This window comes from Chrysemys picta, chromosome 1 (assembly GCF_011386835.1).
Source record: "Chrysemys picta bellii isolate R12L10 chromosome 1, ASM1138683v2, whole genome shotgun sequence".
NCBI lineage: Eukaryota > Metazoa > Chordata > Testudines > Emydidae > Chrysemys > Chrysemys picta.
The window spans coordinates 198468974-198605802 of NC_088791.1; the positions used below are offsets into that span (position 1 = coordinate 198468974).

The 136829-nt window shown below is 43.3% G+C and overlaps 1 protein-coding gene across 8 annotated transcripts; it reads left to right on the forward strand.

Moving 5' to 3' along the window:
* Positions 1 to 11340: 11340 nt before the first annotated feature.
* Positions 11341 to 100935, forward strand: PDE9A (phosphodiesterase 9A). 8 transcript variants are annotated; one of them, XM_065577917.1, is made up of 19 exons: positions 11345 to 11732; positions 25715 to 25785; positions 27582 to 27659; positions 31468 to 31511; positions 49534 to 49588; positions 50444 to 50514; positions 61760 to 61844; positions 71629 to 71710; positions 74018 to 74092; positions 80451 to 80537; positions 84330 to 84434; positions 87609 to 87691; positions 88713 to 88869; positions 89921 to 90034; positions 91155 to 91259; positions 93976 to 94104; positions 94273 to 94368; positions 98106 to 98192; positions 98638 to 100935. In XM_065577917.1, exons 1-18 carry the CDS (start codon positions 11664 to 11666, stop codon positions 98154 to 98156), a joined length of 1557 nt encoding a protein of 518 aa, XP_065433989.1. In that variant the 5' UTR covers positions 11345 to 11663; the 3' UTR covers positions 98157 to 98192; positions 98638 to 100935. The 8 variants fall into 8 exon arrangements, with proteins under 8 accessions (XP_065434002.1, XP_065433995.1, XP_065433989.1 ...); XM_065577912.1 differs by having other exon boundaries at positions 11346 to 11732; positions 98633 to 100935; XM_065577930.1 differs by lacking the exon at positions 91155 to 91259 and having other exon boundaries at positions 11341 to 11732.
* The last annotated feature ends 35894 nt before the right edge of the window (positions 100936 to 136829 follow it).

The following is a 136829-nucleotide window of genomic DNA, read 5'->3' on the forward strand; positions in this document are numbered from 1 at the left end:
TAGTAATGGAGGTTCAGATTAACTGTGCAATAATTAGCAAATAATTAATAATTAACAAATTCATGGTCCATTTTGGTCAATTTCACAGTCATAGGATATTAAAAATAATAAATGTCATGATTTCAGCTATTTAAATCTGAAAGTTCACCATGTTGTAATTCTAGGGGTCCTGACCATAAAGGAGTTGTGGGGGCGGGTCGCGGTACTGCTACCCTTACTTCTGTGCTGCTGCTGGCAGCATCACTGCCTTCAGAGCTGGGCAGCTGGAGAGTGGCAGCTGCTGGCCAGGATCACAGCCCTTACTTCTGCGCTGCTGCCTGCACAGCTGAGCCCTCGGTCAGCAGCCGTCAATCTCCAGCCACCCAGCTCTGAAGACAGCAGCACAGAAGTAAGGATGGTATGGTATTGTTATTTCTGTGCTGTTGCTGGCGGGGTGCTGCCTTCAGAGCTGGGTGCCCGGCTAACAGCTGCTGTTCCCCTGCTCCTCAGATCTGAAGGCAGTGCAGAAGAAAGGGTGGCAATAATGCAATCCCCCTAAAATAACTTTGTGACCCTCCTGCAACTCCCTTTTGGGTCAGGACTCCCAATTTGAGAAACGCTGGTCTCCCCTGTGAAATCTGTATAGTAAAAGCACACAAAAGACCAGATTTCACGGGGGGAGATCAGATTTCACGGTCTCTGACACGTTTTTCATGGCCATGAATTTGGTAGGGCCCTAGCAATAAAATTTACATTTAAGTAGGAAAAATCATATCCCCTTTTAATGGCGCGTAGTCAGGAAAGTACTTTGGCAGTCTGGTTCTCTAGCTATGTGTCATGTGGTCTGTGGCTGAAGTTATGCCTAATAGATATCTGCCATGAATGCAAATGGTCTCCCAAATGAGTAATTTTTAATTTAAAATCACATTTTTGACACTTCAAATGTGTTGGTTTTGTATGAGATTTTTATTTATTTATTTATTTGTTTTCATGAAAACTGCCCTTCAGCTTAACAAACGGCATACTTCAGCTATTACCAGTCCAAAGAGTTTCTTTTACTGGTGAATGTGGCTTTTAAAAAAATAGAAGTAAAGCACAGTCTTTAAATTTTTTGTGTGCCATAAATAAATTAAAAATTGAGAAATTCCCTGAAATTTCATTAAATCAATATGGATTTCATTGATCTAATGAGAAATACTATGAATTTTGTAAAGACAGGCACTTAAAACCTTGGGAAAATCTGCACTGCCTCAAAAACTGAACATTAATTAATATTTCAAGTTTCTTAGAAAAAATGTTGTGAAAGGAAATGTAGGGGAGGGGGGTTTCAAATTGCCCAATGCATTTGGAGGACAGGTCTGTCTCTCTTGCTTAGGTGTATTCTTTAAAAGGAAAATGGGTTTACATCAAGGACAATGTCTCACAAAAAAGCATGATTTGCATCCTAATATATCACTCCATATCTATAGCCCTATTCTGGACTGGCCTGTCTTATAAAATATTGTATCTCAGGCTCCGTCTAAACTGCTGCCCCCTCCCCCAAAAAAAGACACATCAGCAAATCTCCATAGCTCGGGTCAACTGACTCAGGCTCATGCTTTTACTGGGCTAAAAATATCAGTGTAGACATTCCCACTCCGGCTATGAGGGCTGGTGAGGGGACTGGGTCTCAGAAACATCTATTCTGCTATTTTTAGTCCCGTAGTGTGAGCCTTTCAAGCCTGTGTCGGGCTGAGAGATTTGCTGCATGTTTGTTTGTTTTGCCATGTAAACGTACCCACGGAAACCTACACTTTGTTTAGTAATTCATCACTGTGTTCATTTTGCAAAAACTCTGCATTTTTTCTTGATCACTAATGTATTATATATGTTTTTTAAGTCTGTTTTCAGCTAAAATGTCACTGGGGCTTGGACTACCAGAATAGGGGAGTTCACCTCAATGTCCTGGCCAACCCCAGCTTTGACTACACTATTCCCTCTTTCGTTTACAGTTGGATACAGTATTATTAATTTCCTGTCCTAAACTGTTCTCTAGAGCTCCTGTGTGCTGTGAAACAGCTGCTGTTTTCCACTTCACTGGTCTTGGTATGTATTTCAGTTTAAAATTATCAAGTGCTTTGGGATCCTTTTGGGATGACAGATGGTATATTATAACATGCATTTATATTAGTAATAATAAGCTCTAACTGTAATAGCATAAACTCTGCTAAATAGTACAAGAGAAGACGTGCTCTACAATAAAATCTTCCACCCACACACCATATCTGAAACCCTCAGCTTTGACCCCAATCCTACAAACTCTTATTACTGAGCAGAGCGCTTACCGCAGTAGTCCCATTGAAGTCAATGTCGTTGATGAGACTACTTGCAGCACTACACTCTTTAGCAAGTATTTGCAAAATTGGGCCCATATACTTTGCTGGGACTTATCACATAAGAATGGCCCTACTGGGTCAGACCAAAGGTCCACCTAGCCCAGTATCCTGTCTTCCGACAGTGGCCAGTACCAGGTGCCCCAGAGGGAATGAACAGAATAGATAATCATCAAGTGATCCATCCCCTGTTGCTCACTCCCAGCTTCTGGTAAACAGAGGCTAGGGACACCATCCCTGCCTATCTTGGGTAATAGGCATTGATGGACCTATTCTCCATGAATTTATCTAGTTCTTTTTTGAACCCTGTTATGGTCTTGGCCTTCACAACATCTTCTGGCAAGGAGTTCCACAGGTTGACTGTGGATTGTGTGAAGAAATACTTCCTTTTATTTGTTTTAAACCTGCTGCCTATTAATTTCATTTGGTGACCCCTAGTTCTTGTGTTATGAGAAGTAGTAAACACTTCCTTATCTACTTTCTCTACACCAGTTATGATTTTATAGACCTCAATCATTTCTCCCCTTAGCCATCTCTTTTCCAAGCTGAAAAGTCCCAGTCTTATTAATTTCTCCTCATACAGAAGCTGTTCCATACCCCTAATCATTTTTGTTGCCCTTTTCTGAACCTTTTCCAATTCCAATATATCTTTTTTGAGATGGGGCCACCACATCTGCACACAGTATTCAAAATGTGGCAGAACCATGGATTTATATAGAGGCAACATGATATTTTCTGTCCTATTATCTATCCCTTTCTTAATTATTCACAGCATTTTGTTCACTTTTTTGACTGCCGCTGCACATTGAGTGGATGTTTTTAGAGAACTATCCACAATGACTCCAAGATCTCTTTCTTGAGTGGTAACAGCTAATTTAGACCCCATCATTTTATATGTATAGTTGGGATTATGTTTTCCAATGTGCATTACTTTGCATTTATCAACATCTGCCATTTTGTTGCCCAGTCACCCAGTTTTGAGAGATCCTTTTGTAGCTCTTTGCAGTCTGCCTAGGTCTTAACTATCTTTAGTAATTTTGTATCATCTGCAAATTTTGCCACCTCACTGTTTACCCCTTTTTCCAGATCATTTATGAATATGTTGAATAGGACTGGTCCCAGAACAGACCCCCTGGGGGACACCACTATTTACCTCTCTCCATTCTGAAAACTGACCATTTATACCTACCCTTTGTTTCCTATCTTTTAACCAGTTACCAATCCATGAGAGCACCTTCCCTCTTATCCCATGGCAGCTTACTTTGCATAAGAGCCTTTGGCGAGGGACCTTGTCAAAGGCTTTCTGAAAATCTAAGTACATTATATCCACTGGATCCCCTGGGTCCACATGCTTGTTGACCCCCTCAAAGAATTCTAGTAGATTGGTGAGGCACGATTTCCCGTTACTAAAACCATGTTGACTCTTCCTCAATAAATTATGTTCATCTGTACGTCTGACAATATTGTTCTTTATTATAGTTTCAACCGGTTTCCCCGGTACTGAAGTCAGACTTACAAGCCTGCAATTGCTGGTATCACCTCTGGAGCTCTTTTTAAAAATTGGTGTCAAATTAGCTATCCTCCAGTCATCTGGTACAGAAGCTGATTTAAATGATCGGTTATAGGCTACAGTTAGTAGTTCTGCAATTTCACATTTGAATTCCTTCAGAACTCTTGGGTGAATACCATCTGGTCCTAGTGACTTATTGCTGTTTAATTATCAATTTGTTCCAAAACCTCCTCTAATGATACTTCAGTCTGGGACCGTTCCTCATGTCTATCCCCTAAAAAGAATGGCTCAGGTTTGGGAATCTCCCTCACATCCTCAGCCATGAAGACCAATGCAAAGAATTCATTTAGTTTCTCCGTAATGGCCTTATCATCCTGGAGTGCTCCTTTAGCACCTGGATCATCCAGTGGCCCCACTAATTGTTTAGCAGGCTTCATGCTTCTGATGTACCTAAAAAAAAATTGCTATTACTTTTTGAGTCTTTGGCTAACTGTTCCTCAAATTCAGTGTTTATGCTCCTTTCTATTTTCCTCACTAGGGTTTAACTTCCACTTTTTAAAGGATGCCTTTTTGCCTCTCACTGCTTCTTTTACTTTGTTTAGCCACAGTGGCTCTTTTTTGGTTCTCTTACTAGGTTTTTTAATTTGGGCTATACATTTAAGTTGAGCCTCTATTATGGTGTCTTTAAAAAGTTTCCACACAGCTTGCAGAGATTTAACTTTTGGCACTGTATCCTTTAATTTCTGTTTAACTAACCTCATTTTTGTGTCGTTCCCCTTTCTGAAATTAAATGCTACAGTGTTGGGCGGCTGTGGTGTTTTTCCTGCCACAGGGATATTAAATTTAATTCTGTTATGGTCACTATTACTAAGTTGTCCAGCTATATTCACCTCTTGGACCAGATCCTGTGCTCCACTTAGGACTAAATCAAGAATTGCGTCTCCTGTGGTGGGTTCCAGGACCAGTGTCTCCAAGAAGCAGTCATTTAAGGTGTCCAGAAATGTTATCTCTGCATCCTGTCCTGAGGTGACATGTACGCAGTCAATATGAGGATAATTGAAATCCCCCATTTTTATTATTGAGTTTTTTATTTTAATAGCCTCTCTAATCTGCCTAAGCATTTCACAGTCACGATCACCATCCTGGTCAGGTGGCCGGTAATATAACCCTACCGCTATATTCTTGTTATTAGAGCATGGAATTTCTATCCATAGAGATTCTATGGTACAGTTTGATTCATTTACGATTTTTACTTCATTTGATTCTACGCTTTCTTTCTCATATACTGCCACTCCCCCACCAGCACAACCTGTTCTGTCCTTCCGATATATTTTGTACCCTGGTATTACTGTATTCCATTGATTATCCTCATTCCACCAAGTTTCTGTGATGCCTATTATATTAATATCCTCATTTAATACGAGGCACTCTAGTTCACCCATTTTATTATTTAGACTCCTAGCATTGATATAAAAGCAGTTTAAAATCTTGTCTCCTTTTAGCTGTCTGCCATTACACAATGTAATTGAATGGGACTCTTCTTTTATTTGACTATTTCTGATCAGATCCTGCCTGTATTTTATCATTTTCCATCCTCACTAGGACATACAGATTCTCTCGGGTATTTTTTCTCCACACAAGGAGGGCTGGGTAGAGGGAACACACAAAGTTGCATAAGGAGGAAGCGGATTGAGGCTGGTATCATTGGTGGAGCAAAGGAGAGGGTGGATGCCTCAGTAAGTGAGTAGATCTGATCAATAGTGGGGGACTAAGTGATGAAGCGCCTTCAAGGCAAAGACGAGGAGTTTGGATGGAGCAGGGAGAGCTAGGGAGGAGGGTACAAAGAGGAGGACAAGGAGGTCTAAGCAGTGAGCCAGGAAGATGATCCTGGCAGCAGCCCTTTGAATGGATTTTTGGCAGAGAGGGGGAAATGTGGCTGGTGCCAATAGTAGAGGTGCTAGAGGATGAAGGCTTGAACACACGCCTTGGCAACCTGGACGGACAGGTGCAATGATATCTTAGAAATGTTCTGTGATCATTGATTCAGCAGGGTGTAATCAGCATCAAATGTGATTGTTTCCAGTGCTGGCTAGGGGGGAAATGGCAAAGGTATAAAAGAAATGGGAGGAGAGAAAGCATAAGGGCTAGTCTACATGGGAAAGTTGTACTGGTATAAGTGAAGGTGTGAATTTAAAGGGGTTTAAGCTAAACCAAAAAACCCTCTTTTATTCCAGAATAAGAGTATCCACGCAGGGGGCAGGGGTGTGTGTGTTATGCCCAGTATCAATATCCCAGTATAATGTGTAAAACTTTCCTGTGAAGACAAGCCCTAAAACACAGATTGGGGGGGGGGGTGGAAATCTAGGAAATCTAGGAGAGTGGAGAAACTGAGGGGAAAAACCCCCAAAGGAGAGGTGAGTGAGAAAAACAGATTTAGAGAGAGAGAACTGGGGGCGGGGGAGGACAGTGAGAGGAACATTTTTGAGCTTTGGGGCAGAGAAAATGACGCATTAGAATAAGTGGAAGAGTTAAAAAATATGGAAGAGTAAAGCAGTAAGACAAGGCCCTCAGGGGAGCCTGTGAAAGTCAGACCTGAGAGAGGCTTATAGTAGCAGTTTGGAAATTGGAAAAAGGACACAGGTGAGGCAGAGGAAGCAAAATGGGAGGCAGAGATACAAAATAGGCTAGAAAAATGTTTGATTTATTTTTAATAACCTCCCTGTTCTTTAGCCAGAGGGATGGCTAGGTAACCTAATCCCAAGAAATATCTAAGCTTCCTGAAACGGTTGGTTCAAATCATGCTAACACCAGCGTCTGGCCCTTCATGTTTCTGAGGCCGATAATTACATTTCCATTTCCACTTCTCTGTGTCTCTCTTTCAGATGAAGCTTTAAAAACTGTGATCCTGTCTTTCCTGTATAAATGCTAGAGAACCAACTGTGCTTTCTGTAAGTACAGGGGTTTCCCCTTGATGAAAGCCTCCTTTGCCTCCCCTGGCAGGATCTAGTGTGCTGGATGGTTGAACCCAATGTCACAAAGGTCTGAGGTCCACACTAGAAAATGAAGTTGGCTTAACTGTGTTGCTCAGGGGTGTAAAAAATCCACACCCCTGAGCAGCATAGTTAAGCCGACCTAACACCCAGTGCAGACTGTGCACTAAAGCGATGATGAATCCTTCCATCAATTTAGCTACCACCTCTCGTGGAGATGAATTACCTATGCTGATGGGAGAACCCCTCCTGTCAGCGTGGGGAGTATCTACACTCAAGCACTGCAGTGGTGCCACTGTAGCATTTTAAACGTAGACAAGCCCAAATTCTTATTCTCAAAATTACTTCTAATTGTCTGGGTATAGGAATGCAGTCACATGGATTTGAAACTGGCTGGAGGCAGGGCCGGTGCTACCATTAAGGCGAACTAGGTGGTTGCCTAGGGCACCAAGATTTGGGGGCACCAAAAAGTGGTGCTACCAATTTTTTTTTACAGCGTTCCTCCCTGAGTGCGTGGTTGCCGCTCCACTTCTCCCGCCTCCCAGGCTTGCAGCACCAATCAGCTGTTTGGTGCTGCAAGCCTGGGAGGGGAGGAGAATTAGAGCAGGGGCGGCGTGCTCGGGGAGGAGGTGGAGCAGAGGTGAGCTGGGGTGGGAAGCTGCCGCACGGCTCCGCTGGGGGGGAGCTGCCGCGTGGGGGGGGGGGGGGGGCGCCTCAGGGCGGAGAGCTGCCGCAGGGCTTGGGGGGGGGGCGCAAGGTGAAAGTTTCGCCTAGGGCGCAAAACTTCCTTGCACCGGCCCTGGCTGGAGGACAAAACACTGGTAAATGTAGAGTAGGGAATAATATGCATGGGCAGGGAGCTGGATTAGATGGCTTTAGCAGTGCTTTAATTCTAGATCCACAAGAAAAGGACAATGGTACATGGCAATCCATCAAGTTGGAAGAGAGATCTATGGGGGTACAAAAGGGATTGGTGTTGGGTCCAGTCATGCTTATCATAGATTCCAAGGCCAAGATGTACCATGGTGGTCCTCTAGTCTGATCTCCTCACATCTTCATTAATGATCATGAAGAGAGAGTAAACAGCATATTAAGGAAATTCACCAATAATTCTTAGTGTCTCTACAAAAATAGAAGTCAGGTTATAAAAACTAGGCTCAAAGGTAGATAGAAATACTATTGAAGTTGACTGAAGTTGCATGTGTAAGATGACTGTTGTCCTCTTACTAAAACTCAGTGGGGGTGTTCTGATTGGCTAGCTCCCCGTACTAAAAGTAAGGGGAAGGGTCAATGGGAAATCAGGACCCTGAGACTGACAGTCCCCAGGGACAATGGGGAGAGGCCAATGCCCCAGGTTCTGTCCTCCGTGTGAGCTGGAATTGCCTGGGTCAGACAGAGTGGGGCAGAGCTAAGGAGAAAGCAGGGGCCCAAGCTGAGCTGGGGAGCAAAGCAGAGCTGGGCCAGAAAAGCAGCCCAGGAAGCAGGTCAGAGCTGGGAGCAGCCCACAGAGCAGACCTGGGCTGGGAGCAGAGCTGCAGCAACCAGAGCCAAAGGGGCCAGAGAAGCAGCCCAGGGAGCTGAAGGCAGAGCAGCAGCTGTGCTGAGGCAGAGTGGAGCGGGAGCTGAGGCAGAGTGGTGGAGCTGGAGCTGGGGCTGGAGCAGTCCGGAGCCGGGTATGGTGAGCAGCTGGGGAGAGCGAAGGGGACCCTGGGCAGCAGGCCCAATGCAGGGAGATGCCCCCAGCCAAGAGGCCTTGCAGGCCAGACTTGGAGGGGGATCATAACCCTGACGGGGCAGGGGCAACGCTGGGAAAAAGGGTCCTGCCACCTAGAGGCTGAGGGCGTGTGGCCACCGCCAGAGCAAGTGTCCAACCCACAGCGTCCCTGCAGCACAGCCAGAGCCTGAGAAGGAAGCCTGGGACATGTGAGGAACAGACTGAACTTCCCTTACATTCCAGAGACATTTCAGAGAGCACCCCGGAGTGGGGACACCCTAGCCCCTGCCCTAAGTGACCATGACAAGGTTGGGGATCGAGCCCCCCAGGAATCCTGGGACCAGCCTTGTCGGGGTTACAAGGACTCTAACACACAGGAAAGTGGAAGGGGAGCCCTTGAGGTCAGGCAGGCCTCTGGGTAAAGGAAGTGGGAGCGAGGACTCAGATCAGGGATGGGCAAACGTTTTGGCCCGAGAGCCACATCTGGGTATGGAAATTGTATAACAGGCCATGAATGCTCACGAAATTGAGGGTTGGGGTGCGGGAGGGGGTGAGGGCTCCAGCTGGGGGTGGGGCTGGGGATAAGGGGTTTGGGGTGCAGGAGGGGGCTCCGGATGGGACCGAGGGGTTTGGAGGGCAGGAGGGGAATCAGGGCTCGGGCAGGGAGTTGGGATGGGGGAGCAAGGGGGCAGGCTCCGGGCGGTGCTTACCTCTCCCGAAAGCAGCGGCCAGGCGGCTCTGCATGCTGACCTGTCCACAGGCACCGCCCCTGCAGCTCCCATTGGCCATGGTTCCTGGCCAATGGGAGGTGTAGGGGCGACGCTTGGGGCAGGGGCAGCATGTGATGCCCCCTGGCTGCCCCTATGCGTAGGAGCCAGAGGGGGACATGCTGCTGCTGCTTCCAGGAGCCATGCGGAGTGGGGCAAGCTCTGGATCCCATTTCACCAGGGTAGTGTATAAGCCAGGAAAGTTCCCCACAATAGTGGGATCATTCCCCCACTTACACATGCATGGACAGAATTGAACCTGAAATGAGAACTGGAGGAACTTCTTGCATTTTTCTGAATGCTAACCTAGGCATGTTCCATTTGGTTGGGTGCTTGGGATAAGGAGTGGGTCTCTCCAGCTCAAAGTGCTAAAAGTGTTTTGAAAAGAACAGAGGACTGATCAAACTAGACAAACACAAAAACAGGTGAGTGATGTAACTAATACCCCAAGATTATTGGTTGAATATATGAAGATGCATGTGAGCCTCAGTAACAGAATAATGTGCTAAACAAATCAGCAGGGAAAGTGAAACATGTTGCTGAAGTGTGTGTCATGCCCCTTTCCTCTAGGAGTTACACTATAAATAACAACAGCCTACTACTGCGGCTATGTAATGGAGGTTTTCCTTTATTTCAAGTGTTCGAGTTGTATGGTTTGGTGCTAAATGGCCAGGATTCAAATCCTACTCCTGGCCTGTCATGAAGTTTGTTACAAGAGAATTTAAAAAATCTGCTTATCTTCAACCAACTTTTATAAATCTACAATGAGATTATGAAATAAGAGAGTAGACCTTCTAATAAAAGTGGTTTACTAAACTCTGAGATCTTATAAAGAGCTCTAGGTCATCATTTATAAAGATTGTCTGCCGACACTATTAGGGTGGTATTGATACAATTGTGGATCTGATCTGGACTTATTACTCGGGCAAAGCTCCCATTTAAATCCATGAGAGTTCTGCTTGAATAAGGCCTGCAGGTTCTGACTCACTTTTGACTCTGTCCATGGTCCTCTTCCTCAGTTACTTAGGGCCCAATTCTTACACTTTACTCATACTGAGGAGTACCTCACTACACAAGTAGTCCCATTAACATCAGCTCATACAATAAGGGCCGTCGTGTGAGTCAGAGAGGCAGATTTGGGCCCTCAGTGCATCCACTGTTTCACATCTTCCATAGTTTCTCTCAGGCTGCCACACAAAAGAGTCAGGGAAATATTTTATTAACTCAGCTGCAGAAGCACTAAAAGCCACAGAAAGCACTTAGAAATAAAAGTAACCTAATGTGCTATTTCCAGCAGCACTGCCTGCTCACAGCTTGCCTGATTATGTCTGCCTTGTGAAGTCAGAGGAATCGCTGTCTCAAAGTCTCTTCACACTACCACGAAGAATTACCAACCACTGTTCTTGTTCCCCATAGACACTGACAATGCAAAACAAGACAGACATTCAGCAGATGGCATTTGGAGTTCTCTTAGAATCAAACAGCAAATGTATTGCTCCCTCCAGTTTTTAGATTGTGTTTTCAAATATGGTACACGTTTCCCAGAGTACTTAACATTTACCTAAATTTCTTTTAAACAGAGGAATTGCATTTAGGACATTGGTCAATAGCAACAGGCAGGCTTTGTTTTCTTCAAACTTTATTACTGTAACTCTTTCTTGCCTGGCTTGTGTTCTACGCAATGATAACAAAGGCGGTATATAAATGAAACTGCTTAGTTTTAGCTGGGTCAGTCCCAGCTCTGGCTACATGGTGTTTTTAAAATGGGTTGGGTCAGCGTCCAGTGCAGCTGGGAGTCTGTCACACTTCTTAAAATGCATAGAAAGGCAACTGAAAGGATAGATGTTAATTGATTATTCTGTTTCCATTTCACCATAAAATTAAGTGACACTGACTGCAGTCTAATGTAGAGGATTCTCCCAGTGATAAGTGGTACTTTGTCTTGTGTTTTGAAAGCAGCTAATCAAGCCCCGCTCTCCAGTACAGCATTACAGATTGATTGCCCACAGGCTCCCAGCTCTGAAGTCAAAGGGGGTTGCTATGGGAATCGGGAGGGCACTTGAAGACAGGATCTGAAGCTTGTGTTTCCCTGTCCAAGGCAGCTGGAGTCAGAGAAAAGAAAAACTAAGAGGAGGGGGCACGCGCGCACACAGCCACAGCAAAATGCATGCATGTTAGAGGAGGGATCTTCAGAGCATGAGACTGTGGTATATAGAAGAGCAAAGACACTAAAGGATCTGGCAGTGGTGGCTCAGTGTTGTTTGGCTAAACCTTTTTTCCTGCTCTATAGCTGACACTGAGAAAGTACAGTAAAAGTCCAATTGTAACAAGATGGGATCCGGCTCCTCAACGTACCGACCCAAGTGTATTTATTTGGATATTGATGGAAGAATTCAAAAGGTACTTTTTCTTATTTTTCACAAACTGGTGTCTCTTTCAGTAAGCAGCAGCAATAATGATGGCAGGCTGTATTTATTATGTGATCTATAAGATATAAAAGGTGTTTATATTCAGCTCTGGCATGGATCTTGACTCTTTGTAAAATGCTCTTGAGTTACTTCTGTTTTGCAAATGAATATAGGGGTTTTTTTTAAGTGCAATTAGGACTCTCTGTGCTGCAGGGCTTTGTGTGTGTGTGTGTGTGTGTGTGTGAGAGAGAGAGAGAGAGAGAGAGAGAGAGAATTCCTGATTTAATAGTCTTCCAGGATTGCTCTACAAGAGCAGCCCATTACGTGTTTGCAAAGTTTTGCATGTGGAAAGGTGCTTTCCTGGTTTTCACATGATCACTAGTAACTGGAAAAGAAGCTATGTTGCATTATTTTGAGATTGTCTAGCACATGGATATTAACAGTAGGAAGACATTTTAAAATATATTTTAAATGGTATAGGAAGCTATTTCGTTATTATAGTGCCTTATGTATTTGTATCAGCAGGTAGGGATCCCCAATAACATTGGCAAAGTTCTTCTTTCATATCATTAAACTTTTATCAGAACTTCAGATATTGTTTATTGTGTGCTAAGTGCTACACAGAACATGGAGGAAGATGCTTTCCCTGCTCTGAGGAATGTTTAGTAACTAAAAAACATACAGCTCAGAATATGTGAAATATATTAAACATGCATTTTACATATAAACATCCTACTGTTTCTATTACTAATTTATCCTAGATCATCTTTCAGCCACAAATCAAGTGCCTTATCTTATACAGCAAATAGAAGACAGTAAGCTATTAAAGCGTGATCTCACTGTGGCTTGCAAAATTCAAAATAGCCAGCTTTTAAGATTCAAGCCTAAATTATTATTTTACCTAGCCTCAACTTTTCCTTTGGAAAGAAATAGCATTATGCATTTCCCCCCATGTTTTAAATGACCTTATAAACAGGTAATTTAGGATTAGCTGCCTACAGTCATATCAAAGTGTGTCACCTTTTCCTGCAGTTCTCCCACCTTCCCCCCGCCCCGACTGCTCTGATCACCTATTAGACTTAACCAATTCTCCTGCATAAGGCAAGCTCACAGAAGCATGCAAATAGAGAATCAGGAATGTAGTCAAAATAAGACCTTGGATAATGTAGAGCTGCACAAGTTTCCCCAGAGCAGAATATTATCACCTCATCAGTTTGGGGGCTTTGAGTTGAAGGTGAAATCTCTATTGCTGTCAGCTCTTCGTCACTAGCAGAAAGAAGCATCCAAACTCTGTTAAACAGGAGGGAGGATTTATGTTTTGCCACAGTGTAGCAGAGCTAGTTGCCTAATAATCCAAGGAAATGACACTTGCTGTGTCAAGTTCCCTAAAACCTTCAAAAATAGAAAAACAAAGGTTTTAATTTTTATTTTAAAAAGATCAAGAGCATTTACATCATATTTACTTAATAATACTTGTCACTTCCTCCTGCTAAAAATTGAGCATTTCCCAGGATTAGTCTCTGGAGAGTAATTGTATGGCAGAAGAACACACCAGAGGCATGACTGCATGAAATAGTAACGCAAACTCAAGCAATATAAATTTTGCTCAATTAACATTATCTGTTTCTTTTGTCAGATGTGAAATTCCATCTGTGCAATGTTTGGAAGGATTCCTGCAGTAAAAATGTAGAGTAAATGGGGGTTCATTCAGGGTAAGCAGAGCATTTCGCAAAGCCTCATGCCTCCTAAGTAAAGACATAATTAGACGAAAGGAATCCATAATCTTCCAAGGAATGCAGTATTTGTGATTTCCAGAGGCAGCTCATTAATCTAATGCTGAACTACTCCTTACTTGACCCAGTACTGAAATACGATCATTATAAAATTGTTTGAGTCTGAAAGGATTTAGCCCCAAAGTCTGACTGTACCGATGAACATTTCAGAGTATTGTAATGGAGGTGGGCATCTGATGATAATGATAACAATAAATACTTTTGCATTTAAATGGCCTGATTCTGACCTCACACCAGTTTTGCACTGGGGTACACCATTGACTTCTGTGGAGCTACTCCTCATTTACACGAGTTTGTCAGAGGACAATCAGACTCATTGAGTATTATGCCTGAGGATCTGTTATGTAGCACATTACACTTGAGGAGCTGTTAATGAAAACATTCACATTTAATTAAGCATCACATCCTAGCAGGTAAGTGTACTGTTAGGTAAACTGAGGCACAAAGCTGGTACGTGACCTGACTCAGTCTAACGGCTAGACCAGGTGCTCAGTATATTGAGATCCTGGTAATCTGCAGAATGAAAGTGTTTGAGAACCCAGCAGTAGAATCATAGAATCATAGGCTGGGAAGGAACCTCAAGACGTCATCTAGTCCAGTCCCTGGCACTCATAGCAGGACTAAGTATTATCTAGACCATCCCTGATAAGTGTTTGTCTAACCTACTCTTAAAAATCTCCAGTGATGGAGAGTCCACATCCTCCCTGGGCAATTTATTCCAGTGCTTAACCACCCTGACAATTAGGAAATGTTTTCCTTATTTCCACCAATACCTCCATTGCTGTAATTTAAGCCCATTGTTTCTTGCCCTATCCTCAGAGGTTAAGGAGAACTTTTTTTCTCCCTCCACCTTGTAACAACCTTTTATGTACTTGAAAATTGTTATCATGTCCCCTCTCATCTTCTTTTCACCAGACTAAACAAACCCAATTTTTTCAATCTTCCCTCGTAGGTGATGTTTTCTACACCTTTAGTCATCTTTGTTGCTCTTCTCTGGACTGTCTCCAATTTGTCCACATCTTTCCTGAAATGTGGTGCCCAGAAATGAACACAATACTCCAGTTGAGGCCTAATCAGCACGGAGTAGAGCAGAAGAATTACTCCTCATGTCTTGCTTACAATACTCCTGCTAATACATCCCAGAATGATGTTTGCTTTTTTTGCAACTATGTTGACTCATATTTAGCTTGTGATCAACTCTGACCTCCAGATCCCTTTCTGAAGTACTCCGGCCAACTTTCACACACTCTTTATTCATATGAGTAGTCCTATATGAGTACCCATAGGATTACCATTATGCAGTCTCTCTCAACCTTTCCAGACTATTGTATCCCTCTCAGGAATCTGATTTGTCTTGCATACCCCAACTTTCACCTCAGTTAAAAACGACTTGCTTACAAAATCAGACAGAAAAATACAGAAGTGTCTCAGCACACTATTACTGAAAAATTGCTTAATTTCACATTTTTACTATATAATTATAAAATAAATTAATTGGAATATAAACATTGTACTTGCATTTCAGTGTATAGTATATAGAGATGTATAAACAAGTCATTGTCTTTATGAATTTTTAGTTTGTACTGATGTCGCTAGTGCTTTTTATGTAGCCTGTTGTAAACCTAGGCAAATCTCTAGAAGAGCTGATGTATCCCCTGGAAGACCTCTGTGTACCCCCAGTGATACACATACCCCTGGTTGAGAACCACTGCAGTTATGCATGGGAATAATTGTCTGCAGGATCAGGGCCATACTTCTTGATGGTAGACCCCTAAAGACAACAGCCTATGAAAAATAGTGCAGATCATGATTCATGTAATTTGTTTCAACTTTCCCTGTGACTCATCAAATTTCAATGAATTCAAGGGAGCTGATAAAATAGTTTCTTGATGTCTAGTTATTAATGCAGCAAATTAAGCAATGCACATTCTAAAACACCCTGTCATGTTAAACTATTTGTACAGTACAGTTTAGTGAATATTTTTTAGAGTAAAGAATGGTTTAAAGCAGACTATTTAGAAATTTGGAAGAGGGGATCATAGCAATAGTTAATGCTCCCCTCTGCATTCCTTTTAAAAGGTGGTATCTCTGTTTATGGTTGGGTATCTTCAGCATATTTCTTAGAGCCCCAAGCATTCCTCCAAACACTTCGAAGGCATGAGTTTAAGGCCACCATCCTTCTGTCCAGAAGGACTGCACAGGATAAATAAATATATGGAGATATGCCTGTCTCATAGAGCTGGAAGGGATGACCTTGAAAGGTCATTGAGTCCAGCTCTATGCCTTCACTAGCAGGATCAAATACTGATTTTGCCCTAGATCTCTAAGTGGCCCCCTCAAGGATTGAGCTCACAACCTTGGGTTTAGCAGGCCAATGCTCAAACCACTGAGCTATCCCTCCACCCACCATGAGTTCTTATCACTTCCTGTACCAGTCACTACATCTCTAAAAAGCACACAGCTTCTGCAGTACTCCTTCTTCCCAAGGCATTCCTGACCAGGAATCTAGCCTGGAGCTCTCATGTGCCAGTGCTTAATTTGTTCCAGGGCTGAGCCCTGCGGGGCACCTCTCGGCTTGGCAGTTCAGAGCCCTGGTACCGTTGGACTTGCTGTGTCAGTTATGAAAGTAAAAAAATTGCTTGAACCCCAGCACCTAATTGCTTGAGCCCCGACCAGGGCCAGCTCCAGCTTTTTTGCCACCCCAAGCGGCAAAAAAAAAAAAAAAGAAGAAAAACCCGATTGAGCTCCCGCCGAAGAGGAAGAGACGGAGTGAAGGACCTGCTGCCAAAGACTAAAGTGGGGCGCTTGAGCAGCTGCTGAACTGCCGCCGAAGACCCAGACGTGCCGCCCCAATTCCGGTCGGCATGCCGCCCCTTTCTATTGGCTGCCCCAGGCACTTGCTTCCTTAGCTGGTGCCTGGAGCCGGCCCTGGCCCCAGCACCTCTTTCATAACAAATTAAGCACTGATCAGTGCACATCGCCAAGTGCTCACCAGATAATTTCTCTTTACTGAGGGTTCCACCTGAAGATGTTTCTTCCAAACCTCTCAGTTTATGGATATTAAAAAGTAGCAGAGGGTAAAAAGTATGTTTGATCATACAGTTGTGTGCCTTGAAATCACAATATGCAGGATCTTTCTGGCTTCTGTGCTTCATTTCAGAATCACATGCTATCATTAGAAAAGTAATCATTTACTCTTCATCTGTGTACTGTGCTGAAGTGAATATCCTTAGAATCTGCCAATATTCTTGAGACGAGACTGACCCATATAGGTGTTAGATCTCTGGCCCCAACTGATCTAACATCCACCTCTCTGTCTGATACACAGCCAATGTAAAAAGCTAGTGGAGGGTTTAAATTCTTGGACTGATGTTTCTCTCTCTTCCCCCACCCCCAACTAGAATTACACCTGCATAAACCAAGAATCAGGCATAACATTTTGAATAGAACATTTAAAACTTTAGTAGGATAGTAGCAAACACAAAATGAGCATCCTATCTCAGTGTTGTGTTGTATCCTAACCACGCTCAACAGGCATTGAAATCGTTTAGACAAGACTACCGATTATAATTATACCCTGCTCTTATTGGGTTTTTTTTAATCAGTAGGTCACAAAGAACTTTACAAAAGAAGCAAGTATCATTATCCCCATTTTATAGATGGGGAAACTGAGGCACTGAGAGGTGAAGTTACTGGGCCAACTATTAATTAAGTTGGGAAATAAAGGAGAAACAACCTGATATTTTGGATAGGGATAGGCTCAAGTTACACTACTTGGATCTCAATTTCAAACACTAGTAAACTCTTGGTATTTAGAAGTGAGGTTTTAGATGGGGCTTATCTCTATGTTTGGAAAATATAACTGATAAGATAGGTAGTCTTATCAGTACTTTCTCAGCTTCTCAAAAACACCATTTGATTACAAAATTAGAAAAGAAAGTTTCTTCTTTCCCAGTGATTTCAACACAGTAGTATTTAAGTGCTCCTGTTTCACATTGATATAGCCATGTAAGGCCATTGGAGAGGAAAGGATAATCATGATGAGAGAAACGTCACATCAGACTTCTTATTTAGCAGTCCAAAATTCTTCTGTGAAAACTGTTAAAGCAATTCAGTAACACTTTTCACAGCCTGGACAACAAACCTTACACAATAAGGCATAATCGTATTGTGCCAACTCTGCACCCCTTCTCTGAGCTGGACACAGGTGCTGTTAGATGTCCTAAGGTAGCACGCACCTGAACCTATTTCTCTTTTTGGTTTGGGCATCAACCCCCTTTGCTTACATGGATCCAGAGGTCCCTAAAGCAAAGACCCAATTTCACACACAGGAATTCTGAGACCATTTATATAAAGAAATATAAGCAAGGGAATGGGTACAGACTGACGGTCCGAAAGGGGATGGGGGACTGAAGGGAATTAAACAACGACAGTGAAACAATAGTACCATCCCTCCCCTTTCCGCCCCCCCCCCCAAGGTACCCAAAACCTTCACACACATGCACAGCCCACCTGAGGCGTCCGATCACAGGAGTGGTGCACATAAAGCAGAAATGCGCTAACTTGGTGGGGTGCGCTGCTTGGTGGCTGCTCAGTTTGGACCTCTGACCTGTCGGGGTACCCTTGCTCCTTGGCTACTCAGCCTTCACCTGCCCTTGGGACACGTGAGTCTGAATCCAAAGTGTTCACCACCAGTTGCAGTCTAGCAGTGTTCATCACAGGCCTGTTCCCTGGGGTCACAGACACCCACACCCAGTGCAACACAGTCCTTCTCCCTTTCCACCGAGGCGCTTCTCCTCCCTGCCTCTCCACCTACTCCTCCCAACTGTTCTGGAATCCTCTGGCTTCTTGCCCCTCTTGGCGACTGATCCACCAAAACTTGGCTGCTTGCACTTAGGCACCATCTGCTGGCTTATTATGGTATGTTGTACAACACAAGCTAGCTGCAGTGTTATTCTACAGCAGTGGTTCTCAAACTAGGGCCGCCGCTTGTTCAGGGAAAGCCCCTGGTGGGCCGGGCCAGTTTGTTTACCTGCCACGTCCGCAGGTTCGGCCGATCGCAGCTCCCAGTGGCTGTGGTTTGCCGCTCCAGGCCAATGGGAGCTGCTGGAAGCGGCGGCCAGTACGTCCCTCGGCCCGTGCCGCTTCCTGCAGCTCCCATTGGCCTGGAGCAGCGGGAGCTGCGATCGGCCAAACCTGCGGACGCGGCAGGTAAACAAACCGGCCCGGCCCGCCAAGGGCTTTCCCTGAGCAAGCGGTGGCCCTAGTTTGAGAACCACTGTTCTACAGACACTAGCATTTTACATAGTTTTAAAAGGTTGCAAACCCCGTACTGTTTGACAGTGATCCTGACTATTTTACTGACTGAAAAAATACATCACCTAAGGGCTACTGTTGTCAGGTCCAACAGGTTGATACTACCATGCAAAGGGCTGGAAGCCAAGCACAGGCTTGCTTCGAAAGTATTTTTTGCACTACTGAATTAGGAATTTTACCAGGAAAAAAAAAAATTCAAATGCTTGTTGAAAAATTGGAACAAAATCCAATGAACAACAAAAATTAATAAGGGATAGAATTCTGGACATGAGATACTCTGAAGCTAAATATAGAACAGAATTTGGGGTTTATACACTGTTTCCTACTCATGATATCCATATCCCAAAGTGAAATACAAAGTAATTAGTTGTAAACTGGTAGAGTAGAGACTATGTGTAATCAGAGCAGTTATTGTGTCTTTAATAATAGCTCCTGCTCAGCCTTGAATATTAAAATGTGTTTTATTGAGTGGGAATATCGGGCTAGACACGGGTTATTAATCTCTACCCTCTCTGGAAAGTAGCATGAGATCTTTGACACACACCAGAGCTGTACAGAAGGGACTAAGATAGAAAGGACGTTTGTCTAAAAATGTTACAGAAATATTAGCATTGTGGATATGACCCAAAACCCAGTCAATAAGCATTAGCGCTGACTCAGTGGCCTATTTCATACTCTTTGCACATTTAATCCAACTATTATTTCCACTCCAGAAAGTCTCAGTCATCTCATTAGTCACTCTGCTTTCTTTCCTTGCTTCATGTTACCCTCAGAAGCAAGTCGAGCATATTCTGTATTTAAATCAAATGGCTACATGTTGGCTTTGTTGGAGGCTTATTAATATGATTGTGCAAAATATTAAATGATGACCAGTTTCACTTTTTTCTAAGCCTATTGGAAATTCCTCTAAAGACAAGGGGGCAACAAATGTTAACCCTAAAACTGGGGAAGCAAACTATGTGCAATTGCTGTAATATTTTTGAGGATTATATTCCTTCCATTGCTGTCTGGCACGTGCACGAGGGAGAGGCGGTTAACTGGATTTATATATGGTTGGGGATCTTGAAGTTAGCAATCTGCAAATTCAGACTAAACCCTCTAGCGCCCTCTCCCCCACCTTTAGAGTGTTGTTAAAAGAGAACCAAAATAAAAATGACTAAACTGAGCTGGCTTTGATAGTTCAATAAAGAGAACTTTGTGACAGCATTTCTGCAGGGAACTGGACAGGGAAGGAAATAGCTGGTGAAATATAGAGCCTTCTATCTCAAGGTGGTGAGTTCAAGTCCAGTCCAAAATTGTAGTTACCAAAAGTTGCTACAACATGAGGTCTATTTGAAATTAACCTAGTGGCGCCAGTCCAGTTCCCAACAGATAAGAATCCACACAATCACGTCACCCTTGCCAATGGAGTTAACAAAGAAACTAAGGACTGAATGGCTATATTGCCTCAACCCACCACTAAACCCTAGATGTCAGTTCTCCAGTGTTTTGCTGGGGCAGTGTATGGCAACCTGAATTGCCACTGCCTGTGCTATATCTCCTCTATGGATAAGTAGAAGAATTCAGTCAGAGTTCCAATCCAGTACCCTTCACTACAATAACATGATTTTGGTAACTCAAGTGATTGACACCCAGGTTGGCCTAGCAGCAGTGTGAGTGTCCACACTGCAAAGCCACAGTGGAATTGCTGCATCCACACTGGTACTGTGCTCATGCCTGTAAGGCCGTAGAACTTCTGGGAGCACATCCCATAGTTCTTAGTCCTGCTCTAAGTTGCGCCACTCTATGAATTTTTTTTTTTTTTTGAAGCGTATTTTGGGACGACCTGGGCACCTGTGGAAGTGGTCTTAGCCCACCAACTCAATGAAGTACTTCTTGTTTGACACTCTCTAGATTTCTGTCCAGGGTGGACCTCTGTCCCAATCTGTGGGTAACCATGGCTCCTACTCTGAGATGTTGGCATTAACGCAACTCAAAACGGATACAGGACATCAGACACAACAGAGGGCATTTCAGCAGCCGCTTGTCATCCTGAGAAAACGATGGCAGCAGGGCTTGTTTAGGAGATCATGCAGGCTGCATGCAGATATGGAGCAGTGGAGACAGCTGATGCAGCTTTTAATAGCTGTGGAATCCCAGTAAAGCTGATTGGCAATTCTGGAGCAGGACCACAAGCACAGAGTGATGGGACTGCATTATCATGCGGACCTAGGACAATGATCGTCAGTGGTTCTAGAACTTCTGTATGAGGAAAGATGCCTTTCTGGAGTGTGTGATGAGCTTCCCTTGGCCCTTAAGTACCAGGACACGCAGTTGAGAGAGGCCAGAAGTGAGTTGCAATTGCCATCTGGAAGCAGGTTACCAAGACTGTGACAGGTCGGTGGCTAATAATTTTGCCATTGGCAACTAGGGTGACCAGATGTCCCAATTTTATAGGGAAAGTCCTAATATTCGGGGCTTTGCCAATTACCCCCCATCCACTGTCCTGGTTTTTCATACTTGCTATCTGGTCACCCTATGTGGCAATGGATGTTTGCAAGCTAATATTGCTGTGGTTCACCCATAAATGGTGAAAATTGCTAATGTCTGTGTAATAAACGCGGGCTCTGAGTGAATGGGCTTTTCAGACTGTGCTAGGGCTATAAATGGTGCACAAGTGCCCAAAGTCCATCCCCCCCACACCCTGCACAAGTTACACATAATGTAAAATAGAAAGGATACTACTAGCTCATTAATCAGACCTTAGGGCAAAATAACTCACCACCTCAGTCTCAAAACAAAGGGCCCAACCCTTTTCCCACTGAGAAGTCACCAGGAAAACTCCCATTTACTTCATTGGGAGTAAGAATGTGCAGGCAATCACAGAAACAATTGTATATTTGCTGGGAAATGATTGCTTGCTGGCTGACTGCTTTGCTTGAAAAGAGAAGGAAGCCAATCAGAAGAGCTCAGCAGCTGACAAAGGAAAAGACCTTTTATAGCATAAAATCATTGGTTTAAAAAAAAAACCCTAAAGACAATCATTCAAATCATAGAATCATAGAATATCAGGGTTGGAAGGGACCTCAGGAGGTCATCTAGTCCAACTCCCTGCTCAAAGCAGGACCAATCCCCAGCTAAATTTTGAGCTCCTTATCAAAATACAACAAGTGATTTATGAATCACAGTTTCTATCAAACTTTTAAAAGACCAAGAAAATTAGGAATCTAGCCCATAGTCCATTTAAATATAACTTTGCACTCTTTTGTTATTATCTGGAACTTTTAAAAATTCATCCTGGCTTCATTGAAAGCTCTGTGTTTTCCTTCATGAAACAGGCTGGCTTTCTGACCTTTAGTGCTTCCTGAATATTTTTTATCTTATCCCACTCTTATCCCAGTTTCTGGTCACTAATAATTGATTTCCAGAATGAGAACCCCGGACATCTGAAATAGCACTCCCAGCATGTCACAAAAGTTCATTCTGAGTTCAGCTGCAATTGCCATCATCTCCTAAATTATTGCATTTGTCAGTTGTTTGTACAATAATGGGCTTGTGATATTGTGTCAGACAGTTTTAGTAGCCAGCACCTCCAAAAGATGCTGTGTTTTGCTAAGAGCAGGATTTCAGCCATATCTAAATCTGATTAAAAATATATTTAAAACCTTGATTTATTGCTTTGATTGCAGCTGGACTGTAATAAACTAAGGTCCATCACTGTGGTGATTATCAAAATAGCCATATAGGATAAATTGACTCTTGATGCCAATTACTTTCTGAATAACGTGTAATAACTGGTAATGATCTGCCTCAGGTTTTTAATGATCTAATTGTTCAATCCTGTAAATTTAATCTAGATACCTGAATGAGTGGGGAAATGCACTAACATTTATCCCCTTCTCTTACTATTAAAAAACCCCAGCAACAACAAAAACCACATGCCACCCACAACAATGAGGTTTTTAATTTCTCTCAGAGACTGGGAAATGAAACATTGGTTAAATATCTCCTCTAAAAGACAGCATATCTTACCTAGTCTCACACATCCTGTGCATTGCCAACTCTTAAAATTCTATTACGACTTTTGTGATACTTGGTCTGTTTTCTTAAATCCCCAACTCCTGGAATCTTTTTATTATGTAAAATTCTCAACTTTCATTGTCTGGGGGGAAATGTTAAGTTTCTGCCCCAGGGTTGTGTAGAAAAGCTTGCCAACATGATGCTTAAAGGCTCAAAAACCAAAAGGCAAATAAGAACGCAATATCTATATAGATACTTTTATCTCGTGATTTTGAAACCAATCTCATTTTTGGCCTAATTTATGATTTTTTGAATGCTTAGGGCTGCAAGCATCAGTACAAGATTAAGTCCTGATATTATAGGTGAGGCTGGTAGCACCACCCATTATTAAGGTTGCCTGACACCTCGCATTATAAGACCCTGTTTTCAGTTGCTTATAATTTTGCCAAACTTTGACTATATGGGTAGAAATGGTCCGTGTTGGATGTCTGCATCAGGCTGAATTTATTTATTTAGTTTCATTTCAACCAAAACTGTTCAGCCATATCTGAGAACAAGACTAGGGAAACATAAATTTTGCCCAGGTTAAACAACTTCTGAGACCTTTTCTTTGAAATGATCTAGGGGTGGGGGGAAGGGAGCTTGCTTTGGAGCAGGGACTTGAAATTTGGTCTTTGTGTCAGGGATGTGCCTTTCGCCCCTGTGAAAATCTGCCCAAATTTGGCCAAGGTTTAAGCCTTTGAAAAATTTCAGTTTGCACATGCTCAGTAGAGACTTCTTAGATTTTAGCAGCTAAATCCCCTGAAGATTCCATGAGCACTGGGCACATTACAGCCTGGGTCTGAGCAGGACTTTTTCTGCAATTACAGCTCTGGGCTGCTACAGGCCAAGCTGAATCCGAGCCCAGGCACTGGAACTGAAAGTAGACACTGGGCTCTTAATGGCCCCTCTGTTGGGTCCAGGCAGTGAGGAGGAGGGTGCTGCAAGGAAAGAACCAGACCTGAGGGAGAATAGATAGAACAAGGAGCCTGAGTGGGGTTGCATGCTGATGGGGGGTGGGGAGAGGGAGACTCGGGCAGGCTGGTCAAGGAGACTGGCACTGGCTGAATAAAGATACTGGGTTTATGAGCCAGGGAAGGCCATGGGGGGGAGACATGTTTCAGATCAGGAGTTGGGGCAGGAAGGAGACCAAGACTGTGAGCCAGGGAAGGTAATGGGGAGCAAGCCAGTAGGTGGGAGGAGACTGGGACTGAGTGGGAGCAGGGTAAAGGAAGTGACCAGGGAAGGGAGAGAGATCTGATGAGGAGCTGGTGCAGAGGAGAAGTGGGACTGACTGGACAAAGAGAGTGGTTCAAAGAGCTGGGAAGCAAGAGAGAACAGTGAAGTTGAATGAGGAGACTAGGGAAGGAGACTGGGAATGTGGGTGGAGGGGGCAACTGGAGGCCAGGGTGGGGGAGAGAGGCAGACTGGATGAGAAGCCAGGAGGGGAGAACTGGGACTGGCTGAGCAAGGAGGTTGGGACTGGGGTGAGAAGCCTGAGGCATGGAGACTGGGAGCTGCAAAGTGAAGAGAATGAGATTGGAAGAAGGAGCCAGGAGTGAGGAAGCAACGGGATTGGAACAGGCTGGAGAAGGGGTCATGCTTGGGGGGAATAAACAGAAGAATCCATGCCCAGTAGAGCACACTCCCCATTAGAGCCTGGCATGGAAAGCAAGATCCTCGAGTCTCACCATTCCTCTGCTGTCAGCAAATATGTGTGAAACCCACTGGCAAAGTGTCCTGCCCCCCTCTAGTGCTGGGCCACATACAGGATGACAACCTACTACTGCTATCAGTTATTCTGTTAAATCAAATGGCAGAGGTCTGAGTGGCAGAAAGAACGAGGCAAGGGATTACAGGAAGACCATGAGTGTGTCCTTTCTCTTCCTGCAGTCCCCTTCCCCATACCTGCCAACTTCTGCAAAAAATGAAGCAAGGGTCCGACTGATAACAGCCTTCTTTACTACACAATCATGATTCATCTCCAGAGCAGGTCTATCCTGTGGACTGAAAGAGGCAGGGGTCCAGTGGAAAAAATAGTATGTGATCATGTAATTAAAGACTGTATCATAATGCAAATACACAAAGGGGTGGCATGGAAAACCTAACTCCAGCATTTCCTGACTTTTGGAGATTTTTAAACTGACATCTTTTAGGATTGTCTTTGCAACCTTAATAGTGTTTTTTTAACATCATTTTTTGTGTGTAAAAGGGAAAAGGGCATTCTTTGGGGGTCAACAGCAGTGGGAAAAATTAGAATTTGTCTCAAGTGGATTCAACTGCTAACCTAACAGTACTGCAATAGTGCCGTACATTACAGTGGGAAGTTTGGCATACTGGAAAACATTACATTCTGTCTAAATTATAGGACCAGATCCTCAGCTGATATAAATCAGTGCAGCACTGTTGACTTGAATTAACCAATGCCTACTGACACTGAGGATCTAACCCATTATATAGACATCCTTCAGCACTTACAATTGTTTCTTTCTACAATGTGTGGTCATGATCATTAGCTAGATTAAGTGTATGATAAAGTTTCTTTGCTATCATTTCAGGTATCGTATGCTATATTTGTAGATAGTTGGGTTAGGATTGCAAAATCCCCTTTCCTCCTCTGCTTTCTCATTGAAAATAAATGAATTAGAAAAGGGGGAAGAGAAGAAAGGGAGGAAAGAATTCCAACATCCAGGACAAATCAGATATTTCAAAAGCAAGGATGATCATTTACATAAAGCCAGTACATGAAGTTAATGTCCGATGGAATTTAACCGTACCTTATCTTCTTTGTCTTGTTTTTCTTCACTGCTGCTGTTTTGCTTGGAAGGTGGTCTTCAGTAAATACTGCAATTCCAGAGATATTGTGGACCTCTTCTGCATTGCAACTGGGTTACCAAGGTAGGTATCACTTGATACATTTGACAAGGGCTAATACACCTTTCACCTTGGTTCCTTCCCTCTTCAGAACAATTCAGAAGTCGCCTCAAAACAATAACCCTCACCTCACTCAACAATCCCTGAGTTTTGGGAAGAGGAGAAGATATTTCAAAATCCAGACCTGAACCCAGATTTGAATTTTGCATCTCAGGCATATCTCAAGTTACAGTATATGGGAATCAGAAGTGGGGGAACAGTAATTCATGCATAAATATCAATAGAAGAGGGCTTAATGCACTATTGGAAGGTGCTCAGATATCACAATATTGGTCTAGTATAAGGAATAGAATAGAAGAGAGGGGTGTTTTGAGAACTTGTGCACAGACAAACCCAGTCAAGGATACCAGTTTTACATTTGGGGCAGTGTCAGATAGAACTATACCAATCTTGTTCAAGGTTCCTGGTATCCAAACAGAGTACCCACTAGAATTGTGCACAAGTGGGACAAACGAACAAAAATGTCGCTGAGTCCAGGCCATGTTCTTCTTTATTTGGGTTATTTCTGTGGGAGGGGTGTGGTCTAAAAATTCCATGAGTCTCCACTCCTGGAGTTTCTTGTTAATTGTTTCATTTGGGATAGAGTTTGGTGTTCCTATCCTTCACAAAGGGAATTGGCTGGAGGTTTCACCCATGAATCTGGTTGAAACCTTTGTCTGTGCACTGGAGTCCAGTTCCCACTGCTCCCTGGACATCACAGAACCCTCGAAAAGGGGTATGCAGAGAGGAGTATGATGTCCCTTAGATGTACATGCCCACAGTACAAAACCCAAGAAAAACAACAACAGATCATTAAATCACAGGGTTATTGAGTGTGGTTAACTCTGTGGGCATCTGGAGAATCCTACTGACTATTATTTACATAAAACTCTGGGATGGAATCCAATAAGCTTTGCTGTTTACCCTTGCTATTACCTCTCCTTTGATATTGGAGAGATCAACAATTGTCGTTTGCCTGTGCTGTCAAACACTTCCACTGTCACTCAGAAAACCTTGTTTAACAACGTAAGCCATTCATGGACAATAACAGGAGGGTATCAGTTAAACAGGCTGGGTTATGGTTTGTTTTAAATAGGGCCATACAAAGGGCTGCTGAAGTTTCACTAATTTCAAACAAGCTTCTGGTGAGCCCATTTCAGTCTGTGGTGCCAAAACTAGCAAAATAATATTCAGAAAACATTGCCCTCTTTTCAGTTGCTGTTGGTGTTTTGTTTTTGTTTGTTGTGAAGGAGTTTCTTTAACAATTTCAGAATTCCCTTTTGTAAAAGAAGTGAATAACAACACTGATAATCACTTGTGTAGAATGAAGGGGGTTGGATTTTGTATGTATTATCTCAAGGTAAGTATTTTTATTGATTTTTAACTCAGTCAATATATATCTGCCAAGTCAATAAATCATGATACCTCCTCAGTGGAAGTCAGTATCTGATTATTCAACAGCACAGCATTTGTGATTTTATAGGGAGCAAAGTTCCCTCTGGGGACAGACAAGACCATAGTTGCATTTTAATCACAAATGTCTCTTGTGGTTGTACTGTACAGAACATAGCCATTAAGGACCTAATTCTCCACGGCCTTGCCCCTTGTGTAGTCATCATCTACACCAGTGCAAAATGGGTGCGATACAGTAGCTACTCAGAATGGGAGTGTTCTAAGCCCACTTAGCCAGTTATACCTGTGCAATGCAAGGTCTGAGGCAGCGCAGAATCAGGACCATCACTTTCTAGGTTAAATAAACCTCTTTGATTCGTGTCTTTCAGGAACACAACTATCTCACTTTTGACGGTTGATAATTGCATGGTATCCATCGATCCAACAATGCCAGCAAACTCAGAGAGGTAAGCCTGAGGCGGGCTCGATCCTGTAAAATAGCACCAAGCCAAGGGGAAAGGGTTTGCTTAGCCACAAACACCTTTCCTGTGCGACATGGTAACAGAGCCTGTGCAGTGGGAGGTAGCTGTCAGCAGAAGTTGGGCACAAGATTATAACACAAATGCCTCTTTGGTTTTTAATTTTACCTGTTATTAAAGTAGGCAGAGCTATCTGAGGAAAAACTACTGCACATAAGTATTTACTATAGAACATCTTTTTACACCCACTGTGTTTACTCCAAAGGCTCCCAGCTCCCTTAATTCACAGCCTTCTTTATTTCTCTATTAGAACGTAGGTATGCCATTATTTAGAAACTGGGGGTCCCGGCTTTTATGAGGTATGGATTCATATACATGCTGCTCCAAGCCCAACATGGCTCTAAACCCCATTTACTTTTGTTCCCTGGCATCTCATAGCTTGCTCTGCCTTGCTATTTTTTTCACCGTGGCCACTCTCATTATTCTTTATTTATTTATGTATTTACTTGTATTACCATAGTGCCTAGCCCCCACCCCAGTCATGGGCCAGGACCTCACTGTGCTAGGCACTGTACAAACAGAACAAAAAGACTGTCCCTGCCTCAAGGAACAGGCCTGCCCGGGGGGGGGGGGGGGCGGCAAGTGGGGCAATTTGCCCCAGGCCCCCGGCCCCCAGGAGAATGGCTGAGGCTCGCTCCCGCCATCCCCCCGGTGCCTCAGCGCATCCTGGACAGCGCTGCAGCTGTGTGGCTCCGGCAGGCCTGAGCTCCTCCCCACTCAGAGCCGCGAGGTAAGGGGGCGGGGCTGCAAGCTCTGGGCCAAGCGGCTCCTCCCCTTACCACATGGCTCTGAGCGGGGAGGAGCTCAGGCCTTCCGGAGCCACATGGCTGCAGCGCTGTCCAGGGCCACTCCTGGACGCGCACGCTGAGGCACCGGGAGGCGGGGGTAAGCAGCCGGGGCCAGGGGGGGTGGATAAGGGGCAGGGAGTCCCGGGGACAGGGAGGGGGGGTTGGATGGGGCAGAGGTTCTCTGGGGGTGGTCAGGGGACAGGGAAGGGGGGGTTGGATTGCGGAGGTCTCGGGGGGGGGGTAGTCAGGGGACAAGGAGCAGGATGGGTCAGGGATTCTAAAAAATTCTCATTTCATTTGAAATGTTTAGCAGGGTTTTTATTTGTTTGTTTGTTTTTGTTTTTCTGCTTCTTGGTGAAACAAGAACCAAAAAAACCTCCAAGGTTTTCAATTTGTTGTTACCCCTCTACCCCGCCTCCTTTCTCTCCCTCTTTACCTTTTTCTCTCCCCGCCCCGAGAGGGAAAAGGAGGCGAGGAGAAGGAAAGCCCAAGAGAGGAAAAGCTCAATGAAAACCATTTTAAAGACTTTAATTTAAGTGGAAAACAAAAGTTGAATGAAACAACAACAAAATCACCGCACAGGCTTCTGTATGCTCCTTATGCCTAGCCTGAATGGCCCACTGGCCTGAGTTCAGTCTCATAGGGGGCACCTGCTCAATATAGCTTGCTTACCTTAGCTCTCAGCTTCTCACCCAGCCTCAGTCCCAGTGCCTAGATATCTGGCTGAAACTGTTACTTTTGCTGGATGGCATGAGCACATTCCTCCTTCTGACCTATCACTGAGTCACTCCTTGGGCAAACAAGAAAAATAATGTATTTCTGCTCTTCAGATTAACCACAAGATATTTCTACATTATTTTAGCCAAGTATGTGCTTGGCCTGCCTTCTATGGCTCAGTCATGTGCAGGTAGGTGAAATAGTGGGTGAAAAACTGGTTGAAGGACAGCAATCAAGGAATGGTTATCAATGATACACTTTCAGACTGGGGAAATGTGTCCAGCAGGTCCCGCAGGGGTCCAGTACTATTCAATATTTTCATATATCAATTGGATAATGGAGTCGAAAGTTCACTTATGCAATTTGCAGATGACACCAGGCTGGGAGGGGTTGAAAGCACTTTGGAGGACAGGATTAGAATTTGAAATGCCCTTGATATATTGGAGGATTGGTCTGAAATCAGCAGATGAAATTCAATAAAAACAAATGCAAAGTACTACACTTAGGAATGAAAAATCAAATGCATAACTACAAAATGGGGAATAACTAGCTAGGCAATAGTACTGCTGGAAAGGATCTGGGGATTATAGTGAATCACAAAGTGAATGTGTCAACCATATGATGCAGCTACAAAATAGACTAATATCATACTAGGTTGTTATGACATATGTTGCAACCTTGTGCAGTATCTCTGGGGATACATACTGTATTAAGCTTATGAATGGTATATGTATCACTGCGGGCCAGGGACTGTATGCAACTTGGGGCAGTGGAGGAGAGTGAGGGGGAATGATACCACAGCTCCTCCAGGAACTAAAAGCAGTGGATGGTGATTTAAGGTGAATCACTCAGATTGTAAAGACCTCCAGAGAGGTACCATGCCTGGGGACGCTTGCATAAACCGGTTCAAACTAGGTTTTCCAGAGACCAGCGGACTAAAAAAGGATGTTTGGCATAAAAAGTCTGCATTTAAACTGACTCAGGGCCTTCTTCTGACCAAAGAGGCAACCCTTCCAGAAGGGCTGGAAGGACTTTGGCTTACTAGGGCCCCCATCAGATTGAGCGGTGACATCTGATAAGCTTTTTGAGTGTGTCATAAACATACAGTTAAGGGTTAATTCCTCTTTTATCTGTAAAGGGTTAAGAAGCTCACATAACCTAGCTGACACCTGACCAACAGGACTAATAAGGAGACAAGATACTTTCAAATCTGGGAGGGAAGAAAGTCTTTGTCTGTCTGTTGTTGTGTGTGATTTTGCCGGAGATCAAGGAGGCAAGCCATCTAACTCCATTAAAATTCAAAAGTTTTGGATTTTTTTTAAGCAGAATTTTTGTATTGTTTCTTTAAACAATCAAACACAGCAAGCAGCAAATATTTGGCCACACACTTCTGAAACCCCAAATCATGTTCAGGTTTTGGCAGACTTATTTCAGCTTTTCAATTAAAAAAAAAACACAACAAATTTTGAAGGAAAGCAGACATTGTCAGTGATTTTTTTCTGCTTTTTAAAAACCCCTAGTTTTCGATCCAAAAAAAGTTTTGACGGAAAATATTTGTCCAACCCTTTTAATGAGCTTTAGTGTCTTTTAGCACTAGCTGAAGCTGAGAACCAGTGATACCTTGTAAAGGTGACTTGAAAAGAAATTTTCTCAAAACTGGGTTTGTGCTGAGATGCGGAAGGTTTTTAAATGTTTATTTTTCCCAGGGCCGCCTGGGGAGGGAGGGGGTGGGGCAATTTTCCCCGGGCCCCTCAGTGGCCCCCACGAGAATACAGTATTCTATAGTATTGCAACTTTTTTTTATGGAAGGGGCCCCCAAAATTGCTGTGTCCCAGGCCCCCTGAGTCCTCTGGGCGGCCCTGCCAAGGAACTTTCTTCTTCCCAGTGACCATTTCCTTGACACCTCTATTTCCAAGCTAACCTGACTCTCCTCAAAGGGGAAAGATTTCTGCTGTGCTTGCAGTGTGACAATGGTATATTCTGGTGGCACTAAAGCAGCGTGACCAAGTCCTTTACCACCAATGCAGTGGCAAATTTGAAGGCGATAAATTCATAGAAAGTCCATGTTCTTTATTTCCATGGGTAAATTTTCAACCCACAAATTTCAAGCCAGCTCAGAATGCATTCGTATACTTCCTCCCGCTCTTCATGGCATGTACACCAGTCCTATACAGAAAACACAGCGTTTTGTCAGTGTCACTGTAACCAGCCCTCTTTGATATTTTTTTCAGTACGCCGTATAAAGTGAGACCTGTGGCCACTGGACAGTTATCAGGTAAAACACCTTTATTTTAGCCATATTTACTAAAACACCTTTGACTGAGCTGGTAGTTCGGGATTAAAAAAATCTGGAAAATGTATAACTTGTATGTTCTCTAGCTATAATGCAAAAAAAATTGATCTGACATGGCTGTAGCTATGCCATAATCAGGAACTGTGCAAAATATTTAACTCCCAAGTAAAAAGTGGTTAAAATCAGCTGGTATTCAAGTTGGAGACACATCTGTGAACATGTAGCATGGAATTTTCAAAAGTACTCACCATTGGTCTAACTCTGCTCCCACTGAGGTCAAAGCTAAAGGTATCAGGGTTTGTCTATACAGCAACTAGACACCCATGGCTGGCCTGTGCCAGCCACTCAGGTTCAGGATGTGGGGCTGTTTCATTGCTGTGTAGATGTCTGGGCTCAGGCTGGAGCCCGGGATCTAGGACCCTGCAAGGTAGGAAAATCAGAAGTGTACAGAGCAATGAAACAGCCCTGCAACCCAAGCCCTGTGAGCCCGAGTCAGCTGGCACGGGCCAGCCACAGGTGTCAGGTTGCTGTGTAGATGTACCGTTCCCACTCAGGTCAATAAGGGTAAGGCCATTGCTGATCACTTTTGAAAATCCCATGTGTAGTATTTTGTCAGATGTGTTTTTTTTTTTTTTTTTTTTTACCTCTGCAAACATGTCATCAAAGGTGGGCACAACATTTGTACCCTAGGTAGCACTAACAGGCTGAGGAAAGGGTGTTGTTCTTCAAACATTTACTGGGTGCAGGTTCAGTAACTCTAAATAAATGCGACATGACCGAAGAAGCTCTGGGTGGACAACAACGTTGCATATACCATGTGTGCTTTCAGGGGCCTGTTCTCCAAAGCAGCTAAGTTGTTCTCTCTCCAAAGGGAACAGAATTGGCACTTTCACTTCAATCTGATCTGCTTCACATTTTCTCTCTGCTTTTGAGCAATATGCTTAGGTCAGCAGCTCCCAGATTTTGGTGTGGGGTGCACAGGAGGTCCACAGAGCACTTGCTTGTGTTCAGCAGGGAGCCGGCTAGTCATGTGGTACTGGTTGCTTCTGTCTAGCTGGTTCTCGAGCAGTGGTTCTCAAGCTGTGGGTCGGAATCCCATTGTAATGGGATCGCCAGGGCTGGCGTTAGACTTGCTGGCTAAAGCCCAAACCCCTCCACCCAGGTCCAAAGCCCAAGAGCTTCAGCCCCAGGTGGCAGGGCTTAGGTTACAGGCCCCACGCCTGGGGCTGAAGCCCTTGGGCTTCAGCTTTGGTCCCCCCGCCCAAGGCGGTGGGGCTCAGGTGGGCTCAGGCTTCAGTCCCCCCTCCTGGAGTCATGTAGTAATTTTTGTTGTCCGAAGGGCGTCGTGGTGCAATTAAGTTTGAGAACCCCTGCTCTACAGGGATGCTGGCTTTGCACTGCAAAGAAGTGTGCAGAGGCCTGTAAAAGCAGCTGGAAACAAGGAAGAATAGCCTGGCCCTAGCTGTATCTGCTAGCTTCCATTGGGAGAGGAATGTCCAGAGGAAAAGGAAATGAGGCAGCCTGGCAGTATGTCCAGGGGAGACGGGAGGGCCAGGCAATTGGGAAGCATGTCCGGAGGGAGGGAACAGGTGACGGAGAAGCATGTGCAAGGGAGCAGGACAAGGGAAAGGAATAGAATAGATTGGAAGGGGGAAAGGATTTTATGACAGTAAAGAGACTTAAAAGACTTCACATAGCAGTGACTGCTGAAGACTGAGGAAGGCTATCCAAATGAGAGGAGAGGGGTCCATGTGATAGCAAATGGGAAGGGAGCAAGCCTGTGAGACACTCTTCTTATTAAAATGTGCTCCACACTGAAAAAGTGTCAGAACTCTTGGTCTAGGAGCTAAATACTTGCATTATTAAGTGAGAAGGAAAGGGGTTTTAGGAGGTGTGACCTTCCTTACATACTGACTAGTGTCATTGTTTGCTTGCCTTATCTACAAAAAGGGACAGATCCTCATTTGGTGTGCATAAGTATGGCTCTGCAGTCGAGCTACACTGATTTACACTGGCTGAGAATCTGACCCAATGGCTCCAGGTAACTTGGCTTTATTTACATGAAGCTCACTTTGTATTTTCCAATTTGCCTTTTCACACTTTCTGATAGTCATGTTTTTTTGGCCAGCTGAGGTGGGCGGGGGGGGACGGGAGGAGGGGAGAATGCTTTGTTTAGAGTACTGCTCATCACTTTAATACTGTCTGTGGCTTCTTGATTCATTTTATGAAGTAGGGATTCCCAAAGATCTAAGCTGAAAAGGGCTGGAAATTCCTGGTGGTTTAGTAGCCAAAGCAGGCAAACAGTTTCTGTTTTGGAAAAAGGAAGCAAGTTGGACTGTATGCAAGGGAATTAATGTTTCTTTCGTTTCTGTTTCTCATTTACATTGGTTGCCATTAATTTTAAACATTCCTGACCTTTTGCAGGGCATAAAAAGAATTGAGAGTGGGAAATTGTTCTTTTTTGTAAAAATGTTCAGTTCTAGTTCTTTCTTTTTAAACAAACCGGACTGCATGAAAGGAGGTTGCAACCACATTCTGCTTTCAAGAGCAACTAGCTGGTAGTCAAATAGATGCCAAAAAAGGGTCACAGCAATTTCCACAAGGGGTGTAGCTAGCACTACTCTTTTCGCTGCTCTCTGACATAGCTGGAAAACGGTCAAGTATGGGTAAATGGAGCAAAGAAGAGCATGAAAGATGAGGTTGGAAAGTTTGACCCTAAGAAAGGACTATACAAGCAGCAGCTTCACTACAGTGACGCCTGGTCTACACTACAAAGTTAAGTCGACGGAAGCCATTTTGCATTGACCTAGTTGCGCATGTGTCTACACTTAAATTTGTGTCCTACCAATGTAAGCGCCCCGTTACAGCAATGCTGTTACACTGCCTCCCCAAGTGGCATTGAGCTATGGTTGATGTACAGAGGTCAATGCTGTGCAAGCAAAGACACTGAGTAACCTGTGTTGACCCTAGCAGTCCTCCAGCAGCTGTCCCACAATCCCAACATTGACTGCTCTGGTATCTCAGTTGTGAACTCCACTGCCCAGGAGTGACAGAGACCAGAAGGCCCCTCCTTCCTTTTAATGCCCCATGAATATTTAAAATGCCTTTTCCTGATTGTCCAGCCTTGTGAGCACACTTGGAAGCTCTCCACTGTTGTGCACAACTGCCCAGCAGACCATGCTGGCTACATGCTCCAGATGAGCTCCAGCTTGGCATAGACAGGAGATACTGGATCTCTTAGGCCTGTGGCGAGAAAAGGCTGTGCAAGCACAGCTATGGATCTGCCATAGAAATGTGGCCATCTATGAGCAGATTGCAGGGAGGGTTGCAGGAGAAGGTGTACGACCGACAGGGACCAGCAGCAGGGCCATGTGAAAGCAAAGGAAATGTGTCAGGCATACCAGAAGGCCAGGGAGGCCAACAGTCAATCCACAGGCCTTCTGATTTTACAAAGAGCTGCATGACATACTTAGAGGAGAACCCACCACCATGGATACCTCCAGGGAGCCTGAGCCACAGATCCCTGACCGGAACAGCAAGGAGGATGAGGATGGGAGACAAGCGACCATTAGCCAGGACCTGTTTGAAACTCCAATGCATCTAGTCAGTCCTGGCAATCAAGAACGAGTGAGCCCAGTGGACGGAAGGATCTTCTGGTAAGTGTGTAAATTTATTTCCCATTACAGTGATGGCACCCCCGACTTAACAGGACACATTTATGGATTTTGCATTATTTTACTTGTACTAGAAGAGGTAGCAATACAAAAAAGAGAAATAATGTTATCTGCTTTTCATTCCCCTGTAGAATTAGGCAAGATTGGAGCCATGAGGAGAAATTTGTTTATATATATCCTTCTGAGAGATCTCGATGAAAGTTTCATGGAGGTACTTTGCAGTCCTTTCCTGAAGGTTTCTAGGGATGGCAACCTTATTTCTTCCTCTGCGGTAGGACACTTTCCCATGCCAGCCAGCAGTAACTTCAGCAGGCCATTGTAGTACACAGACTAGCAGCATACAGGCCTAAGTGACTTTGGGTCACCAGTAGCAGCTGTGATCTCTGTGTCTTTGTTACCCTCACTAGTGAGATATCAGCTAAAATCACCACAGTCTGTGGAAAATGGTGCCCGTATTCAGTGCCACTGCCCTAGTTTCATGCAACTGAGCAATTTCCCGCCTCATTTCTCAAGCCTTATTCACCATGGCTGGTGCTTAGTGGTGCTGTACACATAGGGTGACCAGATGAGAGGAAGAAAATATCGGGACTGGGGGGGGGAATCGCAAAAAAAAAAAGCCAAGTGCTGCCGGCAGAGCAGGAGAGAAAAAAACTCAAACGTCTCTTCTGAGCACTCTCAAGCAAAGCCTGCTGCCTCCCCTGCCAAACGTCCCAGCCCAGGAGTAGCAACTCCCCCCCCCCCCCCCCCCCCGGGGCTGCACAGCTGGGGGTTGTTCGGAGCCACAGACACTGGCTGGATGTCCAGTTTCTTTCGGCCTCCCCCGCACGTGTCCTAGCAGCTTGACCCGAGGCCTCTCTCTGTTCTGCTTTCGCCGGCTCAGCCCAGCGCCTGGCACTCAGGCAGCCTGGCCGGACCCATCCCTGACGCGAAGCGGACACGTGGTTCCCACAGGGCTTCTCCGGGGTCCGCCCCCAGAGCTCTCCGCGATTCACCGCCCCGGGGCTCTGCCGCGGCCTCACGCCCTGGGGAGCCAGTGACGTTACTGCGGGGCTCTGCTATGGCCCCGCGCTGCTCCCGGGAGCCACCAGAGCCCAGCCGGCCCTGCCCCACGCCCCCCCCCCCCCCGCCTTGGCACGCAATGCTCTTGGCAAAGTCCTATGAGCGGGGTGGGGGAACAGGCGGCTCCCCTCCGGCCACAGTGTCACTTCTGACCGAGTGGCCAGTAATAACCCCTTCCAGATCCGGCGGGGGAGGCTGGCTCGTGCCGGCTGAGCAGGAGAGAGAGAAAAAAAAAAAAAAGCCGAGTGCTGCCGGCAAAGCAAATATCAGGACAAAGTGCGTCCCGACCAAAGATCGGTCAGGACGCGGGACAAACACTTAAATATCGGGATGGTCCCGATTTTATCGGGACATCTGGTCACCCTACATACACAAGCACTCCAAAGCAGAAGTATCAATAGGCATGGCTTGTTTAAAACTTTGGGGGAGCAAGGGTTCTGAGTTCTGAACCTTAACTTTTGCTTTCTGTTGTGATTATACTGACAAGGGTACCTCTGTGTTTTATCTGTAGCTGCTGCTCTTGCAGCCTTGAGGGGTTCCCCCTTCACACCCGTGGAATGCCTCAACCAGATAAGGAGGAAAAAGAAGAGGACTTGGGATGACATGTTCAGTGAGATCCTACAAGCCAGTGCTGCATAAGGTTGGGAGCACACGGCCTGGAAGGTGAACATTGCAGACAGCCTGGAGAAAGAAAGTGTGGACAGGAGAAAGGCCCAGGATTCCCGGCAGGAAGAGGAAAGGGAGATGCATCAGGACATAATGGGGCTTTTCTGGCAGCAAACACAGATGCTGCAGACTCTTGTGGATCTACCGGTTCAACAATTCTGGGGCCACGTCCCTTTGCAGTCCATGGCGAACTCCGTTACAGCACTTCCCTGCAGCCCCCCCTCAACATTCCACAATGCACCAGGGACTACAGCCCTACCCCCCGGGGGACGTTAAGGACAACCATTGCTTCACATGCACTGACCTGTGAAAGCCACGGTAACTGTATGTGTAGCATAAATGGATATGAATGTTCTTTCCCCTTGATACATTCTGTTCTATTAATTTATTAAAGTTTTGAGTGTATTTGCTTTTAAATTGCACAGATTTTTCTCTGCACTGGTTTTGTTACTGAATAAAATTCAGTTATTTGGAACATCTTCATCAGTTCATAACATATGCTGCAGAATGCCTAGCAGTTCTGAAAGCACCCACTTATTACTTGTTTCTGCATAGTGTGACACAACTCACAGGATCAGTGACAAACATGTACAGTGTAATAATCATAAATGTACAGCAAGCAGCACAAAATGAATAGGTACATTGACAGTGTTATATGAATAGATGTACACCAAGCGTCACACAATTCCTAACAGGCCCCCACACAGTAGGGCCAGGTAGAGCACAGCTCACCACACCACGTTACTGTGGCTCACTGATAAAAAAGTGCTCTTTCAAAGCCTCCCTGAGCCATATAGCTCCACCTTGAGATCTTCTAATAGCCCTTGTGTCTGGCTGTTTAAACTCAGCAGACAGCTGTTTCACCCTCCACTCCAGCAGCGTTTTCCCCCTTTGCTTCACAGCTATTATGCAGGGCACAGTAGGCAGCTATAACGGTTGGGATGTTTTTCTCACTGAAATCCAAACTTGTGAGTAAACAACCACAACAACCCCTGAATCTACCAAAAGCACATTCAACTGTCATTCTGCACCTGCTGAGCCAGTAGTTGTGCATCAGTACAAGCACTCCTGGTGATTACCACACAGTGCCAATGCATGGTGACAAGTATGCATGCACAAGCGTATACTAACAGCATCAGCTTTATTCTGACATAACTTGCATCAGCCAAAGTTTGTAGTGTAGACATGGTGTAAACGTGTGATGCACAGGAGTACTGGTAAGAGGTCAGTCTTTGTCCTGGCCATAGTCACATGGGTCAGGACTGCAGAAGATTACCCCAGTCACATATAGGCGCATCCTCCATTAACTCCAGTAGGTACTGTTCTATCACAAGTGGCTTAGATTTCTGCAATGTGAAGACAGCAGTCTCATTCCTGAAGTTAAAATGGTCTTAGGACTCACAGTTTCATGACCGTAGTGTTGTGCAACAACTAAAGTTCAAGCAATTCGTAATATGATAGATGCCTGTTAAATTATGCTGAAGAGCAAATCCTACAGAATTTTGACCCTTGAGGAAAAGAATAAAACTAAATTCCTCTAGCATTTTCTTTTTGAGGCCTCTGCTCTGTCATTGCTTAGCTGCACCGAATTCACCTCTGAGCTTTTCGTAGTGCCACTGTCACTAGCTCAGTCAGACAGGTCCTTGGGAAAAGGGTAACAAAGTAACCACATGCCAAATTTGGACTGCATATTGAAATGAAAAGAGGTTAGTAGCCTCTTTGTCTTATCAACTGAGATGAGATCTAGACCAACACACAGGGCAATCAGTGCCTTTTACCACTTCTTTCTACAGAGCCTCAGCATTAGGAACAGTTACCAGTGCATTTCATAGTCTGTTGACCAGACAAAGGGAGAAGAATGCATCTTTGCCTCCAACTTCAGTTGCCCTTTATTTGCCTTTTCAATTAGCTTGTTATCAACCACTCATATGGAAAAAAGCCCATGATCTCTCCCCTGAGATACCAGTATGAATCGGAAGAGTTGGATCTACATAAATTAATGTAGCTGCCTGGTAGGAGACTTGTGTGCAAATCTATTTATATACCTGCCTTGCTGATTGATGAGCCCATTGATGATATATAAGTGAGACCCACAGATTTTTTTGAATGGTTATATAGACACTATCTTCCTTGTACCTATTCGTTATTTGTGAAATGACAGAAACTTGTCACAATGCCTGAATCTACATATATGATGATCTATTTTCATTTAGGAGCCAAGATAACTCTTAAAACTTATGCAAGAGCGTGACATGCTCGTTCTAAACAATGTCTTCAGGAAAAAGATCCCCATCCTGCAAAGCTTTTTCCTACATAACTTACTCACACAAGTAGCTTGTGGGCTGGACTCTGATCTCGGGTATGCCAGTGTAAATCCAACAGCAGCTACTGTAACTTGCAAAGAGATTACTCACCCGAGTAAGGGTTTGCAAGTTTCAGCCCTAATGAACTTGTAGAGCAATCTTAGATGATTAACTGCAATGGATTTGGGGTCAGAATTTCGTTTTGTGACAAATTTCAAGGTTTCGGAATTTGTTTTTGTTCTGCAGTGGAACAAAATTATGACAAAATAATTTTCAGAGAGGCAGCGCAAGAGACCCTTAGCAAGAGCAAGAGAATAGCCTAGTGGTTAGGGTCCTCTCCTGGGATGTGGGAGATGCAGGTTTAAGCCTGTGCTCTGCCTGAGTTCTCTGGTCCTGTGATTATTAATTATTTCTGCAAAGTCCAATAGAAGAAATTGAGACTGACTCTATAGTCCAGAGGTTGGGAGACTTAGCTGGAATGTGGGAGGCATCTCTACCTCAGAACAGGCACTTGAACCTGGGTCTTCCACATCCCAAGTGAGGGCCCTAATCAATTGACTATTATGCGGAGGGTCTCTTTTGTTCCCAGAAATTCCAGCTTAGACCTCAGCAACATTCCCATCCAAAGGTTTGCAAAACCAACACACTTCCATGGAAAGTTTTGGTTTTGATGAATTGGCATTTTCCAATGAAAAAACATTTTGTCAAAAAATTCCCAACCAGCTCTCATTGTGCCCATTTCTAAGGCTTTTGTTCTTCGGATCTTTTACATTTGGAAGGACTAGCCTCCTTATCAAAACAAAATGCTTAGAGATAAATCCTGACTGTGAGCTGGGCAGAGGCACAAGCTCGGGTAGGTGTGTTGAGGATGGGACCATGGGACAGAAATTATCCAGCCTGATTCTGCTACTTAGGGCGAGATTATCACAGGCCTTGCTTGGCCACCTAGGGAAGTGTGGTGCGGTAAGCCAGCCAGTCTGCCCCCCACCCCCTGCTTTGACCTGCTCAGATTGCAATTCTGACTGTTTTTCAGGGGAACAGGACCGAATTGCCTGCTACTCCTCCCGCCCCGTGAGCAAGTCAGTGGGAAGGGGTGGGAAGTGGTAAGATCCCTGCTTCTGCCTCCCCATACCTGTAGGCTGTAATAGCTGTCTGGGGCCCTAGGGAGGAATAAGGCCCTCCACAAATAGGCTATGTCTAACTACCGCAGGATTGATGCTGCTGTGATCGATGCACCGGGGGGCGATTTAGCGGGTCTAGAGAAGACCTGCTAAATCGATGGCAGAGCGACCCAGCGCGGTGTAGACACCCCAGTAAGTGAACTTAAGCTACGTCGACTCCAGCTACGTTATTCATGTAACTGGAGTAGCGTAATTTAGGTCAATTTACTGCGGTAGTGTAGACATAACCATAGAGCAAAGTAACTTACTCCTCCTTCACCAGAGCAAGGGGTGAAGCAGGGGAGGGATTGTAACTCGACATTCAAAGGAAGGCACCGAGGGGTTATTGGGATATGAGCCCACCTATTTTAGAGTGTGTGTAACCTAATCAGCCCAGCATATACCTGTCCCACTCTAATTTCTCCTGATTCTGGCAGGAAAAATCTGCATGGCAGCCATCTGGCACAGTACACATGACAAAGAAAGTGCTTTTACAGCATTGGTATGCACCTGTTTTCTGGCCAAACCTGAAGACTGCTGGAATTTGGCCTTTAAAGAAAAAGAGCAAAATCCTCCTCTCTGATCTTATATTGCAGATCTCATATCTGTGCTGTGGAAACACTGCTGAGTATCATGCCCTCATTTAGGGATGAATTCCCATTGTCGTCATACAAGAAACCTTGCCAAGAGTTCTACACAGAGCAAGTGAAGAATAGGCAACAGATAGCTGCAGGAAGAGCTGAATTTTGCCTGTAAACTGTGCAGCACTAGTTTACTGCAGTATCATTGGGTGGGTGTAAACCTTCTGATTTTCACTTGCAAAATGCTGGGGAGCAAAACTGAAGTCCTTTGCAAATTATTTTGTCTTGCAAAACCATCTCCACTTTTGTAAATGTGAATTTCAGAATGAAGATGACAATTACATTTCATGTTTGTGTTCCAGTAGGAGCTAGAGGCCCTATTGAAGCCTGGGACACCATTGTGCTATGCAGTGTGCATGCATGTAAGGTCAGATTGTGATATCCTGATGCACATTGAGTTACACCAGGAGTTGCAATGAAATCAATGAGATTACTGATGGCATAAAGCAGTACTCAGCATGAGCAGGGAGATTGCAATCTGGCCCATAGTAAGAGCCATGCCCTGCCCCAAAGAGCTCAATAGACACAACAAACAGAGGATAGGAGAATGGGAGGATTATTATTATCCTCATTTTACAGATGGGAAACTGAGGCACAGAAGTGCAGATCCTCAAAGGTTTTTAGGCATCTAATGCCCATTGATTTCAATGGGAGCTAGAGTCTTAAATGCCTTTGAGGATTATAAATGGTGTCTGCATAAATCTCAATTTTTTTTGCCACAAGCAGTTATAGCATTCTTGATTAAAATGTTGAAAAGAAAAGGTGCTTTGTCTCTTTAAGATGAGAGGAAGTGCCGTTGTTAGTCATATATCTTTACTGCACTCTAGGGTTATAAAAACATACATTTTTATTTTGAAAGTCATTTATTACATCTATAAACATCACATTGTAGTTGACTGTTCCCTGGATTAGAATGCCCTGGTACTTTTAGTGAGTTTTGACAGGCGGAAGGAGTGAAAGTAGAACATCTAGTTTTGTTACTGAGTTGGTCTTTAAAAGCAACTTGTCACTCTCTTGTATGCCATTGAGACCGATCTGAGAGGCGTTGAATTCAGGGTACACGGGTTTCTGTGTTTATTCTTACGCTGGACTTGTAGCATTCCAGGCATTGTATACGGTAAGCAGAGATGAAGCTTTCCTGGTATTTTAAATAAGTATTATTTGTTTTGTTTCAGCTCTTTGATTTTCAAAAGCAGTTTAAAACCCTTTCTAAGATAACTGAAAACTATTCCCTGTAATGGAACAAATCTTTTTATTTGCTGTTCGGGTCACTGTCACTGAATCTGGGAATCGAATAAAATAAAAACACAACAGAGCATGAATTAGATCCTAAACTTTCAGAATACTATGTGCTTGTCCCATTTTAGAGTCACAATCATGTAATAATCAAATCATTTGGAAAATAAAAGCAAATGTTCCTGACAAGTATTACTGATCTCTCTCATAATTAACTGTAATATTTTGAAGAGTAGCCTAGTAATAATGGGTGCTCTCAAAGGAAACAGAAGCTGTTGTAAAGAAATATATTTTAAATGTTTGGGTATACAACTGATTCTTTTCCAAAACGTATTTTGCATTGTGTATGTTATATTCATGATACATTTTGATATATCAGAAAAGTACAAGAGGCAGCTTTTAGAAATGCCAATATGTTGTTTATGCTTAAGGTATAAATGTGTGTATGCCAATATATTAAAAAATATATTTAAAACACATGAGAGAATATAAAATGTTTATCTTGCATTTCCAGGAGAGATTGAGAGAAATATAGCACAGGGGTCAGCAACCTCTGGCACATGACTCACCAGGGTAAACACCCTGGTGGGCTGGGCCAGTTTGTTTACCTGCCGAGTCGGCAGGTTCGTCCGATCGCGGCTCCCACTCGCCGTGGTTCGCCGTCCTAGGCCAATGGGGGCGGCGGGAAGCTGCAGCCAGCACATCCCTCAGCCGCACCACTTCCCTCAGCCCCCATTGGCCTGGGACGGCGAACCGTGGCCAGTGGGAGCTGCAATCGGACAAACCTGCCGACGCGGCAGGTAAACAAACTGGCCCAGCCCGCCAGGGTGCTTACCCTGGTGAGCCGCGTGCCAGAGGTTGCCGACCCCTGATATAGCATATTGCTACTGGACTTCATTTGTGGAGCAAGTTTAATTGACACAGCTGATGGAGACAGAGAGCTGTCTACACTAGGACTTCCAAAGTTGCTAACAGTGCAGCTGAACCAGTGCTGGCAATGGTGGGATTTTTACATTTTAATTCCCTACTGTAGACAAGGCTGCGGAGATGGGTTAGGTTTGATTTTTCAGGGGAAAGTATTTGGGAAGTTTGTACTGCAAATGCCAATGCTCTCCCTGTCCTATGGATACTCAGAGGACTCCGCTCTCCAGAGCTGTGAACCTGGCACTTCATATTAGCACTTCATGCACTCACATTTTTTAAAGGTTAGCACTTTTTAAAGTATACTAAGGATTTTTTAAAGAAAGACTGTTTTTTTTTAAATAAATCAATTAATATATTACCATATAATATAAATTTAGTGGCCTGATCCTGCCATCCTTATGTAGGCAAGATTCCCATCACTCCATTAGGAGCTTTTTCTGTGTAGAGACTACTCCTGGGTGAATTCTGCACCACTGCGTACACACAGAATTCGTGTGTGGTGCAGAATATTTTTTTCTCAGCAGAAAACATTCTGCCAAGAAGTGCTGCAGTTATGCCTTTCACCCGCTAGGGGCCACTGTGTGCCAGAACAGCGAGCAGCCACTCTGAGGTGGGAGCAGCCCCAACTGTGGATAGGGAAAAGAAGAGGCTGCGTTCCTCACAGTGTGCTGTCCAGGGGGCCAGGTCAGGAGGCAAGGGGTACGGAGGAATGGATAGGGTGTGGCACATGGAGCTGCTGGGGGGTCACAGATTGGGGTTCAGAAGGGCTAGTGGGGGGCATAGACTGGGGTGGGGGCTGAATAAGGATGGGGGTACAGGAACATATGGGGCAGAGGGAGAGAGCTGCAGAGACATGGCGGGGGGAGCTGGCTGAGTGCGGGTGCAGGGACACATGCAGACAGGGGCAGATGTGCCTGAATGAATGAGAGAAGATAGGAGTCAGCCAGGGTCTGCATGGGGAACGCTCCCTAACAATCCCTCCCGCACAAAAAAAACCTGTTCCATACTTCTCCCATCCACACCCAACAACCCTCCAAGTTCACACCCAGCCTCCTTCTCCTCCAGCACTTACTTCCCTCTCCCTCAGCTCCCCCAAACCTTTGCACTGCTTCTGAGGAGTGTGGGAAATACGTTTCTGTATTGTAGTTTAAATTAATTATTACTCAGAGTTCTGTATTAATTTGCCTAGTAATTAATCTATTTGTCAGAAAACATTTCTTGAATAATTTTTGTTATCTGTATTGTTACAGACATATTTGCTGACAGGCATTCTGAAATAAATTACCAAAATAATTGAAACTGGCGTGATTATATCGTGTTATTTTGACAAATAAAATATGCAGAATTTTAAAATATTGTGTGCAGAATTTTTAATTTTTTTGGCAGAGAATGCACCCAGGAGTAAGACTTCAGGATTATGCACTTATCTGCTTTATCCTAAGGATGCTTGTGCAGTACAAGGCAAGTTGCTCACTGCAATGGTTTAGAGCACAGCTCTGTGACTGGGATTTTACTTGGAAATACTGATACTATGATTGGTCCTTGACTGGGGCTGCTGGGCCCTATGATAATACAAGGAATAAATTATTGCCTGTAGCATATTGGTAAAGCAGAATGTACGGACTAGTGAGGTGGTCTCTACTGAAGGTGGGATGCATAAATGTTAATGATTCTCACTTAAGTCCATGCTTGAATTGGGAAGAAGGCATAAGCCATGTGCACAGAGGTAAAAATTAAAGCGTGAGTAGAAAAATCTAATGTAGAAGTAGGTTATCTCCCAAGCAATGTCAACAACAAATACATCTTCCATGTTTATTTTTTAGATTTATCTCACTTAATCCAAAACTTTGGACACATTTATGTTTAATATTATTTCAAATGCTCCATCTTACTTTAATTTGCATTTGCACCACAGACTCTTATCCAGTCAAAGTTATTTCTTTTTCATATATATTTATAGTATTACTGAATGTCAGTAAATACAGCCTAAAAACCAAACCAAATGCCGGCAAAGGATATCCAGGCTAGTGAGGATCATAACATTTCTGACAAAAGAGTTAAGGGGTACCATTTTTAATAGTACACATTACATGCATCCGACGAAGTGGGCATTCACCCACGAAAGCTTATGCTCCAATACATCTGTTAGGCTTAAAGGTGCCACAGGACTCTCTGTTGCTTTTTACAGATCCAGACTAACACCGCTATCCCTCTGACAATAGTACCTAAGTTACTTTTGAAAATGATGCTTAGACGCATAAGTCATTTAAATGCTTTAAAAATGTTTACCCAAGATTTCCTTTTAGAATTATAGGCCTGTTCTACTTTAAAATGTCTATTGCTGATTCCTTCTCTATTGGTTACATTACATTTGGCTAAATAGCGCAAAACTAAGAGTTTGGGACAGATCCTCAATTAGTGTAAACTGTCATAGGTCCATTGATTTCTATGGAGCTATGACACTTTATATCAGCTGAGGATCTACCCTTAGACATTTATATAATGTCTGTGTATGTATATGTGCATGTGTGGGTGTACATATAGATGATAGAGATAAATGATATATCTATGTGTGTAGATATAGGTGATGGATATAGCTTCTGCAGCTATACTGGGGAGGATATAATTTGGCTGTCACTTTTCAGGCTTCAGGGCATAAGTATAAATAAAAAATAATGTCCCTATAGTATGGCATTTCATAACTAGAGCAGTTACCCACTGTCAGAAATAAAAAGGATACTAGACAAGTTGGATCAAGGATCTTCCCCAGTATGGTAGTTCTTAGTTGTTATTGCAAGGATTATTTACTGGAAACTGTCAAAGGCAAGTATATCCTGAATGTCTTTTATTCTGTCAAACATCAGCGTCCTGGAAAGTTGCTCCTTACTTATCTGTCTTAAGGTTTGCTATCATGTCAACCACCGCAGTACTAAGCATTGTAAAGCCAAGGTATAGTGTGAACCTTTCCTATGTGTCTAAAGTGTACTTGCTGTAGTTGTCTTGTCATAAAGAACAGTAAAGGACTAGAATTCTCTCCTGCAGTAAGCATTGGTTTCAACATTTGGTGTATTGCTTTCCTGCCATTGCAGAATTAGCAATGTGGTTTACTTGTGAACATGGACACCACTTCTGTTTTAGGCTGTTTTTTAATATGTACAAAATCAAGGAATTTTACTTGCTGTTTTCTAGCTACCTGATCAAATCACTCAGTGCTGTCTAGGATTGCCAACTTTTTACTCGCACAAAACCAAACACCCTAGCCCCACCCCTTCCCCAGGCCCCGCCCCTGCTCACTACATTCCCCCTCTCTCAGTGGCTCACTCTCCTCCACCCTCACTCACTTTCACTGGGCTGGGGCAGGAGGTTGGTTTGTGGGAGGGGGTGAAGGCACTGGCTGGGGGGTGAGAGCTCTGGGTGGGGCTGGGGATGAGGGGTTTGGGGTGCAGGAGGGGGCTCCAGGCTGGGGCCAAGGGATTTGGAGTGTGGGAGGGGGCTGTGGGTTGAGGCAAGGGGTTGGGGTTCAGGAGGGGGTGAGGGCTCTGGCTGGGGGTGCAGGCTCTGGGGTGGGGCCGTGGATGAGGGGGTCAGGTTGTGGGAGGGGGCTCTGGGCTGGGGCATGGGGTTGGGGTTCAGGGTGTGGCGGGGCTCTGTGTTGGGGCAGAAGGTTGAGGGAGCTGTGGGTTTGGGGGGGCTTAGGGCTGGGGTAGGGGCTTAGGGTCCGGGGTTGGGGCACGGGCTTACCTCAGGTGGCTCCCAGTCAGTGGCGCAGCGGGGCTAAGGCAGGCTCCCTGCCTGTCCTGGCTTCATGCTGCGCTGTGCCCCAGAAGCAGCCAGGAGGTCCGGGTCCTAGGTGGGAGGGCCAGGAGGCGCCACACACTGCTCTCGCCTGCAGGCACCACCCCCTCCGTTCTATTGGCCATGGTTCCCAGCCAATGGGAGTGCGGAGTTAGTGTTCAAGGCGGGGGCAGCACGCTGAGCCCCCTGGCCGACCTGCCTAGGAGCCGGACCTGCTGGCCGTTTGCGGGGTGCAGCACTGAGCCAGGACAGGTAGGGACTAGCCTGCCTTAGCCCCGCAGCACCATCAACTGGACTTTTAATGGCCCGGTCGGCGGTGCTGACCAGAGCCACCAGGGTCAATTTTCGACCGGGCGTTCTGGTCGAAATCCGGACACCTGGCAACCCTAGTGCTATCCTATCATTTATAGCTTGACTTCCTTTTCAATGTCATGTGTCGGGCCCTCTAGAAAATTAAAATGGGATTCTTGGAGTAAAGCTAATAGAGTAAGTTAATACACTGACTGGCCTTTCTTGTTTGGGGACCTGAATTTTAATCCTAGTTTGGATTACAAAGGCAAATGAATATGGTGGTCTCCTCTCCTCCTGCAGACAAGTTTAAAAACAAAACCACTGCAGAACTGGCAGTCTCTGGGGAAGTAAGTAAAAGAGATTTGCAGGTTAGGCATGAGGTACATTTACTGTGTTGTGTGGGAGAAATTTTCACAACAGCTGTTTGCACTCTACCTGATTTAAGATCATACTACTAGTCTCTAACTTTCATGAGCACTAAATTTACCTGAACATTTTTAAAGAAAAAACAAACAAACTAGAGGATCTAGTGGTTTCCTAGGTCTCCAGAAAGGTCAAGATTTTATATTTCCTGCAATGCAGTTTATTTCCATATTGTAGTTAAGCACAATGGAGGACAGGGAGTAGGCCAATATCTGGGGAGTGTTTTTGCAGGCAGTGGGTGAAATGAACTACAGACTCCAAAGTCAACCAGCCAGCTCCGACTCTGAAAAATCACCTTATTTAGCAATGGTGTGTTATGCCCTTGTAAAGAAGACACTTCTGATACTATTACCTACCCTAGAATACAACACGGTTATGGAATGACAGTTCCTAGATTTAAGAAGTACTGAACTTTTCTGCTTTTTACAGTCAGTGCCAAAGATAGGACTACAGCGTGATCCCAAGCTGTGCTTTAGCCACGTTGGGGCATTAACATGTTGTTACTGGGTTCTTCAGATGGTGTGTTTATAGTGTAAATGCAACCTGTGTGAACCAGAAGGAGGAAAGTGGGCCACGATTTTCAAAAGCGATTAGTGATTTTGGGTGCCTCCAGTTTTGGGTGTCCACCCTGAGACACCTGAAAGGGGCCTAATCATCAGAGGATAGGTGCAGAATTCTTTCTGGAAATCAGATATTTTTCAGATATCTCAAGTTGGGCGTCCAAAATGACCAGCCTTTCTTGAAAACCTTGGCTGTAATCTGTAGCCAGGGGACATGAGACTGGTAGAACCAAGGAAGTAGCAAGTACAGTGAAAGGTACCATCACTGGCATATCTACGTTCCAAAATGAATGGTTACATTCAAGGCACCAGAATAGCTGCTTTGCTATATGTTTCTTTGATGCAGACCCACAGCGAAAACAGGACAGACACGTGGCTGGATTTTAAGCTGAAGGCTACAAATCTTATTAAACTTTAACACAGGGGAGGGATGCCTATACCAGGCATTTAGTTGGTTCCAGTGCAAGATTTCCAGGGCTCCTACCACATCACTCATAACTCAGCATAGGCACTCCTCAGCCTACCCCCCGGGACTCAGCTCATTCTGAGTCCCATCACAATGTACCCCCACAAGGGGAACACAGGGTGCAGCAGGGTGGGGACTCTGCCCGCAAGGGCCCCCAGGTCTCACTTTGTCCCAAAAACCCATCACCAAAATCCTAGGTCTCTTATTTCTGGGAACTGTTCGTTTTATCCTTGTAACCATGCTGGAAACCAGCTGCAAATTGTGACGAATCAACAACTCAATCAAAGTACCCCTGTTAGGTACCAAATGCATTCCTACTTAATCCACTGTGGCTTGAAGGTGCTGCAAAGAAGGCAAAAAATTCTCTGGTCCTCTGCTAGTTGGCCCATGGGAGAAAAAAAAAATCTTTCCTGACCCCCCCTAAACAGATGATCAGCTCTCAGGCCAGGTTCCCATTCCTAGTTCTGGGTGGATAGCGTGGGGCTGCAGGAATGAAGTCCCATGGCTCCCCATTCCAGGTTAAATCCTGGGAGCTGGGGAATGCTAGCCAATCAGCACCCTTTTCCCCTCCAACTGGCCAATATGTGCCAGAGACTCCCAAGGGAGAGGTCCTTCAGTGAGTAGCTCCTTACCTCCCTGCTGGGACTGTCCCCCTTCACTGATGGCTCCATCAAGTTCCCCCACATGTTGCAGCAGGTGGGTGGCATTTGCCAAGCCCTAAAGTTGAAGTAATGCATACAGTGTCAGACTTCACCACTTTCTCTTTCTGTGTCATGTACTATGTTTCCCATTATTTTGTTTTTTAGAGAAAGAGGAATTGTTCCAGAGTGTACTGACGCAGGTTGCTGAACAATTCTCAAGGTAAAAACTTTACATCATTGTTATGAATGCAAAGTTCTATTTCTTTTATTGACACCGGCTGAGGCTTTCAAAGGGAGCTAAAGAAGTGAGGCACCCAACTTCCACTGGAATTCAAAGGGAGTTGGGCACCTCATGCCCTTCGAACTCTTGACAATTCCAGCCTTACTGCCGGACTCAGCCCACACAACTCCCATTGACTGCAACGAGGAGATGCACAAGGCTTATGCCAAGATGGAATTTGGACGGTATTTGCACAAGAAAAGAAAGGTTAATTGATTTAATTGTGCTTCCATCATCTTATTGGCAGCAAAAAAAGTGCATCTTTGTTTAGTTTTGTAGGCTCAGTATTTGTTTATCAATTTTAATGTGCACATTTTTCTTCCCTCAGATAACAATTCTGAATGTTTTTACGGATGTTTATTTTATCCTCACTGGCTTCAGTAAGAAGGATCAATTCTGTTATATCTCTGTAAGCCACCAATATGATTGAAAGAAAAAAGAGCTTTAAAGATGTACAAATACCTGTATGCTGGCCTTGAAGCACCATCAATTTAGTTTTGCTTCCCTAAAGGGTATGATAACAAGTATCTGCTGAAAGATGGGGTGATGACTTCATTCTCTCAGAGCCAAAACAATAGCATTCTCTTTTAATTTTCATGGACTCTCTATAGCCTTTGAATGTGCACATCTTTCTTCAAGGTTGTACATTCAGCACAGATTTTGCTGTTCTTTACTTGACATTAAATGTCATTCCTTGGTCCTTTGAAACTGGTGTGTGGTTTCTAGTACAAAATCTTTTCTTTATTGTATACATATAGATACAAATGTATATTTCATATCTGATTTTTTCCCCAGGGTGTTTAAAATCAATGAACTGAAAACTGAAGTAGCAAATCACTTGGCAATGCTGGAGAAAAAAGTTGAACGTAAGTGTCCTTTATTTTTTAACAAAATTAGGAATTACTATATATAAAATCGACATCTGTTTAATTATAATACAAGGGATTCAAGTCTCCTGACAGTTCTCATTATATCACCCTGTTTTCAATTACTTATAACTTGACAAGACTTCAGATATTTGGGCTGAAATTTTCCATGCTGGGTCTTTGCCTGAGGCTGAATTGTTCTGGAAAATTTTAGCCAAAAAAGTTCATTCATTTCCAAGAAGAAGGCTAGGGGAAAATATGGTGTTTTGTCCACGTTAAAAAATTCTGATGACCTTTTCTTTGACAAGGTCTGGCGCCCCTATGCTTTGGAGAAGGGACTTGAAAGTTGGCAAGGGAGGTGGTCTTTAAAATTTATAAATATATATATATATATATATATATTTAAAAAAATATTTAATAAAATTTTATTTAAATGTATGGCAGGATGTGCCTTTTTCTGTCCCTATGAATATTTGCCCAAATTTGGACAAGTAATAAGCCTTTGAAAAATCACAGTTTGCACATGCTCAGTAGAGACTGCTTCAATTTTAGCTGCTAAATTCCCCAAATATCCCATCTGTACTGAGCACGCTCCAGTCCAGTAATTAGCAGGATTTTCTGTACAATTGTAGTTCTGAGCTGCCATGGGCCAGAGCACGGCCAGACATTGAAACTGAGGGCAGACAGCTTGTCTCTCCACGCCCTTCTGCTGCTGATGACAAGGTAGCGTGTAGGAAGAAGCTGCCTAATTTGAATGCAGAGGGGACAAGAGCCTCACCTGCAGGGGAGGCAGAGGGAGCAGATGTTGACAAGGAGCCTGTGGGAAGACTGGGGCTGTTGACTGGCAGGGGGAAGAGGGAAACGGAGACTGGAAGTTGAGAGGGGGACTGATGGCCAGGGAGGGAAACAGGAGGGGACTGGGAGCCAGCAGATTTAGGGGCTGCTGAGATTGGAAGAGAAGCTGGGGCGGGGGGACTGGATGGACAAGGAGACTGGGCCTGAGAACCAATGGAACCAGGCTAAGGAGATGTGGGAGGAGGGGAGACAGATCTGACAATGAACTGGGCTATGGAGGAGAACTGGGAGTGGCCCCGGGAGTGGGGGAGAGACTGGTACAGGGAGTCCAAAGAGTTGAGACTTGGAGTCGCTAGGCAAGGAGACTGGGCCTGGGAGGAGAAGCTGGAGGGGTGGAGGCTGGGATGGGAATGAGGAGCAAGGGATGGGGAAGAGAGGGCTGGGACAGGGACATGTTGGAGGGGATGGGGTAGAAGGGTCATGTTTATGGGGGACGGACATAAGTCTGTGCTCACCACAGCACACTCCCGTCCAGAGCCTGACATGGAACCAAGGATTCCTGAGTCTCACCTTTCCTCTTCTGTCAGCAAATATCTGTGAAACCCATTGGCAAAGTGTCCTGTCCCCCTCTTCTGCTGGTCCACATGGAAGATGACAACCTACTACTATTGGTTAGTCTATCAACTCAAGTGGCAGAGTTCTGTGAGGTGGATCTAAAGGTTCCAATCCTGCTAATGACCCATGTTGGTGTCAATAAGATGCCACATGATGGAATTTCTGTTTTTTCTGTTGGCTTTTTTAAAAACCTAGGAAATTACACACACACAAAACTGCGTTAGCAGAACAATATAAGGTTGCAAAATCAAGCACTCAAAAGTTGGGAAATGCCAGAATTAAGGTGGCTTGTGCTACCTTAATTCAGCCCCCTTATGTGTATGCGTTATGATACAGTCCTTAATTACATGATCACATTTTATTTTTTTTCTGCAGGACCCCTGCCTCATTTAGTACATGGGATAAACCTGCTCTGGAGAGGAATCAGGGCTGTGTAGTAAAAGAAAATGTTGTCTGTTGGACTTCTGCTTTATTTGTTACAGTAGTTGGAAGGTTTGTAGTGAATGAGGCAGGGGACTGCAGGAAGAGGAAGGATGGTTTCGTGGTTACAGTAGTTGAATGCTGGCTTGGAGAATTAGATTCTGTCCCTGCCTCTGCCACAGAGCTCCTATGAGATGCTGAGCAAGTCCCTTAAACCACACTTTTCAAAGGTGGTCACCAATAGTGTGTCCCTCCTTTTCTGGATTCCGGACTTGAGACCTTGGGATCTGATTTACAGAAGTGCTGAGAATTCAGAGCTGCAACAGCAGTCAATGGGAGGTGTGAGGTGAACATATAAAGTGGTATAGAATGCTAAGCACTCTGAAAAATGAGGTCCTGGGCATCTCAAACTGGGCACCGAAACGTAGTGGACCTTAATGAAACTTTTTACCTTAATCTTGCTGTGCTTCCGTTCTCCATCTGTAAAATGGAGATAATAATATCCCACTCTCTCACCTTACAGGGGATTGGGAAGATAAAGTAATGTTTGTGAAGCACTCAGATAACCTAGTGATGAATGTGAAAACCAATGAGGAAATTAATAATTGTATATTCAGAGCAGGGTTTGAATAATGTGCAGTAAATCAGGCCTGGGGCCACATATTGAACAATGAAAAGAAAACAAAATATCGAATAGCTGCTCATTAAATGAGCACTGCCCATCCTGTGCACTAAACGAGGAAGAGCGCCTGTGGAAAAAATAGTATGTGATAATGTAATTGAAGATCATAATGCATACACACAAGGGAGCAGAATTAATTCTGGAATTTCCTATCTTTTAATGCTCGACTGTTCAACCTTAATACTGTACTTTTAAAATATGTTGGCTGTGTGAATATGGCTGTGATAGATATATTTTTATAGTGGTGTTTTCACTTTTATGTGATGTACAATTCCAAAGGATAAGTGCCTACACTCAATAAAGACAGGTTTCAGAGTAGCAGCCGTGTTAGTCTGTATCCGCAAAAAGAACAGGAGTACTTGTGGCACCTTAGAGACTAACAAATTTATTAGAGCATAAGCTTTCGTGGGCTACTGCCCACTTCTATATGCATCCGAAGAAGTGGGCAGTAGCCCACGAAAGCTTATGCTCTAATAAATTTGTTAGTCTCTAAGGTGCCACAAGTACTCCTGTTCTTTTTACTCAATAAAGAGAGGATAGTCCTGGAAAATAGAGTCTCATTCCTTGAATTTTTTTAGTACTTTTAAAAAAATAATTAAATGAGGATAATGTTGTTAACTTCTTCCCTCTTATGTGGTTATGCTGGATATCTGCACAGATCAGAACCCTTGGTATTCATTACACTCCCTCCCCTTATAGTCAACCTCTTTCATTAATACATTTACCATATATTAAAGAGAATACCATTGAATACTCTAAACTCCCCATTATTAGCATTAGGTTTTTAAGGTATTTCCAATATATGTGAAAGTATCTCACTTTCTTCTTCCCTTTCTGTACTCTCACACTGGATGAAATCTGGGTCTCATTGAAGTCAAAGGAAAAAGCCCCATTAATATCAATGCAGGTTTTCATCTACTGTGGTTCGTATTCTAGCTGCAACACACACACTGATTCTGAATATGTAATGTAAGTAAAATGTAAAATACTATATTGTCCATACCAATAATTATACTGCATATATAAAAGAGACTACATAGTTTAGACAACAAAGGCTACGTGTGTTTTTTATTAAAGAGGCAGAGGCTTTAAATTATCTCAGCCGAAACTGGAATTGTAAACACAGAACACCCACGCCTTTCATCCCCTGTTTCCTGATTGCAGATTAAAACACTGCAAGGCTCTATTATTGTTTCTATTCTTCCTTATTGTTTTAACAGTAAAATTATTGTTCTTAGTTACTCTGCAGCAAGAAAGTAAAGTTCAAAGCAGCATTTTTCTGTATATAATCCGATTTTTATTTTTTCACCCTGTGTAGTGCATAAAATAGACCTACGGAAGAGAGGGCAATAGGACACATAAAGCACTATCATACAGCACAGTTTTGACAGGGTCAAGTTCTCATTTATATGCTCCACAGGCATAGGCACATTTAAGACAGAAATTGACAGAGCCTTCTGCCACACCACAGCTGCAGCAATGCCTCTTCACTCTAGGCTAGTACCAGCAGCTTGCCAGAATCCATGGACCAGAGCAGATGGGTCTCCCCATCAAACTGGAGTACAGAGCAGGCTCCAGAGTGAGTGCTCTGTTGAACTATCCCAGCCAGCCAAATGCTTCCTTCTTCCACTGGATGTCTCCCAGGTGGCTTACTAAACCCCAGCTACAGATGCGCTTACTAAACCCCAGCTACAGATGCGCTTACTAAACCCCAGCTACAGATGCGCTTACTAAACCCCAGCTACAGATGCGCTTACTAAACCCCAGCTACAGATGCGCTTACTAAACCCCAGCTACTTTGTGTGCACTCTGCATGCACTGCCTTTCAGCACTGGCAGGCCAGCTGGAATGGGAGGAGATAACAAAAGGTTGCTGTACACATGGTTCAGGGTTCAATCCAGACCAGTGAGGGGTTATGTCACCACTTGCCCTGCCACACTGGGTGCCTTACGATGCTTTGCTGCTGTAGCTCCCAGCCTGGGATGCTCACAAGCAGCCTACAAGCAAGCAGGTCACACCATGAAGAGTTTATGTGCTAGATAGCCCTGATTCAGCAGCTCTGACCCCAGCACCCTGTCTACAGCCCCACTCTAGCTTCCTTCAGCCTTGTTTCCACAAAACTGTGCGCTCCGCAACATCTATCCTTTCCTGGATAGTTCAGAGAAATGATAAGGTTTCTGTGTTCTTCTGAAGACACAAAAGCACATCACAACTTATTAATTTAACGAGGGTAAATGCACTCTTCCATTTAAACACAGATCTGAGTTGGTTTATAGTTAAAAATTGAAGTAACAGTAATCCATACCATGTAGAGTCAAGCACAGGAGTTTATTACGCACAATGCTGGCAGAGTGTCACTTTGCTTATTAGGCTCAGAGACACTGCAGAACAATCAATTACAATAGATTATATAGGGTGCTCATTGGGCGGAGAGAAGTGACGGGAATGGGTTTCCCCAAGCCCTGGATAGGTTCTAGCAGCAAGACAAGATAAGCACAATAAGCCAATGGTCTAAAAGATTACATAATGGCTCTGCCCAAGGCTCAAATTAACATATTGCTGACACACAGGTAATTACCCCCAAACTATGTCTATTAAAGTGTATAGGTTAAATCCTAATTTTGGGGCCCAGGGGAATGAGGTAGCAGCTCTCCTCGTTGACCAACAGGTACATTCCTGGAGATTTAAAGCAAAAAAAGCAGAAATTAGTATTTAACAATAACAATTGTTTATAAGTTTACTCTTGCATTTCTGTGGGCTAGAATTGGCATAAACTGGTGAGGCGAAGATGTCAATTATATTAGGCCTCTCCCTGAACTCTGTCTGGGATCTGAGGGGTATTGTACCACTATCTCCTCCCTGCATTCGGGAGTAACCGTGAGACCTTTCTCAGCGCTTCATGTGTCTATAACTCATGATAAGGATGCCCAATTACATTCGGAGTTATGCTGACTCCGCTCATAGACTTGAAACACACAAGGTTATCTGTTTACCCCAGCTTTCTCTTAGCCATGTATTGTTCTTTGTTAGCTGGTCCTCATCCGGGCCTATATGAAAAGTTCTTAGAAGAAACTGTAGTTAAGATTTTACATGCACAGCAAATGGATTTTGGCCCTTCAAAAATAAATCAACTTTATTAACAACAGGACATAGGTTAAGTGATGCCAAGTAAAAGGAATAAAGTTAAAAAGGGTTACAAGCAAATAAAAGTGAAAACACGCATCTAGAAGTCTAAAACTTAATTTAGCAACATTTCTCTCACCAGACATTCTTCTCCCCATTCATGACTGATTTTCCCTCAGTCAGGATCTTCCACAAAAGTATAAGATGCTGGCTTCCCTTGTCTTCCTAGGTAAAACATCTTTGCCTAAGCAGGTTTCTAACCTGTATTCAGTTTCCAGAGACTTCAAACCCCACCATCTTGGTTGAAGGACCCATCTTTCTCAGCTTGCAAGAGCTCTGGCTTCTTGTGTCTGTCTAGTGATGGGTGCCAAAGATGGCTTCTGTCTTTGCTTATATCTTGCCAAGTTCAGTGAATTTGTTTCAAGAGGAAGGATGGCTTCATGCTGTTCTTCCCTTCCTGTGGGCTTCCCATCCCTCTGTATGTAAATGGGGCTTCCGTTGTTTTGCTTCCACCATGCTTAATTTACATAGGACACAGGTAAATAGCTGTCTTCTCTCCTGTCCGGGAGGGATGGAGGGGAGGGAAGGGGCGGGAGTACCTGTTTCTCCCTGTTTGGCCACAGACTGTAAAGCATAATATCATTAAATATCCAAATTTCCTCATATATTGTAAATATGTACATTTCACAATGATATTAATCACCAGTGTCATTAGCTTTCAGAAAAGACTTTACTCTATACACTTTTATAATACAGTAATATTCTATATAATCAGTTGATTCAATTGCTTATGACTTGAGGTTCAGCTCCCCTGTCTTTATAGACAAGTAAAACTTTACAATGTGTTCTTTGAAAAGTAAAACCTGGACCAAGCTTCTCTCTCCTGCTGGGGCATAGACACCATCCTATCTCCTCCCCTATTACTCGGCTCAAGAGCCCTGTATACCTAATATGTAACTATGGACTTTCATGGTCTTTGCCTGAAGACCTGTCTGGTCAGAGAATCAAATCCACATTCCTTTGTCTGAGGCAGCCCGTGCTTATGCATTTTTTACCAAACACATGGTATTGACCAATGGGAAATCTTGGCAAGTGATCGTAACAAGTGGCGGCATTGTCTCCATCGGGGTATCAAAGTCTGTGACAGAAGCTGGCTCCTACAGCTTGAAGAGAAAAGAGCCCATAGGAAGCAAGCAGCTCCCAACCCAGATACATACATTTGCAATAACTGCCAAAGATCATGCAAATCTCGGATCGGACTGTTCAGTCACATGAGATATTGCAAACCGTCTTCAATGTAGGCTACAAGTCCCACCATCTCTCGCAGACGAAAGGATGCCAACACGCACCAAACACATGTTAAGAATATAATTCTAGAACATACTCATAACTTTTTGTCCACACCCTTTGCATACACCATGACAGAATATTAATGATCAGTGAGTTATTAGTTTTCCAATGACGTATTGCATGATACCTTTTAGATACAGATTATAACCATAGTGAGTTGGGGCACACTGAATTGGTTGTGTCAGCTGAAACTCATTACTTGATACCAGCGAGTCCCTTTTCCTCTGACACTGGGATGCTTTTAGGGTCACAGTTGCAAACTGTATTATTTCAGCTACATGGTGAAATAAGTTACATATCTGCAGTACATGCGGCTTGGTAGTTGGATTTGGGAAGCCAGCATTCACAGAGCTGACAAATTTTCCCCAAACAAGGCTCCTCCTTAAACTGGGTCTCACTACTGATAGAAATAACAACAGATATGGCTATCCAGGGCTATTTCTGCCTGAATGGATCAGATTGCATCTCCAACAGCCAGTGTTGGTGACGAGGTGCTCATTTTTTCCTGTCTACGAGTGCACACATCTGCTCAGAATTTGACTGCAAGATCTTGCAACTGTGCCAAGTATGCAACATTTTGAAATAATTCCAGGTCTTCGTGTTTTAAGTGTATAAGTGCAATGAGCTGGATCCTGAACTCCTTACTTAGGCAAACTCCCACTGAGTTCAATAAGAGTTATGATCCAGTGCAGAATTCAGGATTTGGCCCAATGCCTTTTTAAACTACCGGGTCTTTTAAAAATGTATTTGTTGCTGCAAATTAATGTTAAGGGCCTTGATCTATGTGCATAAACAAGGCAGTTTATCATATACAAGTAGTGTATTACACTTTTTTTCAGCTGTTTCCTTTGATCTTGACTTCTGCAATGGAGACCAAGTGCTGGCATACAAGGGATGTGAAACATATCAATGAGTGCCAAGTGGACACCTACAGGGTGAAACTGACTGAAGTGTGTAAGGCCTTGTCTACACAGGAAAATTTTCTCAGTATAATCCAATGTATTTATACTTGGGCAACCCTCACTGGGACACTCTTATTCTGGTATAAGAATGACTTTTCCTTTTCTTACATTGCTTGGGAAGAGTTTACAGCTAACCCCCACTCCCTACCCCCAAACCATTTTTATGCTGAAATAAAAGTGGGGAGTAATATCTCTAAAATTATACCTGTAAAACTTCCCCGTGTAGATAAGTGCTTAGTTAAGACAGCAAAGCATCCTGCAGTAGAATAAATGGCCTTAAACGAGGGGTGTAACAAGGGTGAATCCCAAAGGAGTATGACCCAGGGTGCACCTGAACAAAATACACAACCACATCTTGCCAGGAGGAAGAAAAATGACCCTTTTGTCAATGTCCTCCTCCCCTGCTCAAAGGTCTATCATGTCACAGTAGTTATTAGACAGTTCGGCAACCAGAGCTGAAATTCATTATCTGAAAAGGACACCTAAAGGAATGACATCTGAGGCCATGAGTGAGCTCAAACCACTTTACCTATCTATCTTTCATTGGTGCATGGTTGATGTATTTCACAAATGTAAAGTGAGGGCAGAATCTGGCCCTGCCTCTCAACTTAAACCATTGTTACATGTGATTGTACAATGCTAACATTAATTTCATGACCACAAATTAATTTCATGACCGTTTCAGGCCTGTCCAAATGTTCTTCCTAAACCTCTGTAAGGAAGGAGAAGAACACTTAATTTTTTTTAATTTTAAAAACACTCTTTTAAAAAATAATTATATTAGTTTTCTGCTCCAGTGTTGATGGTGAGCAGGTTTGAGGAAAGCTGAAGAGCAACTGTGACTGGGGTCCCAGGGGAGCCAACTGAGGTCACTCAATTAGGGTGAACTGCAAAGAATGGGGCAGACAATCCGCAAAGCTGGTGGATAATTCAATACTTAGATTTACCCAGCCAGCACAAAATAGCTCCTATAATACCTCACTGGTTACCCAGAAGCCAACAACGCAGTTCCCTTATAGTAACCCAGCCTCAGGCTCCACCCAGATACCCAAGTCAAGTATGATGAGGGTTACTGAAAATCTTATTCATCATATAAAAAAGTTCTACCAATCCCAAAGGATCAGACACATTACCTCCCAGGTTAATGAATATTCCAGATCTTACCCAAATACACACTTCCAGCCAATTCTTATTAACTAACCTAAAATTATTAAAAAAGAAAACAGAGAGAGTATTGGTTAAAATATCAGTATACAAACAGACATGAGTACAATTCTTGAGATTCAGATTCATAGCAGAGATGGTGAGCTTTGTAGTTGCAAAGAGTTCTTTCAGAATTAGTTCACAGGTTATAATCCAGTGTTTATATTCAGGGCTGTCCAGTCAGAACTGGGATTTCAGTCCTTATGGCTTAGGCTTCTCCTGCATGAAGCCTCAAGCAGATCTGAGATAAAAAGGATTGGGACCCAAATATCTTTATATAGTTTCAGGCCTTCTTGTGACAGCTCAGAATCCTTAGGCGAACAATAGGCACTCATGGGGACTTTGAAGTGGACCCAGTTCCTACGCATCACTGGAATTATCCACACAGATTAACATAAGGCAATTTCCTGTTTTTCCACCATTCGCAGATAAGTTGCTATACATTTCAAAGAAAGATGAATACAGCGATATCCTATGTTTACAGTTCATTTAAATGTTAAGATGTCCTTTTGATCTCTGAATTAACAGAATACAGTATAGGCAGGGACTGTTTGATTACATTGTTGACCTCTACCAATATATATGTAAAAACACAAACACTATCTCCCCATATGTTGTTAAGGGTTGAATTTGAGTCATTTATCCTCAGGATGCTTAATCCTTTCCAGTCATGCATCACAGAGGTCATCATACCAGTGTATGAGACAGGAAGTGCAACTGACTACCAACAAAGCAGTAAAATTGAGCATACACCAAGTGTTGTCAAAAGCACATAAAAAAAAACACTGAATAAATAAACCTTTTTCTCTCATCCCTATCAGCTCTAATCGTCTTAAGAGTTACTCCTAACAATATTAAGTACAAAATGTTCAGATGGAAATGTGATTTTCAGGTCCCTTTCATCAAACGTGAATTATTTTCAGAACCCTCTCCTTTTCCTCTTCTCTTATGTAATAGTCTAGATTGAGTTTGTGTATCCCTTGTGTTTTTCCCCTTCCCACACCCAAAAGCAATAACTGTAGTTACTAGCAATTAGATGAAATCTGAGTTCTCTGCTGATCTACAGGGTTATGTCTCTCCCAAGCAATTTTTCATCACTTGCATGTTATGCTATGGGTGGGTAGCATGATGACTATTTTCAGAGAGAGTGAATGAATACTGATCCTACAGTTAAAAGTTCCCTTGAGTTTCCTGCACATCAGCTCGTCTACGTAAGCAGTGAGTACAGTAAATAAATGAGCTGTGGCATGATCACACTGTGAATGATATGCACTTAATAAATGGTTTGATATTATGTCCTTGAGTATGTTGGTAGCCTGAGAGTGAGAAGGGAGGAAGATCCACACATTGGACCTGTGTGAGGCTCTCAAGGCTGCATGGAATGAAACAAGCTGCAACATAAGGACAAACTTTCTGCCTTGTGGCACTTATAATACATACAGATGAGAGTATAGTATTTCCTGTGCTGTATGCAACAATAACCCTGGATTGCACAACAATTTATCTGCAAGGAATTATGACATATTTTAGGTACTTAACTGAAATACAATTATTTCTAAGTGCCAAGACATTTTTAAAATGTCTATTTTTGGTTTCTCTGTATCCAGGCATGCCTCTCAAAGTCTCCTATTGCTCCTTGGGGAACCTTTTAAATTAAAACCTTTTATCTTAATGGGAATTTGAATTCTAGCAGGACACTTTTGTGACTGTGCTGTCCGGCAATCTTATATCACTGGAGCATTTCTTTGCCATCTAGTTCCTTTGATTAGTGGTCTAAGGAAGAGGGGGTGAAAAAGGTAACAGAGCTGTAGACTGTTGCTAACTATTCTGAAAAGATCAGATGCTATGGCCATTTTGTGAATTAAATCACTTGAGCTCACTTCAGAAACTGGCAACAGAAAATTCCTACGGATTTTAAAGCTACATGGTGTCAGTAGCTCCTGCACGTATGGGAACTGATGCAGCATGTAAGAACCTGTTGACTCACTGGATAACCCCACTGTTACAAGCCTTTTGAAATTCTGCACAATTAATGAAATAAGATCCTTCATGTTTCTCCATGGTAACACCCCTGTTGTTTTTGCTTTGTTGACAGTGGAAGGACTGAAAGTAGTAGAGATCGAGAAATGCAAAAGTGACATTAAAAAGATGAGGGAGGAAATGGCAGCAAGAAGCACCAGGTAAGTTCTGCTTCAGTTACCATTGGGGAAAAGAAAAATCCAGCAGGATTTCTGGATTCAAACTCCGGTGAAGTAATTCCGTTGAATTTAGTCATTCTGGTTTTTTAATCACAGAAGCAAAGCAGCAGCTTAGTGCTGCGCAAGGCATTGGCTTCATTTGCAAAGTCTGTGGTTTCATTTAAGAATTTATGGAAATTCAGTAGTTAAAAAAGCTGGTTCCAGATGACTGAAAGAAAAATCTTCTTGCAGACAGAGATTAATGTCTTGTTTTTTCTGTGTTCAGCCATCCAGTCATAGGAATTTTGCAACAAGTTTTATGCAGCAAGAGAAACTTCTGTCAAAGAAAACATTTATTTTGCAAGAGGCTAGTGTTCTAATTAGCTCCACTAAGTTTTAAAATGTAAGTTGGGAAAATATCACAATAAATACATAACAGTTCTTCTAATTATGATCTCACACTTCTGCAAAATGTTGACTTCCAATTTCAACTAGCAATGAGGGATTTCCTTCTAAATTCAAGGAGTCACCCTACTGATCAGCTATTACAAAGTTTAGACTTGCTGTAATTAAAACAACAGCAGAGGGAATTGTATCTTGTTGTGGTACACTGAATCAACTTTAGAGTTGGACCTTTATGTCTCCGAAATACATCATTAAGATAAACATATCGGCAACTAAGAGATTATTAACACTGCTGGTAGAGTTATTAAAGAGAAATACATCAGGCAATTCAGACTTTTGCTAAAAAAGGTATCTCCTAAGCAGGGATTTGGGAGCAATTCAAAAATTTGAATTGCTCCGCTCCGGCTCCACTCCAGCTCCAGGCAAAAACCTACTGGTCCGCGCTCCAGCTCCAGGATTCGCTCCAAAGCCCTGCTCCTAAGCGAAGTTAACTATGTGTGTTGTCTTGAAAATCTTTCTATAGGGTTTGTTCTATAGGGTCACACTTTTTGGTCCGTAAGCAGACAAATCTTTCATTGAAGTAGATGGGAGATTTGTTTAAACACCATGGAACCTGGCTATATAATAATTTGGTTTTATAATGTTTTGATTATCCAGATGAATGGGATGCAAGAATTCAAAAAACACATTTGTATTGATACAGTCTTAGGGCCAAATTCTGCCCTGTCATTCTGGTGTAAATCTGGAGTAACCCATTAACCTCAGTGGAACTACTCCAGATTTACAGCAGCGTGACAGACACAAATTTGCCCTGCCGGTTACATAGTGACTTGTTAAGGCAGCTGAGGGAATTTCATTAGCATGGCTAGGAATGAATTTGACAGCAAAATAAAAAAATTGTATTCTAATATATGTTAGATTCAAAGAAAACATTTATTTTGCAAGAGGCTAGTGTTCTAATTAGCTCCACTAAGTTTTAAAATGTAAGTTGGGAAAATATCACAATAAATACATAACAGTTCTTCTAATTATGATCTCACACTTCTGCAAAATGTTGACTTCCAATTTCAACTAGCAATGAGGGATTTCCTTCTAAATTCAAGGAGTCACCCTACTGATCAGCTATTACAAAGTTTAGACTTGCTGTAATTAAAACAACAGCAGAGGGAATTGTATCTTGTTGTGGTACACTGAATCAACTTTAGAGTTGGACCTTTATGTCTCCGAAATACATCATTAAGATAAACATATCGGCAACTAAGAGATTATTAACACTGCTGGTAGAGTTATTAAAGAGAAATACATCAGGCAATTCAGACTTTTGCTAAAAAAGGTATCTCCTAAGCAGGGATTTGGGAGCAATTCAAAAATTTGAATTGCTCCGCTCCGGCTCCACTCCAGCTCCAGGCAAAAACCTACTGGTCCGCGCTCCAGCTCCAGGATTCGCTCCAAAGCCCTGCTCCTAAGCGAAGTTAACTATGTGTGTTGTCTTGAAAATCTTTCTATAGGGTTTGTTCTATAGGGTCACACTTTTTGGTCCGTAAGCAGACAAATCTTTCATTGAAGTAGATGGGAGATTTGTTTAAACACCATGAAACCTGGCTATATAATAATTTGGTTTTATAATGTTTTGATTATCCAGATGAATGGGATGCAAGAATTCAAAAAACACATTTGTATTGATACAGTCTTAGGGCCAAATTCTGCCCTGTCATTCTGGTGTAAATCTGGAGTAACCCATTAACCTCAGTGGAACTACTCCAGATTTACAGCAGCGTGACAGACACAAATTTGCCCTGCCGGTTACATAGTGACTTGTTAAGGCAGCTGAGGGAATTTCATTAGCATGGCTAGGAATGAATTTGACAGCAAAATAAAAAAATTGTATTCTAATATATGTTAGATTCAATTTGCATACTGGGCGTGGGGGGGCAGAGGTGGTTTGATTCTTGACTTTTTGTAGAATATGTGAGTGTGTGCATGCAGGCATGCATAGAGAAACAGAGAGAGACAGAACAAAAAATTATGTTAATGCTACATTAAGATTGCACAGTTAATATCACACCAAAATTAGGAAATGCAAAATGCATTGTTCTAACCCCAGCCTTGACTCGTTCGTGCTGCACATGCTGTTGATTTGTGGTCTATATTTTGTAATATGAGCAGCAATGTAGTAAGCTATCCATTTAACCAGAAAATCAGAAATAGAAAATACTACATACATTCAATGTAGTCACGTTAACATTGCTGTGGGACCGAAATGTTGTATTTTTGTGGTTTTACCTGGGCAGTCATAAGGTTGATTTAACACAGGTTTTTTGCATTTAAGTAACTAGGCTTTATAAGAGAGAACGAACTTGCCTGTGCTTAATAATGTGACCATTTAAATGCATCCAATTAAAATGTGGAGTTCACACCTCCTCGAGGTCAGTGGTGCACTGGAGAAGTGAGATCCCATCTTTGCTGCTGTGGTTGTTCTACAAGGCTGCGGATCTGTTTACACTGTAATAGCGGCATCTTTGCAGTGGAAAAAAATAGAAACTTGGGACCTGCCTCACCACTGCAAAATTCCAGTTTTATGTTGATGTGATGCCATTGAAATCAATGTGTTAAAGACTGTGAAAGGTGAAAAAAATAAAATAAAATTGCTGATTGATTGTGGTTGGTCAAGCCACCCTGGTTCCCCTAAGGTCAGAGGGACCTGTGCCACAGAAGCCATTGTTCAGAGATAGTGGTAACTATAGTCAGCGACTGTTGCTCTTCTTGAGTTCTTTTTGGTCGATCTTGGGCTAATCCCAGCTGATTCTTTTTTCTCCCACATGGGTAGAGGAGTTTTTATTCCCAGCAAGGTGTAGGCAGCAGCTTTAATTACCTGGTTATTGACAAATTCCAGTTACATTTAAACTTGAAGCCCTCTACTTCAAAAGCATGGGCTCCTAGCCAATTCACTGCACTGTTATCACCATTTTACAGATGAGGAAGATGAGGTTGAGAGACAATCTGCCAGGATCATGTAGTTAATCTGGGTATGTCTACACAGCAAAGAAAAACCCATGACTTGCCCATGCCAGTCAACTCAGGCATGCAGGGCTAGGGCTGCAGGGCTGTTTCATTGCTGTGTAGACTGCCAGGCTCTGGCTGGAGCCCGTGCTCTAGGACCCTTCCACCTGTCAGTGTTCTAGAGCCAGACCACAACCCGAGCCTGGAAGCCTATGCAGCAATGAAACAGCCCCACAGCCTGAGCCCTGCAAGCCTGAACTGGCTGGCACGGGCCAGCCACAGGTTTTTCTTTGCAGTGTAGACATATGTGCAGTGGCAGGGCCAGGATTAGAATCTAGGTCTCCTGATTCTCCATCTTGTACTTTAATCACAAGATCATCCTTCCTATCATAATACTTACTTACCTTACATGAGTATTATGAGACTTGATGAGTGGAGTTGACCACTTTGACATCTTCAGGAGAAAAACACTGTAAACGTGGAAAATTAATTCTTTGTATTTATTCATTGATTTTACTTTAATTGAGACCGCTCCCATCTCAGATTCTCCATGAAACTTACGGCTGCAGCCAGGAATCCCACAAACACACATACTCCCTCTCCCACATTATCAAGGTAAAAGAAAAGTATCAGCTTATTCATTCTTATTTTTAAAGTGAAGACTGAGGTCCAAGCCGAATGACCTAAAAGCCTTCATAAGAAGCCACCCACTGTAGTCAGCCTAAACAGATGGCTCTTGAATCAGCAGCTGGAGCTGAGCCATGCAGAATATAATCAATGATCCCAGTGAATTGCTTTGGTTTTCTAAAGCAAGGAAAGTCTGCTCCTTGTGTGGCATTGTCCTTAAGAAGGACCCCCATTGAAGTCGTTGAGTAATTACAAGTAGCTACCGGTTTCCCTAGAAACCATGGCTCAGCTTGAGCAATGGCAGGAAGGAGTGTTGACTCAATGCAAGAGGAGCTCCATCCTTGAGTTGCTAAGCAAACAAGCCCTCCCCACTGCATGAGGGGTCTAAAAAAGACATCCAAGAGCAACGTAGTGGTTTTCTTTGCACTTCATCCAGCCTTCGTACCACAGTATTTCATTCACTACACAGCTTATTAAAAAGTATATAGACATACTGTAATATTTGAATGGAATAGAATAGAATAGTAATGCTCAAAGTATATGTTTTTAAAATGCCCCTTTTGGTGTGTCATCACATACAGTTAGAAGCACATCAGCTTCTTCAAAGAAGAGGAGCAAAGCTTCCTTCCCCTTACCCACACATTAAGGGTCAGATTGTTAATGCTCGCCTCTATTTTTTGCACCTGCAGCTTGTAGAGGCTAATAACATGAGGGTGCTTGTGGGATATAATTTAGGTAATGCACATATGTAAGTGCCTGATTACGTCCTGGCACTGGTGCAAGTTACAGCAACATGAAGGCTGCTCCATGCTGCTCTGCCCTCCGCCCACAGTAGCTAGTTTCAGCCAGGTGCAGGGATGACCTGGCCACATCACCTTTTCTCCTATCATACCACCCCTAGCACAGGGGGGCTTGGAGGAGTGTGGCTTATGAGCCATTAATGTACCTGTCCTCCACCTGGGGATTCCCCCTACACTAGACAGGAGAAACTGACTGGTTAAGCTGAGTGTACAGAGTTTAGTACCCCTCCCCCTCAAAGCAGCATAAATCAGCTGTGGGCTAGTGATGAATCTGGCCCAGAGATTCCCTTTTCTCTAGCCGGCTCTGATAATGAGGAAGGCTGTTCTTGTGGTTAATGCATTGGACTGCATCTCAAGAGATGTGGGGTCAGTTCCACGTTCTGCCACAGGCTTTCTCTGTGACCTTTGGCAAGTCACTTAAGGTTAGATCCACAAAGAGATTTAGGCACCTAACTGCTACTTCAGGTGCTTAAGTCCAAAATTTAGATCCTCAAAACCCACACTTAGCTACTGCTTAACCCTGTAGGTACCTCAATTTCCAAAGTGCCTAAAAATCTGGCAGCGGGCATGTGCACAGCTGCTGAAGTTCTGACACCTCACTCACACTTAAATCTTGATGGGATCCTCAAACCAGGTGTCACCCCACTATCTTGCCTATGGAGCCCAACCCTGTAGGTGTGCTCAGATGGTGCCTTGGAGCTGGCCTACCATAGAATCATAGAAGATTAGGGTTGGAAGAGACCTCAGGAGGTCACCTAGTCCAACCTGCTGCTCAAAGCAGGACCAACACCAATTAAATCATCCCAGCCAGGGCTTTGTCAAGCCGGGCCTTAAAAACCTCTAAGGAAGGAGATTCCAGCACCTCCCTAGGTAACCCATTCCAGTGCTTCACCACTCTCCTAGTGAAATAGTGTTTCCTAATATCCAACCTAAACCTCCCCCACTGCAGCTTGAGACCATTGCTCCTTGTTCTGTCATCTGCCACCACTGAGAACAGCCGACTCCATCCTCTTTGGAACCTCATTTCAGGTAGTTGTAGGCTGCTATCAAATCCCCCCCGCTCTTCTCTTCTGCAGACTAAACAAACCCAGTTCCCTCAGCCTCACCTCGTAAATCATCTGCCCCAGACCCCTGATCATTTTCGTTCTGTAGTAGGGAGCCCAAAACTGGACGCAATACTCCAGATGTGGCCTCACCAGTGCCAAATAGAGGGGAATAATCACTTCCCTCGATCTGCTGGCAATGCTCCTACAGGTCAAGCCCTGCACAAAACACAATTTATAGACAATAGCCCAATGGTTGGGACACCTGGGAGTAGGAGACTTGGGTTTCAATCCCCATTCTAACTCAGAAGAGCAGGGACGTGAGCCCAGGTCTCCCACTTCAGTGCCCTAACCACTGGGTTATGGGGCATTCTGGGATTGGACTTTCTCAGTCTCTGTCATTGAAGCTGTTCCACTTTATAAAAAATACTTAATATCCATTGAAGCCGGAACTGGCACCTGACTCTCCCACATCTCCGCTGAGTGCCCTCGCCACTGGGCTCTCTCTGGCCCAGCAAAGATGACTGATAGACACACACACTCGCCCCCCCCTTTCAGAAATACCTCATAGCCCAGTGGCACAGGCACTCACCTGGGAGAATTGAGGGCCTGGGTTCAATTTCTTGCTCTTCTCAGGCAGATGGAGGATTTGAACTCGGGTTTCCTACATCTGGGGCGAGTGCTCATGTAACAGGTGATCTGCCCATTTAATAGCCCAGGGTGGTGGGGGGAAGAGGGAGCAGCCATCCCTACCCCAGAGAGAAGCCCAGCAGACATGTGGTGGGGTCAAGCTGACACAGCCGATCAGCACCTTAGGATTAGCCCATACTCTTGTCTGGAATATAAAGGAGAGCTCAAGCCATGAACAGGGTGGGGGGTGAGAGAGGATATTGTCCGGCAAACAGAGCAGGTGGGCCAGCTGGCCCTTTGGAACTCTGCTGGGGTCAGAAAGGGCCCTACCCTATAGCCACTGGAGGCCAGAGGACCCCAGTCCGAACCCTTAAGCAGACTGTTATTGCTGTTGCCTTCTGTATACTTTTCTTGCTTTGTTTGGAAAGACAATAAACAGAGCCCTGAAGATAAGGACAGAAACCTAATCTGGGTGTGGCTGGCTGTCTATCCCCAGCTGGTGACTAGGGCCACCAGCCTACAGTTCTAATGACTGGGCAATTGGGTAGAAGGGGGCTGGCAGAACTTCCTCCTCAATTTTTTGCAAGGAAGGGCTGACCTGGCTTAGGTACCTAACTCCGGGAGCAGGCATAGGTGCCGACTCCATGGGTGCTCCAGGGCTGGAGCACCCATGGAAAAAAATTAGTGGGTGCTTAGCACCCACCGGCAGCCAAGCTCCTCCCAGTGCCTCCCGCCCACCGGCGACCCCGCCTATCAACTCTTCCCCCTCCCTCCCAGTGCCTTCTGCCTGCTATGATCAGCTGTTTCGTGGCATGCAGGAGGCATTGGGGGGAGGGGGAGGAGCAGGGATGGGGTGTGCACAGATGAGGAGGTGGAACTGGGCGGGAAGGGGGGTGGAGCAGGAGTGGGAAGAGGCAGGGTGGAGGTAGGCCCTTGGGGGAAGGGGTGGGGTGGAGCCTGGGCTGGAGTGGGGGTGAGGAAGGGGTGGGGCTTGAGGGAAGGGGTGGATGGGGGCGGAGCGGGGGGTTGAGCACCCCTGGGCCCAGAGGAAACCAGCGCCTGTGGGAGCAGGATCACAGCTGTGAGTTCCAAGTGGAGATAGGTACCACCTCTGGGCCAGAGTTAGGCACCTAAATCCCTAGGGTAGGGTTGAGGCCACACCCCTCTCCTTGGTATTTCCTATTGGCTAGCTTAGGCAGCTCCCTATTCAATGTGCTGGCTTTTGTAGATCCCATTTCTGGGCACCTAACTCTCCTCATGTATTGTATAGGGAACCTGAGCGCCTTGCTCGGAGCTGTGGGTTCCAGTAGGAGGCAGAGCACCTGAACTTAGGAGATGCAATGCTAAGCCTAAATCCCCTTTGTGGATCTAGCCATTGGTTTCTCTGTGCCTCAGCACCCTGCCTTTTAAACTGGGATAATAGTTCCTTTTTTCCGTACTTTGTCCATCTTGTGTATTTAGATTGTAAACTCTTTGGAGCAAAGACTGTCTTATTCAATGTCCGTACAATGCCATCACCATGGAGTCCCAGTCTCAGCTGGGACCTCTATGAGCTACTGCAATACAAAGAGTAATACTATCACTGTTCATGAACTGATTGATTTCTTAGGACTGTTTTGGACAATCTCTGACCTCACCAGTGATACTGCTAATGCATAAAGCCCTTGTTAGATGGTGTTCAGTACTGATCACCTTCAACCAAAAGCCAAAATTGCTTTGCAAAGAATACAAAATACAGCAACAGAGATGATAGCAAACATCAAAGTTACAAGGAAGAAATTAGAGGGTTGGGATATTCACACCAGAATAGAGGAAACGTTGTGACATAATAGAAATTTCCAAAATTATGAAAGGAGGAAATAAAGTTGATAGGTTGTTTTGATTTTGTTGGGTTTGGGTTTCTTAGTTTTCTTTGTTTTTTGCTTTTTGTTTGACTATTGGGTGTTTTTAAAATAAAGGGGGATAATCTAAACATTAGGACTCTAGGAATGAATGCTAAACTCAAGCAGAACTATTTTACACAAAAGATAATAAACGTATCAAATCAGTTGAATGGAAAGATGATTAAATTAAAGAGTATGAATGAATTTCAGATACACCTACATTTATTTCCAGAGAGTTTCTTGGATATTATGGTGGCCTCAATTATATATTGCCTCATATAGGGGTAAGAATGACTTGGCCCTGATTGTTTCTTATGATTAGAGAAAATGAGATTGTTAGGAGAGATTGAGAAGCAGTGTAATTCTAAGGGTATGTCTACACTGCATTGTAAACCCAGGTCTTTGGGACCTTGGCTTGTGGGTTTGGTGTTTCCAAGCCTACGCTTCAGCTTCAACAATGCATTGTAAACCTGGGTTTACATTGCTGGACCCAGGTCTCACAGACATTCTAACGCATCCATACGGCACCACACAGACCTTCTGACTTGAGTCTGCAGCTTGAGCTTCATCCACACTGCAAAATCACAGGGCTTGGACCTCAGTCACAGCAGGACTTGGGCTCGGAGCCACCCCCTAGTGCAGTGGTTCTCTAACTTTTGTATTGGTGACTGTAGTGAGGTGGCCTGGCTCCCAGTCACCCCTGCGAGGGACGAGCCAGAACAGCTGCCAGAGTGGGCGGAGTCACCGCCGCCTGTCCCCGCCCCCCGGAAGTCAAGGGCCTGAGCCCCTGAACGACTGTTTGCTCAGCCCCTGCCTGAGGGCCTGAGCCCGGGACTACTGGTTGCTCGCGACCCCGCCCCGACTTAGGGCTTGGACCTGCGAGACTGATCTGTTCCCCAGCCTCGTGTAGAGAGGCGGCCTGGCTCCCACTCGCCCCTGCGAGGGACGAGCCCCACCCCGGACGTCTACAGTGACCCCTTTCACATAGCAAGCCTCTGAGTGCGACCCCCGTTATAAATGAAAAACACTTTTTAATAGATTTAGCACCATTATAAATGCTGGAGGCAAAGCGGGGTTTGGGGTGGAGGCTGACAGCTCGTGACCCCTCATGTAATAACCTCGTGACCCCCTGAGGGGTCCCGACCCCCAGTTTGAGAACCCCTGCCCTAGTGGGTCCTAAAACCCAGGCACCAAGTGCTTGCTAACTCGAGATAGACTGATTTGTGTGTGAATGGAAGTGGGGCTTGGGCTCAACCTGAGTTAGAACTCAGGCTTAAGATGCAGTGTAGACATACCCTCTATGTGACCTCATACCAAGATATTTTAATATAGTCAATGCTACTCAAGAGAATGCACCTTCTGTTGTCCCAATGTTGAGGGCTGAATTTTTCATTTGCAGGACCAGCTGTCCCTGTAAGTACAGCTTCATAGATGAAAACAAGAAGTTGACACCCCGAAGAGACGTACCATCCTATCCAAAGGTACCATAAGATGCACTTTGTTATCAGGATATTAATTTATAGAGCATGCCTTCCCATGAGGAGCTGGAATACAATGCATGACTTCCCATCACTCTTTAGCTTAATCATTTAGATCACGGATTCCCAAACTTTTTCCCACCAAGGACTCCTTTGGCATCTGACTGACTGTCTGCGACCCCTTTCATTTCCTGTACTATTGGAACAACCCCACCAACGTGGGAATACCCCTGCCATCATGACCACTCACGCACAGTGTGCGAACGGTCACGCTGTGCTGAGGATGTCATGTTGAATACAAAATAGCATCCTCCATGCAGCAAAAATACCAGAATGCTGTTCCAGCATGTTCCGGCCCTGGCTCAAGGGACGGACCCCCACATGACCCACAGCAAATCCCCCAGAGTCCAGGGACACCACTTTGGTAACCACTGGTGTAGATGGAGGGCCTAATCCAAAGACCCTGGAAGCCAATAGAAAGACTCCCATTGATTTCAATGGGTTTGAAATCCAACCCTCAATAACCTTTAATATTCGGAATCTCATTAATGCTGAAAATGTTACTGAATTCCTGAAATTTGTCGAACATTTAGTGTTCTGTTTTATTTAATGATACTTAGTCTGCCGTCTCAGAGCAAGATTTATTATAGTCTATAACTTTATTCTCTATTCTGTAATGGCGCTTCTACTTTTTTTCCTCTCAGTGAAGTATTTTTCAGTTAAAGTAATTTATGTAGTCCTGGCATCTGTCTCTTGAAAATGGATTTAATGAGCTATAAAATGTCATTTCCATTTTGGCTTTGCTTAAATTTATATGTGTTGTTGTCACTACTAACACATGCTTTTTCAAACTGGTCTACATTCCTTTGTTCCACGATATGTAGACGGCAACTATGCCTTAACCTTTTACCCACTGCTAGAATGCTTGGCTTCTGAGATTAACTATTACTGTTGAGAGCTGCACTAACTGAACACAGTGGTAAGATGTTGTTCCTTTCTGCTAGGGCCAAAGGCTTTTAATTGCTTGGTTTTAGGAGAAGTTTTTGTTTGCTCTGTGTGTGACATTTGTTATGGCTTTAAAAACTGGATTTGTGTGACCTCAGGCGTGTTAGGAGGTGGCAGTTCACTTGAAACAGATTTGGTCATTACAGTGCTGTTATTAATTAATACATCAATATTGCTAATTTAAAGCTGTCTAGCAAAACTCTATACTACAAATAAAGTATCGTGCAAACACAAGATTACTGCCTTCCGGAGATGGAGAATTAATCCTCAAATGTAATTCTTGCTTGAATTAAATAACAATGTAGTGGCTCAGATAATTTCATTTATATTCTCAGTATAGAATACCAAAACTAATTACAGCCAACTTTGGTAAGTGGACCAATTAAGCTGCTAGGTTTACGTATTCCAAGAATATTTTGATCACGTGGTCTCAAAAACACTGTTCAATAGTGGTTAGATACCTTACACATCTTCTAATACTCTAGAATTTTTTACAAATTGCCAGCGATTGTTACCAACCCAGTAACAACCCAGAACACTGGGGGTCAAATGTTTAAAGTGCTGTAAAAAAAATGTGTGGGGGGGAGAGGTCTGTGATCCCCTCCACATCTGCCCATCCCCTGCCCCCAACCTCCAAATCAATCCTGTCTCCCCAGCCCCACCACCACGACCACCAGCCCTGAGCTGCTGGTCTCTTTCTACTCCCTCCTCCCCTTCCCCTTCTCTGAGAACAGTGTCAACTCCTGAGGGGAGAGGGAAAGAGCCTTGCCTGCTTCCTGCAGCAGCTCTGATTGGCTGCACTTCCGCAGGATGCAGGCAAGCAGGGAAAGCAAGTAATCAGAGGGGCTTTACACCCAGGGGTACTAAAAATGTGCACCCTTGGTGACCCACCTTGCTTTTTAGAAATGTTATTTCCAGGGTCTGTGTCCTGTGCCAGCCCAGCACACTTTAAGTCCTGCTGGAGGTTGAGTTGGATTTTGTTTTGGAGCTCTGAGTAAACAATAAACAATCACGTTGCTGCCTGGCACCTGATTGAAATGTGGGAACCCTTGAGAAAAACAGCTGTTCAAAATAACAATATAAATCACCTGCAGTTAACTATTTCATCCCCAAAATATGAAGAATTTAAGATTAAAACCAACAAAAGACAATGCATTTTACCCAATCATGGCTGAGGCACTACATTTTGGAAAATTAATTAATGGCATGCCGGAGAACTTCTGATGAGGGCAGAATGCAGCTCCCACAAAGACATGAGGGGAACTCAGTTTTGGTTAATAATAGACACTGTCTTTTTGTCTACAGTACATGCTGTCTCAGGAGACCATAGAAGCACTTCGGAAACCAACGTTTGACGTCTGGCTGTGGGAGCCCAATGAGGTAAAGAGGCAATGAGTAAACAAGTTGTTGGTACTTGTGGCTTATCCCATGACAGCACTGAGACGGTCAGGAAAGCCGTCTTCAGTACCTAGCAATGGAAGCCTAACGAAGGCAATGCAGAACAAAGACCTGGCCTACACTCAGGAATACCCTCTGTTCATTGACTGGCAGCCAGAAGTCAATGAGGCCACCTGGGTGCTGACCCCAAAGTGTAGAAATGAACATGCAAGGGATTGCACTGTCTGAGCAAATCATGCTTTACCCCACTTACAAGTAGGGGTGCGCCTCATTCGCTCAGTCGGTACAAACCCCTGCATGCCCTTCTCTACACTGTCTTCACTGCTTAAAAGGGGGTGTTTTTACATGGCGATAGCTAACTCGAGCTAGCTATAATCCTAGTGGAGACAAGGCACCATAGTTCTTACCTTGATGCAGTTAGTGAAGCTAAACCCCAGGTGGAGGGCATAGGGATGACCTCATCTAGCTAGACAGAGGTAAACACTGCCTGTGCCTTCACTCCACTAGGATTTTACAGCAAGATAAACATACCTTTTTTGCAATGAAGATATAGCCTTTGAGTATGTCTACACTGCAATTAAAAACCCAAGGTTGGCCCATGCCAGCTGACTCAGGCTCACAGGGCTTAGGGACTGTTTAATTGCGGTGTAGACATTCAGGCTCGGGCATGAGCCCAGGCTCTAGGACTCAGCGAGGTTGAAGGGTCCCAGAGCTCAAGCTCCAGCCTGAGCCCAAATGTCTACATCGCAATTAAAAAGCCCCTTAGCCGGAGCCCTCTGAGCCCGAGTCAGCTGGCACTGGCCAGGCATGAGCATCTAATTGCAGTGTAGACATATCCTTAGAGGTCAGCACCTGGCTGGCTACACCAATTGCTGGATCGATGCTATTCCCAAAGGTAGATGAGGCCAAAAATATCCATTCAAGAAAGTTTTGTTTTTTCCTTTTCAGATCCTCTTATCTAATATATATTTTCATGATTCCTCCGCTTTTAAATTGAAACTTGCTGTTTTAAACACGGAATTGGTGGATCCAGGTAATATGCCTGAAATGTAATTCTTTACTCAGCGAAGCATTCTGGAGTGCAATAATTTTTGTTCCCTAAAGGTGCCAAATAGATTGTCCTTATTATAGAACTCCTTGTTTATTTCTTCATAGTCCAAATATTGGTAATGTCATTCAAGGACAAGTGCAACAAAGTTAATGCCAAACTGTGTTTTTTCATGCCATCTAGTATGAGTGAGTCTATGCCTATTCAGCAAAGCGCTTAAGCACATGCTTAACTTTAAGCAAGTGATCAATCCCACTGAAATCAATGGCACTACTTACCTGCTCAATATTAAACAAGTATTCAGGTGCTTTGCTGAATCAGGGCCTGGGTGCAGACATTGATTTGTATGTTCCTGTACAGGGATGTTGGTGTGCAATACATTCAGAGGAGATGCAAATCTATGTGCACAGCATATTATTATTATTATTTATTAATTATTAATCATCATCTATGTTATGGAAGCTCCCAGGGGCCCCATTGTGCCAGCTGCTGTAGAAACACAAAGGAAGAGGATGCCCCTTTTGTGGAAAGTTATAATGTGAAACATGATTCAACAAATGGATGTAACAAATGATAGCACAGAAAGGGAGAAGAAGGTCGTAACTAGATCAGTACAATAGCAACAAAAAAAAGGAGAAAGAGGAGTTGCAAACCAGCAGTACAAATTACATCTTCAGAGAAGTGTTATGTGAACAGGAGCCATTCTGCTTCAAAATCGCTAGATGAACATATTCCATGATGAAGCAAATTTCCAAAGATTAAAAAACCACAACATGAATAATGTTCTTCATTCAGTTTATTTGTTAACATACTTCCAATTGGTAGGACTAACTGGAGGACTTTTATGTGGTTCAGAGTTCAGTCTCCTGTTGGTTGTTAGAATATATGGCCATGCACATTCACATAGAAGGTAACAGAATTTTCACTGCACGCTTCTTGCCAGTTTGAGGGAGATTCTTTATGGTTATTTTTTTCCAGGCACCCATAGTTAAGCATCAAAGTCATTTACTAGTCAGGCAAAACGACTTACCCACCATCTTTCAAATATCTAGCCTGTGATGTCTTTACTGCCCTAAGAAATACAACATGCCAGGCGGATCATAAAAATGTTGGCAGATTGTTTAGCAGACCATTAATAAAGAGTAGGACTAGGGAAAAAAGCATTATCCATGGATTTTTGTACACTGAAGCACAGTATTTTAACAGCCTAACTCATTCATCGTAATGGGAACCATTACATTGTGGCATGCACACTGATAGCATGAGGATATGGAGATTAGGAACATACCATATGTGGGACTTAGGCTCAGAAACAATCACACAAACCATTGTGAGCACAATACCATATGGTAATGTCTGTTAACATTTTCACCCTTTTGACTCTGTTTTATGTTTACATGAACCATTTCAATTATGTTAACACTTACTTAACAGTAAGTGGTGGTTTATGTGGCTGATTTTGAGCAAGTGGGTTATAAATCACCATGCTAGAGTGTAACCAGTGCGTAAGGCAATAACGTAATGGTTTGCTCTACAGTATTTCATCAACCCACCTGGAGAATCTCTTGCTCCCTGAGGAATGTATGACAATATAATCCTATTTTGTCCACTGGGGCTAAAACCTAACCTTCTCTTATGCAGTAGTAAGTGGGGTGTTAGTCCCTTGTTCCCTTCTAAAGCAGCTTATCTGATCAGTCCTGAGTACAGTCGAGCTACGTGCAGAAGGAGGACAAAGAAACAAGGTGACCACTTTCTGTTTGGATTTATGGAGCTGCTCAGGAGACAGGGCACACTCATAAATTGACTTCCTGCCCCACTTTCTCCTCACATTGAGTATCTCTTTGCATCTGTTGTCCCATCTCTCCCCAGACAGGGCTAGCAGACTATCAGAAGTTACTGCAGCCATAGGGCTGCAAATACCTCACAAGGAGCTTCCCCATGGAGATTGAGAGGAACCAGAATGGCTCCTCACTCCAAGCCTTTAATGGTCCATGTCTTTGGAGAGGGGTACCATGCTGCATATATATATTTTTAAACCCATGTTACTCCTTACATCCTTGAACTGGTCCATACAGGTCAGTATCTTTTTCAAATCCCTCCTCAAAAGCCACCGCTTCCACAGTGCTTACAATGTATCTGCCAACAGATGATGCCTAAGCTCAGCCCTGAAGGGAAAGAAAGGAAGGAAAGAAGCTTACCCTATACCTGTACATTAACATATCATATGTGAAAATTGTATATATTTTCAGTGTTGCCAACCCCAAATGTTCAAAAACCATAAGGCCCTCCCAAATCATGAGATTTTTAAATTAATAAATGGGGGAGGAGGGATGTTATTTTCCTTCTGGCTTAACTCCCCTCCCCAAGATTCTCATGTTTTCACCTGATTCCAGGAGCTGGGGCTTTAAGAAAAACTCCAAATATTGTGAGACTCACAATAAAATCACAAAGAGTAGTCAAGATTGTATTTTAGTATTTCCTTCTCCCCCACATTTTGTTTGTCACCTGTCTTCTTTGATCCCAGTGCTTCAAGCTATTCCATGCTGGCAAACTCCTGTGCCCAATTACTTCAATGGGGCTCTGTGCCAGCATCACTGTGTCCCTTCCGCCAGCCCACCCCCGTTTACCAGCTAGCAGAATCAGGGCCTTAGCCTGTAAACTCTGCAGGACAAAGTGTGTGTCTACATCTGTGTTTGGACAGTCCCTTGTACAGTGGAACTCTGATCCATATTTGGCCTCCGGGTGCTATCATAATGAGTAATTGAACCTAAATAATGTGCCAGCTTTTCAAAAGTACTCCACATCTAGCAGCTCCTCAAGGGAGCTTGTCATTAACCTTAATGGAGCTACTGGGTATATATTTGCAGATCTGGCCACTTCATTTAGGTGCCTCAATTGAAGCTGAGCACTTGAAAATCTGGCCCAATTATAATAACCTGTAAATTGGCAAATTGGTTAGGCAGGGGTGGGGACAGGCTGTGCAGCATCTCCATAATGTCATCATCCAGGCCCAAACTGTGACAGGCAGACATAAAATATATAATAGATGTGCAGTATTTATAAATTAAAATGTTTCTGTTGGTACTAAAAGTTTGAATGTTCTGAATTTTGTACCTGCAGAATTTCAACCATAATGTTGTCATTTTGCATTATATTTCCCTTATTTTATTATTATTCAGACAAAATAGAAAAGGAAATATAAGAAAAAATGATGGGGATCCTATACTGAACCATAAGATTTAATTTGCCAAGATCCAAATATACGCCTGCTGAATAGTTGCACAAGATGCAGTTAAATCATTAAGGAAAATGAAGCTCAGCAAATGTGAAGTATGCTGCTTGTTTCATTAGCAAGGAGTGAAGTGGAATACAGGTCAAGTTGAATAAATTGAACTTTATTAAACCTTGTGCCCTGCTCTGTCCATGTGGCTGAGCAGCTTCCAGCCAACCTCCCTGCATTGTCTGGTCTACTGGTGTCTCATCTATAACAGTCCCTCCAGGGAACATGGGACCTCTGACTCCAGTTCTACTGATAATGATGCCCTGCTTTCAATTTCTTAAGAACATAAGAACAGCCATACTGGGTCAGACCAAAGGTCCATCTAGCTCAGTATCCTGTCTTCTGACAGTGGCCAGTGCCAGTTGCCCCACAGTGAATGGACAGAACGGGTAATCATCAAATGATCAATCCCCTGTCGCCCGTTCCCAGCTTCTGGCAAACAGAGGGTAGGGACACCCTCCCTGCCCATCCTGGCTAATAGCCATTGATGGACCTATCCTCCATGAATTTATCTAGTTTTTTTTTGAACCCTGTTCTAGTCTTGGCCTTCACAACATCCTCTCGTCTTCGCATAAAATGTTCTACCTTGTTAATTAAATCCTAGCATGAGTGCAGTCATATTGATGATTTATGCTGGTATAGCTATACCAGTATGGGAAGGGAAATAAGCTGCACTTTATACCATTATAACTGCATCTACACTAGCAGCTGTACAGGTATAACTATTTTGGTAATAAATCACAACCCTAACTGACAAAATTATACCAGTATAACTTTTCAGTGTAGACCAGGCCTAAATCTTTGTTTCAGTAACAGGCTTTGTTTTGTTTGTTTGTTTTTTAATGTATCAACACTATGTTCTGGCCTTGGGTACCAGGGAACGAAGCATAATACTGTAAAGCAAAATTGTGATGGTATTATCTGAGCACCCATCAGTCTTCTGAGATTTTTCTTGCAGTTTTGTGAGGAAACCTTTTTAATTCACATTGGAATGACCCAAAGCCAGCCATAATAGAATTTTACTAAACATGTTATTAAATTAAATATGAGCTGACAAACATTTCACTAAAGGAAGCAATTTTTCCAGGAAACTACGCGTGCCTAAAAAATAGGGCTTTAAAATTCAAATATCTCCTAGGACATATTTATAACATTATTCCAATGTCACTATAATTGAGATGCAAAAACTGGGTCAGGTAATCTTAAACCAAGACCTAAGTAGCATATAAATAAGTTATTTTCTATAATATTTCCAGACACAACAAAATCTAGACTTGGAATGGCATAGCTGATCTAGTTGTGTTTTGTTCCGAAAACATGAATGAATGTCAAATGCTGTTGTCTTAAACAATATTTTGCCTTTGTGTTTTGGGATTCATAGAATCATAGATACACAGTTGTGGGAGGGAATATGCACAAACCTGCTCTAATTTTGTAATTTTACAGTCTAAGGGTCTTTTTATCTGTTTAGTCTATTGAGGCTACTTGATTTTTTAAAAATTCCAGGAAGTCACACATGAATTAGATGTGCCCACTTATCTAGAATGCACTCTACCTCCAGCCACTCTTATCTTCTGTTGTCATATTTCTGTGCACTTGGGTCCTAATACAAAGTCCGTTGAAGTCAATGGAAAGGCCACCATTGACTTCAATGGGCTTTGAATCAGGCCCATAAATCAGTTCCATTAGCAAAATCAAATTACTTCTTCATGAGGTCATATAGTTTTGATTTTCATGAGCAATGATTACTAAGGAGCTCTGGGATGAATTAGAGCCCAATCCAAATCATATTGAAATCAATAGAAGGTTTTATGTTGTCTTCAGTGGGCTTTGGATCTGGTCTTTAGTGAACTGGTTTTGATCTTGCAATCTTTGAACAGCTTTGTTTCATGATTAACAATAGGGCTCCATTAGACATCAGTGTTTGTAATGTGAAGATTTACATTACATTGTACTTTGTGCTTTATAAACAACAGTGATTAAAACAATATCCCGTCTATTCATCATTACAGATGCTGAGTTGTTTGGAACATATGTACCATGATCTCGGATTGGTGAAAGACTTTAATATCAACCCCATCACGCTGAAGAGATGGTTGGTAAGTATTTCTTTAAAGTTCCCAGTATTTGTAATTTTTAAAATACAGCCTCGAATCCTGCAAACACTTCCTCATGGCATTACTTTATTCAGATGAGTAATCCCACTAAAGGCAGTGGAACTACTCACATGTTTAAAGTTAAGCACTTGTCCCAGTGTTTGCATGATCAGGGTCACAGATGACATGTTTTAGAATAGCTCTGTATTTGTTTACTTAATTCTTGATTCTGAGCTTTCTCTGGACTCACTGTGGCCAAATTTATTCCTGGAGTAACTCAATTGTTAACATGGAAAAAATGGATTAACACAGGATGCTTCAAGGCTAGATACTAGGTACAGTATTTAATATTAATGATCCGAAAAGGGAAGTGAGTAGTGAGGTGACAAAATTTACAGATGAGACAAAGTTATATAAATTAGTCAAGACTGGGTACACTGAAGAACTTCAGAGAGACCTAAATAAATGAATTGGCAAATGAAATTCAGTGTCAATAAATTCAAAGTAATACACATTGGAAAGAAAAAATTAAGCTACTGTACACTTCAAAAGGTTCTAAATTAGATTGTTACCTTAGGAAAACATCCTGGGCGTTATTGCAGACAGTTCAATGAAGACCTCTGCAAAATGTGCTGCTGTGGTCAAAAAAGTTAACAAGATATAAGAATTCCTAAGGATTGGGATGGAGAATAACACAGAAAATAGTATGGTGCCATTATGTGAATCAATGATGTGACCTCATTTGGAATACCTTGTGTAGTACTGGTCACTATATCTTAAAAAGGATATTGCAGAATTAGAGAGGTTTCAGAGAAGGGTCACCGGAATTATTAGAGTACATTCTATGAAATTAAAAGGTGGTAAATTCAAAATAGAAAATGCAATGCATAATTAGACTCTGGAACTCATTGCCACAGGAAGTTGTTGAGACCAAGAATTTAACAAGATTCAGAAAGAGATTCAACACTTATATAGATATCAAGAATACCCAGAGTTATCATGATAAATGCTAATACATTTTTTTTGGAAGAGACATTAAATCTCATGTTTCAGGGCTTAAGCCAATCTGTAACATTATAGATGAGGTAGACCTAATGGGGCGGGGGGCAGATTATCCCACATTTCCCTGTGGGGTTCTTACATTTTCCTCTGAAGCATCTGGTACTAGATGGACGTTGGGTTTGATCCAGTATCAGTGGCGCTGGAACAGTTTTTGCAGTGGGGGTGCTGAGCTGCACCCCCCTTTCCCGTCTGCGCCCCTCACCGCCCCCAGAGCTGGGGCCAAGAGCAGGGCCATGGCTCCGGGAGGGGGAGGACGCGGACAGAGGTAAGGCGGCAGAGGCTAGGGCCACAGATAGGGGCTGGGGCGAAGCCCCAGGCGTGGGGCTGGCGGCCGGAACCCTGCATGTGGGGCCGGTGGCCAGGAGCCTGGGACTGTCAGCACCCCCCACACCCCTACTTCCTACGCCTATGTCAAGTATGGCATTTTCTGTGTTCCTATATTATACATTGGTTTCGCCTGAAATTACTAGTACTGGAAGTGATGTGACTCACGATACCTCTGTGTGTAGGCTGTTTGACTGTTTTTCACAAACACGGCATTCCCCTGCACTTCTATGCACAGCGGAAAATGTACTGTCTTTTAAGTGTATGTCATGTAGCATGTTGCTCTGCAGGATTATATCATTTTTGTCTGGAGGATGCAATGAAAACTATTGGATTGCTCTTTCTCTGGCCAAAAGTAGTAAATGTCGGTAAAATGGCACTTGCTGCAAGAATGATTCAAGGACTGGAAAACATGCTTTACTGTGAGAGACTTAAGGAGATGAATTTAGTTATCTTACTGAAAAAAAATTCAAGAGGTGACTTGAGTGTGATCTATAAGAATCTAAACAGGGGGAAGATTTCTGGTAGTAGGTAAGTCTTCAAACTATTAGAGAAAAACATAGCAAGAGTCTGCGGCTGAAAGGTGAAGCTAGAAATTCAAACTGGAAATAAAGTGCAGATTTTTAAGAGTGAGGGTATTTAATTGTTGGAACAACTTACCTAGCAATGTGGTGGATTCTCCATCACTTGAAATCTTTAAGACAGGATTGGCTGTCTTTTTAAGATACACTCTTGTTCAACCACAAATTGTCGAGCAAAATTCAGGAATTACGGGGTGATATTCTATGGCCTGTGTTATACAGGAGGTCAGATTAGATGGTCACAGTGGTCCCTTTTGACATTAAAAACTATGAATCTGTGCCACCTACAATATGTGTAGAGATGCATTCACATCAGTTCAAATTTCCCTGAGTAATTCACAGTGCTACCATTAATAGTTAATACAATCTCATTCTGAACTATGTGTGCGGCTCCTTATTTATTGTACAAAAATCGGAGTGTTACAAAAATTCCTTTGCAAATATTGGCTTTTCCAAAAGGGATGATAAAAAGAAACCCACAGTCCCTACTTCCAGGTGCTGATATTTTCCCAAAGCCTACAGTGTGCTTAGGGTTGAACTCAGGTGGACAAGAAAGAGCTACCTCATTTTACTTGAACATTTCCTTTCTCAGTCCCACATTCGCCTGCCTTAAAAATACCACCGAGAAACTGAGGAACAAGATGACTGTTGCAACCAAATATTTTTAATAGCTCAACATAAAGGGCTGATACAACTTCTGAATCAGGAATCACATTTAATGTTCTGACTTCCACTGATCAATGCATGCATTACAATCATGTTACCTTGCATAACGAATGTGTATGACCCACATTTCAGTGCTGAAGTTGTATGAGATGATGTTTATAACATTTGAGGAGATCGTCAATGTATAATTTTTAAAGTTATTTTCAAAAGTCCTTCTCTACTGAAATAGAAGCCAAACAACACAGGCCTGGTTTTTCAGAAGTGCTGAACCTTCTCAACTCCCATTGACTCAGGCTGGAGGTTTGGATGCTTAGAAATCTGAAAATCAAGCCCAAGAACAAGCGGCTTGATCCTGCAGGGTGCTGAGGACTCTGGTCCTGATCCAGCAATGCACTTAGACTCAGTTGAACTTTAAGAATGTATGTAATCCCACATGTGGCGCAATGGGGCTAGTCCCATGCTTAAAGTTAAGCACATGCTGGAGACCAGAGTGCTGAGTACCTTGCAAAATCAAGCCCTAAGTGTGTGGAGCTCAGTAGAGCTGGGGACGATTGGCTGTCTGATAAGATGTCTTCAGTATATATTTGTAAATTAAATAAATATGACATTCTTGCCTTTGAAGACCTCAGGGTTGACATTCAAATTATGTCAGAAATGAGTTATGTGACTCTGTATATTCCTAAGTGGGCCTTTGTCCCCAGCACAGTTTGGCAGACTTGGTGGTGTCTGCTCAGGAGAGATGCAAGACCAGAGCACGTGTTGTGCATCAGGACTGGGAAAGCTTGCTGTTGCCTGCCTATTCTACTGGGTGAGGCAGATAACAAAGAGAGGGACTACTGACAATCTCTGGCCTCATGTGGCTGGGAAAGGAATGCCCCCTGGTGCTTTTCAGTGACTTCATTAGATGGTTCAGGGATTCTGTTAATGAAATCTTCATAGGGAGCCATATCTAGTTCTCCTCAGCCAAAAGGAGGAGGGTGCTGTTGCAGGGCTGTGGGTTGTGATTTTGAAGGGGCAAAAGTGGAGAATGATGTGGGGCTCCATATGTCTCACGTAGTGACATGCAGTGCCTCGAGGGAAAGCGGGAAGAGCATGGACTCAGATCTTTCCATTCAGAAACAACTCTACGGTCATTAACTGTTTTACTCCCTCTTTTTTGTAGCTGTGTATTCATGACAATTACAGAAATAACCCGTTCCATAATTTCCGGCACTGCTTCTGTGTGACTCAGATGATGTACAGTATGATCTCACTCTGCAATCTCCAGGTGTGTCTCTAGTTTGTCCACATAGCTATCTGTATTTCTGCTTCTATCGCCAGATAAATATTCATCCACTAAGGGTCATAAAACCCAGGATATTTTCCTTCCAAAAAGGACCATGATTTTGTTTGTACGTGACTCATTAATTTATTGAAAGCAAGCAAGAAACTTTAGGAAACCTAACTACAATTAGGTATAGTGGAAAGAAAGGCTGGTCAATGGTTGGGGAACTAGCCTAGGGCTTGGGAGACCTGGGTTCAAGTCCCTGTTCTGCCGCAGATTTCCTGTGTGACCTTGAGCAAGTCCCTTACCCTCTCTGTGCCTCAGTTCTCCACCTGTAAAATGGAGATAATAGCACTGCCCTACCTCACAGGGGTGTTGTGAAGATAAATACATTAAGATAGTGAGATGACAGTAATGGGGGCCATGTAAGTACCTAGGATGGGTCTGAAAAGTTTAGATAAGTATCCATAAGCATAAGAGCTTTACCAAAAATGACCTAAACTTCTGGAAACTCTCAGCCTTGGATAGTCCCCTGCTGGCTCCCGCCCCATGAAACAAGTCTCGGCTCCTCTATCTTTGCTGATCAATGCTCCTTCCTCTTTGCTGCTCTTCAAGGGAAGAGGACTTCTCCACTCCTCCTGTGTGGTACTCTTTTCAGTGGAAAGCCATACAGCAGCCCTCCCCTTTCTCTCTCCCTTTCACCAGAAGCAGCAGCTGAGGACAGGACCCAGTAGTGTCTCCACTGAGTGCTCCTTCACACTCCATTCATTCTGGCTCTTCCCCAGTACTTGTGTCCCAGACTACACCATCACCTTCTGAAGCCCCTGAGCCAATTAAACCTTGTGCCTGCCTGTGCTCCAACAGGGCATTCTGGGGAGCATGTACCAGGGAAACTCTAGACTCTCTGGAAGCTTGACAAGAGCTGCAGCAGCAGTGGCCAGTACAGAGGCTAAGCTGCCACCCAAGGAAGGAAGGAGTTTTACAGTCTTCCTCAAAAGAGGATCTGCCACTGTAGATAAGTGGTTGGGCTGTTCACAGGACATGGTGAAGAGACTTACCGAACAGATCGAGCCATGAAAAGGAGGTTGTGTTTTGTTCTGAAATAAAAAATGTTTCCAATGAGTTCTTATTTCACCCCGATTGGTTCATCTATGTCTAATTATAATGAGAACCTATAGCCCTAGATTATATGAAAAGTCATTATTTAAATCACTGAATAAAATGCTCAGTCATTTCAGAGACTTTTATTTAGTCATCTAGGCCTGAATCAGCAAAGCACTTAAGCACATGCTTAACATTAGGAAAGTGACAGAGTAATCCCATGGAGACAAGGGATAGTCCAAGGTGCTGCACCCTAGAGCTCTACTAACTTCTTTGGGATTTGTGAGCACTCAACACCTCTGAAAATCAACAAGACAGCTGGCTGACTGGCATTGCCCATGGAATGAATTCAGCTTTAGTTCTAATATAATAGAATCCTACAAATAGGAAGTCTAGAAAACATCTCCTTCTCTCATCCTGTCAAAGATATCAGTGATCCAGGGATGTAGTAATATGCCAGATTTCCAGACAGGAGTTATGACTGAAGTATATCTTTCAGAGGGGTAGCCATGCTAGTCTGTATCAGCAAAAATAACGAGGAGTCGTTGTGGCACCTTAGAGACTAAGAAATTTATTTGGGCATAAGCTTTCGTGGGCTAGAACCCATTGGATGCATGAAGTGAAAAATACAGGAGCAGATATAATTCCATGAAAGGATGGGGGTTGCTTTACCAAGTGTGAGGTCAGTCTAACGAGATAAATCAATTAACAGCAGGATACCAAGGGAGAAAAAATAACTTTTGAAGTGGTAAGAGAGTGGCCCGTTACAAACAGTTGACAAGAAGGTGTGAGTAACAGTAGGGAGAAATTAGTATTGGGGAAATTAAGTTTAGGTTTTGTAATGACCCAACCACTCCCAGTCTTTATTCAGGCCTAATCTGATGGTATCCAGTTTGCAAATTAATTCCAGTTCTGCAGCTTCACGTTGGAGTCTGTTTTTGAAGTTTTTTTGTTGAAGGATTGCCACTTTTAGGTCGGTCATTGAGTGACTAGAGAGACTGAAGTATATCTGACCTTCAACAGCCCAAGGGCTGGCCTCTTTGATTTTAATCTCAAATTTAGGTCTCCCCATTTAAATTGACCAAGAAGTAGAAAGAGCCATCAAGCTAAAGTTGTCTCTTCCATGTCATTACTTCCCCAGAAGACCCCCAAATCAGACTGCGGCTCAAAGAAAGAGCGCTTATTAAAGCTGGAAGAACCATTCACAATGTATTAATGTAACCCTTTCCCTGGATGCAGATAGTCTGACATTTGTATGAATTTGGGGCCTGGTCAAAATCCCAGTGAAGTGACTTTCATGGTCTATGAATTGGGACTTAATTCACTATATAAAATATTTCAACAAATGTTTTCTGCAAACTAGATTCAGCCTATGGGTTCCTCATGAACCGCTCACTGAAAATATTGCTTTGCATATTCTATGTTCAGGATTCAGATTTATTCTGTATGGTCACCTTAGCCTGGAGTATTTTTCCCTCACTGGATGACCTAACATTTCTAAACTGCTTTCACTTCCACACAAAACAAATTTAATTTCATCATGAACCACATTTTGTTCCATGGCAAAATGAATCCCAGGTACTGGCAAGAATTTGTGTTCTTGTGGATATACATATGAGCAAAACTGCTTCCACAAACATTCATCCTGTTTGGAAGTTGCTGAAATGTTTATGAAAAATTTTCCTCACCCTCTTCCCATCTCTAGTTAGTGTGAAAGATAATGGTATGTAAATTGTCTTCCAACCCTCCCTCAGCTAGTGTAGACACTGGAATGATTTCTAAAGGCCTGAGTATTAACATCTTTGTGCTTTAAAACATAATATGAATATGAATAACTCTCAGACAAAATTCCACTGGCCTCCTCCAAACTGCTTCTATTTCCTGCGTCAAAGCCAAATCTGAGTCATTTGTTGCTGTAGTGAACAGTGGAATCTTCTTTCTTATCTACAGTACATTTAATTAATGAATAATGGTTAATTTTACCCAGATGATTTGTTTTTCTGAAATGTGAATGTGTTAGGGGAAAAAAAGTATAGAAATTGTGAGACACTATATTATTATTTTTTTCTATTGCAGGAGAAATTTCCCCAAGTTGATATCTTAATTCTAATGACTGCCGCAGTATGCCATGATTTGGATCATCCAGGATACAACAACACGTATGTGTGCCCTTTATTTTTTGTTCCTTTCAAATATATTGGGAAAACAATGCAGATCAGCATTTTCTTCTCATGCCCAGAGCAGCGAGTAGGGCAGCTGAGTAGGAATCTACCCACAATGCTCTACTATCATGGTCAAATACTGACAAGGACAGAGCCACCACTGGTTAGGCTATATGCAACGCTAGCCATTAGCTTACTCAGTCCTGAGCTGAGGCTGCTAACTGTGCTAAACTCTGAAAGGAAAATGGCTCCCTCTTCAATTTTCTCATAAAACTTACGTATTTTCCATTAAAGGAAATTGGCAGCTAGAAAACATTCTCAGGTCATATTCTTTTGTTAATGAACCTATGTAGCAGAAGAATGGTCATATGGTTGAGGCTCAATAACATGGGAAGAGGTTTTGGTTCTTTTCCCAACTCTGCCAAAAACCTTAAACAAAGCATTTAACCACTGTCTATCTCCATTTGCCCATCTATACAATGGAGATAACAACAGCTAGCTGGCAGGGGTGATCTGAAGGTTACTTCATAAATGTCTGTAAAGCACGGTATGAGCCTCGGATGGAAGGGGCTCTAGAAGTGCTAAGCATTATTACTTCTGTGTGCTTGTGTGAACTATATATAAACTCTAATTTACTTGTCTTCAGCTATTAAATAAGGGCCTGATCCAATTTGCGTTGAGCTCCGTGAGCATCTTTCCATTGACTTTACTGGGAGTTAGTGGGAGCCAAGCCTGCGAGCTAAAAAGAAGAGTCCCCTCTATCCTTCCCACATATGTTTTTAAGTTATAGAAATTCAGTAATAACAAGTAAATAATGAGAGTCTTTGAAACTATGTGGAAGTATGATCATTTTATCAAAAAAAAATTGGATTTAATATTAACTGTTGCCATAATTAATTAATTAATTAGGTATTTACAACAATATACATAAAAATAACCAATGTCTAATGTGTAATGTATGTTTTTAAGTGTTGGGTGTAGGCAACATGTGAGACCTCACTATTTTCCTTCACATCAGCTACCAGATTAATGCCCGAACAGAGCTTGCAGTGCGCTACAATGACATCTCGCCACTGGAGAACCATCACTGTGCTGTGGCTTTCCAGATCATTGCCCAGCCAGAATGCAACATTTTCTCCAATGTCACCCAGGAACAATTCAAACGAATAAGACAGGTATGAACGTTGATCCAGAAGGGAGGCTATGGCATGCAAACGGCTCTTGAAGATTTTGTGCACAAATCTACCTTCTGTACAGAATAATTCCATCAAGAGGTTAGAACTGATCTCAAATAATCTCAAACTTGAAGTAACACAGAGAGATTCCTGGGCTATTTCTTTAGCAACTCTTGTTGAACTGTTGAGCTGACCTTCCTTGGGTACCAATGAGTTTGACTATTAAACTTATACTCTTCGGTATAGAAACTTACATTATGAAAGGAGTTGTTGGGATGTGACTGTAACTAGGCCAACATGCTCATATGGTAACAACTTAACCATTAGAAGAACATTATGCTGAACTTAGTTCAAACTGGAGACAATTTGTAAAGACATAAACAAATATTCACCTTCTACACATTTTATCATCTTTTTCCCCCCGCATTTTTCATCATTATTAAAAATATTTGTGTTTATACAAAAGCTTCAATCTGTGTAGCCCATCTCTTTTTTTGTTGTGTGAGGCAATGATGTCATAAGAATAAATTCTGTGACATCACAATATTTTCCATGACAACAAACTAAAATGTAATTCGCATAGCATTATGGGCCAAATTCTGCCCTCAGATTCATGGATGCAACTCCCATCCATATTAAATGAAAATGCAGAAATGCAAAACTGCCATTGACTTCTGTGGAACCAATCTTGGGCCTCAGCACGTAGAACTGAGCTTTTAGTTTATTTCTTTCTGCACTTTGCATTCATACTAAAAATCAAACAAAGCTCAGAACCAGAAGCAGCAGTTTCTCCAGCATATAATTATACACAAACCATTTACATAGTTAGTCATTCTCTTATGTCACTGTGAATTCTTTAAATTAATGGTCTAGTTTGTCAAGTGGCCTCAAGTATGAAAGTTCCTCTTTCACTGGTGCTGATGTGATGCAGCTGTTCTTCTTGTCTGTGTTATAAGGTATTTGTGTTAATTTAAGCACATGTGTTTACACAGCAATAGCTATGCCTTGTGAGACATGTTAAATCAATGTATTATTATGTTTGTTTTAATAGGGGATAATTACATTAATCCTGGCAACAGACATGGCAAGACATGCAGAAATACTGGACTCTTTCAAGGAAAAAATGGATAATTTTGATTACTCAAATGAGGAACATGTGACCTGTGTAAGAAGACTATGTGTTTATCATTTTTCAGTGCCTAGCATGGTTCATAGTGATACTGCTACATTCTAAACTTTGGTTTTGGCCTGATCATGCAAGGTGTTGAGCAGAAGTGGTCAGAATTTTTCTGTCAAAATCGTGTTTGTTTTTTTTTAATAGAAAGTGCAATTTGTGCAAACTTGAAATTTTGTGTGGGGAAAATTTTGATTTTGACAAGAAAGAAATCCAAATAGTTTGTTTTGGGTTGGATCAATTTGAATTGAATACTTGGATAGCTCCCCAAAGTGTAGTATATAAGTGCCTCCAACACTCCTGTGAGGTAGAGAAGTACTTCTTTTACAGCTGGAGAAGTGAGACCCAGAGAGACTAAGTGACTTGCTCCAGGTCTCACAGGAGATCCTTGGCGGAGCAGGGTATTGAGCCCAGCTCTCCCTAGTCCCAGCCTAGCTACCTAACTATGGAACCAACCTTCCTCCCCTTTTTGGGTGGCACTGTGAGTGGGTACCAAATACTGCAGGGAATTGTGTGCCTAAAAACAACGGTTTGCACTGTAACATTAACAGAAACGTCAAAGTATTTCTTGTAGATTTTTATAAAAGCTTTCCCCCAAAAAAACAATGATAAGTCTGGGAGCACTTGATATAAACAAAGTCTAGATTCCTCTTTCGGATTTTGAAATCCTAGAGTCATCTGAGCAAGAAATAATTACTGTATCTGTCAGGATATAAATTCTTAGTTTCATTCTAGTCTCCATTACGTCCATCATAACAATACTTTGTTCTAGACCTAAACCAATCCCCATTGAACTCAGTGGGAATCTTTCCATTGACATTAATGAGGATGGGATTGTGTCCCTATAGTGCCTTCCCTCCAAGAATGTCAAAGCCCTTTACAATCATTCATGGATTAAGCTTCATAATCCTCCCATGGAGTAGGTAACTATTATAGGAGGAAGAGAAAGTAGATCAGTCTTGTGCCTTAGCTATAAGACTATCCTTCTTGTCTGAGATCATTCCCCTCTGCCTCTCTAAAAATGAAGGACTCATGGCTTTTATGTCTTCTATAAAGACAAAGAGACAGGCTTCTATATTACCAGAGTGTTAAAATATTTTTCCTCCTTCAGTTGAAGATGGTACTTATAAAATGTTGTGATATCTCGAATGAAGTCCGCCCAATGGAAGTAGCGGAACCATGGGTAGACTGCTTATTAGAGGAATATTTTATGCAGGTAAGAATGAGAAACAGAGACACAGATACACAATCATCATCATAATAATAGTAGTAGTAATTCCTATTTTAACTATAGCTGACAGCTGACAGCTGACTGGCAATACTGTATGACATTCCAGTGCCATAAGGATGAGGAGGTTTCTTTTGCATAAGGTGACAGAAGTGTGGCATAAGACAATATGTTCAGAATAAAAGTGACTGTAATTGACTGCAATTTGTAAGATAAATGACAATAACGTAGAAATGGTAATGTCATTTGGCTGCAGCTTGTTCTTACTAATAGGGCTGCCTAGTGAGTTTATATGGCATGTTAAACACTTGTCAAGCCAAAAGGGCAAGAAGCGTGAGTATAGAAAAAGTCAATTAAATGGGCAGTATTAAATGGGCCAAGTTTAAATTATATCTGTGATGATTTGAAATGACCGAGTCTGCATAGGATGAACATTTGCTTTAAAAATGAAAACATTCTGATTATTTCCAAAGGACACCATCAACTTCATTAGTCCTGAAAAGTCAGCTTATGCTCCCAAAACAGTTGCTTCTTTCTGGATTCCCCCATCTCTCTCTAGTATGGTTTCTTGAAATATAAAGCAACATTAAAACTATCAGCAATCCTCTGCTCTCTCCCACCCAAGTCAAGCTGTCTGTACAGCAGCTGGCAGCATGCAAAGCTTTATTGTGATTGGAGGAACAAGATGCCAGAGTTTTCTTCTTTCTATTTTTTTTTTTTTACATTTTCCCTGTGCTGAAGGAATCAGTTTAACAAAGAAATTACATTAGACGTATCCAACGGGGAAGGCTTGACAACAGAGAATCTTAATAACAAAATGTTAGAGGCACCTTTAGCTCATTGTCTCTGCAATATTTTTATGCAAAATAAAATGATCTGTCTCTGCATTTTATTGTGTTCCTCACCCTAATATCTGACACAAGGTACTACAGTGCACACATTATTAAAGCAAGTCTGACAGATGAGAGTAAATGCTGGCAATGAAGTTAAAGGGGTGTCAATTTTTGGCATATTCTGTGCCCTTCTTACTAACTATGCACTTACAGGAATAATGGTTCAGACGGTCAGCTGATTCCAATCTCTGTAGACCCATTTAAGTCAATGGAGCTACGCTGATTTATACTAGCTGAGAATCCGGCCCATTATTTGTAAAGATCTTTCCAAAGTTTGGAACGCAGAGATACATCCGTCCCTGAATCTGTATGTACTAGGAGCCACTTGATAGACTAGAAACAAAAACCATTTTTGACCATGGTTGGCTAGTCCTAGATTAATACCTAAAAGAATAATTCTCCAGAGAAGAAGGAAGTCAAGGACCCTTTCCCTCCTAGGTAGAATGGCTAAGGGCTAGATTCTGCTACTTTGTCTCACACTGAGTAGTGCTTTACTCCACAAGAAGTCCAATGGATTTGGGGTGGCTGCCTAACTGCCTTGTACGTCTCTGAGTATCTCCCTCCTACAGTATGTCTACACTATAGCAGGGAGCAAGTGCAACCATGCCTAGTTGGGTGGCACTCTGTCCCCCTCTAGTGGCAGCTAGAGATTGATGAGTCTGTTACAGCCTGGGCTAAGAGACATGTCTTTTGGCTCATGCATTAAGCTCCAGAGGTCCCAGGTTTGATCCTGGCTGACAACGACCAGGTCTATTGGCATTACTCAAGCCTCTTAAGCCAGGCAGACAGACTTGTGCTAGTGGGCTTACACCAGGGGTGAAAGTAAGTTAGGCCACTTACTGGTACGGGCCGGGAGAGGAACTCCGGCCCCCGGAAGGGGCAGGGCCTCGGGCGGAAGGGGCGGGGCTGGGGGGTCAGCATCCCCCAACCAGCCCTTTCAGGCCACCTGGCCCGCACCACCCGTGGATCCCGTGTTGATTTAAAGGGCCCGGGTCTCCGGACGCCGCTGCTGCACTAGTGGCAGCGGCATCCGGAGCCCTGGGCCCTTTTAAATCGCCGGCCCCAGGGCAACTGCTCCCTTTGCCCCCCCACCCGTCGGAGGCTGCGGGGGAGGGGAGGGCCAAAGGGGCAGGGACATTAAATCGCTGCAGGGCCCTTTGCCGCGGCAGAGCTTTAACCTCGCTGCCCATCCCCCACCCTCTGGCAGCAGCGGCCCTGCGCTGCTGACAGGGGAGGCAAAAGGGGCAGGGACATTAAAGTGCTGCCGATGCGGGTTCTTACCGGTACGGAGTACCAGTCCGTACCAGCTCACTTTCACCCCTGGCTTACGCTAAATATAGCTGTGTGAACATTGCACTACCAGAGGCTTGAGCTAGCCACTTGAGCAAAAGCCCACCCTGGGTTCGAGGTGGGGTGGCTGGCCTCCTCCAGTGCCGAAACATCCCCACAGCTATTTTAGCACTCTAGCTCGAGTCCCACTAGTGTGAGTCAGTCTACATGGGCTGTGAGGCTCGCTCCTGACTGCATACATACTCTCATGGTCTTGTTACAATATGATACTTTTCTGTACATGCAGCATTTGTGAAAAACCAAAAGAAACAACAATACAAAGGTTATTAAAACAATAAGAGTCAGCTTCTAAAATGTATAACACACAGTTTCCCTTTCATTTGCTGTTGTCACATATACCATTGAGGCATGTGTACAGAATATCAGTGATCTAGTTGCTGGCCTGCAAACAGTTTGTGTTTTGCTGCCCTCACAGTCTCCCTGTTGATAATAATCTTTGTTAACTGTTGAATCTGTCCCAGAGTGACCGAGAAAAGTCTGAGGGACTTCCAGTGGCACCTTTCATGGACCGAGATAAAGTGACCAAACCAACAGCACAGATCGGGTTCCTTAAGTTTGTCCTGATCCCAATGTTTGAAACAGTAACAAAGGTAAGTTTTTACAGTTCTAAGATGCCTCCTGGAGCTGAGAACATTTCAGCTTTGATTTTGATAAACGTTTAGTCAGCCAGTGACACCTGCTCTCGCTCCATTTCTATCATTTACAGATAAATAAATATTTAAAGAAATGGTCGTTTGACTTTTCTCACTTTTGTTTAGCTTTTTCCAGAAGTTGACGAAGTGATGCTCCAACCTCTTTGGGAATCCAGAGACCGCTACGAGGAATTAAAACAACTAGATGATGCTATGAAAGAGGCAAGTTATACATACCCAGAACTGAGTGACATATTTCAGTCAAATATTAAATTTGCTCAAAAATTCAGTGAGGAGTGACCAAAACTATTCGTGAATATGGGTTGAATTCAGCAAATTGTTTTGGCTGAATAAAATTTTCTTTAAAAAGTTGAAAAAGTCTAAAGGGTTTATTTTGGCTTTTTAAAGGCAAAATGTTTTGACTTTTCATGTCAAAACATTTCTTTTTGAAATCTAGCTCCATGTGTTCACATTTTTATTTAAAAGGGTAAAACACCGAAAACGTAACAAAAGGAAAATAATTGTTTCACTCAAATTACATATTTTGTTCAGGCCAAAATTATTGTTTTCAGCCTTTTTGTTTCATCAAGAAAAAAAAATCAGTTTCAGTTCAAAACAAACCGATTTTGTGGATTTGAACTGAAAAATCAATTATTCTCTCTGCTCTATACATATGCTCTGGGTGGTACTAAGAAGTGAAACAGACAATTCAAGTTCTTCTTCATGTTGATGATATTTATTGCTTTTGATTATATCTATGGTCACTTTTTCTTCCTATATATTTGTAAAGCCCCAGACATACCTATGGATAAGTAATAATAATAATAAATAGAAAGAGCAAGAGAAGCAGTCATGATACCTAACCACAGAAAAGAAAATGGCAAAAAAAAATTCTGGGTGCACAGAATGAGTAATTAAAAAGAGCCTGCAGAGATATTACCAGATGTCATTGGCATTACACCAGAAATTGCTCTCGCTCTCTCTCTTATACTGCACACACACGCATACCATACAATACGATTAAACAAATGACCACATTAATTCATTTTATGGCCCAGGTTAAACTATCTATCAATGGTATTTACCAAATGTCTCCCCCTTTGGCATGTAAGACCTCTGAGAGCTTCGATGATATCTGTAACCAGGCGTCAGGTCTTTCAGCTCTCTCTAACCTTTGCCAAATCCTTTTCAGCACTGTGCAAGCAAGAGAATCACAGTGTTGTGCTTGGTCCTGCTCCCATTGAAGTCAATGACATAGCTCCCATTGACTTTAGTGATACAGAATGATGCTCTTAGTGCTCAGACTGTGACCTCTACTCCTGAGTCATCTCCCTCTGAGGTCAGAGTTTAGGTTTCTTTTCGTCTCGTCAATGATGCCCAACAGCAGGTAAGCCCAAATGCACTACATCCAAATCCAGTTACCTTACATAAAAGCAGAGTTTATGGGCTCAGGAGAGAAAACAGAGAAAAATCCGAAAATAAATTAAGCTCATCTAGGTGGATGCTCTGATAAAAGCACTGATTGAGGGGCACAAAGCTGGTGGTACAAAGTATGGAAATGTTACTTACCGTATAGTTAGAAAAACTCTTTTTGGTCTGCCTTAAGATTCTTTTCCTACTGTGTTAGATTAATGTCACCCTGTTTTAGGAAGTCTGTATGTATGTATATGTATGTATATGTATATGTGTGTGTGTGTGGTGTGTGATCTCAAATTCTTTTTCCTCTTCCATTCACTCTAATTTAAGTGATCTTTCTGTTGACAGAGTCATTTTTCCCTTGGTGGGTATCCAACTCTCAACACCATTATCTGAGTCAGTATCCAGTAATACAGTAAAAAGAACAGGAGTACTTGTGGCACCTTAGAGACTAACAAATTTATTAGAGCAGAGGGGCACATTGTGATATATGCCACCATGTGCCTGCAATGCCCCTCTGCCATGTACATTGGCCAAACCGGACAGTCTCTACGCAAAAGAATTAATGGACACAAATCTGACATCAGGAATCATAATACTCAAAAACCAGTGGGAGAACACTTTAACCTGTCTGGTCATTCAATGACAGACCTGTGGGTGGCTATCTTACAACAGAAAAACTTCAAAAACAGACTCCAATGAGAGACTGCTGAGCTGGAATTGATATGCAAACTAGATACAATCAATTTAGGATTGAATAAGGACTGGGAATGGCTGAGCCATTACAAACATTGAATCTATCTCCCCTTGTAAGTATTCTCACACTTCTTATCAAACTGTCTGTACTGGGCTATCTTGATTATCACTTCAAAAGGTTTTTTTCACTTACTTAATTGGCCTCTCAGAGTTGGTAAGACAACTCCCACCTGTTCATGCTCTCTGTATGTGTGTATATATATCTCCTCAATATATGTTCCATTCTATATGCATCCGAAGAAGTGGGCTGTAGTCCACGAAAGCTTATGCTCTAATAAATTTGTTAGTCTCTAAGGTGCCACAAGTATTCCTGTTCTTTTTGCGGATACAGACTAACATGGCTGCTACTCTGAAACCTGTCAGTAATACAGTGTAATTCTTCCTGTTGCACAACCCAAGTTACTTTTTCATATAACACCAATGTGCTTCCTATATGGTTAGATGCTAGCTTTTCTGTTTGGTTTTGTCTTTTCCTGTTTCAAAGTTTATAAGAAACTGATCTGTATTTAATACAAACATTTTCTCATTTCCTCCAAAGACATTGGATCTAAGGGCTTGTCTACACTGGGGAGTTTTACACTGACATAAAATTGCACTAGTGTTGCACTGGTGAAAACATGTTCTGTGCACACCCTGCACTGGGGTAGAAAGAGGATTGCATCAGTGTAGCTTTCCTGGCTTTGACAACAAGGTACATTGCACTAGTGCACATCGCTTGTTTACCCTAGTGTGGCGTGTGTGCAGTGTCATCTTTGTAGTTACATTAGTACAGAATACCCCAGTGTAGACCAGCCTTATAAGGAAACGTGACCAGCAGGCCATTCCCATAACATCTTGTTAGCTTATTGAGTCCCTTTAACAGCTCTTTGAGAGAATGTTTCATTGTCATGCAAATGAAAATTAGTTTCCAAGCAGGCTAATTTCTACATAGCAAAACATACAGAGCACGGTATTCCACTCCCCAGGGTTTATATAGCACATACAGTTTATATCACACAGACAAGACACTCACATGGTTACTAAAGGAAAGTGAAAGAAAGTTTGCCTCTGGTGGTCTAGTAGTGTTGATATGCACTGACATGTGAGAGATGCAGATTTATTTACCAGGCCTAGTCCCTCACTCCCTGGGTGGTGGTGGTGATTATTTGCCATAGCACCACTAGAGATAGGCACTTTCCAAACACTTAAGAAGGACAATTCCTTCTCCAAGGAGCTCAATTCTAATTCTGATTGAGAGTGGACAGGAACAGAAGACGGGCCTTGTAGGGGGAGTTATAGAAGGGCAAAGAAAATCTTGTGGAAATTCTCAAGTCTATGACAGAAACATGAAACATTCCTTAACGAAACCAAAAATAAATTCAAGATGATAATGGGGGCTTGTTGACACTTTGAGAAGTTTCAAGCTGAAGTGAATTTTTATACCTGAAATGTAAAGCTGTCAAAAACAGAGTTTCTATGGAAACAAATAGAGCCTTAATTACGGTATATCGGCACAGGAGTGCTGGTATAATGAACTGTGTAAACTCAGAAATCCATCAAATAATAGCAGGTAGCGAATGATCTCAGATATTAACTCAACAGATAATGAGAAATACTGAGATGCACTTTCTCCAGACAAGTACCATAGTTATTTTGGATGGAATGGGGCCTTTGATGACCAAATTGGTGTATACAATTCATTAGCGATTCAGCTGATACCTTATTGAGGATTAGTGATCAACTAGCGGTGGCAGTCTGTCTGTGATGTGCCAGTGGTGATATTTGTTCTGCTTTGCTCTTTATTCTAGTTGCAAAAGAAGAAAAGCACAAGTTTGACAACTGACAGCACAGAGAAGTGAAAAGAAAAACACTCTGAGCTACACAAAAGTCACAAGGTGAGTTTGTTTGTTTTTTAAATATTTTAAAAGTAGACACACATGGACAGAAGATGGTGCAGCTCAACTGACTTCAGCGAACTTTTCCCTTCTTGTGCCCATAGAGAATTTGGCTGGAAGTCCATAGACATATGATGAAGTTTTAACAACCACCCTTTTCTGGAAAATGATTCACAGAAGTCCCCCCCCCCCCCCCAAAAAATAATTCTGATTAATGCACTAAATACCTGTAGGCAGCCATATGACAATTACAGCATAATCTAACTAATCTTTGTATCTTAATATTTATGGGCCAGTGGGTGTAGCAGCACATGCTTTGTTTACCTAGCAATATTCCAGAGATTATGACCTAACAGTGTATTTATCTATATAATCATCTGAATTTTATTATGTTTAGTTGACATTTAATATATTTGATCTGAATTTCCCTTCTGTACCAGAACAGAACTGATGAGACCTTAAAGGTCTGTTGAGTGAGTTCACGGAGTGGATTGATGCAGCTAAGTATCATGGGATCCTTCAGCCCGGAGGAAAGATGGTAGAAAGCCGCCGAGACCATGGCAAGAACATATTTTCTAAGAACTGTTGCTATCCTCATGGATGCAAAAAAAAGGAAACTTTGATGTATAGATTTTTTTTATTTTTCAACTGCTCTTTTAAATAATATATTCTTATACAAACTTGGGTGCTGTAATTATTTCCTTTCATAGATGTGTCTATAAAGAACTGCTCCTGTTCCCAAAGAAAAATGTTTTCATAATATGTATATGGAGGAAGAGGTTGGGTGTCGGACTTTTTAAAGGAGCCATTTTGTAAACATTTGTGTGTGGTATAGTGTGTGTCATAACAGTAAGAACAGAAAAATGCTTTATTATTCATGTATGGTTATGTAAATATTAGGAGCCAAATCCTGCCCTGGTGTATACCCACAGGACACTACCCCTCACATGGTTACTAAAGGAAAGGGAGAAAAAGTTTGACTCTGGTGGTCTAGTAGTGTTGATACGCACTGACATGTGGGAGAGGCAGGTTTATTTACAAGGCCTAGTCCCTCCCGCCCCTGCCACCCTACTGAGGGCCAGATTGTGACTGATCCCTGTGGAGGAGTACAAGGGAGGAGGATGAGGGGTAAGGAACCATTGTTTCTTGTGCCCCTGTTGCAGGGGTTAGCCACGATCGTAGTCCTGGAGCAATCCTGAGTGCAGGAACTGGTCCCTGCTAGCACTGGCTGGGACACTAGCTGCCAGAGTTGGCCAGCTACACAATGGAGTCCCCCTGCTGGGGTATATCCATGGGTGTGCTCTGTCTGTGTGACAACGGCCCTCTTGGCTGACACATGGGGAACTGAACAGGAGATGTCCAAACTAAAAACATGAGCTGCTACAGCTTGAGCTAAATAGCCAAAGCTCTGTAGTTAGGGACTGCAACAACTCCTATCCTCTGTGTATCGACACAGAGGGGCAGATGTAGCACATGTTCACCCAGGGTTACATCTGCACACAAGGGAATTCCAAGCGGCATGCGCAATAGTGCCAGTGCTGGAGTGGTGCTCCTCCATTCCACCCCCAATGAAGTTCATGGCTAGAAGCCTCAATAGAGCCTGGAACGGGGTTCCACATGTATTACCGAGGGCAGAATTTGGCCCTAGCTTTTTAAATCTTCACATGACAGAAGTGTAAGAAGTATTGCACTGTAGCTTTCACATAGGTATGCTTTTAATCAGACTCTTTTGGTGGAAGAAAACAGGCTGCCATTTCTGTGCTTTGTCTCCTAGGTTATTCTGTGGTTGTGCTATAAATATGCAGAGTAGCACATAAGGAAGGCACGGTGCCCACGAATGCTCGTGTTTCTCTTTGAAGGGCACACACACTGAAGCCATATGTCTGCAAGCTCCAAAGCTGCATGTGAAGTCTTAGCTCAGTTTAAAAAGAAAGAAGAAGGTGGGTAGCTAGTCCTTCCTCCTCATGACACAGGCAACACTTGGGGAATCTCAGGCTTTCCTTTCTAGGAGTACCAAGTGACTAACACTTGCTCTTTTCAGCCTTGAAGAATAATCCTTACCTCCTTTTGTACAGTGCTCTGGCATTTCAAAGCCTTTATTCTTCTCTAGTTTGTGTTTGTTAATTCTCAGCTTAACATTGTTTCTCCCGGGGTGGATATCCCAGTATTGTGATCTGCTCTCCAGTCCTCCACAGTCTGGACACCTCCTTGAAATTTCCAATTCTTTCCCGTCTTCCTGCTTGGCTGCCCCACTGGCAGAACCACAGTGGGTTGTGCTGACTTTTTCTGTTGCAAATTGGATGATAGCCAGAAGCAAAGCCTGGATTTGAACACCCCGACAAGGAAAGGTTCTAAACCCAGATTCAGATGCAAGTTATACAAATACCTTCATAATACAATGATCCAAATACCCCTAAACTCTGTGATGTTTGAGGACTGAATCTGAATTTTCCAGCTACCTGTCTTTACTAAATATTATACTCCAGAGTTCATGATGAACCAGATTCATTTTGCTGTGGAGTTCCTGGTTTCTTTTCACAAGAGAATCAAATTCACCATCTCCAGTTAAGTGGATTTCCTCCACAAATCAGCCCCCAAAGCAGATGTGCTGTGTAGTAATTACAAACAATTGCTTTAGGATATACCAAGTCCTGCATTCAACCAGAGCGTTAAATGCGAAAATCTCTTGTAATAAGACCATCTCACCCAACTCATAATAAAGATTTTTAAGTGTTTATTATTATGTTGTGTTACCTCCGAGATTTCATTTCAACTGAAAGGCTCTTCAGCAGACCAAAGCTCTGACTCTCCAAGCATTTGCTTAACTTTACACACATGATAGTCTCATAGACATTAATGTAACTCCACACATGCATAAAGTTAAGCGTGTGCATAAGCGTTTTCAGGATCAGGGCTCATCATGAGCTTGAGCCTTCTCCCATTGAAATCCATGAGAGTTTTGTAATGGACTTAAGTGGGACCAAGCTAATTCCCCATCGCGTTTAAGGGGAGCCTGAAATCTCGGATTTACTTCTGAAGGGAGATCACTATAAAGGACACTGGTGCAACGCTTCTGGCTTTAATGTAGGTACATCAGTATTACTGAGAGGAGAATTTGGCTCTTACTTACTCAAGCATATGCTAATACCTATAATATATATAATATATGTGTGTGTGTGAGCTCAAATTCTTTTTCCTCTTCCATGCACTCTCATTTAGGTGATCTTTCTGTTGACAGAGTCATTTTTCCCTTTGGGTATGATGGTGAAGAGAGTATCCAACTCTCTCTATATTGTAACATATACTGCAGTTAACTAAAGGAACATACAAAGTGCAGGCAGCTGTTTAGGCAAAATGAAAACAAGACCCCTTGTTTTATTAACCAGCTACTGATATAATTTATATTTATTAACCAGCTACTGATACTGGAAGGCCCCATCACTTATTTTGCCTCCTCGGCATTTGTAGTGTTTTCCAAGCAGTCCCTGTCCAATTTATGTTTAAACATGGGGATTGGAAGGCATCCTCTCTTAATTCTAGTTTTCACCTGTCTTTCCATAATATTTGATATTGTGATTCATATGTAAATGAATGGATTTGATAAATCCTGGCAATCAGCCCTTTCAATTGTCATGCATTTTCAGTCTGACATTTGAAATCTATACTTAGCATAAAAATGGAGCTTTTGGAGACATCCAAACAGGCATCTGAAGTGTGATTTAGTCTTTTTTTTGTTCTAACCCAGTCAAGTATATATCTATGAATGTTATATTGTAATATTATTTTTGACTCTGTGATATGTGCCTTACAAAATGTTACACTGTCTTCTGCTCATATCCTTTGAGCATCATTATTATCCTGAATGCATTCCAGCCCGGTATTTTTACCATTATCCTTAGAGCATAGGCAAATACAAAAGAATTTATATCTGTTCCACATTTTTGGCTTGGAAAACCAAGCTAGGGTTCTGTTTTGTTTTTAAATAGAGAGATTTCCCCCGAGTCCTGTACACACTTCACTCTTGGGCAGAATATTTCTAATCAGATCAAAGTAAGGTCATATATCATAACTACATAGCTGGGAAAGAGACAGCTTTAAAAACTTGAATACTCCACAGCAGTTAATTTTAAAGGAAAGTTTAGTGCATGTTAAATACATGGACTATGTAATGCCAAATAAATATCTGTACATGGAAATTGCTAATATCAGAGCTGCCTCTGCGGTGTAATAATAATAGCATCTGTTCCCTATGGCAGTGAAACACAATACTGGGTACTGAGGATGAACCCATCGTGAAAAGAAATGTCAGACAGTATTTAATTTTCCCATTTAAATCATGGGCTATTGTTCCAACCTGCCTCTCTGCTCCAGAAACATTGGAAGCTAGAGAAAGTCTTTGTGCCTGAGTTGTAATATTAAAAATTCATACACTTTTTATTACTCTCCTAATCTCATTGTTTTGTTACAATAATAACAATAATTAATAAATAATAAAATAATTAAAGGTTTCAGGAGAAATACCCTAATTCTGGAACAAATTTTTCATAGAGTTGGGCAAAATCTTCCCTAGCTTGCTTGTACCCCATGTCATTTCATTGACTTCATTGGGGTTGGATGGGGGGGTAAGATTGGGCAGAATGAAGCTAGCTGCCACTGATTCCCTGGTGTAACATTAGAGGCACTTAATGCAAGGCTGGAGGGAGACTGCAAGAATTTTACACCTCTGATCCTGGGGCCCTTGTGGGCGGACTGGTCCTCAAAATAAACACTGGTTTCTAGAGGCCCCCAGGGGCTGTTCACGCAGCTGGGAATCGGGCAGGAATAAGGTAACCTTGGCCACATGGTGTGCCCCTCCCCCCACCTGTTATCTGGCCAAATCCAGAAAGGGTGGCATACAAGGCTCTATATCACCTAAAGATTCCGCTGTGCATGGGGAATACTCCAGTGTCTAGATCCGCTGGGTAGGGCTGTTTTTTGCTGCCAAAGTGATGCAGTCTTCTCCACATACTGCCGAATCAAGGCCTGCTGTGTTTAAAACATTGTTAATGTTTTCCCAGGCAACAAAGAAGTGAGTGGGAAGGTCTGTTCTTCTCAATTCCCCAGGTAAGCACAGAGTAAAAGTTAGTGACTGGGCTCTGAAGAACTGCACTAGAAAGCGGGCAATAAGTGCACCTACCACAGGAGAAAGGCCAACAGCCATAAATATGGCGGGCCCAAAATGTGCCCTCCCCTTCCTTAAAATATAGTTACATTTATAACGTTCCTCTGCACCCCTCATTTAGCAAAAATTAAAAGTTTACCAAAAACCTTCAAAAATCAGAGATGCAATAGTGTCAGTATAGCTTCCTGTCACATTGCATTCTGCCCCGACTAAGCTGAATGCAAGAAGCGGGGGTTCGCATGTGGTGCAGTTATGCACAGGAGTCTGACTTACGTTCCCACCTCACTGCCTTTCCCAGTGGTTTTCTTTGCATGGGGTGGCATGGGAGTGAAATTCTTCCCAACTAGTATCCAATAAGTGTCATGTGCTTAGGGCTCAATTGTTTTGTTAAGTCCAAGTCCTGATCCCCTGCCCCAGGGGAGCTGTGGGATGGAGCACCCAGCCACACAGGGACAGTGGATGATGCACCGTCCTGTCAGCATGCTCGAGTCACCTTGACCTGTCAGCTCAGCAGGCCAGTACACTGGGAATGAGGGAAGGAGACCATGCTCCCATCTCCTACCTGGCATTTCTGGGATGTCTTGTGACTCCAGGGTCAGTCCCTGTACTTCCCTAGCACCTTGTCCTCGTTGAGTACCCCAGGTGAGTTATATGTTCTGTGAAAATATATTACCTTTTAGCATCTTTGCTGCCTTTCAGTTTCATTGATTGGCCCCTCATTCTTGTGGAGGGTAAACAGTAATGCCTGGTTTACCATTTTTATGCCCGTTGTTATTTTGTATAACCTATGTCATGCCTTGTTTTATTTATGTTCTTTCTAATTATATACACTCACATTAATATTAATAATATATTACTGTATGTATATATCATGTATCCTATTTATAATTAAGAATAGCCTAATAATCCTATTACATATCTGAAAAAAATATATAAAGTTTGAGTGAAAAAGCATAATCCCTAGAAGGGAGGCTTGCGGTTCTAGATGGGGGCTGGATATCAGGGTCTCCAGGTTATATTCCCAGCTGGACCTGGACCTGTGATGCTTGTACTGGCGGGTGTACAGGCCTCACACACACTCTTGCTATCTGTAGATGTTTTTATAATGCTGGACTTTCTCTGTTACAAGGGAAACTTAGAATCGGGAGGGTTTGGCAAATATGAACTGATTCTGTCTCAGCCAAAACTCGCTATAATTCTTCTTTTGAGGAAAAATCTTCCCCTTCCAAATGTTGTTGCTCCATGCTCCCTGCCCTGTCTGATAGAGACGTCAGATCTTCCCCAAAGGGGAGCTGCTCAATAGAAGGAATTTGGAATAGCTATATTTCTTTCTTGAGTAAATCAATTTGCTGTCAGCAGGGCCAGCTCCAGGCACCAGCGCACCAAGCGCATGCCTGGGGTGGCAAGACGCGGGGGGCAGCCTGCCAGTTGCTGTGGGGGTAGCAGTGAGGGAGCCTTCGGCGGCATGCCTGTGGGAGGTCCACCGGTCCCGCGGCTTCGGCAGCAATTCTGCGGCCGGTACGCCGAAGCCGCGGGACCGGCGGACCTCCCGCAGGCATTCCGCCGAAAGCCTCCTGATTGCCGCGCTTGGGGCGCCAAAATACATAGAGCCGCCCCTGGCTGTCAGACCATCAGTGATAATTCTGCTATTAAGATAGCTGGGGCATTTCTGCAGTCAGAAAAATGCAAAAATAAAATCAAAGTAAAATATATGTACCCTAGTCTGTGTGCTCAGAGCACAGCTGCTAACAACAGAATACTTTCCCAAGCAACCAGGCCATATGGGGTCAGCTGCTCCAGCCATATTGCTCCACACCGTAGTACTCATTCCAGCAGAGACCTGCAAAGCCTGCCAGCCACAGCAGTGGAGTGAGGGGTGCTTTCAAAGTGCCCTTAACTAATGCTGAGCTACGGAGCGCTGTTAGACACACATCCTCCATCTGACAGGCTGATCCACTGCAAACTACAATTTTGGGGCTCTGGATAGTTCATAGCCAGGGACACTGGCCAACTGTTTGTCTGCTGTTAGCCTGCCTAACATTTCCTGTTTGGACTTAACTAACATTAGCTAGAGAGCAGTTAAAAAGTCCCACATGATGAAAAGTGACATAGGGATACATAATAAATGCCTGATGGACCAAGTTCAGGTCACTCTGGCTGGAGTGCTCAGCAGATATCACTAAGCTGAACAGCAGGCAGTAGGAAGGGTTCTAAGCACATGCAAATAAATTGCCAAGTCAATGCAGCATGAAAGCCGCTAACATTTCCCTTTCCCAGCTTGGTTCTGAAACTTGTTTTGCTCATTCCAATGTTTCCAATTCTTGTGTTGTGTTTTAAACAAACTTCCAGTTGGCTATAGAAAGAGTTCAATCTGCTTTTCAAATCATCAGGCTGACAACCTAGTCTAGTGGCAGTGTTTGGATCCTGCTAACATTAGTGCTGGCGGGTCTGTCTGCCTTTCCATTGTAAAAAGCCTTGTAGTGGGACTTTATAACTCAGGCTGTGGAAAGGATTATGTAAGATTGCAATTCTTTCTTAAAATGAAATTTTGAATGCAATTAACCTGAAACCCTTCACGTAATCGCTTTTAAAAAAAATAAAATTTCTCTCCCACAGCCCCCCTCACTCCATACTTCCCATCCATTTGCTTCTCCTGCTCACTCCTGGTGCACCCTTTCCCACTCCACAGTCCCTATGGTCTTTCAGCCTGTCTCCCACACCTAGGCTTTGCTGTCTCCATAGCTGCAATTCTTCACCATTGCACCTCTGCCGGCATTAGGAATGGTGGAAGCTGTTGTGTCAGCAAGACTCGGGCATTTTTATTTCTGTGTCATCTGACCCTGATCAGCTGATACATTCTGCTTCCCATATTGGTTATCTGCTTTTTGGCTGCTTATTGCTAATCAGGCTTGTTCTACTAGACGCTGTGGTTCTAGACTGATGCTTGGAAATTTCACCAAAGTGTCCTCGCGAAGTGAAAGAAACCTTTGACACTGAAGAAGAGGTAAGGAAAGAAAGGTCAGGGGGTGGCCCAATAAGGATGCGTGGTGAAAAGGGCATGGACTAAAGGGTCGTCTCCGACCAGGGCTATTGTAGGCAGAGCTGTGGGCCTCTGGATGCACAAGAAACATCTGATGACTGAGGCCCAGATTTGTAAAGGTGTTTAGATGTTGCAGCACTCAACATTGCAACACCTAACTGATGTACGCGCCTAAATCACATTTTCAAAGGGGATTTAGGCACTTATGAGCCAATATGTCCTGGACAGTCAGGACCTAAATCTCTTTTGAAAATAAGATTGAGACTTCAAAATCGCTGCCACACTGAGCATCTCAGTGCCAAAATGCCTTTGAAAATCTGGGCCATAGAGCTTGGTCCTGCCCTCACTGAAGTCAACGGCAAAACTCCCATTATCTTCCAGAGTGTAGGATCAAGCCACTGAGGAACAAGATTTAACAATTATAAGGTGACAGTCCTCAAGGGATATTATTATTTGTTTAGTACAGTTCAATTACTGTAAACTGGCATGTACACTTCCCGTATAGTGCTACTGAACTAACAAATAAAAATCTAGTAGCCAGGGAAGTGGTGACTAACAGCTTTGGTTTGAACAGGGCATAGCATGATCAGCTGTTGTGCAAGCTTCCCCACACAGCTCTGCCTATGTTCCTTAATCCCACCCAACACCTCTCTGCTACTCAAGTCCTACACCTACCAATTTAATTCCCATATGAATGGGTCCTTCTAACTTCCAAGGACACGAGCAACTTTCTAGGGCAGCTGCCCATGGATTCTGCTTTGAATAGCTCGTCCGCCGTACCACCTTTAGAGTTGTGGTTCTTACACTACCAACGTTTTCTTGCACTGGCTCACAACAGATGTTGCTGCGGCTGCCTCTACTGGATTGTTGACAAGCTCAGGAAGCCCAATGACAGGATGGCTAGACTAATAAGGGGGAGGGCAACAGAGTTATGACTTTTATAAATTAATGGGAAAAAATCAGCATCAGTCCTATGAGAACTAGCTCCATCTATTCTCCTCCGAGTGCTCTGCACTGGGGCTGCCACCAGATCTGGCTCTAAGGGCCTGATTTACAGAGGAGCTGAGTTGAAGTCAGTAGGAGCTGAGGATACTTAGCACCTCTGAAAATTGTTTCTATATCATTGCCAACTATGTTTTGCTCAGGATGGCTAAATTGGGTCCTGATCCCTCCATGTTCAGAACTCCCATTGCTTTCAATAGGAGTTCGGCTCACAGAAGACTGGCAAGATCTGGCCTTTGATCTCTGAGCCATTTATTCAGGTCAGTGGGAAGAAATGGCTCATTTTTCACTTCCTAAAGGAGGCTTTGTGGACCATGATCAGCATCCAGGCTCAGCTGAAGTTGCAACAGTCTTTTCACGAAGCCAAGGCGATAACTACTTTGTATTTTCATGGGTGATTTGACTGTTGAGCAGTTAAGACCGCTCTGTGATGAAGTGTGTATTGCTGTGAGATGACAGGTATTTATACAGTATGTTCCAGTTAAGACTGACCACGTAAAACTAATCTCTGATTTAATTTTCTCCCAATGATTTACAATTCTGTTTATTGTGTCATCCTTCACACGCATACTTTGCCCTTATACAGCCCTTTCCATCTCAGAATCTCAGAGGGCTCTACAAACATTACGTAAAACTCACAATACCCTGTGAGGTGGGGAAAGCTTATCACCGCTCTTTTACAGACCGGTAAACTGACAGAAAAATTAAGGGACTTCCCCAAGGCTGCAGATCCATTCAAATGCAGAGCCTGGAATAGAAGCCAGGAGCCTTAGCTCTCTGCTCCTCGCTCTAGCCACGATAGAGAATACTTGACCCTGACAATCCTCATCAATCTTCTCTCCCTAGACCCAGGGTTTCCTTTTGATTCTACTCATGCAGGGCCTTAACTTGCCACCAGAACTAAGAGGACGCTGGCAACTCTGCAACCTTTTGTTCAGATCTCTCCCATGTGGATAGCTTCAGTTGTTAGTTCCCCCTCTCAGGTTGCTAGAACAAATACTGCAGTAGTGTATAAGGTTAACTAAGGTGGAGAAACAGTGCTAGATAAGGGCACCTTTATGAGCATAAATGTTTTGTACCTGTCCCATGAGGCAATGAGAGGCCAATGTAACCCATCCAGAGCTAGAGAAATAAGTTTCTAGAGCATATAAGACAAAAAGTCTAAAACACTAAGTACCTGCAGGAGGGTCATTAGGTTTATATGCACATGTTGTAAATTAAAATGTTACTTCTTCCAGGCTGTTTTTAAGGACTTTGTTCTTCCTAGTCATAGTTGCCATTCTCTATACAGTAAGGGGCAGATCCTCAGCGGGTATAGGCCTAGCTCTGTTGTCTTCAATGGATATAAACAGATTTACATTTGCTGACGATCAGGCCCATTGATTTTTTTTTCAAGATAATTCATTTGATTAAATGAAAAGTTTTCCTTTTTTTTAATATTTCTCTCCCCATTGCCCCCCGTCTCCTCCTTTTTCAGTGGCAAAATGGAAAAAGGACAAAGGGGGGACAAAAAATTGTTGGTTAAAAAAAATCATGAAAAATGTAGGAAACCAACAAAAAGAGTTGATCTTTTTTTAAATTTTCAGAATGAAAATAACAGGTAAGCAGCCCACACGCTGTTCCCACACGCTGCCCCTTCATTCTGCCATAACTGACACATAAGCACCTCTACTGGGTGTGAAAGGCTATTTCATTCACCACGCCTATTCAGTCTGGTCCTCTCTGCTGAGACTGTCAAACAAGGTGACAACTGTGTGGTGAGATATTTTTTGTGCTATGGATCTGTGTTCACTTTAGGATTTGAACCAAGCTCACCAGCTCAGTTTAACATATAAACTGACAATGCCGAGTGGTTCTGAACAAATGTAGCAGAGTTTCAGATAAGTTATGGTTTGCCTTCACAGCTTTTGTCAAGGAAAGAATCTGAAAGTGGGAATGGATTGAGGGAGAACCTCCGTTTGCAGCACACATTTTAGTAAGTTGAAAAGTTCAGGCATCCCCCTTGTTTATTCTTTTGAACTTTATGACAACCGTCATTTTATTTCTTAATTCATCCTTTAATTTTGTGGGAGAAATGTTGCACCCTCAAAGAATGGCCCCCTCCATTTTGCACCTGCAATGAATTGCAGGCATTTGTATATCTGCACTGAGTCCCTTTACAGCAATCAGGCCCAGTGTATGCCCTAGACCTAAATACATGCAAATAAAGTAAATGCTACACACACATTAAAAATGTATTAAACTTGATTAAAATAAATTCTGTTTTATTCCTTTCCCTTTGTATCAAAGAGTTTGGGGGAGAAGGTTCTTATTTTTCCATAACAACAATCATCAACAGCAGAGGAGTCCTCAATGAGCTTACTTTATTCCTTCTTCTTCTTTTATAAATGAGGTTAAATATATTATTCACAATGTAATAAGCTTATAACACCTCCAAACTTATCTCTGGGACAAAGGTCTCTTCTCATCCCTAGTTGTTAAAGTTTAACTGGAGAGATAATAGTTATCTTTGAAGACATATTGCACAGGGAGGGGGATTCTGTGGCATGACTTGCAAGAGGAATTCAGTGTTTGCAGAGTAAGAATGGTATTTATAGACTGTAAAGCGAATAACAACCGACTGCCCATTGTTACAAAAGAGGGAGAATTCTTCATAGTGTTACAGGAGATGATTCACTCTCCATGTTGTGGAGGTCAAGTTCTAAGCCTGTGGGTTGGAAGAAGCTTGCTTGCTGTATTAATTTGATCCCTGTGTCATTTTAGGGTTCTGTAAAATGTAAACTATCACCAATAAAAACAACATAGAAATTAGCCCACTTGGTTGCAGAGACAGACTTTGCAATATGAAGTGATGCAATGTAGACTTCCTGAGACAACAGACAGACATCTTGAACCAATCACCCTAAAGAGTGGATGACTTGGCCCCATTCATTTCAGTTCATTACATTAGCTCTGAAGCCTAATGGTAATGTTATAAACGTCAACAATGATAACTGTTTAACTGGTGATTATTTTAACAGAAACACCCAGCTAATGTGCTTAGCTCCGTGGCACCATCTTTTCTGTCCCAGGCTCTCAGGCCAAGATCCTCAAAGGTATTTAAGCACCTAACTCCCACTGAAGTTCAGCACCTAAAAAACATTGAGGATCTGATCCTTAGTGCCTGCACCTTCCTTCTGACTCAGTCCTCATCAAGAGGATTGAGCAGGGGGGAGATAAATCAACTACTGCTGGACTTCCCCACTCCCTGTTCAGAAGAAGGGGAAGAATAAAAATAACATTTTTTTCCTGTACTTCTGCGCCCCCACCCCACCCCCATCAGAAATGTCGTTATCTGTTTCTGAGTCACTGATAACTCAGAATAAATTGATCTTGAATGTTTACAGATCAGTGTCCTGACAGATAAAGCATAAGATGGGGTACAGACCACCAACTAACACTAGGGAACAGGATGACTGATTCCTATACTTAGTACTTTAAAAGAATCAGTTTCACAAAGCTGCAAACAATTATGGGCCGAGTCAGCTGAGAGGAAGAATTGAATTAGAAAAATGTGAATCATAATTAGAAGTCATTTAATAACACCTTACTAGATGCCCAAAAATCCACAATCCCACAACTGAGGAAGAAGGCTGTGCTGGTTAAAAACACAACTTGGTTTAGAAGGAAAGTGAAGGCAGCTATTAAAAAATAACAAAATAATATATAATAAATGGAAGAAAGGGGAAGTTGAGAGTAATGAATATAAATCAGAAGTTAGAAATTGTAGAAAATTGACAAGGGAAGCAAAGGAATATCAGGAGAAATCTATGGCTGGCAGAGTTAAGGACAATAAGAAGGGTTTTTTTGTTTTTTGCTTTTTTTAAATAGAACAAAAAGAATCCTGACACTGATATTGGTCCATAACTAATTGGAAATGATAGAATTATCAGTAATAATGCAGAAAAGGCAGAAGAGTTCAATAAATATTTCTGTTGTGTATTTTGGGGAAAACAGATGATATAGTTGCATGATATGGTGATGATAATGCTTTTTCCATGCCATTAGTATCACTAGTGGATGTTAAACAATAGCTACTAAAGTTGAACTTTTTAAAATCAGAAGGTCCAGATAACTTGCATCCAAGAGCTTTAAAACAGCTGGCTGAGGAGCTCGCTGGACCATGAATGTTGATGTTCAATAAGTATTGGAACTTTGGGAAAGTTCCAGAAGACTGGAAGAAAGCTAATGTTATGCCAATTTTTAAAAGGGGTAAATGGGATGACCAATGTAATTATTGGCCTGTCTGCCAGATATCGCTCCCAGGCAAGATCAGGGAGCAGCTGATATGGGACTCAATTCCTAAAGAATTAAAGGAAGATAATTTAATTAATGCAAATCAACATGGGTTTACAGAAAATAGTTCCTGTCAAACTAACTTGATATATTTTTTGATGAGATTACAAATTTGGTTGATAAAGCTAATAGCATTGCGTTAATATACTTGGACTTCTATAAGGCATTTGACTTGGTACTGCCTGACACTTTGATTAAAAAATTATAATGATATAGAATTACCATGGCACACGTTAAATGGATTAAAAACTTGTTCACTCACAAGTGTCAAATTGTAATTGTAAATGAGAAATTGTCATTGAGTGGCTGCATTTTCAGTAGGGTCCACAAGGATCGGTTCTTGGCCCTATGCTCTTTAACATGCTTATCAGTGACCTGGAAGAAATATAATATCATCACTGATAAAGTTTGCAGATGACTCAAAAAATTGGGTAGTGGTAAATAATGAAAATGAGAGGTTACTGAGACAAAGCAATCTGGATTGCTTGGTAAACTGGGCACAAGAAAACAGTATGCATTTTAATACTGCTAAATGTAAATGTATACATCTAGGAACAAGGACTGTAGGCCATACTTACAGAATCGGGGACACTATCCTGATAAGCAGTGACTCTGAAAAAGATTTGGGGGTTTTGGTGGATAATCAGCTGACATGAGTTCCCAGTGACTCTGTGGCTAAAAGGGCTAATGCAATCCTGGGATGAATAAACAGGGGAATCTCAAGTAGGAGTAGAGAGGTTATTTTACTTCTATATTTGGCACTGGTGCAACCACTGCTGGAATACTGTGTCCAGTTCTGGAGCCCACAATTCAAGAAGGAGGTTGATAAATTGGAGAGGGTTCAGAGAAGAGCCATGAGAATGGTTAAAGGATTAGAAACATGCCTTACAGTGATAGATTCAAGAAGCTCATTCTATTTAGCTTAACAAAGAGTAGGTTAAGCTCGGGTGATCTGTCATCTGTAACCAATCTCTGGAGACTTGATCACATTCGATAAATATCTACATGGAACACAAATATTTAATAATGGGCTCTTCAATCTAGCCGAGAAAGGTATAACATGATCCAATGACTAGAAGTTGAAGCTAGACAAATTCAGCCTGGATATAAGGCATAAATTTTTGACAATGAGGATAATTAACCACTGGAACACTTTACCAAGGGCTGTGGGGGTTTCTTCATCACTGGCCATTTTTAAATCAAGATTGGCTGTTTTTCTAAAAGCTATTCTCAATTAATTACTTTGGGGAAGTTCTGTGCCTGTGTTACACAGGAGGTCAGACTGGATTATCCCTTCTGGCCTTGGAATCTATGAATCACTGAAGTCTGCTGGTGCCGCTGGTGAGGAGCAGCTGTCTCTGAATCACCTCCCTTTTAAATGCTCCACCTGCCAGTGCTCTAAGAGAGGTGGTGGAGGAGAACAGTATTCATTATGGTAGAGCCACCACAGAGTCTGGGCAGCTCTCTGTGGAAGATTTCCCATTGGAGTCTGCACTGAGGTGAGATTGAGAGGAGAACTCTTCCTTGGCCCCTTTTGGGTAGTTAGCACCCACAGGGTGATAGTAGAGTGTAATGCTGGTGTGCCCAGAGGGATTATACCCAGAAGCTTCTTGCGCCCTCTCACTTGAGCACCACTCAGATCCCACTGTATAACAACTATAGTAACTATATAAAGGCCCCATTCTATCCTCAGTCCTTGTGCAAAGTTCCCATTGACATCAGTGAATTCTGGTGTGCTAGGACCCATATCTTATGCTAAACTTATAGCCATGGTGCCAGCCCCCTCTTCAAAATGAAATATGGACCTCCCATAGAATGTGTCTGATGCCCCTGCCCTACAATTTGTCACACCTAGGATACTAAAGGCCCTACAGAACTAAACTAAGTTATCTCAGTCACAACCAAGCTCTAGGAATTCTAGAATAACCAGGTTACAGTAGGGTGACCTGCTGGGCAAGGTCAAAAGAGCCTACATCCTCTACAAGTTGCCATGGAGATGGTGGAGGACTGTTTTCCACAGCTATGCCCCAGGAAAGGGAGGTGTGAATGAGTGCCCATGCACTCTGTAGCTTGCAGTAATGTGGCAACAGGATATCAGCTTTGTGAAGTGTTACTGTGTATCCAAAGGGAAGTTTGTACAGCCATACATGCCCCTCCCTGTTCAGAATTAGTTGAGTCCATGGTAGACAGGGAGTGAAAGGAAATTGGTGTGTCAGTCACTGAGCATTGCAGCTTAAACCTAGCAAGTAAAAGTAAGGAACATATTGCACCTAATTAAGGAACAGATGCTAATAGAAAGGAACCAATCCAGAAAACCAGGAACAGTTGGTCACTCTAACTCTTGGCTAAATGCTATTTTGAAGTCACAATATAGCATCTGAGAAATACTCTTAGCTGTTAAATTTGCATCCAAACTTTTTGCCTTTAAAAATTCATTCTCCAAGTCTAAAGAACATTAGATGTGTCAATTAGCATGGAACAGAAGAGAAGGAAAAGAAAACATATAACTGGCAAACTTGCTTGTTCCCTCTGCCAGTGTTGCTTGCTACAAAAGGATTCCAATTAAATATTCAGTGTATACAAGGCAGCAGATATTTAGTCCTGATAGAAATACATGCTGTTTTAGGCAATTTTTCTATCTTCAGAGGTGGTAATATCCCTTTCTGTTCATATATAGATCATCCTACTTGTGTAGGCCCCATCCATTCCCAAAGGAAGCCGCAATACTGCAACAAATCTGAAAGCCTCTTATCTTCTCCAATTTTTCGTCTTTTCAAGGTTCTTTTATTCTCTGTTATACAACACCAGAGGATCCTTTTTACTAAATGGCATGAATAAATGCATTCAATTTTATGTAAAAGCAGCACCTATTAGCAAGCAAAATACAGGGCCCTGCCATTCTTTTTATGTCTGTTACTCACTGTTTAAAATGTCATGGAAAAGTGATATTTAGGTATCTTACTTCTCATGAATACAAGGGACTTATATAAGAAGTCCAGTGCATTAACTAGGTCATTATATTATCTAACAAAGGACAATGAAATCCGTAATGGTTATCATCTACATCCAATTACCTCACTCCCCTTACTACACAGCTACTGTGTTCAACAATTCTCAGTGAACAGCAAGAGAAGGAAGCAGCACAAAACTTTCATAGTCCCTGGTTCAAAATATCTTGGGTTATGGGTTTTTTAAATTTTTGTCACCAAATAGGAATGACCTTCATGGGACTGGATTATGTTTACAATAAAGAGCTTTTCCAGGCATTTGACAATCACAAAAGCTATTTATCACCTCATATACTCCTCTGCCAAGAATATTTTCTCAGAGATAATGCATGTCATCAGTCATTAGAATTCAATTATTAGTGGTTTTCCAGTCACAGCTCCCCTCAGAAACATGCAAGATTTAAACACTATTACAATCATAACTACTGCATGTGGGCCCAGTTTTTAAATCCTTGGATCCAAGCCTGACATTCATTTTGGTTCTGGGATGAATCCCAAACTAGATGAAGCCTATTTTCTGAATCCAGCTCAGATTCAGATGGCGACAATTTCACTAAAATGGCTGATCGTAGCAGATTACCACCATCTTGAACTCAAATGTCACAGGCTCAAACTCTGGATCTAGAATAATTTTAGGCTAAACACTGTCTCTTTGGCCTATCTCTAATACGAACTCTCCTACAGTATTTACCTATATAAACATATAGAATGGTAGCATTTCACTAGAAGCCCATTACAGTATTTTGAAATATAGGTAGCCTTGCCCAGGAACAATTACACTTCAGCTGGAAGGCAGAGGCTCTGAAGGTAAAAGTAAAAGTTACTGTCTTAGACTGTATATACTAAATGGATTTGTCTTGGACTCCAAGCAGAAATTCCAATAGACTTCATTAGAACCCCTCAGCAGATATCTTGATTTCTACTTGTTTCTGTACCTTTCTAGTGGAGGAACAGTCTTATTATATGTATTTATGGTAACACCTAAAGTCCTCAATGAGGACTAAAGATGAGTGGGAGAGGGGTTGTTTTGTTAGGCTCTCTGAAAACATAAAGAAAAACAGTCCCCACCCCAAAGAGCTCGCAGCTTCACTGGACATGGCATGCAAATAAGTTCAACAAACAATAGGAGGAGAGAGAGGACAAGAGCTACAGTAAAAGATTATGTGGTTTCCTGACTAGGCAAGCATCTTGATGATGCTGAATTAGTAAATTTGTTTTTTCTTCCTCCATTCTTACTACAAATTATGCCTATTTACATTTGGATATGGAGAGAAGGGGTTGTGTGGTCTTTGTTTATTTGGTGACTGACATGAAGGAGAGAGGTGGTGATAGTTATAGGAACTGATCATTTAAGGAACCCTAGACTACAAGACCTATTGCATTGCTCCAAAACTTAGTTGCCAGTTGGAACCAATTGAAATTTTTGACCTGGAATTTTCACTAGGGTTTGGCTCACTTTTTGGCAACAATGGTCACAGCATGTTCCATCTCCAGCGGTTGGAGGAGCGGTTGCCTGCCTAACATGGCAGTCTGCAGCACTGACAGGATTAAATAACTGATAGAGCTGTTTTCTGGTTGGTAGAGCTCTGCTAGATAATTTAGCAGACATCTTGGTATATATTGGTTGTTTGCTGCTCAAAGGAGCAAAACTCTAATCCAAATATCCCCACTGGATCCACCACGAATTTTGTGCCTTGAACTTACCTATTTTCAAGAACACTTTTAATAATATTTTGTACTGAATTTTATAGGATCATTACAAGTGCAACCTCTAAGCTTTTTATTGCCATGATCAGTTCAATTAGCTGCACAGAGAACACTGAACTAATAATGAAACAGAACAAAGTGCAGTGAAGTGAAAATGTGGTTCCTTTATTCCACCCAACAAAGGATCCTCCTGTAGCTTGCCTGTAAGTGTGGGTGTAACTAACTAGACAATGAGCAGATGACCTAGAAATCAGTGGTTACTATACAAATAGCAATGAGGTGGAGGAGAGAGACAGAACAGTATTATAACAGGGCCATACCTTTGTTCTTTGTCAGGTCTCTTCAATTGGAAGTTAAGGGCTCGTTAATGTACAGCCCTCAGTTGTGGGTGATGCAGCAGGAGCTCCAGGAAGGCTGGGGCCATATTCTTCCCTTCCCTGCACTGGTCCTGGGATTGATGGGAAATGGCTGGTACCTACTCAGTTCTGGGACAAAACTAGCCACCAGCACAGGTTAGAAATTGTGCCTGGGGCTGCCCAAGACTAGAGGTGCTGGAACTAGGGATGCGGGGGATGCAGCAGCACCCTCTGGCTGGAAGTGGTTTCCATTATAGACAGGGTTTACAGTTCGGTCAATGGCTCTCAGCTCTCAATTATACAGATTGTTCCAGCACCCCCTGCCCATGGCCCTTAAGAGCCTTCTGCAGCTGGTTAACAGCCATAGACACAAATCATTCCCATTTCCACCTGCCTTAGAATGTGTTCTGCACTGAGGGCTTCAGAGTAGGGTTGGGAGCTAGGGTGCAGAGATGATGAATGTTATGATGAGGAATCCTACTGTCAGGAATATCTTCCCGGGGGAATTTTCTAGCTGGCACAAAGAGGCTGCAGTGCAGAGACGCATACTTCCCACTGTGTCTCACTGACTCACAAGAGAGACTGTGAGCATAGACGCTGACTCCGTGTGTGCTTCGGGGCTGCAGCACCCCGGGAAAAATTAGTGGGTGCTCTGCACCCATCGGCAGCCAAGGTCCCCTCCCCCTCTGCCCCACCTCCTCCTCTCCCCTGAGCTCGCCACATCCCTGCTCCTCCACCCTACCTCCCAGTGTTTCCCACCTGGCCGCCGCCAAACAGCTGTAGCAAGCTCCGGGAGGCAGGGGGGAGGAGTGGGAATGTGGCACACTCAGGGGAGGAGGTGGGGCCAGGGCGGAGATTTGGGGAGGGAGTGGAGTTGGGGCAGGGACTTTGGGGAAGGGGTTGGAATGGGGGCGGGGAAGGGATGGGAAGAGGTGGGATGGTGGCGGGGCATCATGGAAGGGGTGGACTGGGGGCGGGGCCAGGGGCAGAGAGTGGGGTCGAGCACCCAGGGAAAAGAGGGGAAGTCAGTGCCTATGACTGTGTGATCACAACATCCCTTAAGGGGGTGCAGTGTATGCTCCCATCCTCATCCAGCCATAGCACTGACTTCTCCCTGTCTCTTTTGAGTAGCTAGCACAAGCCTTTCTGCTCAGGAGAGCACAAGAATTGCAGTAACAGCCATCACTTTGAATCCTTCTCAGGGGCTGGCTGCAATCTTCCCTTTTGCCTTTGTTACTTTAACTCTCCAATCAGTATCCTGTTATATAGGGAACTCCGCTCACCACTTGGTGAATAAGACAGGTGGCTGTGTCACAAAAATATCCCAGAGTAATTGGCAGGCTGGCTGACAGTCTCTGGAGAAGGCCCAAGGATTGAATGGGTATGGAGAATTAAATACCTTCTCAGCTCAGGGCTGGTCCCTCTAGCTCAGGAGTGAGAGAGAGCAGGTGGGCGCTTACACTGCTGCTGATTGCATTCTGTTTGTCTTATAGGCAGAGAACTTCATTTACTGCTTCCATTTCATATCCCACAGCTTTCCTGAGCACTATTTTTTAACAGAGAGCTCCACTGTGACAAATTTAGAGCTTAAGCCAACAACCTTTACGCATGCGGGTAATATTTACTTAAGTAAATCCTATTGACTTCACCTGCAGTGAAGAAGGAACAAACTCATCAATGAGGCATGTAGAGCTGATTCCTCTTTCCTTGCAACAAATGGGGGATTTCTTCATTTCTCATCTTTCATCGAGTCATTGTCTTGTCTATGTGCTCCATAATTTGCTTCTAATTACTTATGTCATATAATAATATCATCTCTGGAGTGAGACCCTGGCATACTCTGAAGTGCTGCTCCATATTCTTCTTAGGGCTGGTCTACACTGGGGGAGGGGAGGATCGATCTAAGATACGCAACTTCAGCTACGCGAATAGTGTAGCTGAAGTTGAAGTATCTTGGATCGAATTACCTGGGGTCCACACGGCGTGGGATCGACGGCCGTGGCTCCCCCGTCGACTGCGCTACCGCCACTCGCTCTGGTGGAGTTCCGGAGTCAACGGTGAGCGCATTCGGGGATCGATATATCACGTCTTAACGAGATGCGATATATCGATCCCGGATAAATCGATTGCTACCCGCCGATACGGCGGATAGTGAAGACGTACCCTTAGAAAACAACACAGATGCATGATTTAAAATAGCTTAAAGCTTCACTTAGCTAATCTCAAGACTCTCCATGCAGACCTTTCAAAGTGGAGGGCAGCTATGAGGGCTGATTCATGTTTTGAATGACTGCCAGCTAAATGATATACCTGTCTCATCAGTGACATTTTCTGTGAAATGAGGATTTGGGTGGGAGGGGTTGGTCATGATATAAGAAAAATTTATTGTTGTTGATTTTGCTAGTGAGTATATATTTTATTGGTGTGGGGGTGGGTTTTAGCAATATTGATTATGATTTTATTAGATATTTTTAACATTGCAGAGTTTATATTAGCACTAAGATTTTTTTAATAGGGAATTATTTCTTTTTATTTTAAAGTTTAGAGGCATAAGTTATGGACTGGAGCTCTGTATTATGGTTTTGATTTAGCTTTGTTTTGTTTTTTTATAGTTAATTGCAGTATAAATGGCTGTTTTATTTTTGGATAGGTTAAGGCTGGGGCTTGAGCTAAAACTTGTTTTAATTGGCTTATGGCTTTTTGTTGTTTTATTTATTTTTAAGTGTATGTAGTAGGGTTGAGGGGGTTTTGAAAAGTTTTTAATAAAATTTTGGAAAGATTATTTTTTAGAAATGATTTGAGAGTGGTTATATTTGTGGGAGCTGGGAGTTAAGGGAAATTTTTTTTTCAAATTTTAAATCAGATCATTTGTTGTGAGCATAATTGGTTTTTTGAGGGGCGTAAGTTTTTAAATTTACAAGGGCTGTTGAATTTTTGGGGTTTTTGGATTTTTTTTGTAATTTTGTTTAGGACTTTTAAATTTGCTTGATTTGGGTATAAATTAAAATGTTTATGTAGGAGATTATATTGTTTTAGGTATTTTATTTTATATTTTGTTTATATGGGTGTGATAAATAATAGCGGTATTAGGTTTATAGGTATTTTTGTAAAACATAGTTGGTGTTTGAAAAGTGAAAGTAAATGTATAATTGTTTTGATGTAAAGGGATAGTAAAGAAAATATTGGTTAAATTACAAATAGAAATGATTGGGGGTTTTATAATGGAGGTTCTTTTTTAATATATGGATTTTTTTTGTTTTGGGTGTTTGCTTTTTGTTTTTGGATAGTTGTCTGAAAAGATTGATATAAATTAGTTATAATTACTTTGTTTCTTAACTGAGCAAATACCATCACTTCTATTAAAATTAGCATTCTGTATAAAACAGCTTTTCTAGAAAGCTGAGAAATGTCTAATTTGAAGGCATGGATACTATGGGAAATAGGACTAGTTAAAGTCAGTTTTGATCTCTAAATAAGTTAGAAACTTTCTTTACTGAATAGCTGGCCAATCATGTATATTCCATAGCTCTCCCAGTCTTTAAAGCTCTTTCGTTAGTGATCTGAGTTAAGATCTGGATTATTTGCAATGGGTATCATTGGCAAGGGAAGAGAACTCCTCTTAGGCCGTGTCTACACTACAGACTAAGTCGATTTCAGTTATGTCGACGATCATAAGTTTCTTTAATAACATCAGTGGAGCACATCCACATAATGCTCCTTGTGTCAGCTGAGCATGTCCACAGTCGTTGCGCTTGCATTGACAGAGTGTTGCATCGTGGGTAGCTATCCCACTATGCAATTTGTCATGCTGTGCCTCTGAGAGCTCTGGGAACTGATAGTGGCACATCATGGGGACTGATGCAGTTCTTTCCATCCCATCATTCCATGGGCTTCCTACTTCGTTTTGTGCAGTTTTTCAACAGCCCTTGTAAACTGTGCACCAACCATCTCTGCCTGACAGCATGGATCCTGAGCTGCTGACCATTCTGGTGATGAGCGTTATGAACGCAACACAGCTGGTCTTGCAGTATTTCATGAGCTGCGAAACAGGAAGTGAATCGGTGGTGTGCCTGCCGTGGTGTCTGCCATGGAAACAAATAATTGAAGATTGCTACTGGTGTTCACAGACCAGCTTGCCAGGGTGGACTGTCTGTACTGGACTTGGGAAACAAGCACTGAGTGGTGGGATCACATCGTGATGCATGTATGAGATGACGAGCAGTGGCTGCAGAACTTTCAGATGTGCAAATCCACCTTCCTGGAACTGTGTGTGGAGCTCACCCTAGCCCTGCTCTGCAAGGATACCAGAGTGAGAGCTGCCCTCGTTGTGGAAAAGCAAATGGCAATTGCTGTGTGGAAGCTGGCAACTCCAGACTGCTACCAATCAGTCGCAAATCAGTTTGGAGTTGGAAAATCCACCATGGGGGTTTCGGTGATGTAAGTGTGCAGGGCCATTAATCACTTCCTGCTACAAAGGACTGACTCTTGGTAATGTGCAGGAAATAATTGATGGCCACCACTTCTTCATCGGGGTTGAGTCCACTGGCTGCTGCCTCCAGTCCCCCCAAAGTATCCATGTGGCTCTTGGCAGTGGAGGTGGTGTTGCCTCCGATCATAGCGTGCAGCTCTTTATAGAAGGGGCATGTCTTCAGCGCTGCACCAGAGCTATGGTTGGCCTCCCTTGCCTTCTGGCACACCTGCCTCACCTCCTTGATTTTAGCACTACACTGCTGCATGTCCCTTTCATGCCCCTTCTCCTGCAAGCCACTAGCAATCAGCCTATAGATATCAAAATTCCTATGGCTGGTGCAAAGCTGCAACTGCACAGCCTCCTCTCCCCATATACTCATGCGATCAACTCCTCCGGTGTGCTCTACACGTGAGCACGTCTGCTGCATAAAGCTGGCACGGTCAGCTGGGAAGGTGCTATGTGAACCGTGTAGGCCCAGCTAACAGGAAAAGGAATTTCAAACATTCCTGGGCCTTTGAAGGGGGGAAGGGCCACATACCTGTGTGCCTTCAGGGCAGCAGAGTTCAAACTGCTGACCAGAGTGGTCATGATGGGCATTGTGGGACACCTCCTGGAGGCCAGTTAGGGTGATATAACCAAACGAGGTGTCTATACTGTTGTTGTATCACTCTAACTATGTCGCAAAAAGCTCTATGCTGCTCATCCAAGTGGTTTTATTATGTCTGCATAGCAGGGGAGTTACATCAGCAGGAGGAGCATTTCGGTGTGTACTCCTCCACTGTTTTGTCAATTAAACTGTGTGTGTAGATAAGGCATCTACTTCTATCCCACAGAGTAGCCTTTGCTAAACAATGTGTATGGAGGGTGTGAATTTTGTTACTAATCCATTTTGATTGGGTTAGAGCACCCCCCAGTCCACTACTGCTTTGAGCTGGCTGTCTTGATAATACCATAGAACGGGGTGGGCAAACTACTGTCCACGGGCCAGATCCGGCCCACAAGCCATTTTAAGCCAGCCCCGAGTTCCCACTTGAGAGCAGGGGCTGGAGCTTGCCCCGCTTTGGTGCTCCAGCCGGGGCGCTGGGTCAGGGGGCTGCTCTGGCACTCCAGCTGGGGCGTTGGGGCGGGGGCCGCACCACGCTGCTCCCAGAAACCGTAGCATGGCTCCGCACTGGCTCCTATGTGCTCCAATGTCCCCCTCCAGGGCTCCAATGGGAGCTGCAAGGGCGTTGCCTATGGATGGGACAGCGTGCAGAGCCACCTGGCTGCGCCTCCGCGTAGGAACTGGAGAAGGGACATGCTACTGCTTCTGGGAGATGCTTGAGATAAGCGCTGCTCGGAGCCTGCACCCCTGAGCCTCTCCCCATTCCCCAACCCTCTGCCCCAGTCCTGATCCCCCTCCTGCTCTCCAAACCCCTCGATCCCAGCCCGGACCTCTCATCCTCAGCACTACCCCAGAGCCTGCACCCCCAGCCAGAACCTGCACCCCTGCCCTAGCCCTGATCCCCCCCTCCCGCCCTCCAAACCCCTTGGTCCCAGCCCAAAGCACCCTCCTACACCCCGGAGCCTGCACCCCCAACCAGAGCCTTCACCCTCTCCTGCACCCCAACCCCAATTTTGGGAGCATTCATGACCCACCATACAATTTCTATTCCCCGATTTGGTCCTCAGGCCAAAAAGTTTGCCCACCCTCACCATAGAATATTTGGAACAGCCAGTCTGCCCTGTTTAATGGGTGTCCATAGTATCTATATTCACTCTTGGTTTTCTTTTCTTCTTCTATATAAATTCTAACATCCTCTGTATTCCTGCTACGTTCATGGAAAGATTTTGTAACAAGAAAAATATCCTTGGCAACATGAACAGGAGTACTTGTGGCACCTTAGAGACTAACAGATTTATTAGAGCATAAGCTTTCGTGGACTACAGCCCACTTCCTCTAAGGTGCCACAAGTACTCCTGTTCTTTTTGCGGATACAGACTAACACGGCTGCTACTCTGAAACCTTGGCAACATGTTCATTTTTACTGTAGCTATTCTTCCCAACCAAGAAATTGCATACTTCCTCCAGCACTCAAGATCTTTTTTTTTTTCATTTGCTGAAGTAATAGTTTGACATTTAAATCCTAGAGCTCTTCTAGGTTGTTTGAGATTTGAATGCCCGGGTATCTTATAAAATTTGTTGCCATCTGTACCCAGTGTTTTCTGGAGGGATGACTTCTCAGAGTCTGGCAAATGTATAGCTAGCATTTCAGCTTTGGCATAATTTACTCTAAATCCATATGCTTTTCCAAAGTCTTTAGATACTAATTTTAAGAAAATATTTGGTTTAGATAAAAATATTACATCTGCTTATAATACTATTTTCTAATGTGTAACTTCAAGTTTTATTTCTGTGAAAGATTCATGGTTTCTTACCCTGCGTGAACGGCTCCAGGGCCAGTGCAAACTGTAAAGGAGACCATGGACATCCCTTCTTAGTCCCTCTGAGTAATTCAAAAGGAGATTTAACCCCATTAACTCACACAGCTGCTCTTGAGATAAGCGCTGCTCGGAGCCTGCACCCCTGAGCCTCTCCCCATTCCCCAACCCTCTGCCCCAGTCCTGATCCCCCTGGTGTAAAGAGCAGTTATCCATTTAAGGAACTGGGGACCATAGTTCATACGGTACAGGACTTGACACAAGCAAGCTCCACTCTATTGTATCAAAAGCTTTCTCTTTGTCAAGTGGTGATAAAAGAAAGTTTTTTTGATCTGGCATTATGGATGATACCAAGTACTCCCCAAAGACTGACTGACATTTGTCTATCCTTAATTAATTTTCGTTTGAGCTAGATTTATATAAACTGAGAGCATGAACTGCAATTGGCTACCTAGTATTTTTGCTAAAATCTTTGTCATGATTCAGCAGTGAAAGTCTACTGAAAGCAATCATTTTCATGCCCATCATTTTGATGCTTCTCAGTTTCTTAGAGTGGAAAAGTCTGAGAGTGGGTTTTGTAAATTCTTCTAAGGCTTTTTTTTCCCTTTTGATGAGTTATTTAGCCCTTTGACATTCAAAGATGGCATTTTAAAAGTAGACTTGGCAGAATTCAACTTTTTTCTAATTTTGGTGGATACTGATTATTTTTAGGCATTTTTAATTTTTAGCTATTTAAATTTTCATGGTTACAGGAAATTGGGGGGGGGGGGGCTCAACCAATAATTATTTAATTATAGACATTGTGATTCAAAACGTTAAAGTTTTATAACCTCTAAAACACAATTTATCAACATCACATGTTAAAATAGGCAAAGTAAGCAAATGCTGCTTGAGAACTTATTAGAGTTTGATTTTAAAGATATTTACTTTGCCTATCTGTAAATTTCAATGATCACAATGGAAATAATTTTTCATGGGTTTGGAGGGGAGTATGAAATTGGTGTTTACCAACATTTACGGATAAAAATCGAATCCTTCCAACCCTATTTAAAAGGACGAGCCACTGAGAATAACTACTTATCTTAGTGAAAAACTCAAAATTATTGTGATTCTTTAGCTGTGTGAAGGCATGAACCCCTGAGTGGTCAATATCTACCTTATTTCTAATTACGTTGTGTTCCTGAATATGGTCTAGTTTCTGTTTATAAGCTTCCATATCCATATCTTGTAAGTCATTTCCCCCAACCCTCATGCGTCCCTCCCCTTTCTGGCATTCCCCTTATTTAACTCCAGAAATAAAATACCAACATAGCATATAAATCAGTCCCCAAACTCCCATACTCTCCCCATGAACACTTGTAATCCAAAGGAGGCACATTTTCCACCTAGGGGACCTCAAACCTCAGCATTAGGGATAGACGATCATCTGATAATTTTGAAGGGGTAGTATTTACATACAACCTCTAATGGATCTTCCCCATCTCCTCTCTATTTTCTCCAATCTCGTCTATCCCTGGGGCCACTCCTGCATTTTACACTTTCACACACTCACACACACACACACACACACACACACACCGCCCTACCTCCCACTTATCCTTTATTAAGAAACAAGGTTTTTATTCAAAAGTATTTTTCCTCTTATTTTCTACATAAAGCCATATTGTAGCTGTTCTCTCAAATATGGAAGACGTGTAGGTGCAAAAAGCTTTGTTTTTGATTCACTAAATCCATTTTCACTGCATTCCTAAATCAGTCTGCCACTTGAGGAAAGTACACTTATAATTACCACCCCAAACTGTTTGCCAAAGCTGCACAGTCTAACATTCTCCTTAAGGTTTCTGACCTGTTACCCTTTCACCTAAATGACTTTCCCTCATCATCCCAAAGCCGAAGGGCCCAGGTTAATCTCCATCTTTGCACTGTAGAACCTCCAGTGTTAAGCACACATCATTCAAAAAGGAGAAGGCTGATCCTGGAAACCAGCCAATGGAGGAAGGTTTGAGGGTTCATGGAGCACCGGCGTGCCTTGCATGATGGGAGACAATTTTTGATCAGCAACAACAAATCTTGCAGGGCTGGTTTTAAATTAAGTGAGAAGGGCCATGGGGGAGTCTTTAACATAGAAAATCAGTTGCAAAGGACAGAACAGAAACAATGTCTCATAATTTCATCTTGTGGCCGAACAACTAAAGCTTATCTGGTGTTAGGATAAGAATGTAGCATTTAAAACAAAGATACCTTCTCTGTCTCTAGAAACTTGACAGATTTGGGGAGAGACAAGAGAACTTTCTGAAATTTCTACTGTTCCTGCTAGAAGTCGCACCAAACAAAAGCATTTTTGGCTTAGCTTAGTGAAGTGGATTTCCTTGGCAAAGTATTCAGGAAACTGATTGTGTGAATGTTGTTCCTGGACTGTAGAAAATAAAGGATATATTTTAAAAGATATTCGGTTACTTTTTAAAATTAAAATCTTTTTTTTTTTTTAATGATTTGTAGTTCCTGGACACAGTATGGATCATTGTTGCAGGTAAATCTAAATAATACACAGGAGACACCATGAATTGCTGGCTAGATTATGACATTTTAAAAGCAGTCCAACATTTTTTAAATGTAAGAAGTCCATATGCAAGTCCATATGCCTTGTCTTAATTTTCTTCTGTTGTGGACCATTACAAAGCCTTTCCCCATTAATGTAAAAGATTTGAGTCATAAAGGAGAGTTAGGGTACTGAAGATAGAGACTCTAAACATTACAAAAAAAATTATCTAAACCTCAAATAGGGAGATGCTATCTTGATAACGTGCTGATGTAAGATTCTGGGACTGCAATTCCTATTTAAATGCAGGACAAAAAATTAGGTTTCCAATGCATTGACAAAACAAGTGGGTTTCAGCATTGATGCTAAGAGTTAGTTTAACATATACTCTGCTCCTAATAAATCTGCAGAAATGTAATGCTGAAATGGACGGATTAATAAGCACACCTCAGATTAGATGCTTTGCTGTTTCATGCCTGCCTTCCCTTAGGGTATGTCTACACTGCAATTAAAAACTCACAGCTGGCCTGTGCCAGCCGACTCAGGCTCACTGAGCTTGGGCTAAGGGGCTGTTTATTTGCAGTGTAGACCTTTGAGCTTGGACTGGAGCATGGGCTGTAGGACCCTGTGAGGTGGGCATATCCCAGAGCTCAGGCTGCAGCATGAGCCTGGAGAACTACACTGCAATTAAACAGCCCCACAGCCCTAGCCCAACGAGCCCAGGTCAGCTGACACAGGCCAACTCTGGCTGTCTAATTGCAATGTAGGCATTTGCTTAGTGTGCTACTTTGGAAGAGACAATTAGCAATTATGAATTTCTTACATAACAGCCCCCCTTTGGCCTTTTTAATCGAAGACACAAGAAATCTCTGGCAATGAAAATGTATACTGGATATCTTTCAACCAACTAGCGTACAGCTCTTTCTATATATCTCCTAGGCCAATGCTGTTTTGAAAATTGTTGATGTAATTTTGGTCTCGGAACATTAAGATGGAATTATGGTTGAAAATAAGTAATAGGAATTTAGGGTAAAATACATTACACAGCTGGTGAGATTATCCAATACATAAGCCTGGGAACATACTCAGGAAAACCAATGTTGTTAAAGCTCCCTGTTGTGACAACATACAATATCTAGATTTATGTTTATTAAGGCATATTAGTATTTGTGGTGCCAGATTAGATTGCTTTTTTTTAAAAGACACATTAGATTTTTTTTCTCTTTTTCTCCTCATTATGTAACCATTCACCCTTGAAGTAGAATGTTATTCAGCAGTGGCTGAAGAAAACACTTTCATTTAGAAAAAATAATGGCAAAAAGGGACCATTAATCCTGAAAAAAAGCTTCTTTATATGCAGCCAACACACACAACTGTTCAGTGACCTTTACCTAAATGCAAAGTTTGAAGAGTTTGCATTATTCTGTTAAGATCATATGGAATAACAACAACAAAAAAGGTCTGACTTTCTTAAAGGAGCCATTTTGGAGTCTTAGAAAATTAATTCTATACTCAGAGTACTTGCTGTGATTTTGCAGGGAAGATATGCGGCTTTTTTCATACGTAACTAAGAGGCAGAGGTCCAGCTCCTCAAAGATTCCTAAATACCTTTGAGGATCTGGGCCTAAATTTCTAGTTTGTTTTTCACTTAACCTGAACTATAGATCTGTGCCCAGATAATGATTACAGTAGTGCCCCTGAAATGCTATGGTATGTGGGACCAATTTCTTCTGCAGGGTTAAGAGTGATTCAGTGCTAAAAGTTCAGTAACATTAGGGGCACATCAGTGACTACATAAGACTGTCAACAAATTCACACTTCTATAAACTATTTTGATGGCTGCCAATGAAGAGGCCTGGTTTTGAACAACTCAGTGCCATGAAATCACTCTCCAACCACATATAGTCAATGAGCTATGCTCCCTGTCCCCCATCCTCCTTCCACTGGGGTCAATGGGAACAAGATAGGGCCACATTTCTGTTATGGGACCTGGAATTCCTTTTCAACCATCCTTTTCATTCTCTCAATAGAGGAAAATGAGCTTATTTTCATATTTCAGTCCATGCTTACTTATGTATTTAAGGCTTTTATTTAACATTATCTGACTAAAGGAACATTGCCTGCGATTTGTCTTTGTAACTCCAGCACACTCCTCCCATTTTTGAGTGGGTAAGACAATGATTCAAGTGTATGAACCCATGTGTATGTGTGATTGGGAAAGTGTTGTATGTATATAGTTCCATTTGTGGTAGCCTGTGTATTCATTATTATTGCTAATCCTGTGGTAGCACCTAAAAGCCAGGTCCTCATGGTGCTGGGCACTGTAGAGCAAAGAGCTGGGTTACAATGGGTTACAAGCTAACATAGAGACAATACACAAATACAACAGACAGCAGAAACACAAGGTACCGTAATCATCAGACCCTTGGAGACATCCCTTCACTATACACATTAGCACAAAGTTCTTAGTTTCTATACATGCAAAATTTACATCATCTTCTCAAAACAAGCCCATTATGTCTGAACCTACCTGACTGCAAAGAAATAGCAGCAACTAGGGACAACCACATTCCCTGTGCATCTCTGTCTCTAATGATAATATGGTTAATAGATTCCAAGCCCAGAAGGGACCATTCTGATCATCTAGTCTGACCTCTTGTGTAACACAGGCCATAGAATTTCCCCAAAATTATTTCTAGAGCACAGCTTTCAGCAAAACCTCCAAACTTGATTTAAAAATTGTCAGTGATGAAAAATCCACCATGACCCTTGGTAATTTGTCCGAATGATTAAAAGCGACAAAGAGTCCTGTGGCACCTTATAGACTAACAGACGTATTGGAGCATAAGCTTTCCGCGTCTGATGAAGTGGGTATTCACCCACGAAAGCTCATGCTCCAATACGTCTGTTAGTTTATAAGGTGCCACAGGACTCTTTGTCGCTTTTTACAGATCCAGACTACCCCTCTGATACTCTGAATGATTAATTACTCTCACTGTTAAGAATTTACATCTTAGTTCCAATCTGAATTTGTCTAGCTTCAACTTCCAGCCATTGGATTCTTTCTCTGCTAGAGTGAAGAGTCCATTTGTTCTCCACGTCGGTACTTATAGACTGTAATCAACTCACCCCTTAACCTTCTCTTTTGGTTAAGCTAAATAGATTGAGCTTCTTGAGTCTGTCACTATAAGGCAGGTTTCTAATCCTTTAATCAATCTCGTGGCTCTCTGAACCCTCTCCAATTTATCAACACCATGTTTTGAATTCTGGACACCAGGCCTGGACACCGTGTTCCAGGCACACCAATACCAAATACAGAGGTAAAATAACCTCTCTACTCCTACTCAAGATTCCCCTGTTCAATCAGCCAAGGATCGCATTAGGCTTTTTGGCCACAGTGTTGCACTGGGAGCTCCTGTTCAGCTGATTATTCACCCCCAGTCTTTCAGAGCCACTGCTTCCCAGGATAGTCTCCCATCCTGTGAGTGTGGCCTACCTTCTTTGGCCCCAGAGGTATACATTTATACTTAGCCATATTAAAATGCCCATTGTTTGCCTGAAACCACCTTACCAAGCGATCCAGATTGCTCTGTATCAGTGACTTGTCCCCTTCATTATTTACCAGTCCTCTAATTTTGTGTCATCTGCAAACTTTAACAGTGACAATTTTGTTTTCTTCCATATCATTGATAAAAATATAAAATAGCATAGGGCAGGACTTCATTACCCACCTATTTGATATACTTAGGCAGCAGCTCCTATTTGCTGACAAATCTCTGTCAACCGTATAAGTTTGTCTTTTCCTGGGAAATCTTAGACTTACTATCAATATTAACAATACCGGGCCAGTTACTCCATGATTCATGTGTATTAATGTCCTATCTGTTTCTGCCCAATTGTATTCTTTGAAGCAGGAAAACTTTAAAATGTAGCTCAGATTTTAGCACTAAGCGATGGATTTGATGAGTAAAACTTCCAAAAGCTCCAAAATCCCACTTTCAAAAGTGATTTAGGGCTTGTCTACATGAACAGTTAGATCACAGCAAGCTGGGGTGTAAACTACCCTGCACAGTAGGCTAGTGCACCAACTGTCTGGGTGGACCTTGCTGATGTACACTAACAGTTCCTTGGCGTGCTTTGATCTACTACCCTGCTTTGAAATGGGACTAGATCAAAGCATACTAAGGAACTGGTAGTGCACATAAGCTGCATCCACATTGATATTGAGTGCATGACAGGCTAGTTTGGAGTAGATTTACATCCCAGTTCATCACAAACTAAATGTTTGAAGGAACAGAAATGGACACCGTGTAGAGTCAAGCACAGGAGTTTATTATGCACAGCGCTGGCAGAGTGTCACTTTGCTTATTAGGCTCAGAGACACTGCAGAACAATTGATTACAATAGATTATATAGGGTGCTCATTGGGCGGAGAGAAGCGAAGGGGATGGGATTTCCCAAGCACTGGATAGGTTCTAGCAGCAAGACAAGACAAACACAATAAGCCAATGGTCTAAAAGATTACATAATGGCTCCACCCATGGTTCGAATTAACATATTGCTAACACACAGGTAATTACCCTTAAACTATTTCTAATAAAATATATAGGTTAAATCCTAATTTTTGGGTCCAGGGGAATGAGGTAGCAGCTCTCCCGATTGATCAACAGGAACATTCCTGGAGATTTAAAGTAAAAAAGCAGTAATTAGTATCTAACAATAACAATTGTTTATAGTTTTATTCTTCCATTTCCGTGAACTGGGATTGGCATACATCTGTGAGGGGAAGGTGTCATTACTCACATCAATCATGTTAGGCCTCTCCCTGAACTCTGTTCTGGCATCTCTACCAGGAATTTAACTTGGAGGCCCTTTTCAGCCGTTTGTGTGTCTATAACTTGTGATAAGGACACCCAGTTACAACTCACAATCTGGAGTCATGCTGACTCCGCTCATTGACTTGAAACACACAAGGTTATCTGTTTACCCCAGCTTTCTCTTAGCCAGGTATTGTTCTTTGTTAGCTAGTCCTCATCCGGGCCTCTATGAAAAGTTCTTAACAGAAACTGTAGTTAAGATTTTACATGCACAGCAAATGGATTTGGGACCTTCAGTGGTCATGTAGAGAAGCCTTTAGGCATTTAGAAGTGTGAATCCAATTGACTTTCAGTTTGACTTTGTCTCTAAAGGTTCATCTACATGGAGACAAAGCCTGGAATAGCTAGCGTGAAATAGTGCAGGATAACTATTCAGCAACAGCTAACGCTCCATGTGGACACTCTTATTCCACACTAAAGAGTGCCTTTTTTGCAGATTCGGTTAATCCATTTGCAAAGTGGCTTTGTGCGTTTAGCTTAATCCATAAGAGCACCCACAAGGGGAGCTAGTGCACCATATGTAGAGTGTAAATTTAAACCATACTAGCTATTCTACACCAACTCCCCATGACTCTCTCGTGTAGACAATCCCTAAGGCACTTCAGTGCTATCGGAATCTGTACCTACCATATCATATTCACATTCAAATTCATACCAAGGAAAGAGAAAGGAACTGAATTACTGTAATATTAGTATTTGAAAAGCAATGGTGTTGTGAGATTTCTTACACAGAGGAAGAATCAGGAAAGCATTCAGTACAACAGGCTAAATAGATCATGTTTTTAAAGAATAGAACTCCAAGGGTAGATTTACACTGCAGCTTATGTCGGCATAAGTTATGTCGCTCACCCCCCAAAAGAAACCACCTCCCTGAGCAACATAAGTTACGCCGCCATAAGAGCCGGTGTGGACTGTGCTATATCGGTGGGAGAGCTTCTCCCACCGACATAGCTGCCACCTCTTGCAGGGGTGATTTTATTATGCCGACAGCAGAGCTCTCTCCTATCGGCATAGATGTGTTGCAGCTGCATCCATGCAGCTGCAGTGCTGTATGTGTAGACAAGCCCTTAGAAGAGTAAGTCCTTTTACTGAAGAATTAAAACTGCTTTTTACATTTCTCTAAAATTGTCCGGAATCTGAGCTTTCACAAAGAGCTATGATATAAGCAATGGATTGGGAGCCAAGATCTCCTGGTTCCTCAGCCCATTTCTACCATTAACTCCCATCCTCATCCTTCTTTTGAGGCCTAGGACAAGTCACATAGGCCCAGATTCACAAAAGGACTTAGGTACCTGACCCACACTTTAGGCCAAAATGTATGTACCATGGAAAAAAGACAGTTACCTTTTCCATAACTGGTTTTCTTCAAGATGTGTTGCTCATGTCTATTCCACAATAGGTGTGCGTGCTTGCCACATGCACCGGTGCTGGAAGTTTTTCCCCTAGCAGTACCCATAGGGGAGTGCCCCAGCGATGCCTGGAGTGGTGCCTCCATGGTGCGGTATAAGGGGCGCTGTGTGCTCCCCGCACCCTCAGTTCCTTCTTGCCAGACAACTCCAACAAAGGGGAAGAAGGGCGGGATGTGGAATAGACATGAGCAACACATCTCGAAGAACACCAGTTATGGAAAAGGTAAATGTCTTTTCTTCTTCGAGTGATTGCTCATATGTATTCCACAATAGGTGATTCCAAGCTATAGCTGTTGGAGGTGGGAAGGAGTTCACAAACTCTCGGGACAGAGAACGGCTCTGCCAAACCCGGCATCCTCCCTGGTCTGAGACACAATCGCATAATGTGAGGTGAACGTGTGAACTGAAGACCACATGGCAGCCCTACAAATGTCCTAAATGGGAACATGGGCCAAAAAGGCAGCCGATGAGGCCTGCGCCCTAGTCGAGTGCACCCTCACAATTGGTGGCAGAGGGATTCCTGCCAGGTCATAACAGGTATGGATGCACGAGGTGATCCAGTTGGAGATCGGCTGAGTGGAGATCGACCGACCTTTCATGCACTTGGCCGAGGCGATGAACAATTGTGAGGACTTTCTGAATGGTTTAGTCCACTCCAGGTAGAAAGCCAGAGCCCATCTCACATCCAGTGTGTGGAGGCAGCGCTCCTCACTGGACACATGGGGCTTGGGGTAGAGGACAGGCAGAAAAATGTCCTGACCCATGTGATAGGTGGAGACCACCTTTGGGTGTGGGTGGAGCTGGACCTTATCTTTATGAAACACCGTGTATGGGGGCTCGGAGGTCAGAGCCCTGAGTTCCGAGACTCAACTAGCCAACGTGACCACAACCAGGAAGGCCACCTTCCACGAGAGGTGTGACCAGGAGCACGTGGCTAGCAGCATAAATGGGGGCCCCGTGAGATGGGCCAACACCAGGTTTAGGTCCCACTGCGGGACAGGGGGCCTAACATATGGGAAGAGGTGATCCAACCCCTTAAGGAATCGGCCAGTCATAGCATGGGAGAATACCGTGTGGCCCTGCACCGGCAGATCGGATGCCAATATGGTCACCAGGTTCACCTTGACTGACGAGGACGCCAGGCCCTGGGATTTAAGGTGAAGGAGGTAATCCAGAATAAGCTGGATCGGGGAGGCCACAGCGGAAACGCCCCGCTCGTCCGCCCATCTGGAAAACCAAGACCACTTTTCCAAGTAGGCTCGGCGCATGGAGGGCCGCCTGCTTTCTAGGAGGACGTGCTGAACCGCTTCTAAGCATGTACTTTCCTCCCTACCTAACCATTGAGCAGCCACGCCATGAGGTGGAGTGCTGCTAGGTTGGGGTGGAGAAGGCGGCCCTCGTCCTGGGAGAGCAGGTCCAGGCAGGACGGCAACGGCCACAGCAGGGTGACCGCCAGGCCTGTGAGGGTCCCGTACTAATGCTGCCTGGGCCATGCCAGGGCAATCAGAAGGACCTGGGCCTTGTCCGTCTTTATCTTTTCCAGGACCTTGCCGATCAGTGGGAACAGGGGAAAGGCATAGAGAAACTGGCTTGACGAGGACATTAGGAAGGCATCGGAGATAGCGCCCTGTCCCAGAACCGGGGACAGCGACGGTTCTGCTGAGTCACGAACAGGTCCTTCTGGGGAGTTCCCCACACTTGGAAAAGTCTGTGCACCACCTCTGGGTGGAGAGACCACTCGTGCTGAGAGGAGAAGTCCCAGCTCAAGTGAGCCGCCCATGCGTTCCAGGTGCCCGGAAGATGGAAGGACTATAGGCAGATGTCGTGGGCTATATAAAGTCCCACAGCCTGAGGGTTTCGCGGCAGAGGGCAGAGGATCGGGCCCCGCCTTGCCTGTTGATGTAGAACATCGAGGTCGCGTTGTCTGTGAGGACCCTGACCACCCGGCACTGCAGGTGCGAGAGGAAGGCTATACATGCCAGCCGTACCACTCTGATCTCCTTGACATTTATGTGGAGGGTCAGATCCTGAGCCGACCACGGAACTTGGGTCTGAATGTTCCCCACATAGGCCCCCCATCCCAGGTCCGACACGTCAGACACCAGTTCCAGTCACAGGACCCTGCCCCTGAATGGAACCCCTGGGAGCATGTTTCTCAGGGAGGACCACCACTGTAGGGAGGTGATCACTGGCTCGGGCACCAGGAGGTCTTTGTCCATCCTGTCCCTGGCCTGGGAGAACTCCGAGGCCAACCAGAGCTGGAGGGGCCTCATCCTGAGTCTGGCGTGACAGACCAGATACATGCACGCCAACATGTGACCCAGGAGCTGGAGGCACGCTCTGGCTGTTGTCACTGGAAACCTTATGACCGTGTTGATGAGCCCTTTCAGGGTCTCGAACCTGTCTGGTAGGAGGGAGGCTCTGGCCGACAAGGCATCCAGGACAGCCCCGCTAAACTCTATGAGTTGTACCGGGACTAACGTGGACTTGGTGTTGTTTACCAACAGGCCCAAAGTGGTGCACGTGGACAGAAGGAGCGCCACATGATCCTGTACCTGCGACCGGGAGCTGCCTTTGACCAACCAGCCTTCCAGATAGGGGAAGATCTGGACCCCCCAGTACCTGAGGTAGGCTGCCACCACGGACATACATTTTGTGAATACCCTGGGGGCAGTGGACAGGCCAAACAGGAGGACCGTAAATTGGTAGTGCTCCTGCCCTACTGTGAAATGGAGGAAGCGTCTGTGCCCCTCGAATATATGAATGTGGAAGTACGCGTCCTGCAGATCGAGGGCGGCATACCAGTCCCTGGGATCCAGGGAGGGGATGATGGAGGCCAGGGAGACCATGCAGAACTTGAGCTTCACCATGGACTGGTTCAGGCCTCGCAGGTCCAAGATGGGCCTGAGCCCCGCTTTGGCCTTAGGGATAAGAAAATAGCAGGAGTAGTACCCCTTGCCTTTGAACTCCTCCGATACCACTTCCACCGCTCCTAGGCCCAGGAGCCGCCCCACCTCCTGCTCAAGCAGAGCCTCATGTGAGGGATCCCCCAGGAGGGACAGGGGCGGGGGGTGGTTGGGCAGGGAGGAAGTAAACTGGAGGGTGTAGCCTCGGGAGATGGTGTTGTGGACCCATCAGTCTAAGGTCAGCCACAACCACTCCAGGAGAAAAGCACACAACCGAATGGAGAAGGGAAGCTTTATTGAGGGTGGATCCCTGATGAGAACTGGCAGGGCGTCCCATCAAAACCGCCTTTTTTCCGCTTGCTTGCCCATGGAGGACCCAGCTGGGGAGCAGGCCAAGACTGCCTCTGTGGGCACCTCTAAAAGTCCTGCGACTTCTTATAAGCGGTCTCGTATTTTGACTCGGTGGTCTGAGCGGGAGTCTGCTCCGGCTTGAACTTAGGTTTAGCTGGAGCTGAAACATAGAAACCCAGAGTCTGGAGAGTCGTGCGGGAGTCTTTCAGGCCATGCAGCCTTGTATCTGTTTGTTCTGCAAACAGAGCTTTGCTGTCAAACGGGAAGTCCTGCAGGGAGGTCTGCGCCTCGCTGGACAGCCTCGAGAGCAGGAGCCATGACGCCCTTTTCATGGACACCGCGGAGGCCATGGACCGCACGGCCGTGTCTGCTGCATCCAAAGCTGACTGCAGAGTTGCCCTCGCAACCGCTGTGCCCTCTCCACCAGCGCTTTGAACTCCTTCCTGTCGTGCTCCTAGAGGGAGTCCTTGAACTTGAGCAGGGAGCCCCACAGATTGAACTCATACCGGCCCAGGAGAGCCTGGTGGTTCGCCACACATAACTGGAAGCTCGAGGACGAATAAATTTTTCTTCCAAATGAGTCCAGCCTCCTTGAATCTTTATTTTTTGGGGTAGGGACTGGTTGGCCCTGCCATTCCCTGTGATTGACCGATTTGACCACCAGGGAATTAGGAGTAGGGTGGGTGTATAAGTATTCATGCCCCTTGGCGGGTACAAAATACTTGCGTTCTGCACTCTTAGAGATGGAAGCCAATGAGGCCAGGATTTGCCACAGGGCATTTGAAATTTTTCCCACCCCTTCGTGGAGAGGCAAGGCCACCCTGCCCGGTGCCGAGGAGGTCAGCACATTAAACAGGGAGGCCGAGGGCTCCTCCATCTCCTCTGCTTGGAGGTGGATGCTTGATGCCACCCTTTTTAAGAGTTCTTGGTGGACCCTAAAGTCCTCCTGCGGGACGGAGGGAGGAGGGGCTGCAATCGCCTCAACCGGGGAGGGCGAGGAGGCTGGCGCGGTACTTTGTGAGTCCACCAGCACCACAGGGTCTCCGGGCACAGT

Bases quoted from the DNA above. Each gene is read 5' to 3' on its own strand.
- PDE9A (XM_065577917.1), top strand. From the start codon at position 11,664: ATGGGATCCGGCTCCTCAACGTACCGACCCAAGTGTATTTATTTGGAT. The intron at 25,786-27,581 runs GTAGGTATCACT...CGTGTCTTTCAG, and splicing joins ATTGCAACTGGGTTACCAAG to GAACACAACTATCTCACTTT. The intron at 88,870-89,920 runs GTATGAACGTTG...TTGTTTTAATAG, and splicing joins AATTCAAACGAATAAGACAG to GGGATAATTACATTAATCCT.